Source organism: Hermetia illucens, chromosome 3 (genome assembly GCF_905115235.1).
Source record: "Hermetia illucens chromosome 3, iHerIll2.2.curated.20191125, whole genome shotgun sequence".
Lineage (NCBI taxonomy): Eukaryota > Metazoa > Arthropoda > Insecta > Diptera > Stratiomyidae > Hermetia > Hermetia illucens.
In genome coordinates this window covers 102,621,626-102,758,810 of record NC_051851.1, presented here as the reverse complement: position 1 = coordinate 102,758,810, position 137,185 = coordinate 102,621,626, and the positions used below count along the sequence as shown (strand labels likewise).

The following is a 137,185-nucleotide window of genomic DNA, read 5'->3' as shown; positions in this document are numbered from 1 at the left end:
TGTGGGGAAGAGGGCCACCTCATCAAAGATTGCACCGGAGATCCACGGTGTATGTTATGTAGTGGGGAAGAGGGCGGACGGCCGGCATATTGCGGGAAGCAGCAGATGTCCGGTATATAGGAGGGAGCTGAACCGCACAGGCAAATGAGATTGATACAAATCAATCTCAATCACTGTGAGACAACTCAGGACCTGCTCTCGCAAACCATTCGAGAGTCGGATTTGGATGTCGCGGTTATTTGCGAGCCGTACAGAAACTACGGCGGTGCGACTTGGGCGGTGGATGCGTCTGGCAGCGCCGCAATCTGGGCGTGCGGAAGACAGGCCATTCAGGAAGTCATGGCCCCCCCGGCAGCCGGTTTTATAAGGACGAAGGTCAACGGTGTCCATATTTACAGCTGCTACGCTCCTCCTAGTGCAACCTTAGTACAATATGAGGAGATGTTAGACAGTCTGGTGTTGGATGCTAGAGACCGCAGCCCTAAAATCATTGCGGGCGATTTCAACGCGTGGGCCCTGGAGTGGGGAAGCCGATCGACGAACACCAGAGGTCAAATTCTGTTGGAGTCATTTGCGGAGCTGGACATCGTGCTGGCCAACGTTGGATGTGTGTCCACCTTTCGAGGAAGAGGGTCGGGTTCGATCGTTGATCTGACATTTGTTAGCACTTCACTAGTGAGGAAGATGGCTTGGCAAGTCAGTGAGCACTACACCCACAGTGACCACCAGGCCATTTTCCTCCGCATTGGGAACCGGGGAAGCAGTCAACGACGCTCTGGAGGTGGAAAGGCTAAGGCGGTTGGCTGGTCTATCGGAGCTTTCGACTAGGAGACATTCCTGTCTCAGCGTGTAACCGAAGCATGCGACGCTACGATGCCACGACGACGGTTGCACCACGGCAAGAGGCCAAACTACTGGTGGAACACGGAGATCGCTGCCTTGAGATCCTCTTGTCACCGAGCGAGGAGACTTTCCCACAGGACAAGGGGAAGGCTGGAGCACCAGGAGCGTGAGGAGGAATACAGGGATCTGCGAAGCAACCTTAAGAAGGCCATTCGGAGAAGCAAGCGGGAATGCTACCAGAAGCTCTGAATGGAGGCTAATACGAATCCGTGGGGTAGAGCCTACCAAGTTGTAATGAAGAAGATCCGCGGGCGAAAATCACCTCAGGTGACATGCCCACGGCTCTTGTTGCAAATAATTACAACTCTTTTCTCACAGCAGGAGCAGGACGAAAGAGAACCCCAACTGGCAGCTCAGAAGGACGTCTTCTCGATCCCTGATGTTACCGAAGAGGAACTTTGGGAAATCTGCAGACGTATTGGGGACAGCAAGGCTCCGGGATTGGACGGAATTCCGAACGGGGCTCTGAAAGTGGCGGTCAAGGCCAGACCAAGGTGGTTCGCAAGCACATTAGAATCGTGCATGGCGGAAGGAGTGTTTCCCGCCCAGTGGAAGAGGCAGAAGCTGGTCTTGCTACCGAAGCCCCGAAAACCACCCGGGTGTTCCTAGCTACTTGGCCCGACTCATCGAGAGTTACTTTTTGGACAGACTTCTCTGGTACGAGACGGACGACGGGCCGAAGGAATACATTGTGACAGCAGGTGTGCCTCAAGGTTCTGTATTGGGACCGCTGCTGTGGAACATAATATACGGCGGAGTGCTTGGCCTTCGCGTGCCGGAGGAGACAACGCTAATTGGTTTTGCGGACGACTTGGCGGTAGTTGCAATTGCAAAGCATCCCGGGTACGTGGAGCTTTATGCAAATGAAGCCATCCATACCATCAAGTCATGGTTACGAATGGCCAAGCTGGACCTGGCGGACGAAAAGACGGAGGCGGTCCTCATTACCAACCGTAGGAAGAACAACGCGGTTACCATCCAGGTTGGTAATCGTGAGGTCGTCTCAAAATCGGTTGTCAAATACCTGGGGGTGATGATCGATGTCAAGCTGAGTTTCAAGGGACACTTGGATTATGCGCGAGAGAAGGCAGCAAATGCCAGCTCATCCCTTGCAAGGATGATGCCTAACGTGGGAAGGCCGAAGTATAGTCGCAGGCTACTCATCGCAGGAGTGGTGAGGTCGATCCTGCTATACGCGGCCCCTGTCTGGGCGGGAACGTTGAACCACGCTGTCAACCGGAGGAAGATATGTTCGGCATACCGGCCAATTGCGCTAAGGGTGTGCAGCGCATTTAGGACGGCGTCGATGGAGGCAGTGTGTGTTATCGCAGGAATGATCCCTATAGATCTTCTAGCGAGCGAGGCACACTGGCTCTACGAAAAACGGAAGGTAAATCCAGCCGAAGTGAATGCGGATTTCCGAAAAGCCATCAGGAGAGAGTTGTGTGGCAAGTGGCGACAACGATGGGATAACTCCGACAAGGGCCGGTGGACCCATACATTGATCCCGTGTATCGAGAAATGGGTCAACCGAAAGCACAGAGAATTGAATTACCACCTGACACAGTTCCTTACGGGACACGGTGACTATAGGAAGTACTTGCATCGCTGTTTAAGCGATTTCCCACAATCAATCGATCGCGTAAGTTCACATCAACAGCGTCAGCAATCATCGGTAGTGATTGCTGCAAGGTCAGCGTACGTTGCTGACTGATCCCATATTATAATAAACAACAGCAACCCTGCCCATGTGCTAACGTGCAAAATGCAAGCGATTCCGAGTTCCGGCTTGCTACTGGGTGATGTCGTCACCAGCACCCTAACATATGGGAATATTCTGACGACCTCGGCCAACGGTTGACTGTTGTGTGTGCAGTTTTTGTTTGATTGGACAACAACAAACTTAAGTTCCGGGTTGCTGCTAATGGACTTTCCATATTTAAACTGCAGCAACGCGGAAACGTATTGGAGTCTATTTTTATCGGATATGCAGTTTGGAGTCTTTTTTATCGTTTGGAGTCTTCTTTGTCGTTTGAAGTCTTTTTTATCGAATTGAAATATTATTATCGGAGAAGTTTTTAAGTAGAGTAATTTTTGTTCGGAGTACTGTTGCGGAGTGTTTCTTTCTTTCGGAATTCCCTTTAAGTATTAAGTGTAGATATAGTTAATAAACGTGTTAGTGAGAGGAGAAAGAAGTGTTTTTTTGGTAAGAACGTAACTCTTTTTCTTCATTTTATTATTTCTACAGCAATATTCGCCGAAGCAATAAACATCTACAAGGGCCAGGACTCCATCGCTCCCAAGAAGTAAGCGCGCCAAGTTGAATACTTGGCTGGACTTGGGTGCGATCTGTGCCCTATTAGGAGACTTCTCGAACAATTGGTCCGTCGAGCCGGATAGGATACCAAATTAGGATCCTTCAAGTAAGTATCTGTAAATTAAAATTTATAAAATAGTGAATTTTTATAAAGTTTCTTGTGCAAATTGTTGTTAATGAGTGCGTAGTTTACAAACGTGTTAGTGTTCCGCCGCGACAATACTGAACGGTTCATATAGTACATCGGTAAAGTTATCGGTGCTTTGTTTGTGCTGGAACAACATAGGAACGTTCAGACCAAAGGAAAGATCCTTGTAGTGTTGCGTCTCCTACGTTTTCAGTGCACTATTTTGTTCTTACGTGGGCGCGTTCAGACCAAAGGATAGATCCTTACAGTGTTGCGCTTCCCACGTATTCAGTGCCCCGTTCAGAGTATTGCCATTGCGGAGTGGAAATCACTAATTGTTGTTGTTGCGGCGCTCGAATTTAGAGCGCGAAATTATTGTTGTTGCGGCGCCTAAACTAAGGGCGCAAAAATTATTGTTGTTGCGACGCCTAAACTAAGGGCGCAAAAATTATTGTTATTGCGACGCCTAAATTTAGAGCGCAAAATTATTGTTGTTGCGGCGCCTAAATTAAGGGCGCAAAATTATTGTTGTTGCGGCGCTCAAATTAAGAGCGCAAAATTATTGTTGCTGCGGCGCTCAAATTAGGAGCGCAAAATTATTGTTGTTGCGGCGCTCAAATTAAGAGCGCAAAATTATTGTTGCTGCGGCGCTCAAATTAGGAGCGCAAAATTATTGTTGTTGCGGCGCCTAAATTTTAGGGCGCAAAGTTGTTGTTGTTGCGGCGCCTAAATTAAGGGCGCAAAGTTGTTGTTGTTGCGGCGCTCAAATTTAGAGCGCAAAATTATTGTTGTTGCGGCGCCTAAATTAAGGGCGCAAAATTATTGTTGTTGCGGCGCTCAAATTAAGAGCGCAAAATTATTGTTGCTGCGGCGCTCAAATTAGGAGCGCAAAATTATTGTTGTTGCGGCGCCTAAACTAAGGGCGCAAAAATTATTGTTGTTGCGACGCCTAAACTAAGGGCGCAAAAATTATTGTTATTGCGACGCCTAAATTTAGAGCGCAAAATTATTGTTGTTGCGGCGCCTAAATTAAGGGCGCAAAATTATTGTTGTTGCGGCGCTCAAATTAAGAGTGCAAAATTATTGTTGTTGCGGCGCTCAAATTAGGAGCGCAAAATTATTGTTGTTGCGGTGCCTAAATCTTAGGGCGCAAAATTATTATCGTTGAGGCGCTCAAATTTAGGGCGCAAAATTATTATCGTTGCGGCGCTCAAATCAAGAGCGCAAAATTATTGTCGTTGCGGCGCCCAAATTAAAGGCGCAAAGTTATACTATCGCCGCGGAGCTTGGTATTATCGCGATATTTAAATTTAGCCAGAATGGAGATTCAGGCAATTATTGATGCCCAGCAGGAAAGGGTCGCAAAACTTGAAAGTGTGCGGGAGTCCCTAGTCAAACTCCGGCAAGAAAAAAGGACGCGAGAGCGTTTTGCTGCGGCATGGGAAGAAGTGCAACAGCTTTATTGGGATTTCCTCGCCGGCCACAGCCAACTTCTTCGCCAAAACGCTTCTAAGGACATAGTCTATTTCCGAGAAAATAAATTATCCGTTATGATCGGTATTTACAATGCTACTAAGGAGCTGATTGGGCGTGTTCATCGCGATCTCATTCCCGAAAGCTCTCCCGTCGATATAGAAATCACAGGTGGAAGGGTAACATCAAGTCCACGCCCCGGACCTTCAGTCGAGCTTAATGAAGTTCAAGGGGAGTCGGAGGACGCGACAAAACAACCGGAAAACTTGTTCTCTAGAGAATGGTTTCCCAGGGTTCGCGATGACTTGAACATACCTTTTGGTGACATACCGTTGCCGTCAAGAGGCTTCGGGCTAAGAAGCTCCGAGACCGAAGGCATTCCTTATTGGAATCGCGGTCATAGACCTCGTCCTTGTCCACCAGTCCCTGATATTCCTTCGTTTGATGGGGATCTTCGTCACTTTGAGTCTTTCCGTAGTATTTTTCAATCAGTCTATGAAGGATCTGATATTGGGCGAGCTGAAAGGCTAATGATGCTGCAGAGCAAATTAAAAGGTGATGCGAGGAGAGTCGTAGAGCACTTAGGAGTGCATGGTGAAAACTACGATAAGGCCTGGGAACTTCTGGAACGACGCTACAGTAATCCTCGGGCGCTGGTTGAAAAGGAGATCCAGGCCCTCATAGATCTTCCCCAGATAGTATTACAAGACCCCAGTACCATTGGAAGGGCACTTGATACAATGCGCTCAGTGGTTCAAAACCTGAGGAAGGCTGGGTTCAATTGTGATCAAGGTGTACCTTTCATACCTTTTATCCTTACCCGTAAAATGGATATCTCCACCCGACGGGAATTTGACTCATTGCTTAAACAGCCAAAACTTCCCGTAACAATTGATGATATTGATCTATTCCTGGAAAATAGATACATAGTTATGTCTCCCAATTGGGAGGGGTTGGGCGGACTCGCGAAGGTTCAAGCAGAAGAACATTCCGTTGCTAAGAAGGCAGAGACCTTAGGTGGTCGAAAAAAACCGCATAGGGAAATTTCCCTTGCCGCAAAAGCACAAGGGGGAAAAATAAAGCGGTTTCCATGCTACATTTGTATGGAAGATCATCTGGTATTAAAATGTCCACGGTTAATCAACAGCAAGGACAAAGGGGATCTTCTCCGGCATTATGGTATATGTGTCTTCTGTGCCTCCCATAAGTACAAAAATGGTACGGAATGTCAAAGGCGTAAGTTTTTGAAATGCGAGCTTTGTCATGGGCAGCATGAAACAGTATTGCATCCCGGCAAAGATCGATCGAGCGGGTCATACATGCAAGGGAGTATTTCTCATCACGCAGAAAACTCTACAAAACTTGCCCATTCCGAAACTATATTGCCCACAGCTGTAATAAAGATAAAGGCAAAGGATGGAAGTGTAATTTCAGTTCGGTGCTTGGTCGACCAGGGTAGCCAGAGCAGTTATATCACTGAGGAGTTAGTTCAAAGGCTGCGACTAACTAAGAAGAGAACCAATGTGGAAGTATCCGGAGTGGGAGGAGTATCCGCAGGAAGAGTGTCTTCAATTGTCGGGTTGACTCTTAGTTTAGAGGATGGCTCAAACGTGGAAACGAAGGCGCTGGTAGTCAAGCGAGTTACCAAAGGGGGTCTTCCTCGTCCACCTAGGGGAATAAATTCATTGTTCCCAGGCAAGAGGCTGGCAGATCCAGTTACAGATCACGCTTCGCATGTTCCGGTTCTTCTAGGTTCCAATGTCCTTCCTCAATTATTTTTGGAAGGAGTGGAAGTTGTGGAAGGATTTTTAGCTCAAAATACTCGATTTGGGTGGGTAGTATCTGGTTCTGCAGCATTGCCTGCTTCTAAAGTTACGGCCTCATATGTTTCCTTGGAGGAACTTGAGCAAAACCTAAGGTCTTTTTGGGACATGCCCATTGACAAAAATGATAGGGTTGAATTGGATGAAGACCGATGTGAACATCTATTCCAATCACAGCACTATCGATCTGAAGACGGTCGGTATGTTGTACCAACCCCGTGGCGTCAGGAGGATATTCAGTTGGGAAACTCATTTAACAAGGCAGTTCAGTATTTTCTCGGCCAGGAGAAACGGTGGTTAAAGAACGCCGAACTCAAAACGAAATCGGACGAGTTCATGTCAGAATATCGGGACTTGGGTCATATGGAAGAGGTCCCTACTGAACTCCGAGGTGATACCAGTGGAGACGTTTATTACATACCATACCTGAGTGTGATTCGCAAGGATGCTACCACATCGAAGCTCAGGAATGTTTTTAACGCCTCCAGTCCGACGTCGAATGGCGTTAGTCTTAATCAAGCAATTCTTCCTGGGCCAAAGTTACAAACCCACATCTTTGATATTGTTACCCGTAGTCGGAAATTTGAGTTTGTCTTCTCCAGTGATATTACTAAAATGTATCGCCAGATTTTGCTGAAACCAGAGGACCAGTTAAGACTGAGAATCTTATGGAGATCTAACCCGAAGGAACCTATTCAGGAGTATTTTCTGAAAACAGTGACCTATGGGATTGATTGCGCTCCTTGGCAGGCGATTAGGACACTTCATCAGGTAGCCGAGGACAACGCACCCGATGAGGAGACAAAATGGGTAGTAAAAAACGCGTTCTACATGGATGACTTGTTGTATGGGGCAACAAGCATTGGTGCTGCCAAGGAAATTATTAAAAAAATTTCGGTAACATTGGAGAAGGGGAAGATGTCTCTAACGAAGTGGGCCAGTAACCATAGCGAAGTTTTGGAAAACATAGATAGATCGCGGCAAATTGATTCCTTTGTAGAATTGCAAAAGGCCGAGAGTGACTTAAAGATCCTGGGATTGCACTACAATCCTCAAAAGGATTGCTTTCAGTATAGTATCAAGATAAGAAAAATTACTATGTTCACTAAAAGAAACATCCTAAGTGTGAGTGCATCTCTGTTTGATCCCATTGGCTGGCTATTGCCCGTTATTATGAAGCTACGAATCGAAATTCAGAAGTTGTGGCAAGAAGGTTATGGCTGGGATGAAGAGATTTCAGGAGTTGCCCAAGAACAAATAGAAAAAGTGTTTGCTTCATTAGGAGATTTGAATCAGGTCCAAATCCCTAGATGGATTGGGTACGGTAACGAGAGCCACGTAACTGAGTTAGTTGGTTTCAGTGATGCTTCAGGGGATGGATACGCTGCCGTTATTTATAGCAGAGTCAAGACACATCGGGGGTACGTTGTCCGTCTTATTGCATCAAGAGGGCGAGTTACGCCTCTGAAGGCCCGGGTTGGTCAAGCCGAAGGGCTTTGTACCATTCCCAAGCTCGAACTGGAAAGCGTGGTATTATTAGTCGAATTATTAAGGGATGTCAAAAAAAGCTTAGGGGCAATTCCACTAAAGTGCTCAGCCTACACTGATTCTGAGGTAGCCCTCGCTTGGATCCGAAGTCAGAAGGAAATTGAAAATAAGGCTGTAAAGCGTAGGGTCGCATCAATTAGAAAGGTTCTCGCTCCTTCCGAAATTCATTATGTACAGTCAAAGTTAAACCCGGCTGATTGTGCATCAAGAGGAATGCTCCCCCGGAAATTTGTAAACCATAAGCTATGGTTTGAGGGTCCTCCTTTTTTGCAAGGGGATCTACCTGTCACTCCCTTTGTGATAAAAAATTCAATAATAAGTTGCGTCTCTTTAGATTATGGGGAATCGAAGGGCTTTACCGATTTTAGTACCCGGTTCTCGTCGTCGACTAGACTGATCAACACCGTTGCGTGGTGCTTAAGGTGGAGAAACAGGAAATCGGGCTTCCTTTCGGCCATGGAGTTAAAACAAGCAGAAGTCGCGGCGACTAAATGGCAGCAAATGGAGCTATTTGGAAAGCAAATTGCGAGGTTGACACACGGGCTACCCGTGGAAAGACATCATTGGCTAAGTACGCTCGACCCCTTCTTGGAGGAAGGAAGTGGTCTACTCAGGGTGGGAGGACGGTTGAGCAACGCTCCATTACCATTTGAGCAGCGGCACCCCATCATTTTAGGAAAATGTCATTTGGTGGATCTCCTCATTAGACAGGTTCATGAAGGCAATGATCATTGTGGGGTTGGAGTCACCATGACTATAATTCGAGAAATCTATTATATACCTGCTCTACAGCAAAGGGTTAAAAAATGGATAAGGACGTGTACCAAATGCATCCGTATGAAAGGTCTGACAGTTACCCCCAGGATGGCAGATCTCCCAGTAGAACGGACAGCAGCTAAATTTGTGTTTGAAAACGTTGGGACTGATCTCTGTGGCCCATTTCAAATCAAAAGTGGTCCGTTGCGAAATTCAAAAACAATCAAAGTATACGTGGTTGTGTTTGTGTGTATGGCAACCAAGGCTCTCCATCTTGAGATTTGTTCCGATCTCAGCACCAATGCCTACCTTGCCTCCTTCCGTAGATTTGTGAGTCGAAGGGGACAGCCGAGGTCGGTTCGGTCAGATAATGGCACGAACTTGGTCGGCGCAGCTAAAGTATTGACCAATGCTTGGCAGCAGGTATCTGCCGAAGTCGGGAAAACTTTAGCACAAAAGCGGATAGTTTGGCACCACAATCCGCCAAGGGCAAGTCATTTCGGAGGGTTGTTTGAAGCTGCAGTGGGAAGCTTCAAGCGTTTTGTGAGAAGGATGCCAGCGGTTGTTAATCTATCATATGAGGATTTCCATACCGCTGTATGTACTTGGGAAGCCATCCTTAACAGTAGACCATTATATCCGTTATCAGATAATAGTCACGATTTGCAGGTGCTGACACCCGCACATTTTTTAATCCAGCGGGGATTATTAAATCCTCCGATGGGGAAAGGTCTCAGGGAAGATCTTCCTGCAACAAGGCGGTGGCTGCAGGTCCAGGAATTGCAGCATCAGTTTTGGGTAAAATTTGAACAAGATTATTTGGGCCATTTACAGAAACGATACAAATGGAAAAATCCAGGGCGCCAGCTAGAACAGGGGGATTTGGTTCTAATAAAGGAAAAGGATCATAGTCCCCTGAATTGGAAGGCGGCACGGGTGGTTGAGACGTTTCCGGATCCCAACGGTGTGGTGAGGCAAGTGAGATTAAAAACAACTGAACGGGATAACGTGAACCGTGCAGTGCATCAGCTTGTCCCATTACTACCGGAGGATGGTAAGCTGCAACCGGATTTATCGGCAGATAGCAGGCCTAATCTGGGAGACAAAGCAGCAATCGATGGTCCTGCGTCTAGAACCCGTGGAGCCGTAAAGGTTAAAGGAGGTTTTCTGGCTCGAGCTGCCTTGATTTTGTGTTTGTTCTTTCTACCCGGCAGTTTGGCCTCCTCATCGGTGGAGCCGGTGTTAGAATCAAAGAGTATTCACTTAGGCGATGTTCAAGTTAAGGTGTTCGAGTTGAAGTACATGATAGCAACCTCAGTAAATTTAACCGCCGATCTAGAAGTCATAGCAGATCAAATGGAAAAATTTAAAAAAATATGTGCCAGACAAGTCAAACAGGACATCCAGGAACATTGCGGGACTCTGTTAATCGCTAACGAGCAACAGGCTAAGGACGTAAACCAAAACCTTATTGCCGCTTATAAACCCAATCGAGTTAAGCGCGCCCCAAGCGTGGTTCCGTTTATGGTAAAGGAGGCTGTGAAACTAGGGGTTAAGTACTTGCCAGCTGTGTTCGGCACGGGGGCAATGGTATACATGGGCTATCGAGATGTCATGATCGGTAATGAGATACAGAGCTTGCAGAATCAGCAAGCTAAAATCGCATCCTTGATGCTTAATATCACGGATCTCGAGTATCATCAGGTTGAGGGGCAGATTAATGCTGTTGTGGAGCGACAGGAAGTAGCAATGCCCCAACAGGAAATATCAGAATACTCAATGGAGCTACAATCCCTAATAGCAGGGATATGGGCCAAGCATCAACAGTTGAGTAAACTGAGACCAATAGGAGAGCTTACAGAATATGTAAAGCGAATAAATAAGGATGTTCCAGGGATGACCTTACCAAATTTGGAGCATCCGGAGAGCATCTTTGACATTCATCCTCCTTCTGCATGGGTAAAAGACGATTTAGTTACTATCGAATTTTTAATCCCTCTGGCTTACAAAGAACGGTTTGCCCACGTAGCAGTAATTACTACCCCCGATCATCAAAGCCTTACGTGGGATTTGGGGACGGCTGTCCCGTTTCGGGGTTTATTCATGGGGCCTGGGAAAAATGACAAATTTTCTTTGAGGAAGATGCAGTGGAGATCCTACCCGGATTCGTTGAAACTAAGCTTGTTCGATCAGGACCGTCCTGCGCGCGTGAAATTGCAAAAGGAACAAAAAATCTGCGAGAGTGGTGTTCTCTTAGGAGGTGGAGTAATGACACTTTTGTGGCATGTTTAAAACCACAACTTGGGGCAGTGTTTAAGGGTCAGGTGAAGGAAATTCCAATAATCTGTAGTGAAACTTCTTTCGAGCTTCGGTTTCCAGTGTCCTTGATAGACTTGGCTCACTGCACACTTGATATGGCCATGTTCAATATCACAGGGACTCCTCATACCGTAGTATTGAATTGGACAGCAAAATTTGAGGCAGTGACTCCGCGATTTCACCAATTAGATAAGTTGACAGTGGCCGCAAACATTTCTGTAGACAGGGATATTAGTATTTTGCGACAGGAATTAGAAGCAACACTTGGACTGGAATCAGATTTTCGGCAATACATCCCGCACGGATTAATTGGGGGAGGTTTGTCGTTAATCGCAATCATTATCGGTGGTTTAATTTGGGTAATTAAAAAACGAGGTAGAAAACCGGAAGAAGAACCTAGCTTTGTGAGTCACCTATTCTTGGAAGATAGAAGGCCAGGGAGTTGGCGAGAGTCAGGGGAACAAACCAGGGGTGAAGGAATCACCACTTCAATTGTATAAGAAAATTGACCAAGATGGTGCACTGTATATATGTATTGGATTTGTAAATATAGTAGTTGAAGTGAGTATCTAGTTTTTTTTTCACGGCAATGTAAATATATTCCATGTTACGAATTAAGGTTCATGAATTAGCTTTCACGGCAATGTAAATAAAACCCATGCCGCGTCCTAAGATTCATGATCCTTACTGTGTTTAATTTAATGCATGCATGATTTTAGTATTGTTGTTGGGTGATTAACAAAAAAAAAAAAAAACAAAACAGTAGTAATAGTTTACTAAACTAACATTGTCAAGTATGAAAGTCTCTTTTCAATACAAACGTATAACTTCTTTCTATATGTAGATGTTTACATCAAGAAAAACTACGAAAAAAATGTAAAGTAACTTCCATCTAAAAAAAAAAAATTTGTAAGGAAGTTACTAGTAAGTTCAATTAAATTAATATTTTGTAAAGTTACTTCCATCTAAATCTTGTAAGGAAGTTACTAATCAACAGAAAGTTAAATAGAAACTGTTGTTACGCTGTAAAGTAGCTTCCATTTAAAAAAAAAAACTGTAAGGAAGCTATTAATGAACAAAAAATTTTTAAAGCAATCATTACCGTAACTAATAAGCATCATGTAAAGATTTTTTGTAAACTAGATAAAACTATATTCCGTAAGAAATAACTTTGTAACATTAGAAAATAAGTGCAAAATGTACACATCTTGTAATTCGTTATGTAATTCGTAAGAAGAAAATCTTTTGTAATAATAGGTAATAAGTTCAACGACCACAGATTACTCATCTGGCACAAGCAGATCATCAGGACCAACCGAAGTTATTATGACCGTCATCAAAATGCTCCGCCTCAGCAGGAAGCTTTCTCGGGTGGGAGAATGTTTAAGCGATTTCCCACAATCAATCGATCGCGTAAGTTCACATCAACAGCGTCAGCAATCATCGGTAGTGATTGCTGCAAGGTCAGCGTACGTTGCTGACTGATCCCATATTATAATAAACAACAGCAACCCTGCCCATGTGCTAACGTGCAAAATGCAAGCGATTCCGAGTTCCGGCTTGCTACTGGGTGATGTCGTCACCAGCACCCTAACATATGGGAATATTCTGACGACCTCGGCCAACGGTTGACTGTTGTGTGTGCAGTTTTTGTTTGATTGGACAACAACAAACTTAAGTTCCGGGTTGCTGCTAATGGACTTTCCATATTTAAACTGCAGCAACGCGGAAACGTATTGGAGTCTATTTTTATCGGATATGCAGTTTGGAGTCTTTTTTATCGTTTGGAGTCTTCTTTATCGTTTGAAGTCTTTTTTATCGAATTGAAATATTATTATCGGAGAAGTTTTTAAGTAGAGTAATTTTTGTTCGGAGTACTGTTGCGGAGTGTTTCTTTCTTTCGGAATTCCCTTTAAGTATTAAGTGTAGATATAGTTAATAAACGTGTTAGTGAGAGGAGAAAGAAGTGTTTTTTTGGTAAGAACGTAACTCTTTTTCTTCATTTTATTATTTCTACAGCAATATTCGCCGAAGCAATAAACATCTACAAGGGCCAGGACTCCATCGCTCCCAAGAAGTAAGCGCGCCAAGTTGAATACTTGGCTGGACTTGGGTGCGATCTGTGCCCTATTAGGAGACTTCTCGAACAATCGCTTCGAGTTGGACGAGTCTCCCAACTGTCCTGAATGCGGTGCTACACTCGAGGACCCGGAGCACGTTATGTTCCATTGTCCCAGATTTCTGCAGCAGAAAAGGAGGTTAAACAGCATCTTAGGGGCGGACATCGAGCCCTCCAACCTGGTGGAAGAGATGTTGAAGTCGGAGGAAAACTGGATGGCGGTAAATGAGGCAGTAGCCCTGGTGCAGACAAAACTCCTGGAGTTGGATCGAGCTCGGAAAGCGGCGCGACGGAGACGTGACATGGACGAGCTGGAATAGCGAACCAGAGCCTCCCCCGCGAAGTAATACTTCACGGTGGTCCCGCGGGGAGGGGCGGAAGAGTGGGGGTGGTTTTAGTGGGTGTGAATCCCACACTGCTGCAACCTGGCGCAGCAGCGTCTTTCTAAGATTTCCACCTCCATCCATAAAAAAAAAAGGGGATTACACTTTAGAACGTTAGTTCGCGTTCTAATATAGTTGTCTATGACCTTCTCCACCGTTTTGAGTACGAACGATGTTAGGCAAATTGCTCTGAAAGATTTAGGGTGAAAAGGATCCTTCTTACCCGCTTTCGGAATAAAGACCACTTTTGCCCGTCTCCATGCCCTTGGTATGTATCCCAGTGATATGCTCCCTCTTACCACCCTCAAAAAAGACTCTAAGATAATTCCTAGGCCTCTCTGGATAAGTGCTGCGAAAATGTCATCTACTCCGGAAGATTTCAGTGGTTTGAAAGTTCCCACTGCCCATCTTAGCCTAGCTTCTGAGCATACCTGTTTTACTAGTTTCCAGGTTTCCTTCCTTCTCCTTTTATTCGTCGTTGGGATGTCAGGCAGAATGTTGTCGCCTGCCACCATGGGGTAGGACCCCGGGAAATGAGTTCTGAGAAGCAGGTGTACTCTGTCCTCCTCATTCTCGCTAAATATCTTATCTTCCTTTTTCAAGCAGACAGAGAATATTCCCCCGTTTTTGGCTACAGCCTTGTACAGCCTGGTTACTTCTGTGATCTGTTCGTTCCCTTCACAGAATTCCTTGAAACTATTCCATTTCGCTTCCCTAATTGCGTTGCTATACGCAGTCAGTGCATTTTTATATCTCTGCCAGCCCCCGGTTTGTTTTGCCCGGTTGTAGAGTTTTCGTACCTCTGTTATCATTCTGGCCAGGTTCTTGTTCCATCATGGTGCATCCCTTGATGACTTAACTGTCTTAGTCAGACAGCTGGCCTCATATGCGTCAATGACAATTGTGTTGAGGTTTTCCACCACTGTTTCTAGTTCCAGTTCGCTCCTGATATCACCGCCCCCTTGAAGGTGGGCAATGTTGTTGTTCAAAATCAGTTCTCCTGGGATTTCTTATTGTTCTTTCTATTTCGGGGTTACCCTCAATGTCGAATCTGATTATTCTGTGATTAGACATAAAGGGTTCATCCGACACCTTCCAATTCCTGATCATTTCGTTCATTGGGGTATTTCCTAGAGTTATATCTAGTACCTCCTGTCTGGTGCTGGTCACAAATGTTGGAGTGTTCCCTACGTTGTATATTTCTAACTTATTGCTAAGAATAAATTCAAGAAGGTTCCTCTACGATTGGTGTCGCTGCTTCCCCAGACTTCGTGGTGGGCGTTGGCATCGCAGCCGAGAAGAAGTGGTAACGCCCTCTTGTCGCAATACTTCGTCAGTTTTTCGACTTGTTCCGGTGGAGCCCGGATTTCGTCTCCTGGGAAGTATCCCGGTAACTGCCTTTCGAGCGCTTCTCCCGGCTTCCAATGAGATTTGGATAGCCACTAGGTCCCCGGTTAAGAACTTTGAAAGACATATGTATTTTAAATTACGTTTAAGAATTATGCAAGCTCTTGGTTTTTCACAAGAGGGGTCCCAAATTACCTGCATTCTTCCTCCTTGAAGACCGCGAATCTGCCCCCGGTACACCCAGGGCTCCTTAGCCAGCACTATTTCAATATTCTCCTTGGAACTTGCCCTTCAAATCACTGCAGATGCAGCTTTCGCATGGTGGAGATTTATCTGGGATATCTTAGTGCTGGCCATTGGCTCCGTTATTCTTTGGACCTCTTCTCCACCGTCGGAGTGTCGCCCTCCTTCTTCGACATGGCGCTTCCCTGCGCATCGCTGTCCACCCTAAACCCTAGGAGTCCTAGGTCTAGGTCGTCCAGCTTCTGGTCTTCACTGGGCAGCAAGTCTACTTCCCTGGTTGATCCAGTCCTTTCCTCCTCTATGGTTTTCGAGACTTCTTCAGGGACCTCGGTATGTATTTCACACGGTGTCCCCTCCGAGGTATCTTTCCTCCGCTTTTCCCTGTGCACATGTCCCACGTTTAATTGCCTCCAGGGGTCCGTCATCTACCCCGATCGTGAGGAGTTTACCCTTGCCCTCCACTTTGCTTCTGAAGACTCTCCATAGTCGGGTATGGAGATCTTCATTCTGAACGATTAGGAGGCCCATAAGGTCTTCCGTTTCAATTGCCACGACTTTTGGTAGAAAAACTGTCACCATGTATATCATCCCCAGCACATGTTGACAGTTCCACCCCTTCCCAGGCTGGCAATCTAGGAACTATGGTTCTAATCCATTCTGTCTTCCGTCGCGCAGTCCACCAGTATAAGGCCTAGTCGAAAACGTATCCCGGTGAACACCAGTTTCGAAGTCCAACCCTTGATCATCTGCCTGACGACAAGGTCCTCAATGATTTCCTGCTCCTCCCGAGTGAGTATTTGCTCGGGAAACATTTTTGGCAGTATGGCCAGTCGAATGCCCTTGACCGCACTAGCATAGGTAATGACGGGCTTCCTGGGTCCTGCCTTCACTCCTGACCTGCCCAGGTTTTTTTTTTGGGAACATTCCCTTCATGCTGGGTGATCTCTGCTGCTCCCCGCTTTCTCGGCTCCGGTAGAGATGGCTTAGGTCTGTCCTGAGCCTCTTCTGGTTTCAGGCCTTCCTTCAGATAGCGCAAGTACAATTTAACACCGGCGCCACTGAGACTTGTCTCCTTCCTGACGTCTGTTATATCTATTTCAGACGTGCTTTTGCTGGTCCCTGCCCTTTGAGCTGTGGCGTTCGTTGGCTGTTATCCACGTAGTATACCAATGTTAACCTTGGATCCACTGCTTGACGTCCCAACTTCTCCCTTCTTGGATGTACTCACTTGGTTCTCAGTAATTAGGAGATGTGCCTCCGCCTGATTAACCAGTTTTTCTGCGGTACGGGACCCCGCTTTGTTGGTTTTCGTCTTCGTGTTAGCAGGTCCGCCGTGCGATAGTCCCCCGTAGCACGGTAAGGTCTAACTTACTCACTGAGGCGACCAGGTATCAGTGAGGCTCCGTTCGAATACAGTCAGTTACCCCCGACTGCAAACTATCCAATGGGTACGGTTCGCATAACACCCTGGATTGGGGGAGGTGTTTTTCGACTCCCCAGTCTGGATCCGTAGCGTTTTGTTAATAGTAGGGTCACCTCGTTCAGGCTCACTCACTCACTAACGGTCTTGGTAGATGAGAGGCCTTACCCCTGAAACGTCACGCACCGTCCCAGAGGAGAGACAGCTCATCCTCAGAGAGAGATAAGGCGGCCTCAGGGAGCTTTGTTTCACGTCAGTCTAACCTTTAGCATCAACAAAAAAGTGGGATATTGTTGCGTGAAAGGACAATTTTTCAATTTGACTTACGTTTCGGTAGTAATGGTAAGAAGCTATATTGAAAATTATAACAAGTTCAACATCCCAAAAATAAAAAGTTCTCAAAACGGAAAGTTCAATATGTTGTTTATCAAATATTATTTATACTAAGTAGAAAATACTATTGTAATGTTGATTAATATCTTCAAAGACATTTTACAAACGTGAGAAATTAAATTAATACAAATCTTCGCCATGTTGTTGGATAATTGATTTACATGTGCCGACCTAAAAGTTAAAGAGACAATATAGTGGGGGAGTGCAATTAATGCGCAAAGATTACGTTTACATGCCTTTGGGGAAATTAATGACCTCACCACTCGTATCTCTACCGGGGCGTCGATAAAACGTATATTCTTGGAAAATTTGCAGGCCACAAAAATAATGGATTTGCACTGAGCGGGACCTTGGGCCGGTTGAATATTCTGTGGTATCTCTTCTCTTGTGATTTGATTTTGAATAATAATGTCAGAAAATTTTAACGCAGTCATATATTATCAATTAAGATTGGAGTTCAAGTTGAGAAAATGTTAACTCATATTGAAATGATCCTCATCAAGGCACGAAACAATTTTTCACCGAAGATCAAATTTTCGTCTGCTACTTGCACTTCAGCCTAAAAAAAGCTACTCCTTCCTTTCCTAGCTTTGTACTCGCGCGCGAAATATATGTACATATACGTTCAAAACAAACAATTGTAGTTTTGGGGATAGCTACTCCTTCTCTATTAATATTTCACCGTCCTTCTTCACATTTCAAACGCAAAATGAACCTTGAGATTTGGAGGTTTTAATGGTCAGCTGCCAGTTCCCGGTCTATTGAAGTACCTTGACGCGATTTGTGACGTCACACACAATGGCGCGAGCTTGTCAGTGTTCAGTTCAGTATTTCTTCAAAAACGGCCTTTGAGAGTTTTGTTAGATTGAACCATAGAAATTTTTTCCGTCGTAAGTGAAAATAAGGCGGGGAGTATATATCACAATATTGCATTTATCCGGTTCCCCGATGTTCCAATAAAAATGAATGTGTCTGTAGTGAAAAATCCGAATTGCCCGCTCAACCCCGTTCCAAAGCAAAGTTCAACATGCGATCAATTCTTTCGGTTTTTTTCGCCCAAGCGGCACGAACGGCACCTACCGGCGGATTGCTGGGTCGATAAGGCAGATTGGGTACTGTTCAGTTCGCAGCACCAGCTGTTTCCCTCCTTTTCCAAATGCAACTGGATCGCACGCACACCAACGCCCGCAGCACGGCGCTTTCTTATCGCGTCTTGCCGTCGTCGGCCTTCAGAATTTGAAAAACTCGTCTCAGGTGGACTGAACGGTTAGGAAACAAACTTTCGCCAGGCTTCAAAGAAAATCAGCAGCAGTTGCATAGTAAGTGGCGTTCATCTGTGGATCGGTGCAAATTCAGCTCGACACCGGCGTAATTCAGTTAGTGGTCAATCGATAGCAGCGCAGAATTTGGGGAAAACGCGATTTCCGTGGAAAGTTCGCCGCAGGTTTCCAGTGTGTGGGTTTGTGTGTGCATCTGGCCGTGCATGCCATGAGAAGTTGCATTGCATGCTTGCATCGTTTCGTTGCCGACAGCAGTGGCGGATTCCCATAGTTTGTTTGTGAATGGAGAAGGAACTGTTGTGCAGCGCTCACCACTACACAGGGGCTGGCAAGGTGTTTGGCTAGTCGAGCGAGCTCAGCGACATCGGCGGCGAGTCGGCGAAACTGTTATTGACATTTCACCACTACATAGACAATAAGATCGATGTTCATTCGCATACAAGAACCAGCTCTCAAGACTTGGAAGCGTGTTTCGCATATTTTGAACAGTTTGTGGAGTAAATTGTACCAGCCTTTGCCAGCTATCGAGGTAAGTAAAGTGGAATTAGATGTGTGAAACGCCCGGGAAATGTGGGGTTTGTGTGTTTTCGGTTGGGACAAAGTGAAAATCTCGAGATTTACTTGGTTGTTTTGGTCCCGTGAATGGCGAGGTGCTTCTCGGAATTCAATGGCGTCGAGCTGTCAAAAGTTGAAGCATTCCATACATTTCTTTGGACAATTTCACTTGCACTCAAGGCAACTGTACATCGCATTGTTTCAAAAGGTCGATGCCGATTCTCGAAACATTTTCAACAAGCGACTTTGCCGTCAATTTCCTTGAATTAATTGTGTATATCAAGCGTGCGGGAATGGAGGAATAAAAGCAATATTTCTACTTAACATGACCGAATTTGCGGTGAAAGCAGCACTTTCCCTCGTTGATTTCGGTAGAACGGACGTTTATTTGGGGAATTGTCCTAGAGGCGCCCATTGCAAAGGGGATTCTCCCGCACTCCCTTAGTGCGGTTAAAGCCAAATAAACATGGCGTCCGGAACGCTCGCTCAACTACTTGCAAGGGTAAACTTCTTGACGTTCTTCACGCTCCACAGCTGTTTTCGAAGCAAGCAAAACTTGTTTTGTTTCCGTCTTGCATTTATTTCTCTTGTTCCCTTCTGCATTCTTCCAATCTGAGATGGTGTAAGGAGACGGTTGCGCTCAGGTGACAATGGTGAAATGCGCCATATGAAGCGAAATCCAATGCCACACGTCATTCACTGTAATCGTATCGCAGCGAAATACGTTTCGTGCTGATAAAGCCTGAATTAGTAAATAAAGTGGCTTGAAAGAATCGCAGCAGCTATGGCTGACTAGCTGGGCATGTGATAAGAGAATGTTGCGCTGTGATTTCTAATAATAAGATTGAAAGCGTGGTTGGAGCAGGATTATGGGAGCTGTCGGAATCAGGATTGTCCGACCAACAGTCTGCCCACTAAATTATTTAGCTTTCGAGCATTTGCGCGACTTCCTTTTTTCCAAATTTGGCAGTGGTTATAGAATCCATGGACCTCGATTTTCAAAACTCCAATTGATTCATAGATCAAGCCATCGCCGATTGTATGTAAAACGTTCGACTGCGTCAGATAAACGTGCGTTTGCTTTGGCAAAGAAGATTGACCTTAGAAGTGCGGCAATCCATGCTTGGGAGGGAGGGGGGAGGGAAACTTCAATTTCAACTGGAGTGGACGCCTTTGCGAAAGAGGCTAAACATTGCAGCCTAGGTTTAATGCAGAAAGCGAAAGGAATTTCCTACTCGGGATGGAAAGTAAAGGAGACTGAGTTTGCATCAGCATCCTCCAATCTTAGGTGGAAGTTTCGGTCTATGCCAGCGGATGTGAAGCCTACGTAACATGTTGAAAGAATCGTCTTGTAACCAGTTGTAACGAATGGGCTGGAATTTTACTGACATAATGTATTAAAAATCGGAAACGTTCTCTTTTTGTCGACTGAAGGTTTTATGGAGAATGGATGAATGGCGGTGATCTAGTTAGAACTAAATTACGTTGTCTTTTATAGTAGTCTGTTGGCTTATTGAATATCCTACGAAAGTACATTTATGTAAAAAATGAAGCGCTATTTACGGTGCTATGGGGAACCTCGAATTCGCCAAGGTCTGTTATTCTGCAGATGATATACTCCCACCGCCTGAACGTGTGACAGTCGAATAAGCTGGTGAAAGCGTTTTTTCCTTCTCATTGTTGTATTCCTCTCAGTTTACTTAGTTTCCAAATTTCCACTGTTTTTATGTGTCTACCATACAGCCAAAGCCTGTACCCCGCAAGTCTTGTCTCTCAGTTTAGTGCGAAACCCAAGGATGACAATTGGAGCAGCGTCTCCAGGCCAAAGGTAGATATGCTCTTCATAGCTTTGGAACGGGAACCGTTCTGTTCCATCGATGGCCATCAAACTATGCTGCATTGCCCTTTTTAGCTACAAATTCGAAATGTTTATTATAATTTGATTTTATTTCCGAAGTCACTTCTTAATATTTTGAATCATTTGACAGTTGAAGGTTTTCACCAAAAAAGGGGAGAGAAGTTGACCTCATTTAGCAGCCAGAAGATTGGTGTTGGGATTTTCCTTGAAATTCTTCCCTCACAACACATTTCTATTAGATTCAGAGCTTGTTTTACTAGGTCGTTTTCAGGAACGTTATCGATATCGGTAGACTGGCGTTACCATCATCCCGCACCGTTTCGTAAGATTAGCAGCTCGTCCACTGCAGTCCTCTCCCTTACCTGCCTCCAAGCTTTGGAGAGCCCAGCACAACACTGGCTCCTCAGAATTTGATTGTGTGCTGCATTGAAAAAGGAAGCCTTTGTTTCAAGAGAATGTCGAAAACTCCATCTGGGCCAGGTGATTTACACAGTTCAAATGAGCCCATCACCAATTTCGCTTTATGCAATGTCGTAAAATTGAATTCGCGGTTTCCAGAACTGTTTCGTCCAATTGGATCTTGCCACCTATTCTTATTCCAGACCCTGGTGGATTCCTAGAAAGATTTCTCGTATCAATCTTTTGAGAAGAACACGTCTAAATTTCGTTTATTAAATTTTTGCATTTGAAGCGTTAATGATTATTGTAATTATAATCGGACATTCTTACTGAATATTGAGGGTTCTCACTGTCTGTCAGCAGCTGCAAATAGCCGGCTAAGGCTTTTACTCGCGCGATACGGCGCTCGTTGATTTTCTCCGACGAAGTCGTTGCGATTGGGATAATTTTGATTCTCATTAGATCCATTATTGAACAGAGATATGTTCCTGATCCTCTATTGAAAGCTTAAATTGCAGTCCAGGATGCTACTTCCTCAACATCTTTGCCTGGTAACGATTGCTTCGAGTTTTTTTTTTAAATTAGCAACGATTTGAGGCACATTATCCACATTTTAATGCAATTTTTAATTAATTTTCGAACAAATTGAGCACGTGCTTCTTTGCGAATGTTACATAGCAACCGTTGATCTCTCTAATATTCGTATATATTGTGGCGGTAAAAAATAGCAGTGAACTGTGAAGTAACAACAAATGATCGAAGTTTGATTAAAACTAAAATATAGTTAATAACAAGTCGGGAAACCGGATGCTGGACGCTTCAGGTACGAAAGGGTTTTGTGTATTTCTTAGTACGTAGCACGTAATATATGCATATATTATGTGAGAATATCCACTTTCGGATGATATTGACATTCATAGTCTTGAATTTGCAAAGAAGCGATAACTTCGACGTGTTATAACTTTGTTAGTCATAGTGCGATTTCAAATTTGGTAGGATCAAGCCCTACATTATAGCCTACATTGCTGCAAAATTTGATGGTGCTAGAATGAAGTTGAGGGGGGGGGGGCGAGTTCCGCACCCAATTACTGAAAATTACAGTAATATACTATTATTAACTTTATTTGTATAGATATCAGTATAGAAGGTATTTCGGAGTCCAGGCACCATATAGTGGCAGCCTCCTGATTTTTTTTCAGATTTTTTGGTTGGGTAGTTTCTGAGAATGGCCCCCTTAAATAAATGATCACTTTCAACTCCCGAACTCCCCACCTTTCCAATAAATGTCAAAATTAAGACCGGCTTCGAAAAGAACTAACCGAGACCTTTAATTTGATACCTCACATGACTATATTTGATGAAAAAAAGGTTGGGTAGTTTCCGGAAATGAGTCCTGTTTCAGTTCAAGTGCGTACATTTTGACTCCTTACTCACGCACTTTGCAGTTTATGCCAAAACTAATGTTTGTTTCGGAAAGTACAAATCGAGACCTTTAATTTGATACCCTACGAAACTATATCCGGTGAAAAAAATTTTGAATCCCCCTTTTGCATGTATGGGGAGCCCCCCTTTAAACTCCACCTAAATTTATGCCACTCGCTGCATGCGTGAGATTTCATAGTTCCCATCCGTCCACCAAATTTCGTTCGGATCGGTTTAGTTGTTTTGGAGAAAAATGCGTGTGACAGACAGACAGACATTGAATCGATTTTAATAAGGTTTTGTTTTACACAAAACCTTAAAAACGAAACACTTCTGGGGTATAAAATATGCATTAACAGAAAAAGATTCAATGTTTGTTTATGTGTCCTTAATAACTGTATGTCGTATGTTTTGCGTCCCTGTCCTGCTAGAATATCAATTTAAGGGAAAGTTCTTTCAGATTTGGTGGAAAATAAAACTAAGTTTGAGAATTTTTGTGAGATAATGAAAAGGCGTACAAACTTGCGGGTTTGATGGTTTTATGTGTACTTCATTTTAAAGTGAATGGACGTTTTTTACTAGGATGAAATTCAATATGGCGGGTCTTGTCTACCTCTGCACTCCAGTCATCGTCCGAAAATTTCAAGCCTGCAACCTCTTGTAGTGAGCTGTATTCAATAATAATTTAAAGTCATTATGATTCATGGAATTCTCTATGGCTTATACCTAATTAGAATGAATTTGGACTAAAAAATAAAATAAATAAATAAATTATGGACATTTAAAAAAAAAATATTTTTTATCTCAAAAATTATGGATTAACAATTTTTATTCTCGTTTTAGGCATAAGCCATATAAGAAAAGTATAACACCCAAAGGTGGTTAAAGTTTTTTAGAAAGTTTGCCTTGTGATAACTCGTTTGTTCAGTTATCACGACCAGTATCAATCCTTAAAGGTTTTGGGGTCGCTGATTACGAATCTGAAGTCAAATTAAGAAAATTCCACATGGCGGATCGAAAAAAATGTCTACCTACAAATTTGGACCAAAACGTCTTTATGAAAGTTTTCGTGGTCGTCGAACGTGAACTTATCATTAGGTTTTAAAATCAACATGGCGAACCAAAACATTTCCGCGATCGCTGAACGTGAATTTCTTGTCAAATATGCTACATTATACTCACATCGGAATCGTAGTCGGATATTCCGTTTAAGAACCCTTCCTCGATAGGTGACTTTGTGATGTATTCGTTATTTTTCGCATATGTTGCCACCTACAATGTATCTCGTATAAGTATGCAATAATGCCGACTCTAATTTGTTCCGACACATAGAAAGTCATCTGGGGGCATGGTGAACTGGCCTCTGAACATCCCGCGCCTGAGATAGGTGTATTTGAAACGTTCCAATTCGTAAATATGTTTCATATCAGAATACCCTTTTTGTATACATATTCTAAACATATGCTGCTTTCATTTAAACATAATTTTTTTCGAAAAAATCTAAAAGAACCTTCCTTTAGGAGACACTTTGTTCTTAGCATAACGAGGGAAACTTCACGCAAAATATTTGCATAGACTACACAATTCCTAAACAAAATTTGCATAGACATTCTTATTCTAATATGAAAGAGCCATCCACTTGATTGACCAATTGGAAAGAATCTTGGGTTTTTTGGGCCGAAACCCAAATAAAAAATATATAGACGACTTGCGGTTTCGTCCAGGACAGAAGTAATTCATCAGACGCTCTGCCTTTGTTGCCCTGGGAGTAGCGTAAGCGAAATGGTTGCCGGGTGTTATTTACCCCTTTATATATAATCCATGACACGTCATGGGTGTACTTTGCAGGCAATGACGAATTTTTCTTCGAAAATTTGACGATCCGTTTCGCAATCAGTTTAGCCGGACAGGAAAGAAGGCCTTAAATGTTTTTGTTTCTTTTATCCTTCACATTATATCCACATTACTATCTGAGGCCTAAGCCCCCACGTCGAGGCAAAAGTCCGCTTACACAGCCCATAAGCTGTGAAAGAGAAAGAGGAAACGCCTCTTAACCTCTACATGTTTGTTTCAAAGAAGCTTCTTGTCTAGAATAACTCCCAGCTATTTCACTCGTACGCTGGGTTCAATTGCTCCACCACGATCCGAAAAGTAAAGTTCGAAGTATGGCGGGTGTATCAAAACAGCTTCGTGGCTCTGTTGGTGTTCAAGAAGAAAGCGCCCTCATCACTGCTCTTTGTTCTTTTTATCGACACCGTCGCACGGGACATCCAATGTCCAGCGCCCTATACGCTGCTTTATGCAGATGATGTTTTCCTAGCATCTAATAGCAAAAATATCTCGGGCAGCTTCTCCAAAAATGGAATGATCACCTCATGCCACACGGTCTCAGATTCAATCTAAACAAAACTGAATTTTTGACGACCGATCGCCATGAGACAGGCAAAATCACTGTCAGCGGCAGTGATCTGCCGAGAACTGAGCGAAATACCTCGGGTCAACGCTATCAGCCAATGGAGAACTGCGCTGTGAAATTGTGAAATCACACATTAATTCAACCTGGATGAAGTGGCGTTCCACAACTGGTGTTCTTTGTGATCGACGTATAGCACACCCCCTTTGAAGGCAGCCTTTCGTCGCTTCCGTTGTTAGATAGCGATCGACACCCACTTCAGCACACAGCAATCTCTATGTTAGCATAGCGTAGATCCATTTAATTAAAGGTTCATCAATACCATACCAGAGAGCTTTTGGGAGGGCGCATAGTCAAACGTCCCAGCAATGTTCCCGATCACCCCCATCGCGTGCTCGCCTTTCATCTTTGAAATCAAAGAGTGAAGATCAGATTCAGGACTTTCCACGTTGGTAGGCATGTTGGTTTTCATTTAGTGGGTGCGACCTTAGCCTTAGCTTTCCCGCGAATGTGACACTTAAACAATCTCTCCAGACATTTCAGTGAAAATTATGTTATCTTTCCCAGTCTTATGTATGAAGATCACCTTAATTTTCTGCCAAGATAAACGTAGCCCAGAGCAAGACATCCACGAAAAATATTTCTTAGAAGTCGCTCTAAGTACTCCATACCCTCTTTTAACATCGCTGGGTAGATGCCACCCATGCCAGATGCTTTGAAGTGTTCCAATGATAGTATAGCAACTCTAGCCTAACCTTTTTATTGGTAATAAACGCAGTGTTCCAATTCCCCTTGCAACACCTTCATTTTGAAAGGTTTGCAAAAACCGCCAATTCTCCCTGGTGGCGTACTTCAAAGAGAGTCTGTATATACTCAACTCTGGAGCTCGTGAAAATACCACCCGGTTTTCTTAGAGAGTTCATGCTGTTCCAGTTCTTGACAGTATGCTCTAAAAGTGTCTCGTTTCGAACGTATTCTAGCCTCTTATATTCACGCTGTGAGTTCCGAAGTTTAACCAGTCTTCATCCTTATTGCTTTTGCAAGCATGGGTTAAAAGCCGTCTGGCTGATTTCCTAAGTTTTTGCAGTTCTCGGTTCCACCATGGAACCGTTTTACCGCGTTGGCTTCGGGAAGTAGGATAAGCTTTGTCAAAGCACTTTAAAAGTGTGCGATTCAAAGTTTCCAATTGATCTTCTATCGCTAAAGGAGTCCTTACTCTCCTAGAGAACTCCATTTTGTCGCCAAGAAGTTCATTGAACTTTGTCCAATTCGTTTTCCTAGGGTTCCGTCTTTGTATTACAAATTTTTCGCCTGAAATAATCAGATTAAATTCTAAGTAAAGGTGATATGAGAGTGAGACTTCATCTAGCACTCGCCAGTTTCTAATCAACTCTACAACTTTGAAGTGCAGATTGTTAGGTAAATTACTTCACTTCCTCTTGGCCACACGAACGTGGGGGCACCTCTTACCATCAACCTGGTATTGTAAGTTGACCGCAACAAGGGCCTGGGGACAGAATTGTCTCAGCATGGTTGCCTATACCAATTTTGACATAAGAACGCAGGTCCTCTGTCTCGAGGATCTTTCATAGAAGAAGATCCTAGTCCCCTTGACTGATCCAATATCACAGATTTTGTTTAAACAAACCCAAGGTTTTTGAACCAGAAATATATAGGAGCAGTCCTGCAACTTTGCCAACCTTGCCGCCAATAGATAGGAAGAGGCTTTGGCATGCTGTAGGTTAATTTGACTAACTCTTATGTTTGTAGACATAAGTGTAGTCTAGTATGAAAACCGCCGCTAACTGAAAAGTCTGCTGTGTTCAATGTGGGTCTTACCGGGTTTCCAACGTCCGATTTCTCTGGACATCGCCTCACTTGGTGGTGTAGCAACGCACATGTCCTCATTCCCAAGAAGGTTGACCTTCCTCTAGCGTTTTTTGGAAGAGCTACAAAGTGTCACCGGGAGGTCGGCCGCAGTCAGGTTTCCGGTTCCTCTCATTAAGGGAGCTGCTGTTCTATCTTTTCTGGCTGACCGCGCCGCTCCGCTCCTCCGACTGTGCAGTCTTCTCTGCAGAGGTATGAACGTTTATGGGGCTGATGTTTCGAAATTCGGCTCCCAAGCGTTATTAACAAGGTGCGTGAATGCCATCAACAATATTTATACAGATTAGGGCGTAAGAAGGAAGGAAGACAGTTCAGCTTGTTGCAATGGAGAGAAAATAAAACATTAGGGAGCCCTTTTTAGAAAGTTTTTAAAATCTATTATGCTAGTAATTTTACTTAAAAAAATATGAAGTTTGGAAGTATTTCAAGTTTTCGATTTAATACGAATATTGTCATGATTTTCCCCCCAAGTACTTCAGCTGCGTGTGTAACTTTTGAGAAAGAGTTCTGCCTCACTTTGGGTTTCTCGTTTACTCCCCCTAGTCCACAACCAAAAACTTTCCTTCGATGCCTCATCGATTTATATATATTCACAGAAAAACATTGCACCTCCCACTTTGCTTTTGTTTGTCTGATTCTGTTTTAATATAGAAGAAAAAAATGCTTCTTATACGAAGAAATTTAACAGTGTATGCCTCGCCATTGTGAAAACACATTATTTTTCTTTGCTTTATAGATTCAAATATATTATATATATATTTCTTGGCAAATGGAATGAAATAATGCTGTGATACATGTACAGGGGGTGCGGCAGCATAACTTCCTTTTTTAAAATGCGCGCCTCTCAGTTAGTTGATGTCATATCGGAGCGCTAGTGGTCTCGTTCAAGAGGGGATACTGTAAAGTTTTGTCCCGACAGGGTTCAGTCGCCATCATGAGCTGGAATAGTGAGGAGCGTGCCTTTGCCGTTGAGGTTTACTTTTCAAGCGGATGTTCGGTTATTGCAACACAGCGTGCATTTCGGAATCGCTTGAATTTAGCCCCGTTGGCTCCCGTCCCAGACCGCAAATCAATTGTTACATGGGTCACTACATTCAGACAAACTGCAAGTGCGACAAAAGGAAGAACTGGAGTCCCTCGGCCCGTTAGATCACCTGAGAACATTGAAGCAGTGAGAGCGTCAATGTTGCGATCGCCACGGCGTTCTGCGCGCAAACACGCATCTGCCCTTGGAATATCCGATCGTTCTGTGAGAAGAATTCTTCGTGATCTTCATTTTCATCCCTATAAGATGGCGATAGTGCAGGAACTTTCAGAACGTGACTTCAATTCTCGGATGAACGCGTGTGAGCTTCTTCTTGATGTCGTTCCCGAGGGTGCTATTGGTTTTTTTAGCGATGAAGCCCATTTTCATTTGTGTGGGTCGGTTACGAGATTTGAAGACCAACATCCAAGAAGAAATTGCCAACATAACACCTACTATGCTAACAAGAGTCATGACAAACGCCAGAAATCGGTTTACGCAATGTATGGAGAATGGGGGACGTCATCTAACAGATTTGATCTTTAGAACAATGTAAATAAAAACTTTAGACATGCACCTACATTATAAAAAATAAATAAATATTTTCCGATGCATACAATAGTTTTTATTGAGTTTTGAAAAAAGGAAGTTATGCTGCCGCACCCTGTATATGGTTGAATAGTAAATATTTCATAATCGTTATAAGAATTTGTGGTTAACTTAAGGTTTTTCTCACAATTATGCATGTAATCTTTCAGATGCCCCGTACACGTAGACGACATCATTCAAAATCCCGTTCTCGATCCTCTGGAGGTTACCGTGAAAAGCGTAGGCGAATTGATTCAGATGAAAGTTCAAGGAGATCAATTTCCAGGTAAGTTAGTCGAATCTTAATTATGTCCTGATTTAGTTCGAGAGATTTTTGTCTAATATGCCAAAAAAAGTATGTATCAGCTAAAGTTGATCCCTTAATTGATGAATGGTTTGCCAGATATGCAACAAATCAACTGTAATACACATTTTTTCACTGTCGTTCTCGGGCTATCACACTAGGATATAAATAGTGTCTTCACTGGATTACAAGGGGTTCAGTTCTCTGAACTGAATAATGAATGAATAACCGATCTAATTATGACCACCGAAATTTGCCGAGCGTAAGGCTATATAGTAATTTAGAACCGGATGTTAGAAGTTGGTTGTAGTCTAGGGATCATTTTATAAAGTAATATTTTGTGTATTTATTCAGGAAAATTGGTTTGGTTTGAAAGATGACGTTGGCATCGTAATACTTACCTAGGAATATTGGTGATCCTAAATCGATCCAAAGAGCCGTCCCCGTAACAGTTAATTTTTCTTCTCCTTTTCTTCTTCGTGATATTACAGCCTACAATCATGTATTGGTCACAATGCCTTTCAGCAATATAATTTCTCAAATACGTGGCTTGTAATTGCTCCGCCAGAACATAACATGTGAAGAATGCTTTACAATACTCTGTTCTCATTCATCACTGTATGCCCCGTTGCTTATACGTGACAGACTGGCGCACTAAACTCTCAGTTTGAAATAATTCACGCAAAGTGTTCGTGCTGATGATTCATTGTACCTAATTTTCTTAGATATAGCAACATTTGTGGTTTTTATAAGCACAAGTTGACAATTCTCTTTTATCAGTAACTATATCATTTTTCTGCATTTCTTTCAAAACTTCGTTACAAATTCACTTATTTCATCAATTGATCTGTCAACACTGATGAAATTGATGCAACTTTTGCCATTTAAAGCTCGTAAACCCAAAACAAATTGAACAAGGCACGTTGGGTAACGCTTCTTATCGAGACACACCTCAAAATCACCTATTCCCAAAAAATGTCCTTGTTTTTTTCCCGCTAAAGCATATAAACATTTTAGGCTGATTTCTTTAAACTAATATTACTCGATATCTTATATTCATAAGACGTCATTATTGGTTATCACTTTAGACATCATTTCACTAATCTTAGTTGCTTTTCGCAATTATTTCGATTTCATTATTGGAAGGAGAGTCCTTGCTTCAAGTTCACAACCTTCGATAGCTGTATAGGTTGGATAGCAGTGGCGTCAGGTTGTCTCCTTGTTTTAGTTCAGACTTTGACTTTCTTCCCTCCATTTTAAATTCAGGTATGTGGCGCTGAGAAGCGATTGCAGACCCAACAAGCCTGTGAGCTAGAAAGGTACAGGGAACAACCGCACCAGGCGTGCAAGTTTCACCAACAAGTCAGCAGGATGAAGCCCTATACACCTCGACGCTCATACTGCCGAGGCAAAGAGGAAAATCTGATTTACAAAAGAATGAGCATATTGATGCGATGGGTTGAGTATTTTAATGAACTGCTCAACAACCCAAATATCGGCGAGTTGGAGGTCCGTGCAATTGATCGGCTTAAAAACCATAAGTCGCCAGGAGACGATGGAATTACAGTCGAATTGGTTAAATATTGAGGCGACTAATTACACCAGGCGGGATTGCGAATCAACGCCTGATGACTGGCAACGGGGCATTATCTGTCCCATACATAAAGGGAGATATCACGCAGTGCAGTAATTATAGAGGTATCACGTTGCTGGGTACCATCCATTAGGTTGTTGCAAATGAAATGACCGTTTTGGTATTAAAATTTAAAACGACTGTAGAGCTTATCAAAATTTATTTATTTGATCAAAATAGGTACCAGTCGATTCAAAATACTTCTCCCAACGAGATTCAAGAGCATGTATGCCAGTTTCGTAGAAGTCCAACTGTCGAGTGTTAACAAATTCGTCGAAGGCAATTTTGATGGTCTATTCATTCCTAAATTGTTTTCCCGCCAAAAAAATGATCGAAATGCTTAAAAAAGTGGAAGTCTGTCGGCGAAAGGTCCGGTGAATATGGTGGATGAAGCAGAGTCTCATGCTCCAAATGCGCTGTTAATGTTCCTGGTCGCCTCTGCTGCTTTTTGACCGAGTTTGAACTCATACAGAACAAGTATACGTTTTTGGTTCTTTTCCATCCTTTTTTCCTTTTCATTCACTGTTATCACAACGATGGTCAAAATTGAAATGACTCCTTGATTAAATGTAGGAGTATTTATACTTCCTTATCCGACACCAACAGCGCCAACGGTGGTTTGATACAGCAAAATCGCAACTAGTTTCACTTGATTGTCAAATCGGCCATTTCATATGCAACAACCTAACATAAGATAGAGCAGATCAGATTTTCTCTCTGGCAAGCGATGGAAAAACTGTTGGAATATGGAAATCAGTTGCACTATCTTTTCATCGACTCTAAAGCCGCCTATGATAGCATAGCCAGGGTAAAATTGTACACGGCCATGAGAGAATTCGATATCCCGACGAAATTGATAAGACTGACTAGGCTGACCCTGACCAATGCGCGAGGCCAGATAAAAGCAGCAAGATCACTCTCAAGACCATTAGATATCTACAACGGGCAACGACAAGGGAATGCCCTATCACGCGTCCTCTTTAACCTGGCCCTAGAGAAAGTGATCCGTGTTCGTAGGTAAATGCGAGGGGTACGATCCTCTTTAAGTCCACCCAACTACTGGCCTATGCTGACAATATCGACATAATTTTTTAAAAAGAGTAGGGTTCAGCAATCATTGTCTGGAGAATCTTCATTGTTTTTGTTGTTTTATCTCGCGAACAATGCCCTTAGAACACGCACAGTGAACGATAAGAATGAGTAAATTTTTCTAATTGATTTATGGAGTGACTCTTGAATATGTAGAGCCGGTTGTTAATCAGTAATCATTGCTACTCGCGCTTATGACTACTTTTTGTTTCGTTCCATCACCAGCACTTTATCGCGAGTAGCTGCAAATGAAATTGAACCTACCACTTGTGCTGAAGACAAAATAGTCGAATCATTGAGAAAATATTTCGACACGTACAAACCGGCTTCATCCAGATCGAGCAGGCGACGCGAGGTCTTGGGCTGCACATGAATGAAGGCAAGGCAAAGTATATGGTGGCAGCGTCAGCAGCAAAAGCCAAACAACCAATAACATCAAACGGCACTAGTCAAACGGGAAGAATAAAGATAGGAGACTACAACTTTGAGACCGTTGATAATTTCTCCTACCTAGGATCCGCGCACGGTTCTTGGCAGCCAACAAAGCTTATTTCAGCTTACAAAAACTGTTCCGCTCAAAACGTCTCACCATAAGCTCTTACTGTACAAGACAATGATATTGCCAGTCCTCATGTATTTCTCGGAGACTTGGGTCCTTAGCAAGAAAAATTGCGAACTCTTGGTCGCGTTCGAGAGAATAATCCTCCGAAAAATGTTTGGCCCTCTACATGAGGATGGACGATTCCGTAGCCTACATAACGACGAAATCTATGAGCGATACCACAATCGTCAAGTTGTGGATAAAATCCGGCTCAATAAGTTATGGTGGGTGGGTCAATTAATCCGTATGGATGAGATGATCCCACCCGAAAAGCCTATAACGGTAATATCTATGGTAGAAAAAGAAGGAAGAAGATGCAGACCCTGCCTGAGACGGAGCGATGGCGTAGGCCAGGACGCCAGACACCTTTTAGGAATATCGAATTGGTGGACCTCGACGCAAAACCGTGGTGTCTGGAGTTCCTTATTAAGTGTTGCAATTTCTAATTCCTATTCAAAATATAATGGTTTACACACTTATACAGCCGACTCCGCTACTAAATGGGACAAAGGCTAAGGATATATGAAGATACCCAGGATATCAGCGAGAGCTGCATTACTATGAGAGTTCCATTTTTTATATGCGATTCCCGAGATCACGTTGGTATTCCCAAATAAAATATTTTTGTTCACGGTCCTATTTTGTTAAAATTCTTCTTAGAAATCGATCTCTCTTTACATATGTAAAGGCTTCGTTTCTTCATCCCTGATGTGCCCCTGGTTAAGGGTATTTGGTCAACACCAGACACGTTTGGCTCGGTGTAATTTTTCGTTATGTCATTGATTGACCTTCCTGTTCTCTTCGAGGACTAGTCCTCATATCCCCGTGATAGGCAATTACTGTTGTCATGTATTAATTACGTTTAACTTTCAACGGAATGTTGGAGCAAAAGTTGTAATTATTTTCAAAATAATCAACGTAAATAGTTTTTGTTGGAGTACCACATGAAGGGTCGAGGGTAAAAAGGATGAGAGCCCAATATTGGACGATTTTGAACTAGCAACGCCATCTTTGTGATTAAGAGGTCTACTTTGCCTACAATAAATTTGAAACGAAAATAATGATTCCCTTTAAACGGCTAGAAGCGCTGGCGCGATGGGAGTTCAAGTGGTGCAAGGGAAGGGCTTATCAAGGTATTTTTATGTATAACGTGTTTATTGTTACAGTATCTGTAGCAGTAGTTCATATAATTGGTGCGCTATTTTCCAGGCAGTTCCACGACTTTGGTTGTGATGGAAAGTGATTTCAGTGACTTGTGTGATGAAGAGTAATGTGAGAAATGTTTCAAAGAAAAGGATCGATTTTGATCTCGATTTCAAACGCGATCCGCTGTGAAGTGCTAGTCCATCCAAGGAGCGGGTAAGAATAATCATCACGTATCTGATTAAAAAAACTGGCATGCCTCAAACATTTGAGAATTTCAATGCAAAACTCCCTAGTGAATCTTGGAAGAGATACTCGTAGTGAATAACACTGTAACCATTAAAAAGGCTGTTAGCATCATTTTGACGTTGGGTCAAACTTGGGTTGCTTTTTCGGGTCTCTGCAAAAGTATCACTCCACTCACTGGGGTGATGCTATTTAACTTCAATTTACAACAAAATATTACAACCAGATCCAACTGATATGCCACCATCTTCAACGAGTTGGAATAGTTTTCAGATATGAGTTTGCCCTCGCCGGGGTGTTGATTTGGTCGACATGTGGGTCGGCAATTGACATGGAAGGGCATCCATGGTTGTCGAGCAACATTAAAGTGTTCATGCCATTTGAAAAAAAAATCTCATTTTATTGAAAACTAGCTTATGAACAAATAAAGATATCTGCAATGCGACCTAGCGACATCAAGCCTTGGAACCACCTGGAGCCTCGCAATTCAAATAGTCCGCTTATTTTTGAATAGAACTCATATAAGCCTCGTTGTGAGTTAGTACTTTGATATTGTTTGACAAATTTTCTTGGACAAGTTTCAATGGTAATAGTTTCTGTTTTTCATTGCTCTACTTTTCTAAAAGTTTTAAACAACTAAAAATTCAATAAATTAGGTTTCACTCACACTACTATTATGTTAATAATAGATAGGTTCCATATGTTTTCTGTATTGTCAACTTACTCTTATACCTTGGTCTTCATCAAACATGGATCACTATTGCTGTAAAGACAAACCGCAAATTAGGAAAATCACTTATTTTTGTAAAATATGACGTAGATTTCTCTTAATAATAGTTTTGTAGATGCTCAAAGACTTTCATCACCTACTATGCAAAAAGTTCAAGTCAGAGGCAAATCATCAGATGCTGCCTCTGCTCGGGGAACAGCATGATCGAAGTGGCCTTCAGATGCAGTCCTTCATATTAATTCGCAAACACGTGATGGGTGCGAAGGGGAAGGTCGTCTAATATTTTTACCCTAAACCGGCTGAAGCTGAAATAATTTTTGTTTGGAATTGGGTGAACTTTGAGTCCACTAATACGTCATGACTTGTTTGCGGATTGATATAAGGCAGCGAACTGCATCTGATGGCCACTTCGATCACGCTACTCTCAGGGCAGCGGCAGAGATAGCATCTGATGAATTGCCTCTGCCCTGGACAAAATCGTAGCCGTCTGTAAAAATGTTTTAACTTTGAAGGGGGAGGGGTTTTTTAGGACGTAGATATTTTAGAGGATCACAATTGCTATTTTGAGGCGATTTTAAGATTCTTCTTCTTTTTCTTCAGCCTTTGTCCGATTCACAAGCGGGGTCGGCTCGTCGTGATCGGCTTCGCCATTTGGCTCTATCGAATGCTTGATCTGGGTGCAACCTCGAGGCTTTCAAATCCTCATCTAGCATATCAAGCTGTTTAGGTCTGCCTTTTCCTCGTTTACCATCGACTTCGATATTCAGACCAATCTTTGCAAGTGAATTCTCGTTGGCACGACTTGCGTGACCATACCATCGAAGATGCCTCTCTCGCAACTTTTCCACGATCGGTGTAACCCCATAATGATCGCGGATATCCTCATTTCGGATGTGATCTAAACGTGTGACGCCACTAGTTCAACATAACATCTTCGTCTCCATTACCGCAAGAATCATAGAGAGCGACTGGACGGACGACATTGCGGTAAATTTTAGATTTGAGATGTTCGTTGATACGTCGATCACAAAGAACACCAGTTGTGGAACGCTCCTTCATCCAGGTTGCGTTAATGCGTGAAGCAAATTCATAACGCAGTTCTCCATTGCCCGATAGCGTTGACCCGAAGTGTTTAAATCGCTCAGTTCTGGGCAGATCACTGCCGCTGACAGTGATTGTGCCTGTTTCATGGGGATCGGTCGTTAAAAATTCAGTTTTGTTTAAATTCAATCTGAGACCATGTTGCATGAGGCGATCATTCCATTTTTGAACAAGTTGCTCGAGATCATTGATTTTAAGATTACTCCTAACAAATGTTCGCAGAAGAAAATAATGGTCTATAGTTATTAATTAGGAGTATTTATTTAACTTGTTGACCGAATAATTTTTAAAAAATAATAGGATTCAGCAATCATTATCTGGAGAATCTTCATTGTTTTTGTTGTTTTATCTCGCGAGCAATGGCCCTAGAACACGCACAGTGAACGATAAGAATGAGTAAATTTTTCTAATTGATTTCTGGAGTGACTCTTGAATATGTAGAGCCGGTTGTTAATCAGTAATCATTGCTACTCGCGCTTATGACTACTTTCTGTTTCGTTCCATCACCAGCACTTATATCGCGAGTAGCTGCAAATGAAATTGAACCTACCACTTGTGCTGAAGACAAAATAGTCGAATCATTGAGAAAATATTTCGAATGTGATATTCTTATTCCATAAATAGTCAGCTCATTTGGTTGATCTCTGCTGTAAAGCATTTTGCGTGCAATTTAGGCTGGTCTCATTGCTAAATGTGAGTGGGGCATATGCTTCTATGCTTTGAAAATATGTGATTAATTGAGATACATCAACACCTGAAATGTCGGGAGTGGGTTTTCTAATTTTAATTTTCGTGTGTACAGCAACACACGCTATTTCAAGTACTCAACTATATTTCTTCTGAGTGCTCAGAATAGATCTCTTCTTAAAGTCGTTCATTTTGAAACGAAAAAATGTTGATTTCCTCAGATAAGCATATTTAAAAGCAGATATTATTTAAACTTACCATTTGTCAACCAACCGGTATTATTTCATCTGGTATGTTGGATCGGAAAAGAGTGATTGGGTGGTTGATCTCGTTGGTGCAATTTAATCCGAAATTCAGATTACATAAGACTCTCTTTAATTCAAATTGAATGTTTTTGGAGGGCTTTGTTTGAACATTAAATGGCTAATTAGCGGTTGAACTCTTGGAAATTGTACCAACTATTTTATGGGCTTAACAAGTTAGATGAAAATACTTGTTTATGAAATTTCAAATCAATTCGTTCAAGATCTAAAGTTATTGTAAATGTCTTTTTCATTTTCAATTTTCCAATTGAAATAGTTTTATAAAATAACCATTTATCTCTTATTGACAATTGTAATAAGTTTTTAATAGTTGATAACATTGGCTCCTCAGATTCCTCTTAAACAATAGATGGCTAGATTCTGAAGTATATCAGACGCTGGACACCAAAGTAATTAGCATGGAAATAACTATGCATTTCGCTAACCATTTTTTTGCATATATTCTTCATGGAATTCAATTTTCAAATCTCGATGATGAAAGCATGTAATTTCGATCATGCGTAAAAGTTACCTACATTATTTAATTTTAAAAAAATTGCACTATTGAATTCATTGGACTCTGGTTGAAAATCTGCTTAGAAAATCCAAGGAATGGTTGGCTTCCGATAAATAAACGCAATTAATAGACGGCAACAGAAACTTTGTAGGTAAAAATTAAATGTCAACGGGATTTGACGGTAAAGTCAAATGATGGTGTTCGCCAATTAAGGTGAGGATACTGTTGTTATAGAATTTTTTTTACCTTGGCTTATACATGTACTTGGTCCTTATCATCCATAAATATTAAGAGAAACCTGTTTGCTGAATCTACAGAAACTGATAACTCAAAATAGATAATTTTCCTCTACTCGTCGTTAGAGGTGACTATAAGTAAGTACAGCATTTCGGGGACTAACTGCCCCTTCCTTAGTATTTTATATGCTGAAAATCTCATGGTGAGTCTGGTTTTTAAGGTTTTGTGTGAAACAAAATCTTATTAAAATCGATTCAATGTCTGTCTGTCCGTCTGAGATTTATTTCAAAATGGTTGGAGCAATCCTCTCGAATTTTGGTGAGAATATGTGGTCTGTAAATCGCTGCACGTGCAATGAGTGGCATCATTTTGTGTTGGGTTTCATCCTTTATTGCATACGAAGCATTCAGACAAGATAAAATGCATCCCTATCTTTAAAATTCCATCCTGAACTGAAAAATCGTAGCAGTCAACTGAATTCATTATATGGAAATGATACGCGACACTCTAAAATAATATCTGTCAGGCAACTCAACCGTGTCGCGTTGCTTGGCTGAATGTCGCTCAGGATCGCTCAAGTGTGTATTGCTACCTACAAAACCACATAAAGATATTTTGGCAGGCAGTGCAGCTTGTGGCCGCGTAGCGTAGATACGACCGTATCTTAAAAGTCCGACCCGATATACGCTACGCAATGCGACACTACATTCAGCACAACTGTCGCGATGCGGCCTGCCTATATTGCACTAGCACGGCAGCCAACTACAAACAACTACATATTTTTACATTTTAACAGGTGAATACAAACCAAAACTGAAAAATCGTAGCAGTTAACGAATTCATTATATGGAAATGACACGCAACACTACAAAATATTATCTGCCAGGCAACTCGGCCGCGTGGGGTCGCTTGGCTGAATGTCGTGTCGTCCAGTGTCGCTCAAGTGCTGCTACCTACAAAACCATATAAAGATATTTTGAGAGGCAGTGCAGTTTGTCGCCGGATAGCGTAGCGTAGAGGAGGTCGTACCTTAATACGAACGCGTGTCAACAAAGTTGACGATGGAAAATTTGCGAAAAAAAGATTTGCGGGAAGTTTTGTTGCACTACTTGTTTTTTTAAAGAAATCTGCCTTAGAAAGCCTTCAATTGCTTATAAATGTATACAGACAGCGCGCTTTATTGAAAATGCAAATTTACGAATGTTTCCAACGTTTCAAAAGTCATGGTTTTGACATCAGTGACAAACAGCGCCCCGGACAACCAAAAAAGTTTGAAGAGGCCAAATCAGGGGAAGTCGTAAAAGAAAACCTGTGTCAAGCTCAAAAGGAGTCCACAGAATTACTCGGAGTTGATCGAACAACCATTTCCAAGCGTTTACATGTACTTACAATGATACAGACGGAAGGACATTGGGTGCCGTATGAGCTGAAACTAACAGACGTGGAAAGATCATTTTACATGTGTGAACAGCTGCTCGCCCGGCAACAACGAAAGAAACTCCTCACTGGTGACGGAAAATGAATCTTTACGATAACCCTAAGCGTAGAAAGTCGTGGTTCAAGCCCTCATGTTCTGCATATGATGCGAACAGCTGGGCGCAGTTTACTATGAACTGCTAAAACCGGAATAGAAGATCTCAGCCGTTCGCTACAAAACTCAAATTATGTGTTTGAGCCAAACATTGAAGAAAAATCGGCCGCAATTTGAGCCGAGATTTGATAAAGTTATCCTTCAACATGACAATATTCGGCCACATGTTGCGAAGCCGGTCAGAATGTACTTGGGTTGAGCATTCCCATTCCCATTGGGAAGTTCTTCTCACCTGCTATACTCTTCCGATAAATGGTCCATACCCTGGCGGATCAGTATTTCACATTATACGACGATGTCAAAAAATTGGTGGATTCATTGCATCCAATGTTGACGAGTTCTTTCGCAAAGGAATCGGTGAACTGCCGGAAAGATGGACAAAAGTCGTTGCTAGCGAGTTGTTTTGATAGTATCTCTGCAATGAAGCATCAAAATTTGCCAAAAAAACACACCTAATAATAAAGAGTCTTGCATTGGTTTTTGAAGCTTAGTTAAGTGGTTGGGAACAAATTGTTACCTTGTCGAATACAGAACCGCCTAGTAAACGAAAAAACTGTGTCATTCGTCATTCGATCAGTACTTAACTTATTCGTGAAATACAATTTTATGGAAATTTAGTATTGACAGTAAATAATTGATGGAATCTTACCAAGAAAACATATTACGAATTAAAGGTTACCGTCTACTGCATTGGAATCTAATGTAATACAGTGTACACAAAAAAAAACAATTAAATCGGGCGTAAGGACCGCCCACACTTCTTTTAATGAAAGCCACTTGAATAGCGAACGGTAACTAATACGAATCACACCGCTCTGTAAGGAATAATCACTTGAACTCGAGCGCTAGGCAAAGTTTGTAATTGCGGGCGAATTTGCATTCCAAAGAGAAAAGTGACAAGAACAGACAATGAACGAATTTACGAAGTGAAAATTTTGGCGACGACCAAATTTGGGGTCATAAGGAGATTCCTATTCATTATAATTGAATTCAGAGCCATGCAAGCATTTTACTTTCACTACGTTCTGGTCTGAAAGCAAAGTGGCGTTGATGAGGTGAAAGACCGCCAAATGTTTTTAATTGAAAGCTATAATCAAGAGGGCAGCAATGAAATTCAAATGCAATTAAGACCACTTAAAATTTGGACATTTCTTCTTCTGAAGGGGAGGCAATCAGAATCGGGGAATATATTATATTTATGATAGATATTATAAAATAAGGATTTATATTTCTCATGAAATGTGTTCACTTATAACAAAAACAAAATCTTTAAGTTCTTTCTGTTCGGTAGATTTTTGTTGAAATTAGAAGTTGAATTATTTACTTGGATTACTTTAAACCGGTCCGCCATCTGCATGCATGCGAACAAATTGGAGCTACTTCGTCTTTCTTTTAGCTTTTTTTCTCGTGTTAATCAAGGAGGTAATATTTCAAGTCAAACGGAATTTAAAAATTATGTCAAATTTCTCTATATGGAATTAAGTTGGAAGACAAGTAATTTCCATTGCTTTTGTAGACCGGTGCCTACTCAGTGATTGGATATCAGTAAATCTTTCCATGTCATTTTTTCATTACACTGAATGTGGGCCTCCTGTAAATTGTTGAGATTACATATCCCGGAAGATTCAAGGATGCCTTTGTTCTATCATTTGCAGTCGGTAGGTAATTATTTTCCAAAATGTTTAGGGCATAAATGTAAAGCTTGCCTAGACTTTCTCCAATGTTTCTGTTTAATCTCAAATAATTATTTTGGAGGTGTGTATTTCTACCTTCAAAAATTCACTTGTTTAATACTAGATATCCTACTTTGTATATTGACTCCTTTATTATTCATTCTATTTTTCATATTTAACATATCCTGACTAGAAAAAGAAAACAAAATTACAGATCAGCTCTGGAGTGGAATTTAGTAATATCTTGTGAAAATTCTAAATTTTAAAGACTGGGATGTATTTGAGTTTCAGTTACTTACTTAAATTGGTTGGTTTATCGTCTCTATGTGTGTCAGACACACTTTCTGAAAACAGTTATACTTTTTGACATAATATTAGAAGCTGCTGAACTATTTATTTATTTTATTATCAGGTTAATAATGACGGTCGAGCACAATGGTGATCACATTGCCTCTTAGTGTGTAACGTTACAGTGTTGAATTAAATGCCTTAACGTGCTTCAAGGCGTGGATCAAATTGGATTGCCGTGCTAACGATTATTAAGTGAAACTCCCAATAAAAGAGATGAATTTTTTTCCAAATTTGTATAGATATATGGGGTATCAAATGAAAGGTCTCGATTAGTAGTTTTCGAAGCAAGTTTTCGTGTTGGCATTTGTCGCAAAGGGAGGGGGGTGGGGCGGTTAAACTATATACACTTACATCAAGGGCCCATTTTAGGAAATCACCTAACCGAAAAATCTAAAAAAAAAAATTATATTACTGCCTCATTCTGACTACCAGAGGCAATGCCCTATGATCACGTCCGGAATGAAGACTTTCATCGATATGGGATGCTTCGTGGAGAGATTGCGAGGAAAACGTCTTCGATGGTATGTTCACATAATTCGTGCTGATGAGAATTCATTAGCCATCGAGGGGACTAACCGCAAAAACCGAGGTCTACGCACAAGAGACAGGAATACTCCTGAGACATGTGAATTCAGAGGATATTCTGTTTCCCATGGTAATAATATACCCCTGATAAGGTCTCGTGACCTATTCCCATTTCAGATGATGATGCACATTCGGGTCTGATCGTTTTGATTAGGCCTTTGGAGCATTGGCCTACTACATCACGGCCAGCCAACCATAGTGAATACAGCGTTTCCCGGTGCCACTACAGGGAGGTTTTTTCTCGGCCACTTGGTTTTGGTTTGGCCGACAGGGTTGCTGCGAGCAGCAGAGAATGATATACTTAAACAATTAAGGTGGAAAAAGTATCGAAGTACTTTTATTAGGCATTTTGCCGCAATCCGATGGTCCGATGCGAGTATATCGAAAATTTGAAACGCGTTTTTCTCAAGTTGGCCTAACTCATAAGTCAAACAAATCTTAACCGATTGATTTGAAATTTCAATTGTATTTGTGAACAACTGTAGCTGTAATTGCATTGTATATGGAATGTGTAAAACAAAACCTTATTAAAATCGATTTCTACAAAACAGCTACACCGAATCCAACGAAAGTTGATAGATTTATGAGAACTATGAAGTGTGTCCGGATAGCTGAGTGGTTAGAGCGCAAGGCTGTCGTACGGAAGGTCGCGGTTCAAATCTCGCTGGTGGCAGTGGAATTTGTATCGTGATTTGACGTCGGATGTGTACCTGAGTCAAATCAGGGTAATAATCTCGGGCGAGCGCAATGCTGACCACATTGCCTCCTAGTGTACCGTTACGGTCTTGAATGAAGTGCTCTAACACACTTCAAGGCCCTGATCCAACATGGATTGTTGCGCCAACGATTATTATTATTATTATTACGAAATCTCACGCATACATTCACTGATATAAAATTACGTGGAGTTTAAAGGGAAGCTCCGCGTACATAAACAAATGAGAGATATATATTTCTTTACCGGATGTACTCGTGAAATGAAAAGTCAAGGGTCGAAATGTGCAAATTTAAAGTGAGACATGATTCATTTTCGGAAACGACCCAAACGAAAAATCCAAAAAAATCTGTGCGATGCGTTTATATGAAATTCATCAAAATACAGCACATTGCGATATTTTTTCAAATAAACCTAATAATAGTATATTGCAAACTTTCGGAAACTGAAAAGAAAATTCCCTTAAGTTCATTCTAGGAGTACCAAATTAACAAAAAGCCACGAACAAAGTTTCGTGGAAATCCGAGTATCAGTATCAAAGTTGTATGCACGCAATTTTTTTTCACCGAATATAGTTATGTGGTTATGAAAGGTTGTGATTAGTTCTTTATGAAGCTGGTATTAGTCTTTACATTAATTATGAAGGGGGAAGTAGCGGGGGATCGAAAAGTCGATGAATTTCGTGTGTCTTTCCTATTAGAGATCGGACCACTTGGAGTAGATGGGGGGACTCTAACCTTTGCCTTGGAACCGGTCTCAGTGCTCTTCAACCTGTGGAAGCGGCAGTACGTTAATTATTGTAAACCTCTATGCAGCGACCGTGTCACAAAAAAAAATGGAATCAACGATTTCAAGTGGAATTTTGCAACGTATTGAACCTGATTTTTTGGCAAACGTCATCACTGGTGATGAAATCAGAATTTTTCCCCTCAAGCCAAGCTCAATGCTTATAGCTTTTATAGCAAAGGAGTGGACCATAAGGAGTTTTTTCCTCGGGGATAGACAGTTAACGCTGGCCACTATGTGCTGGGAAGATTCCGAAAAAGGGTCATCAGAACGAGAAAGGACATCTCCGCTACCTGGAAACTCCATCATGACAACGCGCCTTGTCACCGCACACTACTATTCCGCGCATTCCTGGCCAGGTGCATACGCTGTTCCATCATCCCCCTTTTTGTTTCCTCGGATAGAAGAAAAGATCCAATCAGCCGTGACGAAGACTGCGAGAGGTCTCCGAAGACTATTTCCAGGGCGCGTGCCGATCACGGCAGAGTCGCTGGAAAAAATGTGTAGAGACCCAAGATCATCACTTTGAACCATTTTAAGTGATCGTACAAATCTGTTCAATAAATTATGTAATCAAAAAATAATTTCATTAATTTTGGAACGCAACCTGTATTACTATATTTTTGGGAAATTGAGTGGAAACCCTCTTAGGTTTATCTTAGAATCATGTAATAATATAGGCCAAATTGTAAAGCACGACACTACCACGTTTAGTGAGAATCTCACTATTATTGATAAAGTTATATCTCAAAGTTGTTGCCTCCTACAGTGCACTGTAGTGTGCCGTTATGGTCTTGAATGAAGTTCTCATATACACTTCAAGGCCTTAATCCAATTGGATTTTGCGCTAACAATTATTATATTGGTGGACCTCGGCGCAAAACCGGGATGTCTGGAGTTCCTTATTAAGGCAGGCCTAGACCGGATACCGGTTGTTGCGCCGTTGATGATGATGATGATGATGATTATTATATAATATCTCAAAGTTGCATCTGCAACTCAAAACACTGAATATCAGCACCACGCTAAAGTGAGAAGTCTGACATGCTAAATGCATATACACTCCAAGTTACGTGCAAATGGAACCTTTCTATACTCAAATATTGAAAACTTTTCATTTTTGAAGCGCCGAACTTCCGGTTTTTCACTTACCTGTATCTGTTAGTTGAACTTCCTGCTGTGCAGCCATTTTTTTAGCATTACTGACAACAAGAAACAAACCTACTGCAGCATTAATAGACCATTAGCTTAATCCCAACTACAATTTTATTTTATTATGTATATATATATTTCGGGAGCAACTTACTCCCTTCATCAGTACAAAGATTAGCTTTGTACTGATGAAGGGAGTAAGTTGCTCCCGAAATATATATATACATAATAAAATAAAATTGTAGTTGGGATTAAGCTAATGGTCTATTAATTTTGGACTTAACTACAAACAGAAGGCGATATCTAACATGCTACTGCAGCAGCCTAACCACTTAAAGCAAAGAATCTTTATCCCCATATTCACATGCAGCCGGAATCAGCCAAGAGAACATGAAATCATAATTACAGATTCGCAAGCGACAATCAACAATCGCTACCGCCGCTTGTCTTATGAAAAACGGTAATGTTTGGTAGTAATGTGGTATCTCATCGGCATGCACATTCCTAAACGTTACTTATCACAAGAATAATGTCATCACTTTAGTGATGCTGTCATATTAAGTTATGTTGCAATAATTGGTGATATTTGGATCGGGTTTGGTGGGGGTAATGTGATAGATATTGAGGTGATAATACATTCATCATCTTCCCATCTTTAGAGCAAAGGCTAAACAAGAAGAAAGATAGCATATAACTAGTTAGCCTTAAGAATTATACTCCGAAAGTTTGATTCGTTCCGCACAGGGCCGATACGACATAACTTATAGTGGGTTAGTATTTTTCTTGTGTGTTCTCATTCAACTCACTGTTACTTACAGCAAGTCCAAGGCTACATGTGATAGTTCAAAAATATATCCGACACACACAAATCATTCGTCTTTACTTCTTTTTTAAGGTTCCATATCTGTCTGTCTGTCACACTCGATTTACTCGAAAACGGCTAAACCAATTGTGGTCTGTGAATCTATTCACATATAGCCAGTGGCGTCATTTGTGTTGAGTTTGAGTGGGGGCTCCCGATACATGTGAAAGGGGGATGTAATTTTGTTTTAAGTAAATATGGTAATGTGGGGTATCATATGAAGAAGCTAGATAAGTACTTACAATTACTCCAGGCAGACATAAGTATATATGTGGGGATATACGTTCTAATGAAGTTTATGAATATGGGTGCGATCAATTTATATATGTGCATGTACCAGGTGTACTCCTAATTAATTTCCGGTTTTTTTTTGTGAATAACACATAATTCCAAGGGAACCGTAATAGTTATTTTATTCGAAATATTTTCCATCGCTTTCTACACATTTTTCCCACCTTTCTAGTAATTTGTGAATTGACTGTCTTTGGGGGTGAACCACTCAGTGAGCCATTTCTGCAAATTTTCGTAGGAGTCGAACGCTTCTCAGAGAGTGCGCGGCCCAATGAGGCTCTTTGCCTGGTAATCCGATGGGGTCGGGCCTGGTGAGTAAGCCGCATGGTCACACACCTCCCACTTGAGTTTTTCCACCGTGTCACAAACGACTTTCGACTTATGCGATGGTGCATTGCCGTGGTACAAAATCACCTTCTTCTGTGTCTTTCTCGATATTCTGGTCGGTTCTCCGCAATCGGTTGGCTTAAATCTTTCATTTGTTGTTTGTAGCGAACGGCGTTCACAGTTTCACTAGGTTTCAGCAGTTCAAAGTAGATCACACCGGTCTGGTCACACCACACACACAACATGACCTTCCGACCGTACCGATTTGGTCGTGTCGTCGATGTCGATGCTTCACCTAGATTCACCCACGATTTGTTGCGTTTAGGGTTCTCCAAGACAATCCACTTTTCGTCGCCCGTAACAATACAATGGAGAAAAGACTTTCTTTTGTCCCGTTGAAGCAGCATTTCACACGTCACTTTTCGGTCCTTCATTTGTCTCTCGGTCAGTTCATGCGGCACCCACTTTCCACACTTCTGAATTTTTCCCATGGCTGGCAGACGTTTCAAAATTGCTTGCTGTAGAACTCCCAACATATCTGCAAGCTGTCGTTGCGTTTGTGTGCTGTCTTTCTCCAATAATGCTTGCAATTCGGCGTCATCAAACGATTTATCTTGCCCGAGCGTGCGACGTCGTTCAGGTCGAAATCCCCATTTTTGCATTGTCGAAACCACGTTTCACATGTTCGAAGTGTTAATGCACGATCGGTATTCCGACTTGTTTAACTTTATTAAATAGGAAACTGATGTTCTGTTTGTACATAGTAAAGTATCTGCGTACTCACGAGTATAATGATTTGAAATACAGTACTTTTCGAGCGCCTTTCGGATACTCCGTCGTGCTTGGAAACCCCCAAATATTATTTTAGAAGGCTAAAATTTATAGTGGAAATCCTACTAATATTAGAAATCATATAATGTCAGTATTACATTGAAGTTCATCTGTACAAATGTAATATTTGAATACCAAAATCTTCTTACAAAAGAAAACTACAAAACCATTCCTACTTGAAAAGCCAAACTTCCCGTTTGGTGCTTGTTTAAATTTGGTGGAAACAAAATTTTATTAAAATAAGTTGGATTTGGTTTTTCTGCTTATCAGATGATGTTTGAGTCCATTTTCCCGATATGTAGTGAATATATATATATATACATTAAAGTAGGAAATTGCATCTAAACATTATTTAAATTTTAACAAAAGCGTCTTCGCACCGGCAAATAATGTTCTGATTATTTTCAGGTATGTGCCACAATTCCATCTATTCGTCGTAAGTTTTTCTTAAACATTTTTAATTGACTATTCTTTCGTTCGAACGGTGGATTCAAGTGCTAAAGTAACGATGAAGTTAATATGATAGGGACATTCATACACAGACAACTTGAGATTAACTAACTTCTATGAGTAATATTTTTTTCTCTTGGATATGAAGCTTCAATTTTGAAGAATTTCATTTAAAATGGAATTGTAGCTACTTTCCAACATTGATCGAGAAATTGCAAGTTTCAAGTACAATATTTTACAATTTATCTATCCAACAAAATTTGAAGAAAGTTTTCCCGGTATAATTAATTACTACAAGGCTCAAAAAGCCCTCAGTCTTGAGAAAAAAAACAGTCCCTTTATCCAAATTTCAACTCAGAGCGGGTTCAGCTCGTCTTGAGCGGTTGCTTGATTTTGTCGGTTAAAAGCTTGATCTAGATGGATTTGTCAGGCTCTTAAATTAGCATCCCGCGTATTAAGCCATCGGTATTTCGGCTTGCGTTTTAGTCGTTTCTCATTGACTTTGACCGGCCTTTGTGTCAAGTAATTGCCAGAAGGCACGCATGCGGTGAAGAAGTGATTCGTGCGGTCAAAAAGCATAATTGAAATCCAGATATCGTCATATAAAATATGTGAGTGCGCAGAAAGGGGATGAAAGGAGTTGTATGTGTTTTTTAAAAGAACGTACCGTCTGTTGGATACAATGCAAAGGGAAGTAAATAATTAAAACTCTTACTGAGGGTGAATAACATTTAGTCACAGTTGTATAACTAAAAATCAAATCACGCAACTTATATTTGTATTGTAAATATATTATTTCCGCTTTGTTTTGAACAAATCTTTGGATGGCAATTTTGTTAGAGTTGTTTCTTATAAAATTTGTGGAAAATATTAGTAACAAATATTAAACCGCTAAAATATTCAACAACCCTCGTCAATTTAAACGAGATAAAACTTTCTAACGAGAAATTTACCAAGTTGCCACGGAATACAATATTTTAAATTAAAGGAGAAAACGCGTGTGTTTACTGCCGCGGTTGGAAACAGAAGAGACCGACTTATTTCCATGCGGTCCTTACTGTCCCAACCAACGGCATTTTTTTTACCGCTGGTTCTCCACTCCCCTGGTGCGTTCAGAAAACGCGTGAGTGGAGAGTTTCGGAGTTCAGCGCCATCTACCCGTCCGCATCCGCAACATCCGAAATAAATTTCGAATGCTGCAGATCCTGCCGCGCCACAAACAAAAGGAACTATTTGCAAAAGTAAAATTGAAATCTGGAAAGAGCTAAAATATCGTAATAATTACACTAAAAGCTAAAAAAATGGCTAGGTAATATCTCGTATGGAGCCCAAACTTTGGACGTTCCATCAAGTATTTTTTGCTCGAAAAGGGGTCTTCACGAAACTCATCGTCGATATAATTTCGCAGGTTCTCACTAATATTGTAGTCCGAGGAGTGTTTGAGCAGCTTCGGACAGTTGAACACTACCACATGCATGTTTTTCACGCTTTTTGTGTCGGGTCGATGTTTCGGCATATCTTGAATGTTTGACAAATACCCATTTTCTCACCGCTGTCATGCAATTTTTTTTTTTTTTTCAATTTCGATGTACATATTCCCCTGCACGAATATCACATTACACACGACGTTCGTTCCATGGCTCTAAATGTTACGAAAGGAGTTTTAACAAGTTTTCTATATCTATCTCTTGTCGAAATGTTTGAAAATAGGTAGTTTGTAGGCGGAAAGTTTAGCAAGTGTGGTATCTAACGCCGAGTTTTGTAGGTGTCTCCTCCTCTCCTCTATTGTGGAGTAGAACACATCCTCACAGTCTCGTTCTTATTATTTACTACTCTTTATACTGTGCAAGTTATGAGTCTAGACCGGAATTCTAACCCATAGCAAAATTATTAAAAATAATTATTGTCAAGGAACCGCTTCGTATCGCCACTTCTCTATTGTTCTTATGGACATTGTCACACGAGACACAAACGATGATGTTTTCCTAGCATCTCATAACAAAGCCCTTCAGCAACATGTCCATGTGCATGTGTCATGCAACGCGGTCTGAGACTGAATCAAAATAAAATAGAATTTTTGATGACGGAACCTAATTAAATAGGCACTATTACTGTCAATGTTATGACTTGCTAAGAACTCAACTTGTCAAGGCAGACGGTGAACAGCGATCGACAAAACCAGGAAAAAGTCCTTATAGCAGCCCTCAGGAGAAGTTTCTCTTTTTCGCTTTCGCTAATAAAATTCAAATGATTTTCTCATAATGAAACAAATACATTGTTGTTTTACGTTTTTTGGATGAGTGATGCGAGTTGAAGTTTTCAGTTCAGTGTTCAGTGTGGTTTTCACTGTCTTCTATAGAAAGCATAATAAAACCATTGATGGAGTTCTGCGGAGATCAGAACGATTGATATTCAAAGATTACAATGTCCTGCTCTATGTGTTAGATTCATCAAAGATTTTGTGGCCGTTGGTCCTTGGCGTGATAGGAGGCATTTCCCATTTCCGTTGATAAATTCAAGTCGTTTTCCTCTGATTGCCTGGCGCAATCCGTTTATTTATTCACGCATCTGAATATGGCAAAGGTCAAAGAAGAAGGGGTGGAGTCGTTTAAATGGCAGGAAGCATTCTCCTATGGTCGATTTTCTTTCAGCCCCAGAAAACACACATCACCTATTTCGTCAATTTAGTCTACGAGCTAAACTTTCCTTGGCGCGGGTTCTAATAGAATACCCTGACTGTAAACAGCACGATTTTTCTTCACAAATCCTCTTTAGTTTTCTTCCCGTTATCATAATAAAATTACAAAATATAAATGTTTCTTTACTTTCCCTCATTTTTAATCAACTATGCAACTAATTTAACAATTTCGATGTGCAGAATTGTCTGCTTTCAGATGCTATTTATAATTAACGGGGAAATGATGGGGCATATCTGTCGATACCATGACTCATCTACCAGTGTGTTTTACGAATATCATGACATAAATAACTACAAACAAAAACTTCAATTTAATCCCGTAGATAAAACTACTTTTTTTAATATTTAGATTATCATTTGTTTGATGTCAGGTTGGTGTAAACATTGGTCGACCAAGGGCAAAGCGGAATTTGGAATAATGCGATTTGTATATGTTTACGTATGATATATATTTATATCGCCCATGTTTCGTTATGACTATGTTCCATTAAATGCATATAAGAAAAATAAAATATTAAATATTAATTAAATTTTCTCATGGGTACTGCCGACAGGTTGTGTTCATCAAAGGCATTTGCTCTTAACCTGACGCCACTAGCACTGGCTCGAAAATGGTGGTGAGACTACATTCGTCATTGTTCTTTACACAAACTAGAAGCATTGCAAAATTATAAGCGATGTGTCCGCCTCTATATGGAGTAAAACTGGAAGTGGTTTAATTAAGTGGAAGGACATCGCAAAATAGATACGCGGTTACTTGTGCGGATTTTGCTTTTTATAGAATATTTTATTATTGCCATTAAAATGTGAAGATATTTTTTGATGTTGGACATCGAAGAATTGAAAAGTAAATTGCAAAACAATTATGAAGAAAACAGGCAAAATGGACAAATCACCGTATTTCGTGTATTTGTATATTACTGGTTTTAGATACATATATATAACTTAGATTCCGTTGGTGGGTAGAGATATCAGTGAGTTCTAACTGGACTTTGCTTTGTAATTATTATTATTATAAGATTTCAAATACTCTTTGACTAGACCACTTATATGCATATCTAGTCTACAGAATGCTTTTATCATATAGTAGTTTTTGAAAACAAGGTTTACCGCCTCTGCTGCGGAAACCTTCATGTCGACATCTTGCAAGTTGTTTTCAAGATTCAAACAGACCTACTCGTCACTGCAAGAGACGAAGCGACAAGCAGCTTATAGACTCATACTTGTTGTCAATGCCTTCTACGGTTGTTTGTAAATGGAAAAGTCTTCGTCTTGCTCATTGTATTTTCAAACGTAAGCAGTTTTTCATATTTACGTATGTATAGCAGCTGGCAAGTAACCTCACGCACTGACAACGAATATGTTTGCCTACATCAGCAGCTATTTGTTTAATTGTCTTTTTATTCACATTATGTTCCTTGCAATAATTATTGCAAATTAAAGAAAACAAAATAAATGTTTGTTTGTTGTATATAATTACACATGCTGATCCTAGCCGCGCATACATACTGCTGCTCTAGCTCGTCTACTAAGAGAATTCTTTTTATATTGAAAAGAAAGAATATGTGGCGAACTTGGCCAGATGCAATTTATAACAGAGTATATAAATATAAATGCAACCCACATTGTAAGGCGAAGCTAGGCCGTTATAGACGTTGGACTTGCTATTTTCGGTCTATCTAGATTTTCGGGTTGTTCGCATATTACCTGTGGCTACAATACGCAGTGCCTGTTTGCTATTTTGCACACAAGGCGATGCTGCTGTAATTGAAGATATCAATTTATGCAGTAATGGCTACGCCATTTATTACTTAACTTTTATCTAAGTAACCACAGTATAGTTTGAACATGTGTTTAAGTCAAATTATTGAAGATTTCATATTTAATAATAAGGCCATATGACACCGCTGTTAAACATGTATGTTTTATTCAGTGGCTGGAATGGCACTAAAATATGAAACAAGTCGGGAAACCGGAAGCTGCATGATTCTGGTATGAAAGGTTTTTGCCCTTTTATAAAGACATTTGAGTGTGAATTTGTCCCATTGGTACGTAACACGTAATGTACGCATATATTATGTAAGAATATCCACCTTCGAGTGATATTGACGTTCAAAACCTAGAATTTCCAAAGAAGTGACAACTTTGACATATTATAAGTTTGTTAGTAATAGTGCGATTTCCACCAAACTTGGTAAGATCAAGCTCTATATTATAACAGATACGTGGTGCTAGGATGGACTTAAGTAGGTTCTGCAGCCAATTACTGAAAATTATAGTAATATATCAGGTTGTCCACAAAGTTTTCGCACAAATATTAATGTGACAATTAAAAAGCAATTAGCAGACAAACCAAAACAGCAGGTACAACATGTGATATCCCAATGGAAAGGTCAGAGTCCTAACTATAAAATGCATGGTAAATTATCCTTGAAGGATCAGTGTTGTGAAGGATATTCAAGGATAAACATGGAATTCGACAAAGTACATTTTCGTCATTGCATTTTGTACGAGTTTCAAATGGGGACGAAGGTGCCGAAGGCGATTGAAAATTTGTCGAAGGTATTCGGTGAAGGAAAGGTAAAGCGCAGGACAGTTTACGATTGGTTCGAAAAATTCTACAGCGGAGACCTGACACTTGAAGATGAACCTCGCTCAGGAAGACCCTATACGATTGACGACGATATCCTGCGCAACAAACTGGAAGCGAATCCTTTTCTTTCGACACGTGTGCTTGCAGAGGATCTCGGTGTATCAAAATCAGGAGTAGCAGTAGCCATTACGCGTCTTGGATATGTTTTGAAGAGCACAAAGTGGGTACCGCACGAACTGACTGAGCGAAATCTGGCCGATAGAGTGAGAATTTGCTCCGCTAACCTTTTACGGAACGAAAACGACCCTTTTTTGAATCGATTGGTAACTGGCGATGAGAAATGGATTGTGTACGAAAACGTAGCGAAGAAACGAGCCTACACTCATCGAGATCAACCGGGTCCATCGGTAGCAAAGCCGTCTATTCATCAGCAGAAGCGAATGCTCAGTATATGGTGGGACGTTCGTGGCCCCATACACTACGAGCTTTTGGGACCAAACGAGACCATTACCGCCGATAAGTACTGCGAGCAGCTCGACAGATTAAACACCCAGCTACGTTCGAAACGACCAGCATTGGTCAACAGGCGAAATATTGTCTTTCATCATGATAACGCCCGGCCGCATACATCTTTAACTACTCAGCGAAAATTGAGTGAGCTTGGCTGGGAAGTTTTGAGTCATCCTGCGTATAGTCCCGACCTTGCTCCTTTTGATTACCATTTGTTCAGGTCCCTCCAACATTTTCTGGATGGTAAAAAAATGACTTCTGAAGCTGACCTCCAAAGTGCACTTCGCACGTACTTTGAGGGGAAGGGGGAATAGTTTTATAGAGGGGGGATTTTGAAGTTGCCCGATAGATGGAGGGAAGTCGTATCTAATGGAGGCAATTATATATTAGATTAAATAATTAAAGGTTTTTATAAACTTATCTGCTGAATTCTGTCTTTGATTTGTGCGAAAACTTTGTGGACAACCTGATACTATTATTAATTTTATTTGCAGAGATATCGATATGGAAGGTATTTTAGAGCCAGCCCCCATATAGTGGCAGCATCTTGGTTTTTTTTAACAGATTTTTCGGTTAGGCAGTTTCTGAGAAAGGCCCCGTTACAAAATGATCACTTTCGACTCCCCGTTGTCCCCGCCTTTCTGACGTCTAATGTCAAAATTAAGATCAGCTTCGGAAAGTACTAACCCGGGACCTTTCATTTGATACCCCACATTGCCATACTTGGTGAAAAAAAAATTTGCAAATCGTTGTTTTACCCAAAACCTTAAAAATAGTCCAAATTCCAAGTGTGAATTTTACATCAGCACAATGTTACACTCAGATTTCGAACCAAACAAAAATTGAAGTTTTGAGAGAATCTACTACGATATAAATGTATTGATGTACCCAATAAATTTCCTTTAACAAAAAAAAATTATGACAACATTTACAAAAGTAAGAGATCATATTTTTCTTCTTTCACATACATATGTACATGTATCGAAATTTCTCCCTAAAATCTGACTGTTTTGTTGGCTATAATAATAATCGCTGGCACGACAATCAATTGGATCAGAGCCTTAAAGTGTGTTTCACTCAGAAACTTTTTCTCATCTGAGTTGTGTGGCACTCAGACACGATGCAAATCTCACTGACACCAGTGCGCGTAAGTTAAAAAATATATATCCCACTGCCACCAGTGAGATTTGAACCGCGACCTTCCATACGATAGCCTTGTGCTCTAACCACGGAGCTATCCGCCTATGCTATCATAGGCGGCCTTAAAATCGATGAAAAGATGGTGCAACTGCTGTCCATATTCCAACAGTTTTTCTATCGCTTGCCACAGAGAGAAAATTTGATCTGTTGCTGATTTACCTGAAAGGTAGCCTCTTTGGTATGGGCTAATGATGTTCTGGGCGCATGGTGCTATCCGGCCTAGCAAGATAGTGGAGAATATCTTATAGATGGTACTCAGCAACGTGATACCTCTATAATTGCTACACCGTGTGATATCTCACCCATTCTATGTATGGGACAGATAATGCCTCTTTGCCAGTCGTCAGGTATTGATTCACTGTCCCACACCTTCAGCATAAGTTGATGAACCGCTTGGTGTAATTGACCGCCTCCATATTCAACTAGTTCGGCTGTAATTCTATCGGCTCCTTGCGACTTATGATTTTGAAGCCAATGAATTGCACGGACTGTTTCTTCTATACTTAGCGGTGGCAGTATTTGTCCGTCGTCTTCAGTTAGGGGGACCTCCAACTAGCCGATGTTCTGGTTGTTGAGCAGTTCATCAAAGTACTCGACCCATCACCCCAATATGCCCATTCCGTCGGAAATCAGATTTCTGTCTTTGTCTTGGCAGGATGAATATTGAGGTGTGTAAGGCTTTATCCTGCGGACTTGTTGCTGAAACTTGCGCGCCTGGTGCAGTTGCTCCCTGTCCTTTTCGAGTTCACAGACCTGTTGGTTCTCCCAGGTTTGCCAGTCGCTTCTCCGCTAGACGGAGTTTGTGATAAGTCTCCGCGCTTGGCCGCGTCCTTTGAGAATGCAATATTACTCGGTATGCGGCATTCTTCCGTTCCGTTGCTAGCTTACATTTATCATCAAACCAGCCGTTCCCACTCTTTTTGCGGCTGGGGTTAAATATGTTTGCGGCCGTACTTATGATAACATTCATCGAGGCTGTGGAGTGGCGACGTTCGGTCCCCACGTGGTAAATTTGGTTGAAAGTAGTCCCGTCTAGAGAGGCCCACACTTTCCGCGCAAATCATGTACTTCCAACAACCATTTCATGCGACACTGCTTATTGAATAATCCGCAGTTCATTATCATTTTTATTTTTATGTAAGCTATGGGAGCCAACATATGGCCTGAATACGGGATCCGTTCCTACTTGGTTGTTAAAATCCCAAGTATGATTTTGATTTCATATCTGGGACAAGCTCTGTGGCTTCGTTCTACTGCCTCGTAGAAGGTATCCTTCTCTGATTCTGCACTCTCCTCTGCAATGCTGTTACATTAGCCTTATATTGGGCCAGGGTATCGGCCAGCTGCTTGGCAGCTCCTTCTCTGTACAGGGAGCGCACGTTCCATTATTAAATGCTCAAATCGTTATTCCGTTGTCGTTGCCGGGTGCGTCGTTCTGTTATCAGTCCAGTCCGAGTGGCTTCGTAACAAGTTGTTTTCCATGTAGGATTATCAACCCTACCCAACCCCTAATCTGGAGGACCAGTTCCATCCTTCTCCATCTGCAGCTTTTCGTTAGGAAAGAACTCCCAGCGGCCACCACGTGGAAGTGGAGATAGGATTTGGTAGAAGAACTGTTGGTGTTGGTTCTACAGGCGTTTCCCAGGTTTTATGCTCCATCGTGGGTACCAATCCACGTTTCGCCATGGAACCTATACTACCCTTTGAGCACCGAATTGCAAGTTATAAGTCTGTGCTCAAGATTTATCAACATACAATTCATGTCACACCATCCACCGTCAACGGAAAAAATCGAGTCTCTGAACCTAGAGGAAAAAACGACATAAGAGTTTAAGATTATTCCCCCTTTTGCTGAATTTATTCATCATCATCAACAGCGCAACAACCGGTATCCGGTCTAGGCCTGCCTTAATAAGGAACTCCAGACATCCCGGTTTTGCACTGAGGCCCACCAATTCGATATCCTTAAAAGCTGTCTGGCGTCCTGACCTACGCCATCGCTTCATCTTAGGTAGGGTCTGCCTCGTCTTCTTTTTCTACCATAGATATTGCCTTTATAGACTTTCCGGGTGGGATCATCCTCATCCATACGGATTAAGTGACCCGCCCACCGTAACCTATTGAGCCGGATTTTATCCACAACCTGACGGTCATGGAATCTCTCATAATTTCATCCTTTTGCAGGCTACGGAATCGTCTTCTTGCTAAGAACCCAGGAGGAATACATGAGCACTGGATCGTTGTCTTGTACAGTAACAGCTTTGAGCCTATGGTGAGGCGTTTCGAGCGGAAGAGTTTTTGTAAGCTGAAATAGGCTCTGTTGGCTGACAACAACCGTGCGCGGATTTCATCATCGTAGTTGTTATCGGTTGTGATTTTCGACCCTAGATAGGAGAAATTATCAACGGTCTCAAAGTTGTATTCTCCTATCTTCATTCTTCCCATTTGACCAGTGCGGTTTGATATTGTCAGTTGGTTGGTTTTCGGTGCTAACCTTGGCACCGTATACTTTGTTTTGCCTTCATTGATGTGCAGCCCAAGATCTCGAGCCCCCTGCTCGATCTGGATGAAGGTTTCTTCGCGTTCTTCCCATGATGTCGATATCGTCAGCATAGGCCAGTAGTTGGGTGATCGTACCTCAGCATCACGGATCACTTTCTCGAGGGCCAGATTAAAGAGAAGGCATGATAGGGCTTGAATTTATTACTTCCTCCTAAATGAATGAATTTATTAGTTGCTACTAAATTTCTTAGGATCAGGTATCAATTCAAAATACTAACTTTTGGGTTATAAATATCATAAAGCAACACTATCTGAGATATAAGGCTACCTACGTTTGAGAGGAATAGAATAAAGTATTGTTAGGTAATTGCTTCACGTAAATGTTCACTTGGATACTGAAACTTTCGTATTCGGACTGATTTACATAAAAACCTGGGACCTTCAAAGCCCGATTTACTTTAGTGAAACTTCGAGTCATCCGTAATCAGAGTCCTCACGCGTAATTCTCATCACTCAAATGAATTATACACACTATTCCCGTGGATCCACATCACTATGTTAATATGCGTAGTGGTCGACAAAAACCCATTCTATAATTTTAGCAGAAACGCTTTATTTCGCACTTAATAATACAACATTATGTATGTATTAATTAAAGAACAATTGACTCAATTCGAACCATATTTATAACCGACGCGTTACATTCTAACTCAAGAACTAGTCTGACTTGGAGGGCGGAGCTCCTGCCCTTTTATAGCCTGCGAAATATTCGAAAAAAGTATGCGAATATTTTGCTGGAAAACTACTTTGCCCCTTTGACAGCATATCTTTACTGATAGTGTCATCTGTTATCAATCATTCTAATTAAATATTCGCGCTACTGTTATATAATATTGGTGTCTTAGTTAGTTGACATTACTAACATTTAAATTTACGTCACACATTTTCCAAAGTGATTTTGGTCACCATGTGTGAAATCCTTTAAATATTTACTTCTCCACATTGTTCTTGAGGAAATAGCATGCAGTTGAGGACGGACTGTTTGAATGTGAGAAGGTCCCCAGGGCTCTTAAGGTATTATGCACAGGTGTATAAGTATACTTTGTTACTATGGGTTTCATAATAAAACATTGAATAAAGAACATTAGAAGATTATGCTTTATTTGGTCTAAGAGGAAAGATACTAATGTACGGAGAAAAATCCAAAAGGGATTGGGTGCTATGAGATCTCGTACAGTACTGAAATAGGTGCGTTATATTGGCTTTCCATATAACAATGTGGCTCAGCCGGTAGTACTTTGCGCATTGCGAATACGGTAGGATTAAGGAAGCCAGTGTCCTAATACCTAAGAGCTTGAAAGTCCTCCACACGAACAGTTACCCCCTTCGTCACAAAGTAGTTGCACAATTGACATAGTTTAATTGCAACACTTTTGTAGAGAAAAGGGGTATTTGGCCAAAAAATTTATTTGAATAAAAACGATAATATTTCGGCACCTGCAAGAAGGTAGCCACCTCAAAGTATGGGGCAGCGGCTAGTCATATATGTACATGCACAGTTAGACGACTTTGCAATACATTGAAAAGTGAAGTGAACACCCCACATTTATGTCAATAACTACTCACCGTTGATGATAAAACACTAGAGGGCGTAGCACAATGGGCTCTAGCCACGGAAAACCTTCAGGAGTCGACTTTCTACAGTTTTGCACCAAGTAAATCCATTGAATGTCCAGCAGCCCAACAATGCTTATTTGGACTTGACAAACGTCCAAGTACAGGAAGTGCAGGCAAAGAATAAGCAGTTTAACCGCAATAGGAACACAGGGTCAAAAGGAATCCCAAAATATATAATAAGTGCTTCTTTTGTTGCAAAAGTGGCAGACATACGACGAGTGTTTCGAACGAAAAAACACACTTATCATTGTACCATATGCAAAGAGTGCAACCATGATATGCAAACTTGCCGTAGGCAAAGTCGGGCCTCTAGAAATAGCACAGCAGAGAGAACGCAACAGGACGCCGAACCTGAACCAGCAGCGATTAGAATTCCGACAGAAAAGAGGCATTGTCATTTCTGTAGACCTGCATTCTTTTGGTGAAAAAATTCAAAGCAAAATGGGAATCCCGAAGTCGTATAGGTCACGACACTGGAGTGTTTCCTGACAACCTTAATATTAATTAAATGTCAAAGTAGATTAAAGCCGCGCTTTTCCTATGAATTTGCTCCACCCTAAAATACCAAATACAAAGTATAGAAGTAGACATTTTTCAATGAAAAATAAAAAGCATAAATTTTTAATAGGCAAACACTGACATATATCATTTACTACATATTGAATTGTAATATGTAATTCTAACAGAATTCTGGGCTTTGCTAGTTTTTAGTGCCTAGTTCTATTTGCAACACCACGATGACAGGGGAAACTAACCGGTTGACTTCCTAATTCATCAAACGAAAGATTGGGTTTGCGCAATTCTCCCAACAGGAAGTTTGTGTCGTTTCAATTATCAGCGCAATTGAATTTCAACAAAGCTTTTTTGTGTAGATTTGCATAAAAGAGTGGGGAGAGTGGGATTCGCTTCAGAAAACACTATTTAAAACTCTCATTTAATATCCTAATTCGGAGACTTTTTACAGAACACTTTCACAACGGTATTCACTCTTTCAAAAATGCAAACGTGATTTTTGCGCCGGAGGCTGAGAAGAGAAATCGAAAGTGATTTTCATAAACCGTAAACATTGCCAAAAAGAAATAAGTTTGTAAAGTACTATTTTTACATATGGAACTAACAATGTTCGCCGACGCCTACACCTTCATCATTCTCTCTTTGTTGCGGTACAAAGCTTCTCAGTTTCTTCCTAACGCCCATCATATGGCAAGCGCAGATCACGATGACGGTTGCTAAACCTATTGTCTTTTTGGCTGTGGATGTACTACTAGAAACGGTTGTTTTGTCTATTACGAAAGGTCGTCATCTCACTCAACAGAATCACAGTAAAAGTTGTTGGGTATGTAAGCTACTCGTCAATTTTAAGATTTGCTTTCGGCGTGATAGCGTGTTAACAATAAGCAACTGCTCTTCGGGTACACGTATTTGATGATGGCAATCTTTAGCGCTTGGTTGTGAAGGTATTTGCGGAATCATGCGATTAATCTAATTGCGATTCAGTGTTTCCACTGCTGCAGTCAATGAACTTGAAAAAATTCAACACAGGACTTGCACACTACTTTACCACAATTTTACTGTTAGATCGATTGCATTTCCGTAATATTTTAATTTTTGGATAAAGAAGTGGGACCTAGAATTAGAGAATTAGAATTAGAGCGAATTGACAAATACTTCGTAGACTTCAATTCTGTTGGACCGTTTACAACTAAACAAGTTTTGAGACAATTTGCAGGAAATCGGTGAACGGCACACACTAAAGGTCGGAAAATAGAGCACTTTGTAATTTTCTTTCTCAAAAAAAAAACATTAGGTTTGGTTTTTCTTTGGCGCGAGTTAAGTATACAGTGGCGGATTCAGCTTGTCCAATGCACGTGAAATTTTGCTGTATCCTGTACCACAGTTGCCAGCTATTGTTTAAATTGGATAGACCATTCCCAGAAAAACGTGAAGGAAGCCCATCAATGTCCCACATAGCAAACAATTTAAAAATACAAAACCTGGTCATAGTTAATCGAAGAGTAACCGTGGAAAATTCAACTGGAAACACAGGGATTTCGTACATATTAGTACATACGCATTACCTGCCCTGATGAGATGGAGGCAGCTCGGCAAAACGAAGAAGAAAAAAATATTTTTCTTAAACAAATTTCTGATTTTGGTCTGGCATCCCGGTATTGCGCCGAGGTTCTCCAATTAGATGTCCCCAAAAGCATGCATGAGGACAGGCAAGGCCTTTGTCTCGTACTATAAGGGCTTTGACCCTATGGTAAATTGTTTCGAGCAGAACAGTTTCTGTAAACTGAAATAATGAAAGCATCACGGTCAACTTGTTTCAGCGCCAGGTTAAAAAGGATGCATGATAGAAAAACCTCTTGTCTTAGACCGTTATGGATGTTGAATGGTGCGAAGAGAGGTCCTATTGCTTTTATCTGCCCTGGCGCACCCGCCAGGGCAGATATTCAGTCAATTTAGCTGGAATATCGAATTCTCTCATAGGTCGTGTAGTTTTACCCTATGCAATCGTAGATGACCTCGAAGTCGATGAAAAGATGCGCAATTGATGGTCATATTCAAACAATTTTTCCATCACTTGCCACAGAGAACAAGTCTGATCTGGTACTGATTTGCCTGAAGTGAATTTTCTTTGGTGTGGGCCCAGGATGTTTTGGGCATATGTGCCTATTTTATCCTATACCTTTATAAAAGCTGCACTTTGTGATATTGCCAGTCATTAGCCGTTGATTCGCTGTCCAACATGTTGAGCATAAGTTGATGAAGTACTGTAGTGCAGTTTTTAACCAGGTCGACCGTAATTCCATTGGCACCTGACGGCTCTTGATTAGCAAGCCGATGAATTATGCAGACTATTTCCTACATCTTTCGTGGTAACAAAACTTACCTGTCGTTTTGAATTGATCGGACCTCCAAATCGCCGATATTCTAGTTGCCGAGCCGTTTATCAAAATATTCAACCCATCGCTCCATATGCCATACGGTCGGACATCAGATTTGCGACAGGATGAATATCGAAACTTATATGGGTTCATGCTGCTGACTGCTTGGTAAAACCTGTGCGCGTAGTACGGTTGCTCCCTGTAGCTTTCGAGTTCACTGATCTGTGGGTTCTCCTAGACTTCATTTTTCTGTCTGTGAAGTAACTTCTCTATTCGGCGAAGTTCGCGATAGGTTTCTACTCGTGCCCGCGTTCTTTGAGACTGCTGCATTGCGCGGTTCCGTCGCTATGGACTTTTTCTTCAATTGAGACCAATCATTTTTACGGCCGTATCAATAATAAATGTGGTTGTGAAGGTCCTTTCCAATGCGTCACCTCTTAGAACTTTGTTATTGTGGTACCCGTTACTCCTTTATAGGTATTACATAGGGCTTTGTTGTGGGTGGCTTCACTAATTATACTCACCTGATTGTCGGAGGGATTCGAGGTAGTATTGTTATTCTAGCCCGGAGCGCCATGCTAACGAAATAGAAATTCGATTCTACAGGGTGCGGCAGCATAACTTCCTTTTTTCAAAACTCAATAAAAACTATTGTATGCATCGGAAAATATTTATTTTTTATAATGTAGGTACATGTCTAAAGTTTTTATTTACATTGTTTTGAAGATCAAATCTGTTAGGTGACGTCCCCCATTCTCCATACATTGCGTAAACCGATTTCTGGTGTTTGTCATGACTCTTGTTAGCATAGCAAGTGTTATGTTGGCAATTTCTTCTTGGATGTTGGTCTTCAAATCTTGTAAGGTTCTTGGACGGTTCACATAAACACGGGATTTCAAAAAACCCCATAGAAAAAAATCACAAGGGGACAGATCGGGAGAGCGTGCCGGCCATTCCAAATCGCCTCTAATTGAGATAAGGCGCTCTGGAAACTGTTCCCTCAAAACAGCCATCGATGCTCTTGAAGTGTGTGCTGTTGCACCTTCTTGTTGGAACCAAGTGTCCCCCAAATTCAAATTTTCTAGCCGTGGGAAAAAAAAATTCTGTAGCATGTTTACATACCGGTCCGAATTCACTGTCACTGTAACCTCATTTTCCTCAAAAAACCAGGGACCAATAATTCCAGCTGAGGAAATTGCACACCACACTGTGACTTTGGGTGAATGCAAAGGCTTTTGATGCAATTCTCGAGGGTTGGTGTCAGCCCAGTAGCGCATGTTTTGTTTTTTTTGACACACACAAATGAAAATGGGCTTCATCGCTAAAAAAACAATAGCATCCTCGGGAACGACATCAAGAAGAAGCTCACACGCGTTCATCCGAGAATTGAAGTCACGTTCTGAAAGTTCCTGCACTATCGCCATCTTATAGGGATGAAAATGAAGATCATCACGAAGAATTCTTCTCACAGAACGATCGGATAGTCCAAGGGCAGATGCGTGTTTGCGCGCAGAACGCCGTGGCGATCGCAACATTGACGCTCTCACTGCTTCAATGTTCTCAGGTGATCTAACGGGCCGAGGGACTCCAGTTCTTTCTTTTGTCGCACTTGCAGTTTGTCTGAATGTAGTGACCCATGTAACAATTGATTTGCGGTCTGGGACGGGAGCCAACGGAGCTAAATTAAAGCGATTCCGAAATGCACGCTGTGTTGCAATAACCGAACATCCGCTTGAAAAGTAAACCTCAATGGCAAAGGCACGCTCCTCACTATTCCAACGCATGATGGCGACTGAACCGTGTCGGGACAAAACTTTACAGTATCCTCTCTTGAACGAGACCACTAGCGCTCCACTATGACATCAACTAACTGAGTGGCGCGCATTTTAAAAACGGAAGTTATGCTTATACTAATACGTGGTTTGTTTCTTGATCCCTTTCTGCGCAAACCAGTTACTTATAACAACTATTTCGTGTGGCACTGTCAATTGAATAATCCACAGTCCGTTACTATTGTTTTTATATAAGCTATAGAAGCCAACGTGTCATCTAAATACGGGCTCTGCCTTTAATTGGCTGTTAAAACCTCGAAGAATGATATTAATGTATATATGAGAGGGGTTTCGAGGGTTTGTATCCTTCTCCGATTCTGCAGTCGGCTTGGTAGGGGCGCGAACGTTAATGAGGTTTATGTATCGAAATTTGTCTCGGGAGCGAGGAGTTCATTCTGTACAGGGACCGTACGTTCCATGAAAAAATGCCGCTTTTCATTAATTAAAATCACTACGTGAAGGTAGAGATAGAGTTTGGTATATAGTAGAGCTGTTGGTTTATCAAAAATTTCTCAGGTTTTATTCTTAGTTATGGGTGCTAATCCACGTTTAAGGTTCAGCCGGCGGTTTGAAAAAATTCACTTCGGCTTACATACAACTGCACAATATTGACTAATTGGGAATTGAATCATTCTTCCTAGCTTCGCGTTCGATAAAAATCATATACACATACAAACACTTATCTAAATTTTTTTCATATTTAGTGAATAAATACTCGCAAGATGACTCAATAACGATTGTAATAACTTTCACTTACTGGCTCATTCGAATTTACAAATACATACATCTTGATGACTTGTTAAATTTGTAATGAGGAAAAAATTTCAAGTCACTTAATGCTACTTAGAATGAGAATGGTGAATCCAAAGAAGTCTGGGAGTTTCACTCAGTATTTGAACCGTTAGTAGATCCAACCTTCGGGTAAGGATGGGTACCCACTCAAAAATTAAGCGTAGTTGCTGTATTTTGTCACGAGTAGAAATTTTTTCCCGCGGGCATGTGAATAGCAATAATGAAATCCATAACACAATGACAGTTTTACAAATGTAAATCGTCAACTAACTTATCTGTCAATCATCCAGCTTAAAAAACGCTAGCGGTGTTGCTTTTATTACAAGTACGTCACACTTGCGAGTTATTTTCCAATGGCTTCCAGTTAAATTTACCATGAGTATTGATAATTTGTTTGAATGTACATATGAACAGTCGCCCATGCTTGAAGTATGTGTAATTGGAATAGTAGATGTTTAAAGATTTGCATCGAATTGTATGCAAAGATTTAAGAAACGAATTCGTTAAAAAGTGAAATTCTTAGCTATTCGTAGGAAGTGAAAAGTGAAATTGGTTGGCGAATCGTTGAAATTGAAAGCGAATGAGAGGATAAGTTGATTATAAATAAGAGCAGAAGGGAGCGAAACCATTATTGCATTTGCCTATTGAAAAATCCTAAATGTCGAAATAGTCTTAAAATAATCTTATACATGAAATTCTCTTCAACTCGAGGCAGCCTTCCTTAAATTGCACGATCCAAATAGTAAAAACTTACATACTATTAACATCATAAAGAACATCCCACCGTTTATTATTCATAAAAATTTTCTTTGAATCAAATCATACATTCCTCTTGTTTACAATGGCTACCTTACGTAGGTTTTCATTATAAATTTGAACTTTACGAGAGTACCTGTTGAGCAATGTTTGTCAAATATGTCCCATATTATTGATTTTAAGTTTAAGACCCGAGTCGCAAATCGATTGACGCTTTCCAAATTGAGAACCTTTTGCTCTATGATTTAAGAATTAGATTACAAAAAGATCGTCAATAACACGAATGCAATTTGCAAAAGTTCGTTCCTTTTTTCCTTTGCAATGTCAAAGCTGTTTTGTGATTATATTAAAGGATAACGAAAAATAAAATGCTGGCTTAAAAACATATTTCAATTTAGTGGTGGAAAAAATTATTTTAATTGACTTCTCGTCCACCCAATATTCCGCAAAATTCTATATGTAGATGGTTTGAGCCATCTTGACTTGAAATTCTCAAGGGATTTTGTAATTTAAGGAGTATCTGTTTGGAGCGCCCAAAAAGAGATAGCCGAGATTTTTCTATGAAGATATTTCTAGATTATAGTCCAGAACCAATATACCAATCGGTTAAGCAACTCCTCCGGAGTAGGAAAAAAAATCACTACTGACATTTTTCTACAAACTCGCGACTTTATGATCGTAGAAAAGCACTCTGATTGTTTGAAGATCCTCCATGGCGAAGAGAAGAACTCCCTTGGATCACCATCTGGAAGCATACTAAATTTTTTTTGTATATTTCTTCAGTTATGTAAGTCGTTTTTTTCGGCTTATTAAATAATGGGAGAAAATGCGGAATATTGTGTTTTTTTGCTCATATACCGGTATTTCGAGGAACAGTTGGCCTCTTGTGGCCTAAGTGAGTTTTGAAAAAAAATCCCGAAATACTGATATATGAGCAATAGAAACTAATTATTCGACATTTAAAAAATTGAATTTTGTGTTTTTTTTTTTGGATAAGTGTAACTAGTGAAGTACACAGGGTTATAATTTTTGATTTTTTTTCGTATGTTCGAAAAATTTGACTTAAATTGTAAGAAACATTTCTTCATCAATTGTTAAAATCGTGTGTACTTCCCTAGATAATTAGATAAAAAAGTTACAATCAACTTTTCATGTCAATGGGAAAAAATCTCTTTGAGTGATGTTGCTCGCCGATTTCGTAAACGTAATTTCGAGAAAAACGCGTTTGAGGTTTAACAACGCTATAACTTTTTGAAATCATAATAATATAGTTCATAATTTTTTTTAAAACTTCACTCTGCTATCCCAGTAGCATACGGTTACCCTTCCACAAAGCCTCACCTTTCCACACAAAACCTTATTAAAATCGATTCAATCTCTCTCTGTCTGTCTGTCACTGCCAATTTACTCTGATACGGCTGATCCTATTGTCACGAAATTCGGTGAGAACGTGCGGTCTGTGAATCCCTTTACATATTGCAAGTGAAGCCATTTTCCGTTTAGTTTAAGGAGGCTCCCCATACATGAAATGTAGATGCATCAAAATTTCGGTATGCGCACAAATAAAATTAATACTAGCATGGTTTTCCTTTTCAGCATTGTCTACATAGTATTCCCATAAATACTGTTGCAAACATAGAATGTTATAGAAACAAAACGATATTGTTTTAAAACTTATTAATAGTATTTATTATGTGTCCGGATAGCTGAGTGGTTAGAGCGCAAGGCTTTCGTACGGAAGGTCGCGGTTCAAATCTCACTGGTGGCAGTGGAATTTGTATCGTGATTTGGCGTCGGATACCAGTCGACTCAGCTGTGAATGAGTACCTGAGTCAAATCAGGGTAATAATCTCGGGCGAGCACAATGCTGACCACATTGCCTCCTATAGGATACTGTAATCCTGTAGTGTACCGCTAAGGTCTTCAATGAAGTGCTCTAACACATTTCAAGGCCCTGATCCAACAAGGATTGTTGAGCCAATGATTATTATTATTATTATTATAATGGTATTTATTGTATATATACTAAGAAATAAGAAAATGAAAGACATTATTAAAGGTCCACTTTTAGTCTTGCTACAAGCCTTGAGTCATCTATCGCGGCAGACACTATGTCCATAGAAAAAATGTCCACTAAGAGATTAGATATGTTCTGCTATTTGTAGTCTAGCCTAAAATTGATAGACCAGCTTCCTCCAAACTACAATTTATATTTTTCACAAAGCTTCTTAGCTTTGTACTGATGAAAGGAGTAAGTTGTTACCGAAATATATATCTACATTGAAAAATATACATTGTAGTTTGGAGGAAGCTACTGGTCTATCAAATAACCACTACTCGTTTTAATGCTTTCTTAAGCGGGTCGATATTAGTGTCTTTTTGAGCACACTATGCCCTCTAAAACTAACCATAATCTGTAGTATGATGGATTAAGATCTGGACTAGCAGAAGGTCAATTGCCTGCAAAAATAAAGCTAGGGACGTTGCTTTCGATCCAGGTATGCATTGAGTGAGCCTTATATGCGGGCGCAGACTCCTTTTGAAACCGCCAATGCGGATTTTTGAAGAAGGATTGGCTAAAAGGTTTAACAATGGCTTCCAAAATACCTGCATGCACTGCTGTCAATGTTTTCTTCCCATTTTCGCAGAAATGCATCATCATGAAACCATCGTAACTAACATCACACCAAACCGTCACTGAGGAAGGGTAGTGACTTCGTTGAACCTTATTAACACTTATAAAGCTTCTTTTCACGATCGCGCATGAATTTTGTCATTCTGGTTAAATGACTGCTATACAGTGGACAATTTTCCATCAAAAAAGCAAAGGCACTTTGTAACTTAACATCGTGTTTTTGATTAAGCCCTTTGTCAGTAAATGTTCCGTCTTGTGTAAGCTATTAGTCCTAAGCCTTCGTTGATTATTCGAGATATTAAATTTTTCGATATTCTCACTTCAGGGGGCATGATTTTTTGTTTACGCTTCGCGTTCCGTCTGATTCGAACATCGATCGCTTTTATGGCCTGCCGTGTCCTTACAGTACATGGTCTTCCCGATTTTTGATGCTCTTTCACGCCGCAAGTGTTCTCACATAGTATAACCCGATAAACAAGCATACAGCATACCGAGTTTTCTCTAGTATCTTAACTATAGCACATTTTTGCATCCTACACTTATGTAGCGCAATTACTGCGATTCCATTTTTTATCGGTCCACTACGGGCAAGAAGAGAGACTGAAAAAGCGTTGCACTAGTGCAAATATTATTATACCTGACTGACATTTGCCTTACTCTCAAAATTTGGTAGCTATAAAATTTTAACGAATTTAGAGCTATTTAAAGTTGTAACAAAATTTATGGGACTACTAGGTAGTTAGTATTAATTAATCCAGGCAGGGATTTATATGTATATGTCATTGAAGTTTGCGGGTAGTGTCCAATAGCACGGCCATGTATGTATGTTAATGCCAGCAGTATTCAATTTACATACATGCTTTAGTGCTATGCTCTTGTTAGGGGGTTAAAGCGAAAATGGTCAGATGCAGTCGATCAATGTTTGTTTGTTTAGGATGAGTACAATATTTATGTCTTTAATATGTACATATAACTTGGAGTTTGGCACTATATGAAGGCATGTTTTGTATGCTATGAAAAATCGTTCATGGAAAGAGTTCTCATATGAGATGAACACAAAACTTTTATACCTGAAGCGACCAGTTTCCGGTATTCCAACTTGTTTGGTTGCTATAATATTGCGGCGGGTCTCTGCCATATTGAGAAGTGCTGCTAGAAGTTACTCCAAAGAAACTAATTTTACAAATATTTTTGAGTTGCTCTTATACAAGATTGCTATTGCGTATGAATCTGGGGATGTTTTAGCATATTTTAAGCCAATAAACAAAATGCAGGAAAAAAGTAACAAACAGTATATGACTTGCGGTTTCGTCCAGGGCAGAGGCAACTCATCAGACGCTGCCTGGCAGCAGCGTGACCGAAGTGGTTACAAGGTGGCATTTCTCGACTTCTTTTATCTTTTATTGTTAGTGTAAACATTCTACTTCTCAGTACTGGCATAGTTAAAAAATGCATGCCGGATACGAAAACACTTCATTGCCATTCATCTAATCAGCTTAGTTTTCACATTGGTGTTATCTTTATTTTGACCTATTTTTAAGGATTCGCAGTAAACAACAGTCTAAATGTCGATATATCAAATTTACTTTAATCTATTCATAATCTAGAGCTCAGGTGGTTACCATTAAGAACAGAAATATCAACACGAATATGTTTATATTAAAGGCGGAGAATAATTTATGTGTAATTGTTTGCAGAAAAATCCCACCAATTTTTTACAGACGCAAAAATACATTGTTCTTTTACAAGACTTTTCAGTACTTGGTGTACTGGAAACATATATTTGTGTGTTCATTAATGTCGCTTCCCAATTGAAGCAGCTAGTAAGAAACCCTAATTGAGTAAGAGTTAAGATAAGTAACCCATGACACTGACACTGCCAAGTTTGATTATTGTCCTCTTCACGATAAACCGACGATTATTCCGGGTTAAATCAGATAACAAGTAAGGGAGCCGGTACGGAAAGTTTAGTGCATTTTTTATATAAGAATATTTGAGTGGGCATTTGTACTTAGCCCGTAGTGTTTTTGCATTTAGTTTGCCAGACTATTCACTCACAATAAATTGTACAAAGTAATTGTAGGATTTCCACCAGTCATGGTTGTGTCATGCTCTATAGTATGGCCTACATTACTTTAAAATGTGATGATTCTAGATTAAATTTGCGGGGGGGGAGGGGATCCCAGCTAATTGCTAGAAAAAATACTTATAATGAATATGGCTTAAGCAAAAGAAGAATATACTATTATTAACTTTAAGCCTAGGCACTGTATAGTAGTAACCATGATTTTTTTCAGACTTTCGGGTTAGGTAGTTTCTGAGAATAGGTCCGTGAAGGAAATGATCACTCTCCGATTCCCTCAGTTCCCCATTTTGTATCAAAGGTCAAACTTTTTTTTGATGTGGTGATGGTATATCACTATATTTGCCAAGAAAATATACACCCCCCTTTTGCAAGGATTCTTCCTGCGCTGAACGTGGAACTATATTATTCACTGCATGCCAGGTGATTCACAGTTTATACCTTTCTCTCAAATCTCACATCAATGGAATTATCTGTTTCTGAGATAATAGGTGTGCCAAGCAGACAGTAAACGGATTTTAATAAGGTCTTGTTTTACACAAAACTTTAAAAATAAGCAAATTTACTTCACTCTGCTTAAATAACTTTTGCCTAGTTACACCTCATTCATTAAAGCATATAACCCCTAGAAACGCCAAACAATATTTTCTATTTTAGTCGAAATAGGCGATATCTCATTGCCTTTCTTTACAAAGTTTGGTAAATTTCGACCTCTCGCGCGGCGTCCCGAGCGGGTGGTGATGGTTCCCATACACACACTACAGGTATTGTACCTAAATCCCTCACGGCTTCCCTTGATGTCCTGGGACTCTCATCCAGTCTGGTTCAAACTATGCAGAAATATATCATTCTACATTCGTGCTCGATGGTGCGGGGAGTTCTCGACGGATTCTCCCATTAGCCTACCGCCGGCCACCACCACCAGCGCCCCTTTAGTTTTTAAGTAGCTAGGATCGTCCGAGCCTAAATGCTTGGAACTTAGTGCTAGTATTAGGCAAAATCCGGCATCTACCGTGATTACACTACTATTATTAACTTTATTATTATTTATTTTATTTTTCTTTCGTTTGATATCCCATATATTTGGTGAAAAAACTGTACACCCTCCTTTTGCATACATGGCACTCTTGAATCTAGGGTGCATGGCAGTTCCACTTTTACATAGTTAAAAATTCATTCATTCGCGAAAAAAGATAACGGTAAAAAAACCCGAACGTATTTTTTCGCAATGGTGGTCCTGAGGTGTTTTCCGATAAGAGACGTTATCTAAAGAGTTTTTTTTAATTTATTTTGAGTTTATTGGTATTAAATAGTAAAAGTAGCATTAATTTGATCAGTATGGGCATATTAATTGATAAAATAAATGAATTTATACGGAAAGAGATACTTTTGAGAGAAATGCAGAAAATTGATGTGGTTATTTATAAAAGGGAACTATGTAGTTGTGAACTGATGTTTATAAAAATGACAAATCTTGCTATATCTTCTTTTTCTTCAGCCTTTGTCCCGTTCACAAGCGGGGTCGGCTCGTCGTGATCGGCTTCGCCATTTGGCTCTATCGAATGCCTGATCTGGGTGCAATCTCGAGGCTTTCAAATCCCCATCCAGCGTATCAAGCCACCGTTGCTTAGGTCTGCCTTTTGGTCGTTTACCATCGACTTCGATGTTCAGACCAATCTTTGCAAGTGAATTCTCGTTTGCACGAATTGCGTGACCATACCATCGAAGACGCCTCTCTCGCAACTTTTCCACGATCGGTGCAACCCGATAACGATCGCGGATATCCTCATTTCGGATGTGATCTAAACGTGTGACGCCACTAGTCCAACGTTGCATCTTCGTCTCCATTACCGCAATACCGCGTTCATTGTCTTTTATGGTCGACCAACACTCAGAACCATAGAGAGCGACTGGACGGACGACATTACGGTAAATTTTAGATTTGAGACGTTCGTTGATACGTCGATCACAAAGGACACCAGTTGTGGAACGCCACTTCATCCAGGTTGCGTTAATGCGTGAAGCAATTTCATAACGCAGCTCTCCATTGGCTGATAGCGTTGAGCCGAGGTATTTAAATCGCTCAATTCTGGGCAGATCACTGCCGCTGACAGTGATTGTGCCTGTTTCATGCTATATCTAACAAAATTGAATATGAATGAATAATCAGTAAGTAAATTTTGAGCGAGTTAGTTGAAAAGTGGGTCAGTCTGACAGTGGGGGAGATAAATGAACGTAATGATGTGAATTTATTCCGAATATCCCTTGGCATAAATGCATTTTCAATACTTTAAAACTTTTTTTTTCATTGAAAAAAACTCACACTCTGTGCCTTTGCAAGTTTCTATCACATGAGGACAAAAACGCAAACATCTACTGTAAAGCAAAGGTTCACTATTCATGCCATACAGTGGCTCCTAGTTTATTTGACACAGTCACGGTTTTTAATTTTACATTACTATATATCGAAACTAGGAGAATCATATATTTTGGATAACGGGAATCTCAGAGCAATTTTGGCTTATGGCATACAATACCTTTTCCAAAATGGATGATGACATAACAATGGAGCAGCGTGAACTGGCAATTCACCGCTTTAAAAAAGGTAGGTTGTCCCCAATATTGCTGAAATGGTCAATTTAAGTGTCTCTATAGTCCAACGCATATTCGAGCGGTCGTGTAACTAGAAAGAAACCTTGTATTTCAACAACAAACACGAAAAGCCGGTCTTCCTTTGACAGGGAACACATAAACAATGATTCTACTTCTTAAAATACCGCAGTTTTTGTGGATGGGTTTAAGTTTAATATCTTCGTCTCCTATGGAATATTTTACGACTGACGCAAAGCAAATGCCGAGCTAAACAGCCTCAAAACAACTGTGAAGCATGGGAAGGGTCATGTTATGAATATCCCCAGCACGAAGTGGTTAGTCCAGTTTTTATTGGTGGAATTAAATGCATTACCTCAATATACTAGAAAAGTCGGGATATCGGAAGCTGGGCATTTCGAGTAAAAGGTTTTGCACTGATCTTATGTGAGGGAGACATATAGTAAAAAACGCAAAATATTCCTAAATATACATATATGCATATATATCAAAGTCATCAACATTTTGCAAATTCTAAATAAACAGAGTGTCCAGATAGCTGAGTGGTTAGAGCATAAGGCTATCACACGGAAGGTCGCGATTCAAATCTCACTGGTGGCAGTGGGATTTTTAACCTGATTTGATGTCGGATATCAGTTGACTCAGCTGTGAATGAATATCCGAGTCAAATCAGGGTAATAATCTCAGGCGAGCGCAATGCTGACCACTTTGCCTCTACAGTGTGCTACTGTAGTGTACTATTACGGTCTTCAATGAAGTACTATAACACACTTGAAGGCCCTGATCTAATATGGATTGTCGCGCCAGCAATTGTTATTAAACAAACCAACGTTGCCAATCCAAATTGATCTGACGCATCTTCATGTGTTTCCATTTTATCCCATGCACAAAGGTATACAAACATGCATTTAAAGTAAATTCCACTGGTACTAACGTATACATATCTCTATCCAATTGGATCCTACCCGCAAATTTAATTAGCACTTACATATACATACAAATGTCTTTCGCGTAATTGATACCGATATACAAATAACTTCACAAAGCTAAAAAAGGAAAATTAAAATGTCCTCATAAATCCCGCCGTTTATGTAACTTCACTTTATATGATGATGACGTCATACTCCTCTACGAGCGTAATAAATTTCCGTGAAATGCAAAAGTTTCAACGCCAATAACTTTTAATAATAGTTAGATTTCATTCAAACTTATACCAATGCCAAATCTTGTACTTCTAGGGTTTTGGAGTAAATTTCTAAAATATACTATTACAAACTTTATTTGAACAGATATCGGAATGGGATGTTTGTATTTTGAGGCCTATAGATAGCACCGGGTTCTGAGAACGGGACCGTTTTCACTTTTTCAAGCACACATTTTGAGACCTCACTCTCCTATGTTTCACCCAATAACAGAAATAACATCAGTTTCGAAAAGCGGTAATCGAACCCATTCATTTGATACCCCACATAACTGAAAAAAAATATACAGCCCCCCTCCAAAATCAACATAAAATGGTGCCACTTGCCATATGTAAAGGTGTTCACAAACCACACCTTACTAAATTTTGTGACAATTAGTTTAACCGTTTCCGAGTAAATCGTTTCGCACAAAACCTTAAAAAATTTCCTGCAAAGTGTCGAAAAACTGGGCTTACAGGAAGATTTCTGCTTCTACGAAGAGAATTTCGGAAATGGGCAAACTTGGCTAATTTGGAACTGATCGCACGTAATGTCACCACCTGTAGAGTCTCCTTATATAAACGTCACCAAGCATTTATCAGCAATTTTAGACAACAACATAAGGAAGGCCTTGCTGAAAGAATGGCAAAAAATTACTCCTGATTTTACATAAAAGCTGGTTAACTCAATGCCAAATAGGCTCCAGACGGTTAGTAAAGCGGGAGGATATCAAATTAAACAATAATTATTAGCACACGTGTTTTATTTAAAAATAATTTGAAACATGTGTTGTATCAAATAAGCTGCGACCTAAAATATTATTTTCTAGCTCTTACACAGTTTTGAAAAATAAAAGTTTCCTAATTAAACAACAACCTCCCTTTGTGGCACATTTTGCATGCGTATGCATATAAATATGCACGCATCTAAATTGATCAAATGCACCTAAATATTTGGGCTTGACTGCAGCAGCAATGGCGCCACACGCTATAGGCAAAGGGATTCACAGATCATATCTTCTCCCCAAATTTCGTGGAAACAGGTTCAGTCGTTTCTGAACAAATCAGTTGTGACAGACAGATACTGAATCAATTTTAATGGTAGTTAGTATTATTCTGCTTTTCTGGTTGTTCCAAAAAAAATAAAGTGGGTTATTATTCTGAAAGGTTGTAGTTTATGCCACAGACAGACATGCATACAACAACAACACATTAAAAAGTCAGATCAATCGGTCCAATAGTTTTCTTTCTAAATTGCTTGAATCAGTCAAAAAAACTGGTTTTGAGGAAAACCTGTTTAAAGATTTTTTGTTTCAAAGAATGCGACGCCTGTACCAGACAAAATTCCTCCTTTTTGCTGTAAAAGTTTTGCTGCTTTAACTTTTCTTCTCCACGGGCTATTCTTATCTCTTTGATGCTTCTTTATTACGTTTAGTGGCTACCCTTATGCGTAGGACTTCACAACGGTACGCTCTAATTGAAGATACAAGTAACGGTGCGTGCAACAATTTCAATTATACTTTTACAGGCAAATCGGTGTGAAAAACAAGTCTTCACTACACTCACTGTAACGTTTTTCATCAGATTTAGGAAATTTTAGGCCTTTATTGCAGTTTTATTTTTCATAACATAACACAATATTAAAGTATCATATAATATTGCATACAGTTTTTAACGGTACTTTCTCATATATAGAGTTTTCCCATTTGGTTTTAAAACCATTAAAAACATGTTTTAAACGAAAAAGAAATTTGAAAATATCAAAAATTTTTGAGTAGACAGATCCCTTAAAATTTCTGACTCTGATCAGTTTTATCTATACAAAGTTCTGATTGATTTTTTAAATCTTAGAAACTTTCAAATATCTTGTGTTTTCTACAAAGTAAAATGAAGCCTAGACTCCAAAAGGAAGATTTTGTAAAAAACATTAATTTTATTTTTCAGGAAGTAAGTAGTGTTTTACGTAGGCACCTGTCGTGAGACTTAATCCTGCGGTCCTCCTCAGACACGGATTGATTTTGTGACCACAATCAGAGCCCCGCTGAAACAAGCAACAACGGTACCAGTCTATACCAAGTGCATGACTGAGCATTCATACTGATGGATGCAAGAATTACCTAAATCTCTACCGAACTATGGAGTACGGCACCCGTGTTGATACGCAACACCACGTCGAGGCCCGAAGGTCTCTTCTCGCTTGAGCATAACCACAACCACCATGAAACTCCCACTAGGGGGGGCAACCGCAAACAACCGAGCTGTACTCACATACAACGGGAGTTCACCCGAAATATGAGAGTCCAGGTCCAGGTCCCGATTCCCATGGTACCAGTATACCCCTGGTAAGGTTTCGTGGCCAAATTGCCACTTCAGATGAGTCCCCGTGCAGACTCGGGTCTGATCGTCCTGATTAGGCCTTTGGAGCATTCGCCTACTGAATCACGGCCGGCAAACCCAAGTGATTACAGCGTCTCCCGGTGCCACCACTATGGAGGTTCTCCTCGGCCACTTGGTTTTGGTTTGGCCGATAGGGTTGCCGCCCCATCTTCTTCGCCGCCACCTCTGAGCACCAATCCTTCCCATAGATGGGATGATGACAAAGACCAAGACGTAAGGGCGTTACTACAACTGCCGAATTAATGGACCTCACTGTAAAGTGGGGATGCTGCGCCATTGATAATGGTGATGATAGTTTGGAAAGCCCTTTAGAAATAAGTGGTTTAATAAAATAACCAGACAAAATCTAGTGAACTTTGAATCGAATGCAACTATCCAGTTTTTTTTTATTATCTACAGTGTTTGGTTAAGTTCTTTTTTCATCATAATTATTGTAACAGTATTGATAAAAATTGCTTATCCTCTATTATGTTATTTGGAATGTTCATTTCATTAGCATGTATGAAAAAGCTATCTTAATGCCTCGCATGCTATGGTCTAAACAAAAATGGCTATATAACATTTATCTGATCGTTTCCGGAACATTAATCAGAGGTGAACATTTCCTGGAAAACTCTTTCTGATCATCATGATTCGGCAACTTTACGCCAATATTTTCGGCACTGAGATTAATTGACGATTTCTTACACACCATATTATCTAACAGAAACGCTTTATAATTCAATCAAAGTATTATGAACTACTTATTTAGATTCAATTTCAAGTTTCACAAGGTTTTTGTTTGGGGTGGGAGAGGCAATTTGGTTTTTTTGAATATCTAGAAAGTCGTCAAAAAGACTATGTTGGAAAATTTTGTTGCAACCCTGCGGAGAAGTGTTGAGGGCTGATGTTTTAAAACTGTATTTTTTCCATCTTCAGTTATTCTGATTTTCAGACGCTCAAATGAAGATAATTTGATATTTTTAATGTTGGAAATTGATGGAAAAATATTTTATCTGCTATTATATTAACTACACACCAGTAATGGGTGACCTTTAAAGCTTTGCCGAGTGATAGAAGTCAGCCTATTTTATATATTTATAATGTGCGTATTACATTGACCCTCGATTAATATCAGTCAATTGGACACTAAACTGTAAACCTAGCATAAGTGGCTTCTCTCTCGTTAATTAAATGGGTTTTATACATATGAATGGTCACAGATCAAAATTGTTAACATCCATAATTTTCTCGTAATTACAAGCGTTCCGTACATGAAGGCCTTTGTTTATGGTAAGAAAAGTGTTTATGAGAAAATTAGACAAATGTCTAACGGTTTTACCAACACAACACGTTTAACTACCCAGAGACCTAACATAGCAGATTTTTACTTTTGAAGCAGAAATAGCGAACAAATTAGACTGTATTTTTACATTGTTAATTTTAGAATTGAGCAGGATCAAAGGTGAAGTTTGGAAAGTGACAGAAATCCGACGCTGAATAAATGAAGTTTTAGAGTTTTGCCACATCAACTGTGGAAGGAAAAGAAACAACGCTACTACAGTATTAACATTTTGCTTTGTTGTTATTATAACACATAGTTGCTCAAAGGCTTGTATGTTCTCAGAAAAGTTTAGAATAGTATATCTTTCTTCTTTATTTCTTATTCGGTTTCTTTTTCATTGCACTATTCTTAAAGTGGAAATTTGGTGAGAACGTGTGGTCTGTAAATCCCTGTACATACAACCGGTAGTATCATTTTGTCCTGGGTGTAAGGGGGGGGGCTCCTCATACATGTGAAGGGGGGATGTACGTTTTTTTTACAGAATATGATCGTGTAGGGTATCAAATGAAAGTTTGTACTTTTTGAAACTGATGTTTTTTATGTCGGGTGAAACATATGGGAGGGGCTCAAAATGTGTGCCCCAAAAAGTGCAATAAATCTCCAACTGAAAGGCCTGAAAAAATTTTGCTCTATTCAAAGTCTGACCTGGATGCAATTGCGAGAATTTCAAATTCCCTTCCAGCATATCAAGCTAGTCCAACGCAATATCTTCGTCTTCATTACCGTGAGACGCCGTTCATAGTCTGTATAATTGCCATTATGATATCTGCTTCAATAAAGTTATTTAGAAGTTATTTTAGAAATTTACTCGAAAACCCCCCATAAGTTCACCCTAGAAGTACAAGCATATATACATATATAGTTAAAAAAGCCCACGGACTCTCTTCTCACCCAACCGGACCGAGGGGCGACCGATCTGATGGGCTGAAGGCAACGTCCAAAGGCCCGCACCAACATCAGTCGAGATTGTGATAACTTGCAAATAATGGTATTATGCATTCTTAGACCTACCTACCTGTATTTTAATCTTCATAAGCGATTGAAAGGAAAAGTTTCGAATCTATTGTCCGTTAGTTTACATATACCTTCTGCCTTATTAAAATCGGTTTACTGTCTGTCTGTCCGTCGCACGCATTTCTCTCGGAGACGGTTGTAGCACGCATATAGTGAGTTGCATCCTTTTACGTAGAATATAAGAGGGGGGAGGTCCCCGTACATGCGAAAGGGGGGTGTAATTTTTTTTTCATCAAAAGGTCTCGGTTGGAACTTCGAAGCTGGTGTTACTTTTAACATTTGTTGGAAAGGTGGGGAGTGCGAGGGTGTTGAAAGTGATCATTTCTTTAACGAACCCATTCTCAGAAACTACCCAACTACTATAATTTTTAGTAATTGACAGGAAAATACCCCTTAACTTCACCCTAGAATCAGGAAATTTCGCAACAATGTGTAGGCTACAGCATGAGTTATATTAGGTCAAAGCTACCGCTTCTGTGCAAATTCAAAATGTCAATATCACTTGAAAGTGGATATTTCCACATAATATATGCATATATTACGTGTTACATACTAATGCGACACACTCAAATCTCTTTATAGAAGAAATATACAAAACCTTTCATACCTGAAGCGTCTAGCTTTTGATTTCCCGACTTGTTTTTGTTTAAAAAATAATAATGTATATGCTTAAGCTGAGAAACGTCTTTGGGAAAGTGTTCCATATATGAGATATGTATAGTCAATAATATGGAGACTGAAGAAAGTGGATTGAAACTAAAAACTACTTTTCCTTTTCAACATATTTTCTCTTAATTCTTATACATTTACACCTCTTTCAAATAAGTTATTTCTTTTTCTATGGCGCTACCGATATGGGTCTTGGCTTCTCGAAATGTTCCATTCTTCTTGGTCGAGAGATCGCGTCCTCCAAGTTCAGAAAATGAGCAACGTGTAAATTGTGTCATCCATGTTATCCATCTGTATCAGAGTTATACCCTCGTAAAAGTTTCTTTTTGTCTTCCAAATAAACAGAAACCGTATGCTTCACTTGATTGTGGCGAAAAATTTCTTTTCCCCCAAACTCTTTTTCATTACAGTCATCGCAACAATATTGTACCGTTAGGAGTTTGAAGATGATCCCTGCGATATCCTCTCCTCGCCATAAGTTTTTCAGTTGGTTGGGGCACAATGAACTTCTTCGGAAGTAGTGTATTAAGGCTTATCGTTTTTTTGAAATTTCTACAGGTGTCTAGCCCCTTAATGATGGCGCGAAACTCGATTTTTCCCCATTCTTGCACTTACCTACCGGCTGGCTTGTGTCATCGATGATCACTCAGTAAATAACCGCACAACTTAGTACTTATCCTCGTAGTTAGCTGTAATCAAATTTAATTTGCCTCAAATCCATTCTTAATTGAAGTCCGATATGCTGCAATGATGTATTTAGTCTTAGTTTTTCTATGTGTCTCATGATATTAACCTTTAGATTATCTCAAAATATTTTCTTCTATTTCAGGTACGTTCAAATTGCTCCAAATGGCGAAAAATAAGGTTAAGTACAGATTATCAAATGGGGAAAACATAAACCGAGAAATTCTAGTTACCAAATATTTAGTAAACCGTGCTACCTAATAGATTTTCCTCAATTTATTACAATACATAAAATACAAACTCATATACTGCGTCCAGATATTTACTATTGCCGCAAACTCCAAACCTTCAACAAATAATTACCTTGATTTTGCGTATCAACTGATTTTGTGTATCAAGTGTTACACTAGACGCAGACGTGCAACCAAATTATTGGTTGGCGCGAGATTGCACGTGTGTGGACAGGTTGCGGTTGGCCATGCAGATTGCGACATACAATCTCGCTGTCACCGCAATTTGCCGACAAACGTGCAATCTTCCTGCAACCAACAACTTACTTGACAACATGCTTTCACGTATGTGGCTAGCATTAAGCTAGCTCAGCACGTTTGCCGCTTGCTGGAATCCAGTGGCAACCAAAGGAAGAGCTTCCATAAAGATTCATTTGGGATTATGGTGCTTCAAAATTCCTATATAGGAAACTTGGTTGAAGTACACGCTCATATATATTTTTAAGGTTTTGTTTGCAAAAGATCGGTTTAGTGTTTGTCTGTCTGTCACACGGACTTTTCTCAGAAACGGCTATACCAATTGGCACGAAATTTGGTGAGAAGGTGGAAACTGAGCGCCCAGACATGCGGTGAGTGATATCCTTCTACGTTAAGATTAAGGGGGGTCCCTATACATGCAAAAGGGGGGTATACAATTTTTTTCCATCGAATATAGTCATGTTGGGTATCAAATGAAAGGTCTCGATTGATACTTTTTGATGCCGGTCTTAGTTTTGATATTTGTTAGAAAGGCGGGGTGTGGGAGAGGTGCAAATTGATGATTTCTTTAGCGAACCCATTCTCAGAAACAACCCTACCGAAAAATCTGAAAAAAATCATGAAGCTACCTCTATATAGTGTCCAGGCCCCAAAATACTCTCCATATCGATATCTGCTCAAATTAAATTAATAATCGTATATTAATATATTTTTGGGGAAATTAAGTAAAACACTCCCTTAAGTTTATCCTAGAGTTATAGTAAAGTAGAACATAATAATATTATCTGCAAGTTTGATCAAAATCATACTATTACTAACAAAGTTACAGTAGCTCAAAGTTGACTTTACCGTGCAAATTTACTGCAACTTAACGTCAATATCATACTAAAGTGAGTAGACTGACATGCTATACATAACGGGCAACCTACAAATGGGATAGTTCTGCACTCAAATATACTCACAGTAGAAGCAAACAAAACCTCTCATTCTAAAGCGCCGAGCTTCCGGTTTTCCGACTTGTTATTCTTTTGATTTTGTTTTAAGTACAACAGTACAGTGTTATACATATATTTACTTCATTGGGTAAGTGAAAATATATTTTACAAGTATATATAAGTTTCATCTTTGAAGCAATGTATTGTTTTTTAACCCTGAGCAGTAAAAATATTTTTTCCTCAGAGTGAAATTATGCGGTGTTTCCAACGATTAATTAATTGAAGTGATAAAATCTTGTTGTTTCTTTTTCATTGGTGTGGGTATTTATTCTTGCAAATACCGATATTTCGGGGACCACTTGTTCTCTTCATCAGTGCTAACAAGTCAAGTCAAGTCAAGTAACTTGTTAGCACTGATGAAGGGAACAAGTGGTTCCCGAAATATCGGTATTTGCAAGAATAAATATCCACACCAACGCAAAAACAAGTCGGGAAACCGGAAGCTTGACGCTTCAGGTATAAAAGGTTTTGTGTTTCCCTATGTGAGGAGCATAACGTAGTTCTCCATTGGCTTATAGCATTGACCCGAGATATTGAAATCGTTCAGTTCTGGGCAGGTTACTGCCATTGCCAGAACTCAGCGATTTAAGTATCTCGAAGGGCAGGTTACTGCCATTGCCAGAACTCAGCGATTTAAATATCTAGCGTCAACGCTATCAGCCAATGGAGAACTGCGTAATGAAATTGTTTCACGCATCAATGCAACCTGGATGAAGTGGCATTCCCCAACTGGTGTTCTTTATGATCAACGTGTCAGCGCACGTCCCAAATCTAAAATTTTCTGCAATGTCGTCCGTCTGCCACTCTCTATAGTTCTGAGTGTTGGCCGACTATAAAGGACAATGAAGGGCGTCTTGCGGTAATGGGGACGAAGATGTTGCATTGCACTGGTGGCGTGACACGTTTTGATTACGTCTGAAATGAGAATATCCGCGATCGATATGGGTTTGCATCGATCGTGGGAAAACTGCAAGAGAGGCGTTTTCGATGGTGTGGTCACGTAATTCACGCTAACGAGAATTCAACAACCAGTATTGATCAGATTACATCCTGATGAGGCATTTGATACAATAAAACGACGAAACCGATCATCACGAGCCGACCCCGCTTGTGAACGAAGGCTGAAGAAAAAGAAAAGATGTGAGGAGCGACGAGTGCACGACAGCTCCGTGTAATATAGCTAAAAATTCCATTGCCCTCTGTTTTCTAGAAAGCGATTTAAATAAATCATTTGATGGAAAGCCCTGTGTTGATAATGGTTACCTTCACACGCTTCACGCTCTGAGTTTAATATTATTAGCGAATGAAAACAATTTAACCAGCATCAAATATAAAAAAGGGCTAGGGAGAATTAGAATCTTCTTGAATGGAATTTAAATATTTCACTGGAATTTCAATTATTCTCGTTAATTATGACGTCAGCATCTTATTTGTATGGCTTAGGATGCTGTTAATTAGCACGAAATTGATAAGTTTGAACTGCTATAACTTTCCCACTAATAGTTGGATTTTTATGAAACCTGGCATGTGTATGCACGAGGTTGTCCTCTATGTCGGTGTACACTTAGGATGAACTTAAGGGGAGTCTTTTGGTCTATTTCTAAAAGTTGATAATATACTATTAGTAAATTTTTTGAGCAGATACCGGAATGGGACATCTCTCGAAGATTAGATTTCACATAAGTGTTTTACACAAAACCTTAAAAAGGGCTGCAGATAAATAGATTCTTCATAAATGTGACTTTAATATTCCACGCGAATGTCAATTATTCCGGGTAATTATGACGTCAGCATCCGATTTGCATGGCTTTGGAAGCAATACACTCGCGCGAAATTGCTAAGTTTGAACTGCTATAACTTTGGCGTTAATTGCCTGATTTCTATGAAATTTGGGGCATATACACGAAATATTGTCCTCTATGCTGGTACAGAATCCGGAAGTCCTAGGATGAATTTAAGGGGGGTTTTTCAGTAAATTTCTAAAAAGTAGTAATATACTATTAGTAAGTTTATTTGAGCAGATATCGGAATGGGACATATTTTGAGGCCTAGATTTCATCTAGGCGCACCACTCTGATTTTTTTCGGATTTTTGGGTTGGGTAGTTTCCGAAAATGAGTCCTGTCTCACTTCAAATGCGTACATTTTGACTCCTAAATCACGCACTTTGCAATTTATGCCAAAACTAATGTCAGTTTCGGAAAGTACAAATCGAGACCTTTCATTTGATACCCTACACAACTATACCCGGTGAAAAAAATTTTTGAATCCCCCCTTTGCATGTATGGAGAGCCCCCCTTTAAACTCCACCTAAATTTATGCCACTCGCTGTATGGGTGGGATTTCATAGTTCCCATCTGTCCACCAAATTTCGTTTGGATCGGTTTAGCCGTTTTGGAGAAAAATGCGTGTGACAGACAGACATTGAATCGATTTTAATAAGGTTTTGTTTTACACAAAACCTTAAAAAACCACAAGTTTTTATTACTTCAATTTATTTTTTCCTGTTGGGAAACTCCAAACTCGCAGAAACTCACTTGCAACTGCAATTTACAATGAACATCCCACATCGGTGAAGTTCGCTCCAAATCGACAAGGTTCGTTCGCATACTGTATTTCACACCGTTGATTCATCTCACACACCCGTTGATTTTTGCCAGAAAATCGACACTGCATCGGATTAGCTACAAATGCTAGCGAACGGATACATCTCGAGCAAAACACCCTGTCCACACGTTTGCATTACGATCGTTTGTTGATGGTTGGCAAGTGTGTGGATCCGCCAGATCGATAACAACCACGCCAAACCCCCTATCCACACGTTTGGGCTTGAGGCTATCTTTTAAGGCTTGGCAGATGTCGCTATAGACATTTCTTATCTGACACCCCGAGCACAATATTTTATTCCCAACCAAGCTCTCAATAGGGATTGCCTTTTATTTCCGGTTTTATTAAAACTATGCAAGTGAATTATGAAGTCATTGCGTATCTTCTACGTCTTCCACACCCAAAGCATCAACTTTTTTAATTACGCTATCTAAAAATCGCCACATTTGTTTTGAACAGGATAGTGCTACTTAGCTGTACTGCACTCTTATCATTAAATAGGCGCCTCGGAAAATAAGGTCGAAGCAGTATTAATGCTAGCATCAATTGTAAATGACATTGCGATAACAGTTCGCTACGTATTACGAGTATGTTATCTGTAACAATGTGGGGGCACAGTTTGGTACGCTTTAATTTCATACCGCGCCGCTTAATTTTGTTCTGCTGTCGGTGATGATTTTAATTTTTTCAAGCTAGGGGTGTTATTCGTATTGAATTGGCCGAGGCCATAAAAATTTCTATATATGAAGCGATGTGAAAAAAACGTTATCTGTTCAATTTATAAATTATAGTTTGGACACAAATTATTCAATAAATCCAGCTTCCTCAGCGGTACCCTGCCTTTGAAACTATGAATGGAAAAGGGATGAGATCTGTTCAATAGGAATATATCAAGAGTATGGATAAAAAAAAGATTAATCCTTGGAAATACAAATAGTTGTTGGTTTTACAATTTTTGCTTACTATATACTAATTGCCCAGTGAGAAAAGGCTTAATCAGAGCAGAGTTGATCATGAGCGTTTGGAGATATGAAACGGTTGCAATGAAACACATCACGTCACGTCATTTAGTAGTTTAAACTGCAGCACTTGAACTTTAGATACTACTGAGTGTTCTGGTCATGTGACAGATATTGACCTCAACACGCCTGGCTTTCTCCAGGACGTCTATCGTGACAAACTCAATGGTTTCACACCTGTGACAATCTCTGTTTGAATTTTAATCAGGTAAAAAGCATACATTGCGGAAAATTCCCTAAACTTCCGAATTTACGTACGTACATAGTTATTGCATGGGAAAGTAATAATTTTGATCAACTGAATACTGACATGCGTTTTCAGTCATAAACGATACCAAAGGGTTACGGTTGTTCAGTCACGGGAGCCATGAGCAGCTGGCTTCCACCAAGCAATTGCCTCCCAGCCATATGTTCACGGCAATAAAACTTGGAGTTGTTTCTGCTATGACTAATTTCTTTTAAATACATGTACGCGGTATCTTAACGTGTCGGCAGAGCGAACACACGAAGCTATTTCTTGCAATGTCGCTTTTCCCTAGCATAGGCGTGCTATCGTGCATTGATGTTATAATTTACGCTTTTCTAATCTTAACCTCAAGCCCACTCTTGCTCGGAAAGGTTTTGTGGTCCGGTATCTCCATCTTTTCTGCCGTTTATCTTGTCTTGTTGTCAGCCTCAATCTTCTTTGTATGGAACGCAATGGCGAGGTCTGTGCGCTGCGCTTTGTTTCGTTGTGCCGCGTCACTTGGAGACGTCGTCAATACACTATTTCTTAGCCCAACTAAAGAAAGCTTGAGACAGAGTACGTTAAAAAGAAGTAGTCGAGGAGCAAGAAAGAAAAGTGGGGCTAGGTCTTTGTCAACCAGTATGGATGACTGTAGAGGTTTAACCTGCAGTCTGTAGCCAGATAGGCAGCTAGCTCGCTGGGCCGCCAGCCTGAACCAGCTGTTAGCCAGCCAAGTAGGCTTGAAACCAGAACGACATGCCAGACTAGTTGCAGGGTCTTTGGCTTTGGTCGAGTCGCTCACCGAGTCAGTCTTTACAATTACTCTAATGTGGATGGAAGCAAGAAGTGAAATTTCGTACTCCATGTAATAATATAATACTCCAATAAAGATCCGCCGAACTTCGCACCCAGCAGCCGCGCTCTGAGTTAATAAATTACATTTCAATGCGATTGTTTTGATTACACGTCAATTAAATGCTAGCTGCCTGCTACCTTGCGAGTTTATTGCATGTTTGCTACATATTGCACGCGCGCTCTCCGTACGAAATGCCGGGCATATTTGCTCCATCCATTCGCCCCTTAAGTTACTGATGTGATCTCCAACAGATGGAAATAAATGAAGTTGTGCGTTTGTTATAAACATTTGCCTTCAACAAATTCAACATCGACTGCCTTTTAGTAAGGCTATTATTGTTGATAAGTGTGTGTGCGTTTGTGAAACTAAATGGGCAACACAAGACTGAATGTCTAAAAAAACAAATTTCTTTGTTGTTGGGAAGAACAAATGATGAGTGCATTTCCTTAATCGCAACTATCGAAGTGATAACGCGGTGTTATTTGTCCATATTGGCTCGTGTGATCCGAATCATTGTGATGAAAAGTTCGAACATTGTCAACAATCAATATTTTTTTTGTATATTATGAAACTATGCTTTAGATTACCGACATGTTTCCAGTTGAAGCATATTTCAATCACTCAAGAGCAAAATGTATTACTTTCGAAATGTATCGCATGCTGTTTTGATAAAATGGTTTGTCATTTATGAACTTGACTTGCGCCAGGCTACGTTGTGTATATTATGTGCAAAATAGGAATATGGATTCAAGCTACAGGATATTGTTTCTTCAGAATTCGTAGATGTCTATTGATTGAAGATATAACTTTAAAAGGTGCTTCTAAAATGAAGGAATTGTTTTCAGAAGTTGTGACCAGAAAGCGTCATGATCTGATATGTTGTACATTGTTAGTGTTGTTTAGAAGAAAGATACATGCGAGAGTATTTCAATCGCCTTCCAAAGAAATTATATTTTTGAAGACGGTTCCCGTTGAATTCTTTAGGAATCGCATCTTGCTAGTTTCAACACAAGAGTAATATTTTGCTTTCTGCAGCAAGGTAACTCCAATTATCAGGGGACTGCTACTTACCGATACCGATGCACATGACATTCGATCGCCTCATCTTCTCTTTCGCTAAATATTACCTGACCCTGATACTAATTGTCACTTAAAATACTACTTGGTAAAGTTTAGTAGCGTCAATAAAATTTTTAGATCCCATATTTCATTGGCTTACTGCCCCTTAGTGAATTCTGGCGCTTGGATAAAAGTCAGTTCTTCGAATACTTTCGGTACGATCGACAATAAATGCCTTTGTCTCAAATCGCATCTTCCTTGCGCAAGTGGGAAAATATTGATCTGTCTTTTTGTCGGGTAGCTCGCAAATAGATTAACAGGGATGGCAGGTCTAAATTGAACCCTCCAGTTACATTATTCGCATTTGAACACCACTTGGACCATTCAGTTCGCTGAACACTGAACTTCTTAAATCAGTAGCCCTCTTCATTTGGCATAGATATCAAATACGACAAAATATTTATGAACTTATGACGTCGGGTTCACTAAAAGAAGTCAAATAAAGCCGTTATGTTAAAAAAAGAAACAAATGGTGGCATAAGCAAATGATTTGATTCGGTTTCCAAAACATTAAATTATATTCGTGAGAAAAAATGTCCACACCCATGAATAAGACCGTGGATATTTGATCGCCGCAGCTTTTTTCGGCCTACCAAGTACAGCTTGTCTTTTCTGGAGATGCTGCATTTAAATGCCATTAGGCAAAAACCGGTTTTCTATAATTTGCAATGACTCTCATAATTGCAGGCTAATTTGGCTGGTTTCGTCATAAAACTACACCGAAATCGAGATCCATAATTTTCCTTCTTGTTAACGCAGTGGACTCTACATTATTTTGCTATTTCGCACAGACTGTCATGCTGATCTGTATTCATTGCCAGTGCTACTTTCCTTGTAAAGAGGAAACGTGCACATAAAATCATTATGCAAAAAATTGTAAACATATTTACCCCCTATCTATATAAATATATATATAAATGGATTTACGCATGGAAAATGTGTTCATTCACACCAGGTTCCCTCGATGGTTGACGCTTTTATGTTTATAACATTATTGACCAGAGATAATGTGCGGGTTTCTGCGAGACGATTTCCTTTTCTCTATTATATATTTGTACAAATTTACATACAGATTTGGTCATATTTTAAAATGACAATAAATACAATATCATTTGGGTCAAGACACTCTCGGTTTTGCTGAGTTTATTATTTATTCCAATGGTAGTTCAAATATAATCCATACTTCATGGGGAACAAGACATAAAATAAATAATTTTTTGGAGGGGAACACGCATTTAGATTTGTTTTCCAGAACTCGATTCACTGCCGCGTTTTTAATTGAAGTGAATAAATATATTTTAATAATGTACCACGAATATTAGAAATTTCATGATATTGTTTAAAAAATTAACACTTTTCTTCTGGGTAGCAAACAAATCAAGCTAGTGTGAGCCTATTTTTTTTAAAAAGAGTAGCATCAATTTGTATAGCTTAAGTAGAATGTTTTATTTATTTGGTAATGTTGCTTATTTTGTCGATTTATAAGACTTTTGTCTTCCCATGAAACCCTAAAATGTATGTTCGAAAAAAGTAGTACCGTAGTTGTGTGTATTGTGTCCGTCATGCAATTCGCACTAAACAGAACATAGCGCGTCAAAACCTTCCGAAGAAAAAAACCCTTTCAAAACGGCAAACAGAATAGGACATATATATTGGTATCAGTAAATAAATAGATCATGCGGTGTCATCTTACCTTACCTTCTTAAATGAATGGCGAATGGAAATCGAAATATTTCCTTTTCGGCAAGTTTTGATAGGTTTTGTGTAAGACAAATAAAATGAAATCTTGTGGGACGGTGGGGGTGTGAACGCCCACACATGCAATGTGTAATATTGTTCAACGTTGAGTTTAACGGTGGGGATCCATATATGCAAAAGGGGGCTGTGAAATATTGTTTTACAGAATATAGTCATGTGAGTTACCAAACGAAAGACCTCAATTAGTAGATTCAATTCTGATATTTGATTCAAAAAGGGGAGTCCAGCGGTTGGAAAGTAATCATTTCTTTCATTAACCGATTCTCAGAAGCCACAAAAAGTCCCAAACCCCCATTAAATTGATCCTGGAGTTATGATTGCAGTAATATAGGCTATAATATACAATATGATACTACCAAGTTTGGTGGAAATCGCACTGTTACTAAGGAAGTTATAATAGGTCAAAGTTGTTGCTTTTGTGCAAATTTACTGGAAGAGAGATTTTTTATGTCAGTATCACGTTGGAACGTTGGGGCAACTGAGACAAATGTGCATTCAAATATATGATACATACTTATATGAGAAATCCACAAGCATCCCACTTCTGTTTTCCCGACTAGTTTTTACTCCACACCGCTAACCACTCCATTTGTTTTGCTGTACATATATCACATCCCATTTCCATCAAATTTGACTGCTGAAACGTATTTCTTCATGTTTTTCTAAAACAATATCATTGTCCTCATGTACGTATTATTTTACACTTTCTTGAACTTGCACATGGAAAATTTCGTCTATCTATTAGGTGTACAAATAAGTTTCCGCGGTTTTTTATAAAAAATTAGGAATTTATTGTGAAGGAACAGTACATTACGTTTTATTTAAAGTATTTTCCATCATTTGCCACTACTTTTCCCCATCTTTCTGGCAACATTCGGATTCCCCGTCGAAAAAACTCTTCATCTTTTGACACTATCCACAAATCTACCCAATTTTTGGTGTCTTCATATGATGAGAAGCGCTGCTCAGACAGACCATGTGCCATCGACCGGAACAGGTGATAATCGGAAGGGGCTAAGTCTGGTGAATACGGCGGGTGGGGTAAAACTTCCCAGTTGAGTGTTTCCAAGTATGTTTTTACCGGCGCCGCAACATGTGGACGAGCATTATCGTGTAAAAGAATAATTTTGTCGTGTCTGGAGTAGTAATGGGCGCGTTTTTCCTTAAGTGCCCGACTCAATCTCATCAATTGTGTTCGGTAGAGAGCTCCAGTAATGGTTTCGCTTGGTTTCAGCAATTCATAATACACGACACCAAGCTGATCCCACCAAATACACAGCATAAGTTTTTTTCCATGAATATTCGGCTTAGCTGTCGATGTTGATGGTTCGCCGGGCTTAACCCATGACTTTCTCTTCTTTGGATTATCGTAGTGAATCCATTTTTCGTCACCAGTGACTATACGATGCAAAAAACTCTTTTTTATTCCTGGCAAGCAGCATTTCACTCATGCATAATCGGCGTTCAACGTCTCTCGGCCTTAGTTCATATGGAACCCAATTTCCTTGTTTTTGAATCATTCCTAACGATTTTAAACGATGTGAAATTGCTTGTTGAGTCACTTGTAATGTAAGTGCAAGTTCTTTTTGCGTTTGGGACGAATCTTCCTCCAATAGTACTTCTAATTCCATGTCTTCGTACACTTTCGGCCTTCCACTGCGTTCTTTGTCCTTCACGTAAAACTCACCGTTCTTAAACTTTTGAAACCATTCCTGACAACTTCTCTCACTTAAAGCAGCTTCACCATATGCTTCTAGAAGCAATCGATGCGCCTCAGCTGCAGATTTTTTCAAATTAAAGAAGTAAATCAAAAGTTCCCGCAAATGATGCTTATTCGGCACAAAACTTGACATTTTTGCACGAAAAAAATTACGTGATGCTGATACGGAATCACTAGTACTTTAAGGTTATGGTGTTGCCGGATGACGAAACTTGGGATATTACGTTTTACATCTGACAATTTCTCCATAACCTTCTGGTGGGGCAATCTTTTGACAAACCGCGAAAACTTATTTGTACACCTAATATATTTTCGTTTTTTCTTGGAAATTAAATTTTCTTCACTTGAAGAAAGCTCTGAAGCGATGTTCGATCATTTATTAGCCTTAGGGACATTTCCCTTACTCATGTTTGCCTTTTTCTTAGTTTTCTTTTCGTTTTCTTTATTTAGTGTTGGTGTAGTGCTATTTGGTGTTGGTTATTTTAGTCGCTTTTGGAAGTGCAAACACAATGAAAATACAGTTTTACTTATATGGTTGCCGTTATCCCCTAAGTGGGGCAAGCTCGCCAACTATGCTTATGCGCCATCGTTGCTGCTTCGTTTGAATGTACCTCAACAGTCTTCAGGTCTCCCGAGAATTTTACACTTTTCTTCAACTGTCTTGGGCTAGTCGATTCCATTGCATGGCATGGCCAGCAGTTCTCGTCGGTGTCGCCTTTTGTTAAATTGTGTACCTGAACCATGTCCGAAGTTGCTTTTCGTCCATGATTGATCCAAGTCAGAGTAGGCCTATGATATGGCAATATCGACAAAGGATTGGAGCCTTCGAGTAACAATGGGGATCACTTTCCATGTCCTACTCTACTATCTCGATGTTCAAGTACCTGCATGCATATCCATATTTTACACCGAATAGGAAAGCAGATTTATCGCTGTTCAGGATGCGATATTTTTTGCTATCATATGTTGCTCTAATAATAGCTATTCGTTTCTCCGGAATGGCTCTCCTTCGCTGAGCACCCCATATACATCTTCTATTCACAATCGTTTCGATCGAGAAAGCTGTCAACACTTCTCAAAATCGAAGAAAGGAAGATGGAGGTGCAGATTTAAACTGCGTACACTATTCTAAAATAATCCGAAAGATGTTGATGTAGTCTGTGCCAGTCTGTTCTATGTCAGTCAAACACTGGAAATGCTTTTTACTGCTTCCAGAATAATTATAGCTATTATCTTTGCGAAAGCAATGGTATTCAAATACTTTTCCAATTGCCGCACTAAAGCCGTCGTCTTTTTTCAAAAACTTAACGATTGTCTTCCTTCACTCTTCTGAATTGTATCCACGTTACCCGCAGTAGATTTTGTTAAATAAGAAAATTGTTATTGCACAGAATAATTGTTTGTTTCTTTCCGAAAGACGATTTTTAAAGATATTCAACGGGAAAGTAGAAAATACAATTAAATTTTCTTGATAGAATATATTTGCTTCCCCGCTTCGTCGCGATAATGGGTTAAAAAAAAATAAAAAGACTAGGGTCAGGTGAAGACGGCCTCATAGCTTCACAAATTATTTTAGCCATATCACAACTGAATCTTCATTTGTCCAGTCATTTTTGAAATAATGGTAAATAGCTTGAATTGACCATTTGCGAAAATGAGTTTTCAATCCATTGAGTTAATGAAGATAAAATGTGCGGCGGACACTGCGCAAAAGACATGGAAATAAGCATGAGTTGCCTTTTCAACATCTTTCTCTACTTCATTTTCATTTGTTTCGACTGAGGCATGCAATGATGTATTCAAGTTGCGTATTCCAAGTGTAATGTTCCGATCTATTAGGCACTCCCAGAACTGTTGTTGAGGTCCTTAATGATTTCCTAGATAAATATGGGTTGGTTATAGATCTACTCTTCGTTCAGTTGAGCTCAGTATTATTTGCTAAACATATGTAGGGCTCGAATACTATTACAATGGCACGATGGTTGATGTGGCGAAGCGCTCTCAATCTCGTTGCCCTTACAAACAGACGACATACAACACTATTTTGAAATTTGCGAAAGACCTGACACTCGTTAATGTTGTATTCCCAATACCGCTAAGCGCGTTCTTACAATAACGCATGATGTTCAAGAGGAAAACATGAAATTAAGTAGGCTGTCTAGATCTGCCTTAATAAGGAACTCCAAATATCCCGGTTTTGCGCCAGGGTCCACCAATTCGATATCCCCAAGACATTTGTTTTTACAAAATCTGAATAGAAAAACTCTATAAATTCATAGTTCAAATGAAAGAAGATTTGAGTAATGATTCAAAGTAAAAAAATTGATGATTGATGATATGATTCAATAGAGTAGCGGAATTTCAAGTAAAATTATTGTAGTGATTCACATTTTTTTTAAATTAAAATAGTGGACGCTTATCGCCTTTATATATATTCATTTATATTCAAATGAATTATTCTTATGCTGAATCTACAGGTACATCATATCATACAACAGCGCTCAAATTTCCACTTCTCAGTAATATGACCACTAAAATTTCTACAAATATTTGCATAATATTAGCATAGCTTCCCAAGCCAGGTTTAATCATTCGTTGAACAAAGCGGAAATAGTAGTATTTAAAAGCAACACTGGAACATCTTTTAATTGTATTTGTACTACCATAGTATGAGCAATCGCGCGGGAAAAGTGTTATCTTCATAATCATTACAAAAATAAAGTTACAATGAACATGCATTTAACTTTTTGGAAATAAAACTGAGGCAGGGAAAGTATGGTGTGCGGCCTCTTGAAAGCGAAGCGAAAGAAAATTTAGTATTAATCATCATTTATTGAGGATTGCTGTATTTATCCATTTGTTAAGTTACTTTCGGAACGCATCTATCTAATTCATTCTTGTTTAAATGTGTTATCCTGAAAACTTGCAAAAGAATATTATGAATATTCCACATAAAATATGGGAGCAATTTCGCCAAGCTTCTCCTTGTCACGAAATAAGGCATAGTTGACCGTTTAAAATAGCGTTGTTTATAGATTGATCACATCGAATATTTTTATCGATTCACAGCTGCATAATTTAATACTGAAAAGTATAACTTTATTTTTTTTTAACTTTATTAAAATCGGTTCAATATCTGTCTGTCTGTCACACACATTTTTCTCAGAAACGGCAATACCCATTGGCACGAAATTTGGTGAGAAAGTGGGAACTGTGAACGCCCAAACATGCAGTCAGTGATGTCCTATGTTGGGATTTAGGAGGGGTCCCCATAGATGTAAAAGGGGCGTGTAAAAATTTTTGTCACCGAATATAGTCATGTGGGGTATCAAATGAAAGGTCTCGATTAGTACTTTTCGAAGCCGGTGTTAGTTTTGAGATTTATTAGAAAGGCGGGAAGTGGGAGGGGTGGAAAATTATGATTTCTTTAATTGACCCATTCTCAGAAAGTACCCAACCGAAAAATCTGAAAAAATTCGTGAAGCTGCCTATATATACCAGGCCTCAAAATACTCTCCATATCGATATTCGTGCAAACTAAGTTAATAATAGTATATTACCATTTTTTTGGGGAATTTGAGTAAAACTCCTTAAGTTAATCCCAGAGTTATAAAAGTTGGTAATAGTATAAAATATATGTAGCATATTATCCCCAAGTTTGATCAAAATCATACCATTAGTAACAAAGTTACAGTAGCTCAAATTTGACTTTACCGTGTAAATTTGCTGCGACTGATTATCAATATCACACTAAAGTGGGTAGTCTAGACATGCTAAACGCATATACATAACGGGCTACGTACAATTGCCAATCTTAGTTTTGACATTTGTTGGAAAGGCAGGAAGTGTGGGTGGGTTTAAAATGACGTTTTCTTTAACGGATCCATTTTTAAAAAACTACACAACTCTGAAATCTGAATAAAATCATGAAACTGCCCCAATACGGTGTCCAGACCTCAAAATACTATCCAAATCGATATCTGTTTCGTGTTTCTGTGGGTATTCATCAGGAAAGCGTCCTCTCACCACTCCTCTTTGTTCTTGTTATGGACACCGTCACACGGGACATCCAACGTCCAGCACCCTACTCACTGCTTTATGTAGATGCGTTTTCCTAGCATCTAATAGCAAAAATGATCTCAAACAACTTGCCCAAAAATGAAATGATCGCCTCATGCAACACGGTCTCAGATTGAATCTAAACAATTTTTGATGACCGATCCCCATAAGGCAGGCACAATCACTCTCAGCGACAGTGATTTAACCAAAACTGAGCGATTTAAATACTTTGGGTCAATGCTATCAGCCAATGGAGAACTGCTTCACACATTAATGCAACCTGGATGAAGTGGCATTCCACAACTGGTATTCTTTGTGATCGACTTATCAACGAACGTCTCAAATCGAAAATTTACGGTAATTTCGTCCGTCCTGTCACCCTCTATGGTTCTGAGTGTTGGCCAAATATAAAAGACAATGGATGGCGTCTTGCGGTAATGGAAACGAAGATGTTGGACTAGTGGCGTGACACGTTTTGATTACATCCGAAATGAGTATATCCGCGATCGTTATAGGGTTGCATCGATCGTGGAAAAATTGCGAGAGAGGCGTCTTTGATGCTATGCCCACGCAATTCGTGCTAAGGGGAATCGCTTGCCAAGAGTGGTCCGAACATCGCAGTCGATGGTAAACGACCAGAAGGTGGGCCGAAACAACGGTGCCTTGATACGCTAGATGGGGATTTAAAAGCCTCGAGATGACACCCAGATCAGGCATTCAATAGAGCCAATGGTGAAACCGATCACGACGTGCCGACCCCGCTTGTGAACGGGACAAAAGCTGAAGAAAAAGAAAACGAAGACTATGTTTGTGGGAAATTTGTAAATTTCATGTTCAAGGCACTGGTTCAGTTGGATTGTTGCGCCAAAGGTTATTATTATTATTTGAAAAAGTATGCATAATAATATTTTTTCAAAGTTTGACAAAAATGCAACTGTTCTTATTATGTTTATCGCCCTCTAAGATTCTAAAGATACGACTCCATTTACGCTACGCGACTCGACACGACATTCAGCATAACTGCCGCGACGTAATATGCCTATATTATTTTCTGCCAGCAACTCGGCCGCGTCGGGTAGCTTGGCTTAACATCGCGTCGCGCATTGTCGATCAAGTGTGTGTCGCCGCCCACGAAACCATATATAGATATTTTGACAGGCAGTGCAGTTTGTGGCGGTGTCGCGCGGCGAAGCGTAGATGGGGCCGTACCTTAAGACGTGTAAAGTAAACTCATATGAACGGCGGGGTTGGAGTTTGGAAAAACATATGTCATTGTCAAATTGTTGCAGTTTGGAAATGTCACATATCAAGGAATATTTTGAATTGAAGGTATATATGAATGCGGAAACGTGGATAGGTAATTTCTCACATAAGATGAACACAAAATCTTTGCACCCGAAGCATCCAGCTTCCGGTATTCCGATTCATTTCTTCTTTTCTTTTCATTCAAGATGAAAAGCAAAGATATTTGTATGCAATTTGAACTGTTAAAAAAGCGCAAAATTGGATTTCAGTCACACGTTCGCATATTTGCATATTTCGAATATTGCTAACAAAAGTGTATAGGGTTTCGTTATTGCAAGGACACACAAGAGATTCGTCTCCCGGCGCATTATTTGAAATTATATGGTGCGCATGTGCGACCTTCTACGTTACGTGCGCGAGAAAAATTCCGCGCATTATCTCTGGTGTTGGGCGTTGTATAAGACACATTGCATTGGTTTGTGGCAACGTAGTTGCGGGCATTTGGCATTGCATAGCTACTTATGGCTTCTCACATGCGATGGGAAGACACATACAACAAAACCATCTACGCGCCATCGACACACCAATACACAAGCCCCACGGACCAGTTAGCTCGTTCCTACCCCACGAATGCGCAATGTCATTCTGTGTGCCCTAGACACTTGATTTGTTCCTCCAATGTCTAGTCTTCTTGCGTTGTTGATACTCGATTTTTATTTGTTAGGACTTTTCCTTTGGGGTATTTTTCTGTTCAAACACAGCCCCATTATTTCCTTCTCATTAAAATTGACCGATAATGGGTCGTCATATATACCGAAATGTTGAGCAGCTTCTAATCAATATCACACAATGAAACTTCTGTATGAAACTGAGCGAATTAATAATACGAGAGTTTTTACGAAAAACTACCAGAAAATTATAAATTTTACGGTTAGATGAAACGTGTGAAGGAATTAGCTCCGAAATTAATTGAAATATGATCAGAACGTCGGGGACGGTGTCCTAAAAAAACATATGCTAGTTTTATTCTGTGCTATCTAAAGGGAGAAAGGTTTCATGTTTGACAATCATAAGTGCAGAATGCAGGATACATGGTAAACAAAGTAGAGTGATTTTGCTTTTGGGCCAATTCAAATTGGGAACAATGACATAGAAATGTCAAACGGAATAGCATCCCATAAGGCTATATTACATAGTCAAATTATTCCAAATTAGTACAAAACGGTAGCTCCGTTTTGTGTTTATCATTTGTTCTTCCCAAAACTACAAAGAATATATAAGGACAAGTGTATTTATATATCCATTTGTTAACGCGAGCCGAATAGAAAAGCACATGTGTTAAATGCAATTGTATTTTAGTGAGTTTCTTCAAATTGTTCGAGTACAACTTTAAAAAGTGAAAATTCCCAACAAAAAATAAATAAAAGAAAAATGAATTCTCGACAACATAAATCACATTGGTGAACTTAACACTATTTAAGAATAAATAATATCCATAGTAAAATAATGACCAACGAAGAGCAATGCGTAGCTACTTCCATTCTTTATATACATAATAGTTAATTTATTTTATAATACATGAATAAAATTAAAATTAATCTAATCTGAAATATAAAAAATTGTGATAGTATTTCCTACGTTTGCGTATTACTGAGAATGTGATATTATACTGTAAGTCTGGAGAGAGAATAAGTGATTTTACATTTTAAAAAGAGCGGAACTCAAATACTCAGTCAAAATGTCATTTGGCCATATCACCTGTCGACCTTATAGCTCGTTTAGAGCAACAAAACCAACTCAAAATTTGACAATCAATACCCCACCCTCGCCGACAGTGGCACGATCGACAGTAATCTCATCGTCTGCACGTTCATTCAATACCTCGCGAAACTATGGAAAAGATGCTGGCAATCACCAGCAGTTACCCGCTATAAAGCCCTTAACTCCGAAATTATGTCGGCGAATCGAATCATACTCAAACAGGATTGCTTTGAAAAATTTCAACCCATTGGGCACAACAATCACGAATCGACAACAAAATGCGAGAACTCAGGCATCAACCAACTTTAGTGGTATTGGCACTCATGGGAACACTACAAGTACGACCGCAATCACAACAAATAAGCGCAATAACAACCACGTTATTAACGGCTACCAGCATCACCATACATGTCAAATGCATTCAAAGTCGTCACTAAACAGCAATAGTGAAGTTTCAGTTGAATCGATCATGCCCAAATATGGCGTAAATAGTTCCTCTTACTATAACAGCAATAGCGCCTTAGGCAATCGCGGTCAGGCTAGTACTAGTTCGTTTAATGGCTCGCAAAAGCGCACCTACAATACAGTTAAAGTATCAAAAGAAAACGTTCCTAATACCTATTATCGTAGCATAAATAATAGTCAGCGAGCAACTCAAATGCACAACCTTTCCGGTCAGAATTATGCACATCCAGCATATAACCGCATGCCGGACAATAGCAGCATCCCGTCGACTACGGGAGGATCTTCGAAGAAAAAATACAAAGATTACATAGGCAGCTCAAATTCATCAACGAACTCATCTCCAATGGAACATCCACCATCACCGAAAAACAAACCTCCAGCGATGACGCCAAGATCTCAACGCAAAAATAATGGCTCATTTTCAAGCAAGTTCCCTAATGGCCTTCCTTTTGAGGATGAGTTCTATAAACATCGACGATCCTATTCACAATCCTCAAGTAATTACAGTGTCTATAGCGCAAACACTGCCAACCACTACCTGAACGATATGAGTCCGAATCGCATGAATGGCCAGATCAGCATGGAGGACGATCGGCTCGAGGATGATGATGATTACGATGGTGGCATCGATGATGAATTCACACGTAAACCCTCTAATGAACCTCTCTACGTGGACTTTTCGAAAATGATTCCGCGGAACAACAACGAGGAGTTCAACAATAGAATATCGAATACTCAAAGCTTTAACGGCAAAAATAATTATAATATGAATAATCAAAATTGTTCCACGTATATAAAGCGATACGACGGCACAGCGAATTTTAACAATCAAAATGATTTTTTTTATAAGTTTGAAAGTGTAAGTAGAAGTGGTTTTAATACGAACAACGAAATAATCGTGACAACGACAAAAGGACATCCGCAGCAGCAACCGCTCGTCTACATAGCGGTTGCATCGTGGGTTCCAAAGTGCAATCAGCAGTTAATGCCCGCCAGCGGAAGTGAAGCACTTACGGAACCCACAAAAACTAATTACAAGTATGTATTATTTTCATCTGAATAATAACTTACGTTTTAATTTATTGCACCAATATATCAATATGTCCTTTTGCAAGCATCAAGCCTCCACTCAATTTAGATAATTTGAGCAATGGATTTCGGTAAACATCAGAACACAAATATTGTTCCTCTTTAGGGGACATTTGCTGTAACATAGGGATTCTCAGTTGTTATTTGTTGATATTTTCAATTTTTCAAAAATATCTTTTTGGAAGAACTTTCTATCTTTCAGTCAAGCATCAGTCTCTCAAGCTGGTTGCTCGGGATTCGAGTCGTGTATGTCATAGGCGTTTATATTCGTCCTTGTGTTTGTCTCGCTGCTGTAGGCTTGTCACTATCAGCATTATGTGTGAAAATAATGAAACTGGAACAGTGTCCTTGAAAATAAAATGGAAGTAAAATAATAATGTCGAACAAACAGACCGGGCATGCCCCATACCCAACAACAATAAGAAAAATATAAACATGATCCTTTTACTATGGCTGAAGGGTAGGAAAAGGTAACATATTGTGATACACTTAGTGGTATAATTCCAATTCAATTTTCTTTTTTGCGGTAATTTTGATTTAAAATCATGAGCAACAAAATAGCAGTAAGAACTGAGATTATCTGCGGATAGACACTCCCATACGAAATATAGACTGCAAGCAGAATGGGAAAATCCAATAAACTTTGAGAATTCAATTTTCCTGATCTCGATAGAGGAAAAAGAGTTCACATAGTTAACCTATGCCATTTAAGAATACTAACTTTTCCGAAACCTTCAGGGGTAAGTACGATTCTAATGAAAAGTAGTTATCAAGAATCACTACGAAATTCTCAATTAACCTAATAGTTCCTCGAGTTAGTCATGCGTAAAATAATACTTAATGCCAATGACCGGTCTCTTTGTGAGTGTGTTGCGGCAAACTGGAACTTGTTAGTTAGCATCCGATCATTTCCCTTTTTCATAAGCCTTTCTAAGAATTGATCCATTGCTTATTTGGATCTCATCAAGAATATTGCAAGCCGTTTGTTCTGATCTGATTCACGATAACAAGATTTCTCGGTTTGATTGGTGGTCTTTTTCCAATCTATGCTTTAAATGGTGCGAATTATTAAAACATACACACAGGGGATTATACTGTATGATTCAGTATATCGTGGAGACAAGAAAGCACACGTGAATTTCGCCTCCTAACCTAGCGAGCAGCACATTAATCCGCCAAACAAGTTATTGATAGTTGACTGTTGATTTCGATTGATTTGTATTCATACCTCATATTTCAAACTTGTTTCATTTTTTTTTCATTCCTATACTATTTTTACTTATGAAATCTGCAAGAGGGTCAACATTTTGAGAATGCAAACAGTTTGACTACTTCTTAAAACGCTGAGTTTATTAACTTGATAATTCTTTATAAAAGCGATTCAATTCGTGAAGAATTGACAATTTTTCCAAAACGGCTACACCGATTCAAACTAAATTTAGTGGATAAATGGAAACTATGAAATCCCACGCATACAGTGGGTGACATAAATCTAGATGCAGTTTAAAGGGGAGCTCCTAATGTATGCGAAGGACTGATGTAATTTTTTTGTTATCTAGTCATATGAGGTATCAAGTGAAACGCCTCGATTAGTACTTTCCGAAACTGGTATTTTGACCAGGTAATGGAATATGGTCATGTGGGGTATCAAATGAAAGGGCTCCATTACTTCATTGCTTTCCGATCTTGTTTCTGATATTGGGTGAAACGCAAGGGAAATATGTGCCCCAAAAAATGGAACAAGCCTCGTTCTCAGAATTTATCCAACCAAACAATCTGAAAAAAGTTGCAGAGATGCACCTATTCAAAATCTAGGCTCTATCTCAAAATACATCCCATTCAGGTATTTGCTCATAAAAAGTTAATAATTCCATATTACTATATTTTAGAAACTGACCTGAAACCCCATTTCAGTTCATTCTAGAAGTACAAAATGGCATCAGTAGAAGTGATAATATGAGGCACAATTTTGAAAAGTTTGAATCCAATTCAATTATTACTAACAAAGATGTAAAAAGTCAAAATTTTGTATTCCACGTGAATTCATTGTACTCGGTCCATGTGTGGTGTCATCATGATATAAAGTCAACTCACATCACACGCCATCAACAATATTTCATACCCTTGTCGCGTTTTGGATTAATTGAAAATTTAACAAAATGCCGCCTGTACCCGATTTCGATCATACTGCTCCTCAAGATAGAGGCGCGAGGCAACGTCTGATGAGATCGCCATTACACTGCGATCGAAACCGACTAGCCATAAAAATGTTTTATGAGTAGTGTTCCTACCTTAGGACTAGCGGTATTCAACTTTTGTATTATACTTATATATGTACAACATATGTATGCACAGTAAAATGGAAATGTTAAGATGCTCGGTATCAATTTAGAGGAATATATGCGCATATACATATATAAGTTAATAAAAATATCGGGTTGTTATCTTAAAAAAAACAATTTATTGCTTCATGCCTGTTTGGCATTCTAATTACAACTGACTACAATTTTTTGAAACATAAAAGAAATTAATTTGATTTTGCCTAATGTGCAATCATGCGATTTCCTCGATTGCACCGATGACCCCAATAGTTGCAGACGTCGCTTTTGGATGTGGTGCTGACACAGGTGTGTTTGCGCGTGCAGCATTTCCGTTCGGGTTAACTCGCCCGGCTTTAAATGCGATAGTCCCCAATCGCTAAAAGAATCGTATGTCGTTGAACCTGACCTTGGTAGTTGCTGATCGTGGATCTGATGTTGGAATTGATGTTGGCGGTTCTGGATCGGATTTCGAAGACGACGATGATGTCGGAACCGGTGATGGTAGTTCCGTCGATTGCTTAACCTTTATTTCTGAAACGATATTCTTAGTTTTGAATTTTAAGCATAACTGGAAGGAAATGATGAAAGCGATAAAAACGCCAATTATGGTAAGTGTTGAGTATGTTGTTATTCGATGGATGCTAGTTTCGGTACGCATAAGTTGAATCTCGCTGGTGTTGTTTATATGGAGATTCTTCATCATTTGTAGTGAGAGTACTTCCTGGTAAGTGTTAACTTCTGGAGATGGTTGTAATATGGCAGGTAGCACATTCATCGTTGTTATATCGCGATTGACAAAGGTCCTTCCATTTACCGTTAAGCTCGTGTTATGGATTTTGACTAAATAGGTACCGTTTAGTTTATGGGCTATCTGCTCAGCTTCGATTGTACCAGTAAATTGGTTCAGCAAAATGGTACCGGATGCAATCTCTTCAATGGTTGGTATGTGCGCATTGCTGGTTGTCTTGCATGTGGCTGTAAGGCTTTTCATCAGGTTTGGTATGCAAGAGGTGTTTGAGATATCCAAAATTTCATCCGATTTACAAATGGTTAAAGAATTTACATTTTTACAGTTTTCAATTACGCCAAATACTTGTTCATCATTTTTCAAAATTTTACTAAATTCGATGAAATTGATAATATGTTTTTTCTTTACAGCTTTAATTAATAATGTTTCATAGATAGGCTTAGTCGTCAAAGGAATATTTATAATGTACAGTAAACATGACAAATTTGTTATTATTTTTACTTCCGCGAAATCTAAAGCTTCTTCTATTGTGGAGTACGGTACAAATTCTTTATCTAAAATGTCAGTAGCTAATTTCATTTCTATTTTTGATAAAATAATTGAGTTAACGACGCCTAATTTTGCCCAATGAATTGCTAGGTTTATATTTTTCAATTCTTCTTTAATTATTGACAATCTGAATTTAACATCTAATATCATATCATAATTTGTTTTGTTGCTTTCCTTAAATAATTTCTGAATTTCGTTTGCAATTTGTGTAATATTATTGATTCTTTCAGTGTACATTTGATTGATTAGAACCTGTCTATTATTATTTTCTAACATATTGTTAATTTTTGCTTTTATAGTGACAAAGTCCTCGTGATCTGGATTACCTGCAATCCATTTCCAAGTACTGCCGATAAAATCAAGTGACCTTTTAATTTTTCGTGGTTTTAGATTTCGAATAAATTCCTGAATTTGCTTGAGCTCGTAAGATAAATGAGATGAGAAAGAATAGTGCCTGACTTCTGGGAGATTAAGAACAGGTTCAATATCTGTTACGAAGCGCTCGTATTGATCGATGTTGATAGTGTGGATCAATTTAAAATTTCCGTCTTGTATTTTTGCTCTTCCTGTGTGAAACAAGACGATTTGGGAGTTCGAGAAGTCCAAAATCTCAATTTTGGCGTTTACCAAGTAGGGTAAGATCCTGAAAAGGGAAGACTAGTTACGTATGTGGCTTTTATGTATGATTTTTCCAGATTCAGTTAAAACGGTTGTATTATTGTTTTCTTTAACAATTTCTTGTTTGTATCGTGCTGTCAATTTTGATCCTTTTCTTTTGTTTTGTTTTACGTAGATAGTTTCTCCAGTTTCGTATTGCTTAGTGGGCTGTCTCGTCTTATTGTGGTTTTTTATGTCCGTCTGTTGTTTCTGTCTTAATTTCTCAATATTTGATAGCCGAATTCGTTCTAATTCGTCTGGGTCTATTCTTGGAGTTCGGCCGAAATGTAGCTCAACTGGTTTTTTTCCCGTAGTGGAGTGAATAGTAAGGTTGTATTCGTAAACAGCACGCTGCAAGAGATTTTCGAAGGATCTAGGTGGTCCTTCTTCCTTTAGGCATCGCATAATCTCAGTAAGCGTACTATGCCAGCGTTCAACTTGGCCATTTATCTCACTTTTATAAGGGGGAGTCTTATAGATTCGGATTTTAAGGTCATCTTCTAATAAGGAGGTTATGGAGGCGGACCTAAGCGCTCCTTCGTTGTCGATGACAACGATTTCTGGCACACAGTAAAAGAAAAGTAAGTCTGTAAGGGGTTGTTTAATATCCTCGATGGATTTTGAAGCAATTATTTTAGCCTGGGCAAATTTAGAAAATTTATCGACGGCAGTTAGAACTCTATGTCCCTCAGTGCTAAAGAGATCGATATGAATTGTATGACCTGCGTATGCGGGGATAGGAGTAGCGTTTAGTAAGGGTTTATTAGGGTGTCGGTCGTATTTATTTACTTTACAAGTACAACATCGTTTTACTATGCTTTTTATTTTTGCCGACATTCTCGGAAAATAGAAATGCTCTAATAGCTGTAACCGATTTTCCTCGGCATTGCGGTGCGCTCGTTTATGTACCTGTAGTATTCTCTCTTCTTGCTCGGCCTCGTTAGAGACGTCCTCGACAAATTTCTGCGTATAGCGTATTCGGTAGCTACTGAAATGTTCAGGGTAAATTTCTTGGATGCGGCCCATATTCTCTTCGGCAGTTAGAAGACCATTTATGGTGTTAGGATTGAGGTAACGCTTGAAGATACTTATTAATTCGTTATTTGAATATTGCGCCTTGATAAATATGTGTCTCGAATAATTTGGAAAAGGGTTTTGTAGCTGGTAGCTGTCTTCATTGCCGAATTTTAAAATAATTTGATTCCTGAATGCATTAATGGGTGACTCGACAGTAGGGATGAGGTTGTGTGACGAGCTCTCATCACTATGTTCTGTAGGGGTAAGGGAATTGATTAGGGTTGATTTAGGAGGCCGCGAAAGCGAGTCTGCGACAACGTTAGCTCTACCCGGCTTGTACTCTAGCTCGTAGTTGTATTCCTCTAGGATGGCTTTCCATCTTTTCATCTTACTGTTAGTGTTCTTATTGCTAAGAGCATAGGTAAGTGGTTGATGGTCAGTGTATATTTTAATCTTTCGAGAACCATAAAGGTAGCTTCGCAATGAGGTCAGTGCCCATATAATGGCAAGCATCTCTTTCTCATTGGTAGCATAGTTTTCTTCGGTATTTGTTAATGTTCTGGAAAGGAAGACGATGGGTTTTTTATCCTGAGAGAGTACTGCACCAATGGCGTAGTCAGAAGCGTCTGTTGTTAAATGAAATTCCTTTTCAAAATTCGGATGAGTCAGTACTACTTCTTTAGACACAAGACAATTTTTTAGATTATTAAAAGCATTTAAGGCTTTCGAGTCGAGGTGAACGATTTTGTTTTTGGATTGATTTTTGGACACTCGTCCGTCTACCCCTCTTAAAAGAGACGTTAGGGGTTTTGCAATTTTTGCATAATCCTGAATAAAACGTCGATAATAACCTGACATTCCTAAAAATGATCGAAGATCTTTCAATGTTTTAGGTACTGCCATATTCGCAATTGCCTGGACCTTTTGAGGGTTAGTTTTGATACCATCCTTACTTACTACGAATCCTAAGAATTCTATGTCCGTTTTCATAAATTCGCATTTATCCGACTGGATTTTCATGTTGGAGGCTTCTAAGGTTTTCAACACTTTTTCAAGATTACTAAAGTGTTCTTCCTCGTTTCTTCCAAAGATGATAATATCATCAATGTAAACGTAACAGCACACCCCTATGTGCTCTCGGAGAATATCATCGAGGGTTCTCTGAAAAATGGACGGAGCATTCTTCAACCCAAACGGAAGACGGGTAAACTCGAATTTACCGTTGTTAATGGAAAAAGCCGTTTTTGGTATGTCGCGCTCCTTGAGTGGAATTTGGTGGAATCCACTCTTCAGGTCGATTATAGAGAAAAATTGGTTTTTGCCCAAATTCGCTAAAATTTCACTTATTTCGGGAATGGGGTATCTCTCTGGGATAGTAACCGTGTTGAGCTTGCGATAATCTATTACCATTCGATACTTTTTCTCACCGGATGCGTCTTGCTTTTTAGGAACGATCCAAACTGGTGAATTATAAGCGGATTTGGAGGGTCTTATTATTCCATCTTTGAGAAGCTTGTTTACTTCTTTCTCAACTTCTCCTTTCAAGGCCATTGGGTAGGGATATGACCTGGAGTATACAGGGTCGTCGGTCTTCGTACGTATCTCTCCCTTTACTGTGCTAGTATACGTTAACTTTTCGTCGGGTTCTGTGAGTAGTTTCGAGCAATTCTTAAGGATTAACTTTAACCTACTCGATTGCTCCTGGCTTAGATGTGTTGTTCTGATGTTAATGCTGTTAACAGTCTCTGAGATATGCTGTTTCAAAGGAATGTGTAAGTTAGGGTGAAGTGTCATATAGTTTTCGTCTGTGTGAATGATAGCTTTCATTTGTTTAAGGGTGTCGTTACCAATTATACCATCGAATGAAATCAAACTTGGAAGGATAAAAAATTGAATTTTCGTTGCATCAGGGCCAAATAAGTTTACAAATGCATGATGCGTAATTTCGATGCTACCTCCTACGGAGTTAGCGTAGAAAGCTCTGTTGTTTGGTATATGGTTTCGGATGTGTCTAGGCTGTATATAATTTTTGTTAGACCCTGTGTCCACAAGAAATCTGAGATGCTCTCCACTTCGTGCTACATGCTCGAAATATGGGAGTGAAGAGCGTGTTAATCTAAAAAATAGATATCGTCCAGCTGTTCGGATTGGTCGATACTTGGTTCGTCACTAGTGTCCACATAGTCAGTTAGGGTCTGGTCATAATTAAGGTCTTCTTGGTTCATGTCTTGTTCGTATTGTTCCTCTGTAACATCATTGGTTTCATCAGGTTCTGTGTAGTACACTCTTTGTATCTTAGGTGGAGGGTGATGCCTTTGGGAGGCTTGTTGGGGACGTTTTGGTAGCCAACATTGGTTTTGGGGTCTATTGGCATAATTTATGGCGTGAGACCTGATGGATTGGTCAACATCCATAGGTTCTGGTCCTCGTGGTGGTCGAGGAGGAGGTAACTTATTTTGGGGAGCCTCATGTTGGGGTTGTTGGTAACCTTGTGAGTAGAATCGTGGTCTCTGTGGCACTTGAGGATTATGGACCAATTGTGGATGAAAATCGCGCCTAGGGGCTGGTATTGGTGCCTGTCTAGAAGGAATAGACATCATTCTACGTGGTGGAACAAGAGGTGGAGTATTATGGAGAACCTTCCGTGGATTGGTGCTGGAATTATTCGCGTATTGGGCACGATAATCCATGTTTTGAAGTTTGAAACACAAATGTAAGGCCTGCGGTAGGTCTGCCGGTTCGCGAATGCTAAGCAACCGTGGCAAATCACCTTTTAGTCCTCTGATAAACGTATCAAGTGCTTTTTCGCGGTACGATTGAGTCATGATATTCATCGCGTCCTGACTCATTTCAATCGACCCTAATTTGTTAAGTATAAGAGATAGGTGATTATACACTTCTTGATAGAATTGGGAAACGGTATTCGCACCTTGGACTAAGGTTGTCATCTGGTATTCTAAGGTACCAAGATCTCTTTTATCCGCGTAATGCAGATTTAAACATTTGGAGATTTTAGTCCAATTCAGAGGGGTATTGTACGATTCTAATGCTATATCTGCGTTACCTACAATTTTGTTTCTTATAACCGATAGTATACCGTAATATTTCGGCGTGCCTCTTAGATGGTCATAAATATGAAGGATTCTATCAACGCTCTTTCGCCATGAGCTGAATTCACCTGGTTCCCCAGAAAATGTCCTCAAGCTCTTAACGACGTCAGGAATTCTATCCATTTCGGACAGATTCTCATTATTACTGATATTAACTGGTACGTCTACTTCATCTCCAATGTCAGATGCGGGATTCAATAATGCACTAAACATTTGTCTCCCTTGAGTACGGAGAGTTTCCTCAACTACTCGGGAAATAGTTTGGAGCAGTTCGTAGTTCGGAGCATTATTAGACTCATTATGATTGCCATTAACCGGTGGTTCTAAAGTGGGCAAAGCATCAGCAAGGCCATCGAGATTTAATCGCGGTGGTTGAATCAAATTATGAGGATTCGACATTTTTGAATAACTAAAAGATCAAATTTCCCGATAAATTCAAAAGATTGCAGATATTCACTATTCACTTCCTGAATTCAATCACTTTTAATTATTTCACTTTTGATTATGTCAATTCAAACGATTCGCTTTTCGAGTATTTTTCTTTTGAATTAAAATGAATTAAATATTTTTGTATATAAAAGACAATTTAGTGACAATAATGCAATAGCTTTAATAAATGAATATAAGGTAAAACAAAACATACAATTCTTAATTGAACCTTTAAAACTTTGAATTTCTTCTAATTGAATCTGGTTAACTTTTTTAGAGAAATCAATTTGGCGTAATTTTACAATAATAATTTGTAATTACTTACATTAAGAACGCTCTTGCTTTCATATCGGATGAAATTTTGTTTTGTTCGAATTTTATGGTGAACTGCTTCGGATCCTTAATCAGCGATTGTCCTTTTTGCCTCCTTTGGTTATTCAAAGGCTACTTGGGGCTAAATCAGGAAAAACACGCGTGCTTCGAAATTTTGGTTAATTCCGGTTTTATCTTTTCCACTCCGAAAACTTTTCATTCGCGTTTACACGAAAACGATTACTTGGTTATCGCGTATCGTTTTAAAATTCGCGGAAACTTTGCGATAATGTAACGAAGTTACTAGAGATTCTAAGGATAAGAGTTATCAAAAAATCACACGTGCGAAGCGGTCCCTGCTCGGGCGCCAGTTAATAAAAATATCGGGTTGTTATCTTAAAAAAAACAATTTATTGCTTCATGCCTGTTTGGCATTCTAATTACAACTGACTACAATTTTTTGAAACATAAAAGAAATTAATTTGATTTTGCCTAATGTGCAATCATGCGATTTCCTCGATTGCACCGATGACCCCAATAGTTGCAGACGTCGCTTTTGGATGTGGTGCTGACACAGGTGTGTTTGCGCGTGCAGCATTTCCGTTCGGGTTAACTTATATGTACGCCACAGTATGCGTTAATGGACAATGTTTGTTTAGGATGAGCATAATATTTGTATCTGTTTTCAGAATGTACATATATCTGAAATCTCACATAAGATGAACACAAAACCTTTATACCGGAGGCGACCAACTTCTGGTATTCCGACTTATTTGTATCTTGGTACACAACCATGCATACTTTCATTTTTTACGGACACATTTGTTTTTCGCGCCCTTGCTGACGACTTTTGCTTGTCATAAGCATTTGTTTCAAGGTATTTGCCTATTATTTCTTTGGATAGGCTATTTAATGGGAAATCCCAAACTATTGTCTTTCACCTTTCCAAGAATTACGTAATTGGCTTATTGTTAATGTAACGTGAGTAAAAGTTCCATAATGTCATTTTCCAAAAGGACTAATGATTAAGTTAGCTAATCATTCAAGTGCTACAAAATTACTGTCATGAATGCCAAGGAAACAGCTAAAAAGTTGTTCACTTATTGGCGGACAGTGATATTGAAATACCCAATAACTTACTCCAGTAACCAAGCGTGAAACTGTCTAGTTTCAAGCGGTAGCACCTTGAAAAAAGAGCATTCCAAAGAATGATTCATCTTCAAAATTTGTTAATGCTGAGTTCTTTGGGAGAATGGTTTGTCATTTTATGATTTCGATTACTTTGGGCTTGCTGAGCATATACTTTGCGTACTTCTTCATCGGCAACTTGCTTCTATTAATTCGACGAGGAAAAAAAACTTCACTCATAGAAAATGAGAGAAAGGTGTAAATACCATATATTATTATTTACTGGCCGCTAAATGCTCTTACAATGAGTTTGAATGTCTGGTAAATCACGAGCAACTCCAAAATTAATTATAGGGCAACACGCGAGTGATTGTATTTAAAATATTTAGCCGATTAGTGATTGTTAAGAAATCGGAGGTTTTTATGCTTATTATTGCGTGCCAGTGAGTCTTCGTGTCCCAAACTTTATAACTGTGAAGCCCGATTCATAGGGCAGAGCTGCAGCTTACGAAAAATTATATCTTAAGGCTAAATATTTATATTTTTTAATAAAACCTCAGATATTTCAGAGTTTATCACGCAAAAGATATGAATCTCTGGAGAATAAGAAATTTTTTTTCTTATAATTTACGTATTAGTTTGTATTTTTCTTTAAAGAAATTGTTTCCATCCATCTAGCAAAATTAGCTTATTGATAAAATGCGCGGCCATTAATGTAAAGAAAAACCTATATCTAGTTTCGCTCTTTTGCACACCTTTGCCTTATATCTTCTGAATTGGTTCAGTTGCGATTAGCAACTATTTTCATTCTGATGAAACAAATGTTATTTTCTCTCGAGATTGGCCCACCATATTCTTGTTATAATTCCAAGAGTACACAATGAATTTTTGGGGTTTTTGATTATCAAAGATAAGCATGCACAGTGGAAAAATTTTTTCGTTCCCCTGGTTTTGGTCCTTTAATAAACTTTGATTTTGATGGATAGGATTTATTGTCATTAATGCCGTTAGCTTTAAGATCCTTCCAAAGTTCAAATTTCTGTGATAATTTGTGATAAATTATTACGCTGCTATAAATGAAGGTCAACATGAAAGCAGAGAGAAAGTTTTCATGTTGCAAGATTTAATCACATGGTATGCGAAAGTAGTTCTTTAATGATTCCAAGGTAGAAACGAGAATAGTCAAGCGAAAATTAAGGCGAAGGGTATAATTTTATTCTGCACCAAACTAACTGGGGCACATAATGAACTGTTAAAGCATGGTATGTCTGGATTTAGCTTTCTTTAATTCTATCGCAATTTGGATTATTCTGTCATTTATGATGGTTTCAAGTTAAGGAATTTAAGAGGAAGTTGAATTGTCATATTGATTGAAGTAGCTGTCGTAATAACCTCTAATTGTCATGATCTTATGAGTAGACCATTGGTCAGAAGCATTATTCTTTATTGTACTATCACAAATTAATATTTGAATAGTAGATTCCATTTCAAACCCTGAATTAAAGTAAGCCGCTATTAGCTAATTTTTGAGTCGTTGCCCATAAAGCCTTTATATTATTTTCTCATCAATATCACCCGTCTAAGAAAATATATCAGAATCATTAATGCTAGCGCAGCCGCTTCCGGTTTTAATTAGGTAAAGAAGTTCAACATTCTGAGCCTTCGAACTGAGTCTAGAACAACAGCTTAAGAAAAACGCCAGGTGTATCGGCACCTCCGTAATGTGGGAGGAGATTTTCTTCAAAATGCTGACCACCTTGAAACCTCGCGGGCTCAAGTTGAGCGAAACAATGAATAATTAGCCGTAAATCTTTGCAAAACCATTTGCATTCAATTTAAGTTGCTAATTTCCTGTCCTCAATGAGTAACTGACCCGTACGAAATTCTTCTTTTCCGTTCTGGAAATTGAGGAATTAGAGAGAACAGACCTCTGCTTCAGAATAAAAGATTATTGGACACGATTCATACATTTCAATATTCAACTCAGACCTTGCTTCAAGTAAAGACAATTACGCACACTCGCGGGGGACATGAGACCTTAGCTTACATTCATGAAGTTCGTTGAAGTGCACTCTCCTCATTTATCATTTCAAGCACAACTAACTTGTACACTTTTACTAACTTTTATTTAAAAATATACAGTTAGCCCACGAACATCAACTTCTTCAATGTTATTGACTTTTGCCTTCAGCGAAATGGATCAGCATCATGATTTGTACGGATAGAATAGAAAGTCGGATTTTTGGCAAAGCGATTAATGAATCTTGAATTGTTAGCCACCAATTTGCATAATTAGTAAGAATCAAGTAAGTCGCCAAATTCATTTTATGTGGGCGTACTAAACCACCAAAATAAGCTCCAATCTCAGTGTCAATATGGCAATTAAGCAGTTTCCCCTATTTTTGAAAAGAAGACAGTTTCAATTATAAAATATATAGTGTTTATAGAAATGAAGTCGGGTTTAGCGTCCATGCTAGATATACCTGTCACTACACTAATCATTGGATGATTGTAAACATTTTATTTATCCATCATAATTGTTTAACTCGTATTTTTAGGGAAGTTTAAATGATTTATAGTGCAACAAATAGCAGAATTTTGATGAAAGTTCCTTGTACTATGCATCATAATATTCTTCGTGCTGCTTCAATATTTGATGCTGTTCCTTTTGTATGTATCCATCCTTGAATATTGCTGTATAGTCTGGTCGCCCTTCTGCATTCGTCACTGTAGCGCTCTTGAAGTTATACACCAAAAATTCACCCGGAGCCTCTTTTGTAAAAAGAAATTTCCACGGGAAATATCCCCTCCCTGCAGCAACGCCGTATCTTCTTTGATCTGTGTACTCTGCAAACTCTGCAGTTGCCTGATGGTCTGTTCTGCCAAATCGGATATTACTTTCCCCATTGCCTCTAATAACACACGTATTGCGGACATTTTTGAAGTACCCTTCGCGGAGCTCGAGATTTACTTCCACTCTCCGATTCCGAGGCTATGCCGGGCCTACAATGCCCTACATCTTGGATCCTTCCTTTGGCTCGGTCTCTTTCTCTAGTTTTAAGTGTAAGGTACTTGGTCCTCCCCTGAGGACAATATTTAATAAAGAATTTGTTTTCTGTGTATTATTTCCTTTAAATAAATAAATAAATGTATGGCGAGCGATTTTAAGCTACACAGAAACCCATTCCACTCAATATATCAACGGGATTTCATAGTTCCCATGTATCCACCAAATATCGTTTCTATCGATTTAATCGCCTTCGAAAAAGGTGCGTTGCTGGCAGATTGTAAACCGATTTTAATAAGCTTCTATTTTATACAAAATCGTCAAAAACTATAATAATAAAGCGAAGGATTTCGATAGTTAATAGCATATACTTCTAGTATCTCTGAATATTTTGAAACTCAATAAATTGTCAAATCAATAAATAATTAATTAATGGAAAACTATTTAAAAGCTGAATTGGATATTAATAGATGAAAATAGTGGACAATGGCATTTTCGGCCAATTGCCCTTTAACATTATACGAGGGGATACCCAAAATAACAGGAATAGGATTGCCATGGGTAGAGCTTGTATAGTACGCGTTTCTGCCGCTGGGCGTGGGTAGCGGAGCTTATTATCAGTTCAGTATTGTCTGTGTTGTCGACCTGTTTTGTTCTGCTCATCTGCAGTGATTCTTTCCACTAGCACTGTTTTGTTATTGGGTATCGAACGAAAGGTTAGTACTCTGTGGATAGCGGAAGGTCCAAAGTGATCATTTCTTTCACGAATCTATTCTCAGAAAGTACCTAATCAAAAAATCTGAAAAAAAAAACTCAAGAAGCTTTCACTATATGGTACCTAGGCTTCGAAATACCATCACACCTATATCTGCTCAAATAAAGTTAAAAATAGTATATTATTGTAATTATTAGTAATTGACCGCAAAACCCCCCTTAAGTTCATCCTAGAATCATGAAATTTTTATAGTTTGGTGCAAATCGCAATATTATTAACAAAGTTGTAAAAAGTCAAAGTTGTCACTTCTGTGCAAATTCAATAGTTCGAATGTTAGTATCAAGCGAAAGTGAATATTCTCACTCCTCTGGAGAAAGAAGAGGCAACCGATACAAGAAAATAAGCGCAAAATAACGGAAGCCTGCATTGCATGCATGAGTGAATCTTATTTCACATTTAGAAATAAGTTTTATAAAACAACCTCCGGCAACAATGGATAACCCCCTCTCACCCTTGCTAAGCGAAGGTGTTTATGTTGAATCTGTCAAATGAACTCGAGGACGCTGAGGCACTCCCGAGATTCTGGATCAGATATGTGGACGATTTATTAGCAATCATCAAAAGGAAAGAAACAGGAACGATTCTCGAGAAACTCAACCGGGCACACAGAAACATCGAATTCATTCATTTTGAATTGTGTTGGATGGAGCTACGTCATTCAAATCGGTAACTTCGCGCGGTATTATGACAATCGACATAAACCTGACATATGACCCTCTACCTATTTAACACTAATTTCCGAATGACTCGGAATATTGAAAAATCACTTTATCCAAATATTCTACGCTATATCTAGATACAGTTTATGGAAAAGCGATTCCTCGGATCCGACACACGGAATGACCCCCTAAAGTAAAGACAGTGATTAAATTATTCGAAATTAATCTCGGCCATGGTTGTTTCTGATTGTCTAGTTAGTTTTTTTTCTTCCACTGAATATTTAAAAAAGTGGAACGATATTTATGACAGTATAAAAACAAAATCAATATTTCACGGAATCTATCATCCCAAAAGTTGTATTTTTCCACGGTTAGAGATATTTATCTGAAGTTTTTCACAGGTAGATACGATTCAGTTCAGTAATCGATCGTGGAGACATTTAAAAAAAGCACAAAAACAAAACCTTAAAAAGCGTGATTCCTGTTCCCTCCTTAGTGGTGTATAAGGTATCTACACAGTCTCTTTGTTGATATTGCTTCAGTTTCATTAACGTGGCACTTCATGCTATGCAAATGGTAAGCTTGTAGCAGGGACACAAACACAGACATCCATGAAGGCTGCGATTCGAAGCCAGAATAGCTAGATTTAAAGGCTAACGTGTCACCCCCTCAACGATCGTGCCGTGAGAATACGTTATGAGAAATATTCCCTTTAAAAGTAACGATTTCTTCCGTCTCGACGAGGATTCTCTGAACGATCTAGATAACTAACAAAGGCAATTACGTCAAATTTTCCAAAGGAAAAACCGCATGTTTTGCGAATTAAAAGGTGTTAGTTAGTTTAGTTAACTGGGGGGAGCCGCAGCTCCGAGCACTCAGGCCATTGTTAGGCCCATTGTACTATCCCCGTAAGTTGTCTATTCAATGGCTTCCCGCCTACGGTGTTCGCAGACTTTAGTGAATCTTAGAACATTCTCCAGAGCCAGAGAGTGTGCAGATTCTTCATTGAAGAAAACCTTGCCAAGGTGTCTTCGTCTGAGATCTGAGAATGCCGGGCAGCTGCATAAAAGTGCAGGGCCGTCTCCTCCTCTTCCTCACATTGGCTGCACATAGCCGAAACCACTACCCCAATCTTTTCCATATGGTAGTTTAAGGGGCAGTGTCCCGTCAAAACCCCTGCTAGGGTTTTCATGTCCCACTTCTTAAGGGACAACAAAAATGCCGCTCTGGTGGCCCTAGGCTCTTTTACAAGGATTTTCACTTGCCGGCAACAGTCCAAATTTCTCCACTCGGTTGCGTGACTCCTTGCAATTTCACCCTTCAGAGTAGACTTGACAGTAGATGGTCGGATTCCGATTGCTGGTTCTGGCCCCACCATTGTGAATCCAGACCCTCGGCGAGCCAGTCTATCAGCCTCCTCATTACCGGCGATGTTAGAGAGCCCCTGATGACAACTCCACACCAACTGGCTTGATATGTTGTTGCCATTTAGTGCTGATAATGCCGCCCGACTGTCAGAACAGATTCAAATGGTGCGACCCCTCCATTTTTGTCGCAGACATTCTTCTGCTGCCAATGAAATGGCATATATCTCCGCCTGGAATATGGTCGTCATTTTTCCGAGGGGTCGGGCCAGTTCTATAATCGGATTCTCCGAGAACAGCCCATCCTCCATGACTGACCCGTCGGTGAAGATTAATATGTCTGTAATCTGAAAAGACTCATGTCGACCATTCTTCTCTTTCGGTGATGACGACAGTGTATATCTTTTCAAAGACGAATCTGGAAACCATATGATCGGTCGGCATCAGGGCTACCGGATGTTTTTCAAGGAATTTCCAGATAGACGCATGACCGTTTGATTAGCCGCCTTTCCGCGCCCCAATGGTATCGAGCCTATATGCGTCGTTGGCCGCTTTCCGTTTCACCTCCAAGTATCATAAATGGGGAGTAAATTTAGGATAGCTTCAAGTGCCGCAGTCGACCTAGTACTCATTGCTCCAGTCATACTTAAGCAACCAAGCCTCTGAATCTGCGTTAGTAACTTCCTGCTGTTAGCAAAGTTCAGTCTTGGCCACCAGACGATGCATGCATACATCAAAATGGGTTTTATTATGGATATATACATCCAGTATATCCGTTTGGATGAAAGTCCCCGGGTCTTACCTATCGCATTCCTACAGCACCAGAACGCTTAGCGGCTCAGGCTGGAACGCCCAGGATGTAGTCGCTTTATGTACTAACGTAATTTGTAGCGCAATGAAAATAAATACGCTACGCTATAACTTCTTGGCATCAGTTCTTTCTATGAGTGCATTTGGATTTGTTCTAATTGCATTTTGTTAGTTATTAAGAGAGAAATGTCTTCATATCCTAATAGCGACTTTCCAGAAAAAATACCGATTTTTCTCAAAATGACATTTTTCACATTTCCGGAAATTTTAGCTCAAAAGATAGTGAACCGGTCCATACCAGATTTGGGACTATGATTCTTTATAAAATTGCTAAGAATATGAATCAACATGGTATCAGTGGCCGCTCCGAGGAGCCCAATTAGCGCTGGAGTGCGTCATTTTGATGTCACAAACTCGCAAAGACCGTGACGCAGAGGAGAGCGGTTCGTAGCATTCACGAAGCAAAGCAGCTTTCCCTCCCCGCAGCTAGAAATTTCTCTGGAGTTCCCCCTTCTTCCCCCAACCCTCCCCAGCATCGGTAATTGGAATTGTAGGGTATGCCGAGCCTGTGGGACAGTGCCCCGTGCAGACCGCCCCAGACGGTCGCCAGCAGGAGACCGACTGTATCCGCTGAAGGACTACCAAGAACGGAGCCCCGCCTGGCCGAATCGTTAGCCCGCTCATTTCCCCCTATGCTCCTATGATCGGGAACCCAGAGGAGAGTGACCTTGAATGTGCCGCGCAGACTGTTTAGTGCGTTTCTGCACTGCCCCGCCAGCCTGGACAATGCCGTCGCAAAGTACCAGCCCTTAAAGGCCGCTTGGCTATCGATGAGAATGGCTGTGTTACGCTTGGCATTCGGATCATGCTCCAGCCATCGAAAGGCTTCCAATATCCCGTATTGGAGAAAACCGCCGCACCGACTCCACAGACCACCAGACCATTCGTCAGTGAAGAATACTGTATCATAGCCTTGCAAGACGCCGCCGGTCTTCGCCGGCTTCGCTATCCAGCATCCGGACTCACGCCTGACGGCGTTGCACGCTACACCGTATTTAATGTAAAGGTCTTCGGGGAGGAGATGCGGAATACATTGTGGGCGTCTGTCGAGCAGGACTTTCAGAGCCCCGATAGTACCTGCGCACACGATTATTAAGCGTCGTTTAATTGTACTTTCGGCTTAAAGCCTGCCACCATTCAAAAGAGCCGTACGTTTCTCTCAAAACATGGTGGGCTATGATATCAAACGTAAGGGCTCAATTGATGAAAATCTTAATATTTCTAGCAAAGTTATAATAGGTCCGAGTTTTCAATATCTTGTGAAAAATATCATAAATAGAATAAATTCTACATTTATACACGTATGTATGTACATATATCAGTGTAGCACTGTAAATTGAACAGTCTGAGATGATAAAAGTCCATACATACCGAGGGATATCAGCCTGCAGGGGTTATGTGAAGCGAAGCAAGACTTCCCGCTCCTGCTCTTCTAAGTGGGTCTTTGATCGAAAAACTTGTTGCCTATTGTCATATTGAAAAAATGACTTGTTACGTCTCTTTAAAATATTAACTTTCTACATTTTTATCCGATAATATTTTGAGACGTTTTGCATAGTAACCCGATCAGATTCAATACCTGGGTCAGGATCTCTGTTAATATTCCAAACTTGTTTGGTGTCATTCTTCACCCTAATTTCCAACGGACCGTGACCGTGACAAATTTCATCCAAAGTTTTGTATTTTTTTTATAATAAACAAAATAATCTAAGTAACTTCCAAATGTATTTATTATCACTTCACATGTAGCCTACATAGTACGAATGAATTGTTCACATACCCAATATTATTCGATATCAGTTGTTTGCCGCACAATTTCTAATTGTAAAAAATGGAAGAGAGTACAAAGTAATTGGAACCAGTTTCTGAACAACCACATTGTATGTTCCATCAAAATTTGCTTGTATAATACATATATCAAACCAATAAGTGAATTTCATTGCAAAGAACGGCCCGTTCGAATGTTGAAAAAATAACATTACTGATTATGAAAATTACTTTGAATGGGGTTTCTCCCCGGAATGGTTTGTTCTAGTGATTTCTCTCAACGAAATGGAAAAATGGTAACTGACCGTGTTACTATCGGATCAGCATCATATCTGTTTTTTTCCGTGTACGAATTAGTTGTAATGACGCGTGCCTTGTTGCGAAGTAACATAGCAGTGAAATTAATCAATTCAATTGAAGCCATGTCGCCAAGTGGAATTTAACAAAAAATGTAGGCCGCTTAAAACTATTCTTTCAACTATCTAGAGAACTAGCCATTTTTCTTTCAAGCAAGAAAAGATTAACGAAGATGTGAAGAAGAAGTGCAGGGAATTTGTGGTTCCAAGCACATTTTAAATGGTGGACTACTCCATTTACTTTTTAAAAGAAAGTTAAGGTGGCATTATCGCTGCAGAGAACAGGTTAACGTATTCTTGAAAATCGCGGTTGGAATACGTCGTCAGTATTTCTCATTTTGCTTTCACTTTTTCATCTAGGTAAAATATCTGGAATGAGTACGTGCATTAGAGTTGATGTAATTTTTAACTGATTTTCGATTATCTCTACACTTTTTTCTACATCTACACGCACCCGGGTGTCATTCTCAGATATCCTAAAACTGAAGTAGATGCATATCTTCTCTTTACATGATGAATTACAGGTCCCTCAAGGGCCCCTACTGCATCCCGGCTGATTTCCTGTGTTTTGGATATAAGAACAAAGTTATTTTGTTTTTTGGAAGATTTCCACATCTGTTACTGACACTCTTTCAAATTCAGCGTCGTAGTCCAACAATTCTGAAAATTGGTTATTGTTGAGCACATCTGGCTGCGTGTGCGTGTTTGGGATTTTGAAAGTTATTAAAATCTGTTCGTCCTTCTATCTGTTTATCACTCAAATTTGCTCATTTCCCTATCAACACGAAATTTGATGGACTTGTAATTCCCACGCATGTGGTGGATAAGATTCTAATACACTGAGTTTAAATAGGTGGAAATTTTTCATAGAATTTCACTTCTTTCACATGAAACGTGTCATTACTGGCGATGAGGCATCGGTTCATTAAACCCAGGACAGGCAGTCCAGACATGCGGTTCAGTTCATTTTAGGTTTAATTTCGATCGCTTTCGACAAGTATGAAACGATGCAGGGGCTTCAATTCGGCACCTAATTGAGACCGTATACTGTATAATGGAATGCTCTAACGACATGAATAGGTTTTATCAGGTTTCAATACGTTTGGAATTTGTGTGCAGAGAAGAAAAAGTAATCAAGGCTTTCACAGTTCAGTTTAGGTTTTGACCTCACAGTAAATAAATTTTAATGATGAGTTATCAACAGTTGGAGTTGGAAGGATTTATTCGGGTGAAATGAGGAGTTTACTGAATAAGAGCCGTGTTTGCTTGAAAGGGTTTCATTCGGTTCGGTTTGTTAAGGTTTTGTGTGAAACAAAACCGTACTAAAATTGATTCAATGTCTGTTTGTCAACGAGATTAACTCCAAAGCGGCTGGAGCAATCATCACGAAATTTGGTGACGGTGGTGATATATGGTCTGTGAACCGCTACACGTGCAACGAGTAATATCATTTTGTGTTGGGTTTATTTGCGAAAAGGTGAAGCAACCTTTTTTTCACAGAATGTTTTTGTATGATATCAAACGAAAGGCTTCATTTAGTACTACTCGAGAATGATCCCCTCTCTTATATTGTGTAAAACACAGAGGGTGGGGACATAAAATGTGTCCCGAGAAGCGATATATGTCTCGTTCTCAGAATCTATACAATCGAAGAATTTCAAAAAGGTCACAATGATGTATCTATCCAAATATATCTCATTCCGATATCTGCCAAAATAAACTTAATAATAGCATATAGCCCCCCTTAAATTCGTTCTAGAAGTACAAAATTTGGCATCAGTGTGTGTGATAATAGTTGAATATAAGAAGAATGGAAAGTTTGAATACAATCCAACTATTACTAATAAAGTTATTGAAAGTCGAAGTTATGTGTTCCACATGAATTCATTGTACTCTAAGATATGTATCATGATATAAAGCAGTCTTTCTCAAAATAGGCGATGATGCCCCTTGTGGACCCTGGATGTCTAGAGACGGGGTGGTAAGGGGCCCAAAAAAAATTGAATTTTTAAAAATGGCTTCCTTCAATTTGAAGAAAAGATACTCTTAATGTAATAAAGTTACGTTTTAATTGTTCTTACTGGTAAAAAAAAGTCTCGGCTAGAACATAAGTATAAACTCCAAACCAGACTAATATAGCACACTGTAATTAAATTAATCAAAGTACTGGATATCTTTGTGGTTTTTAAGATGTGGTAATGTAAAAAATAGGGGATGCTGAAAAAAAGTGATTATTGAAGTGGGCATTAGACGATATAAGTTTGAGAATGTCTGATGTCTGATGAACTGAACTCACATCGCACACCATCTATTGGAGGGACGCACTAATTCGAGTGGGAAATCGCTCTGTCCAGCTCTTCAGTCGATGGGTAGCTCAGGACCTCTCATCCCTAAATAAAAAGTGGTTGTATTAGCTGAAACCAGTCTAGGTGCGCATTCGAACAATAAGTGATACTCTTGTCTGGTTTCGAATTAAACAAAAATAGAGCAAAATATCACTTGTAGCGGGTTTCGGTCACACTGCTCCTCAAGGTGGAGGCGCGAGGCAATGTATGATGGGATCGCCTCCACCCTGCGATCGAAACCAACCAGCCACAAAAATTGTCTTCAATTTTCAAAGAAGCAACAACTTTGACGTATTATAACTTTGTTAGTAATAGTGCGATTTTCGCCATACTTAGTAATATGCTCCACATTATAGCCTACATCACAACAAAATTTCGTGGTGGATGAATCTAAGGCTGGTTCCCAGCCGGTTACAAAAAATAATAGTAATATGCTATTATTAATTTTATTTGAACAGATATCGGTATGGAAGGTATTTCGGAACCCAGGCACCATATAGTGGCGGCCTTCTCATTTTTTTCACATTTTTCGGTTTGGAAGTTTCTGAGAATGGCCCCCTTAAAGAAATGATCACTTTCAACCCTCCGCACTCCCCACCTTTCCAACAAATGTCAAAACTAAAACCGGCTTTGAAAAGTACTAACCGAGACCTTTTAATTTGATACCCCACATGACTATATTTGATGAAAAAAAATTTTACACCCCCTTCTTTCATGTATTTTTTCTTGAATTTTGAATATTAATATCCATCATCAACGGATTTGCTAGTATAGTTATTGCATAACTTTTCTAAGACTCTACTTTTTGAAATGCGCTTGATCCCATGAGTTGGATTGATTTTCAAATTTCCCCCGAAGAAAACAAATTACAGTTATTAATTGCATTTTTTATTACAACCTGGGAAAGAAAATAACATTCGTAGTTAATTAGTATATTTTATCTTTTTCCCACACAAATCGGAGTTTTTACACATTCATCAGATGGTAGCTCATATTTTTGAATGAATTAGTCCTTATCTTAACAATATATACATATGCAAATATTTGTTGCCACTATAGATCTAGTTTGCAAATTAGCATGATACAAAACTCTTGGTTATAACTTCAGGCTATTAGCACATTCATGAGTATCCAATTTACTTTGGGAAGAAAATAGAATAATACGATTGATAGTTAGTACCGTGTGGAGTAAAATAGGGCGTGGATGAAATGATTGAAATTGTAGGCTTGTATCTATGTTATTTGCAGACATTAATATATGGTTTAGTGGCTGAACCCGCCCAATTTGCAACAAACATGCCTTTCAAATAGGGGCTGTGAGTTATATCATCAGTGGTTATACAATAGTTTGACATCATATTTCCTTTATAATCAAAATTTTATGTTAAGTTCGCGAACTGCTTAGTTAGTTTTTCATAGGTTGTAGAGAAATATAGTGCCTTTTAGTTTCCAAAAGCAGGGGGCGGGTTGTAAAATTCCTTTTCGCAGAATATGGTCATGTGGGCATCAAATGGTAGGTAATTAGTACTATTCGAAATTGGTCTTACTTCTGGTGTAAAGTCAAACATAGGAGAATGAGGGCTCAAAATACATGCCCCGACAAGTGTAACAGATCTCTGTCTCAGAACCTATCCAGCCGAACAATCTGGCAACGGGGAACCTATACAAAATCTAGGCCTCAAAGTACATCCTATTCCGATACCTGCTCAAATAAATAATAATAAATATAAATATTGGGTTGGGGGAATAGAAATGTATTTTGTCAATAAATGGCGACACTTAAACATATCTTGTGTTGTACTTATCGCATCGCATACGATACGGCGATTTGAAGATCACAATCTGTGCTACAAGTGTCTCTTTGACAGTGTTATGATCGTACGTTTCAGTCTCAAGTTATAGCGCGTCAAAGATAGAGTCCACCAAGCAAGAAATTCGTCATATTTTACGTTTTTACTACCTGAGAGGTAAAAATGGAATGAAGGTGGCTGAAAAAATTTGTGAAGTTTATGGGCCCGTAACGATTCGTACAGCATAGCGTTGGTTCGATCGATTTCGTTCTGGTGCAGTGGATGTCGAAGATACACCCCGTACTGGTAGGCCAATCGTCGTAGAAACCGATAAAATCGTCGAAATCATCCAAGTAGACCGGCATGTGAATTTCTTGGACCGAATCAACGCCTGCGATGCACTGCTGAAACGGAACGAATTCGACCCATTTTCGAAAATTTTCGACCCATAATCTCAAGCGAAAAAGATCGTGATTGAAGCGCGGCGACCCGGCCCAAACCATCGCTAACTCCGGATTGACGGTCAGGAAGGTTTTGCTGTATGGTTGGTGGGATTGGAAGGGAATCATCCACTATGAGCTACTCAACTATGGCCAGACCCTCAATTCGATCCTCTGCTGTGAGCAACTAGACCGTTTGAAGCAGGCGATTGACCAAAACCGGCCAGAATTCGTCAATAAGAATAGATTTCGTTCCTCCTGGGCACATTTGTTCACTTTGTTGATAAGAGGACTAGAAATACATTTCATCTATTCATAAAGTCCATTTTCATTCTTGCTAAAGTCAACCTCTAGATAAATCAAGTATTCGACATTTTCTCGGTTAAAATTTCCTAGTCAATGAAAGGAAAGGATTTATTCGGAAACGACTTGACCAGTTGCCACGAAAATTGGTAAGAGTAGGTAATCTGTTGTTCCCTTTGCATGCAGTAAGTGGCGCCATTTTGTGTTAACTTTAGGGGTGGAGGGGCTCCCCATACATGTGAATGGAGGGTGCAAAATTTTTTGTCATAAAATGTGGCGATCAAATGAAAAGTCTCAATTAGTTCTTTTCGAAAGTGGTTCCATATTTGATATGGAGTGAAACATATGGGAGTGAGGGCTCAAAATATGACCATCAAAAAGTCTAACAGGTCTCGTTCTCAGAACCTATTCTACCGAAAAATCTAGAAAAAATCACAGTGGTGCATCTCTACGAAATCTAAGCCTCAAAATACATCCGGTTCCGATATCTGCATAAATAAAGTTAATAATGGTATATTTCCACGTTTTAGAAATTGATCCGGCAACCCCCCTTATGTCCATCCCAGAAGTACAAAATTTGACATAGGTATAATAGATAACATAATGCATAATTTGCAGATAGATAACAACTATTATTAAAAAAGTTATAGGCGGTGAAACTTTGCCATTTTTTGTGAATTTCGTGCACTCTGCAACCTGTATGCCCTCATCATCACATATCAATTCATATACCACAACGAAATGAGTTTTTATGAATGGTGTCGGAAAGAATTATTTTGTTTTAGTTTTTTTGTCATTTATATATGAATATCAATTATTCCAAACAAACATGTGTATACGTAGGCATATAGTATATGCGTGCTAATGAAGTCCGCGGGTAGTGTCTAATTCAGATAGATACATTTGTACATTAAACCAGCCGTATTTATTATACGTACTATATATGTACATATGTATACTTTTGTGCACGAAGTAAATGGGAAATTTGGGTACGAATTTATATAGGTGCACATATATGTACAGTATTCGGAAATAGACAGTTTGTTTGTTTAGGGCGAGCATAATATCTTGTAGTTTGGAAAAATATGAAGGAATATATTGGATTTGTAGCTATCATATATACGGATAGAAAAATGTGGGTTCGGGTATAAAGGTTTTGTGTGCATCTTATACACAAAGCCTTTATACCCGAAACGCGAGCTTCCGGACTTGTTGATGATGTCCGGATGGCTCAAGTGGTTAGAGCGCTGGGTTGTCGTAGCGGAAGGTCGCAGTTCAAATCTCGCGGGTGGTAGAGCGATTTGTTATCGTGACTGGATGTAGGATACCGGTAGACTCAGTTTTGAATGAATGAGTACCTGAGTCAAATCAGGGTAATAATCTCGGGCGAGCACAATGCTGATCACATTGCCTCTCGCATTGTAGTGTACCGTTCCGGTCTTGAATGAAGTGCTCGAACACACTGATCCAATGTGGATTATTGCGCCAACGATTATTATTAATAGATCGTAACTAAACTTACTGATGAAATGTTCCAACATTCTTCACGTATACTGTGTCGATTTCTTATGCAATATATTTTTACATAATGACTAGCCAGTTGACTATAACAATATTGGATTGGAATATAGAGAAGGACGATTGAAGCAACTTCAATTTCTACATTTTTTGCGGCGCGCGCCATTTTTTGGGGTATAATTTTAGAAATATTTTGATTTTTAAGATTTTGTGTAAAACAAAACCTTATTAAAATCGGTTTATTGTCTGTCTGTCACACGCATTTTTCTCTGAGACGATTATAGCGATTCACACGTAAGTTTAATGGAACGGTGGAAACTGTAAACATTCACGGATACAGTGAGTTACATATTCTACATCGAATTTAAGCGGGGTCTCCATACATGCAGAAGGGGGTGTAATTTTTTGTTTCATTAAATATAGTCATGTCGGGTAACAAAGGAAAGTCTCGATTAGTACTTTCCGAAGCCGGTCTTAGTTTTGACATTTGTTGGAAAAGTGGGGAGTGCAGGGGGTCGAAAGGGATCATTTTTTTCACGGACCCTTTCTTAAAAACTACCAAACCGAAAAATTTGAAAAAAAATCAAGAGGATGCGACTCGGATGCCTAGGCTCCGAAATACTCTCGATACCGATAAAATAAAGTTAATAATAGTATTTTACTATAATTTATAGTAATTTGCTGCAAAACCCCCCTTAAATTCATTCTAGCATTACACAATTGTAACAATGTAGGGTATAACAGAGCATAATCCTAACAAGTTTGGTGGAAATCGCACTATTACTAAGAAAGTTACAATAGGTCAAAGTTATCGCTTATTTGCAAATTCAACACTGAATGTGGACATGCTCACATAATATATGCATATATCACGTGCTACGTACTAATGAGACAAAGGCACACTCAAATGTCTTTATAAAAGAAAGACATAAAACCTTCCATATCTGAAGCAGCCAGCTTTCAGTTTCCCGACTTGTTTAAGATCATCACACTGTACTATTACCTTAAAAATTGTCAAGGTAGAAAGACTTCTTAAATATTTTTCTTGCGAATCGCACACTTCAAATAACTAAGCGAGGGTATCCGGTATAGACTTCACCGCAAGCTAAACTGCTTTATTCAATATGCCTTACAGGCCCCCCATTAAATGAAAATTTGAGCTGGTCCTACCTTTAAAAAGGGTGATTTGGCATTCCAAATACACGATTAAAAGCTTATGGTACCCCGGTTGTTGGAGAAGCAAGTTTAAATTTCTTAAAGTAAACCTTTCCGATATATGTTCTTGAAAAGCAAGACATAGATTCAAAATCTCAATGGTTTGAAAAAAAAATGGCAAACAAACAGGATCTGCACCTCCACGTAATGACCGCTGGGAGCTTTTCCTTAACGAGAAACTGCAGACAGATAAGAATCAAGGCGAGTCTCCCGCGCCGCGGGCATTCTGCACTTTAGAAATTTGGAAATATAAACCTCATTAACGTTCACGCCTCTACAGAGGAGAGTGCAGAGTCGGAGGATAACTTCTACGAGGTAGTAGGACGAATCCTCGGAGCCTGTCTCAGATATGATATCAAAATCATACTTGGGGATTTTAACAGCCAAATAGGGACGGAGCCTGTATTCAGACGATATGTTGGTCCCATAGCTTACATCAAAGTACAAATGATAATGGACTGCGGATTATTCAATTAGCACTGTCACACGAAATGGATGTTGGAAGTATTTGGTTTGCGTGGAAAGCGGTCCACAAACAAACGTGAGCATCTCCAGAGGGGACCACTTTGAACCAAATTGACCACGTGCTGATCGAATGCCGCCACCTCTTAGCCTCGATGAATGTCAGAACATTTTAGGGGGCCAATATAGACTCGGATCTCGTTGGCATGGTGCTCCGAGCTCGAATAACAACACCACCTAGAATCCCCTCTGACAATCAGGTGAGAGTTAACACTGTAGCTACCACAACACAGCCCTCCGCAACATCTATAACAGGAAAATGGATGCCGCAATAACCGCAGTCAACAGAGATCCTGGAGATGGAGCATCAACTAATGATCTTTACAATCCCTGAACAACATTATCATAAATACGGCGGCAAACATATTTGGCCCCAGCCGCAAAAAGAACGGAAGAATGCTGCATAATGAGTAATGTTGCATTCCCAAAGGACCCGAGCACGCGCGGAGTCTTATCACGAACTCCGGCGAGCGGAGAAGCGACTTCACAGTCGGAAAAAGGAACCCTGTGAGAACCAACAGTCAGCAGGAAACCTTATACAACTCGTTGCTCATCCTGCCGAGACAAAGAGGGAAATCTGATTTCCGACAGAATGGGCATATTGGAGCGATGTGTTGAGTACTTTGATTAACTACTGCATAACCAGAACATCGGTGAGTTGGAGGTCCCGCCAACTGAAGACCACGGACAAATACTGCCACCACCAAGTATAGAAGAAACAGTCCGTGCAATTCATCGGCTTAAAAATCATAAGTCGCCAGGAGCCGATGGAATTACAACCGAATTGGTTAAAGATGAAGATGACCAATTACACCAAGCGGTTGATCAACTTATACTCAAGATGTGTAACACCGAATCAATGCCTGACAAACTGCCTTCATCCAGATTGAGCAGCCAGCGCGAGATTTTAGGCTGCACACCAATGAAGGGAAGACAAAATATATGGTGGCAAAGTCAGCACCAAAAACCAACCAACCAACAAAATCAAACCGCACTGGTCAAACGGGAAGAATAAAGATGGAAGAATACAACTTTGAGACCGTTGGTAATTTCTCCTCTCTAGGGTCAAAAATCACAACCGATAACAACTACGATGATGAAATCGGCGCACGGTTGTTGGCAGCCAAGAGAGCCTATTTCATTACAAAAACTGTTCCGCTCGAAACGTCTCACCATAGAGTCAAAATTCTTACTATACAAGACAATGATCTTGCCAGTCCTCATGTATTCCTCGGAAACTTGGGTTCTTGGCAAAAAGAATTGCGAACTTTTGGCCGCGATCGATGGAATAATCCTCCGGAAAATTGTTAGTCCCCTACATGAGGATGGGCGATTCCGTAGTCTACATAACGACAAAATCTATGAGCGATAGCATGACCGTCAGGGTGTGGATAAAATCCAGCTCAATAGGTTATGGTGGGTGGGTCATTTAATCCGTATGGATGAGGATTATCCAGCCCCGAAAATTTTATAAGGGCAATATCTATGGTAGAAAAAGAAGACGAGACAGACCCTGCCTGAGATGGAACGATGGCGTAGGCCAGGACGCCAGGTAGGGATGTCTGGAGTACTTTATTTAGGCAGGACCTAGATCGGATATGGGTTGTTGCGCCGTTGATGATGAGGAAACAAACAAGATTGCAAATTGGATGCAAACTGGGAAAAGATATCGGAATGAATATTATCGTTTCTTTTCCATCCTATAAGGTTATCAATTTAGTCATAACAGTTTCTTATGCCATATATTACATCTACTTTTCCACTTTAACTGTTGAGTTTGTGTTTGTATGAAGGATTTATATCCTTTATAGAATTAAAATGAAACGAATTTGGCTCTCTTACATTGTTGCATACTCATTTGATATATACGCAACCGCAGAATATAGAATTCTCTTTTCAGTATGATTAATTTGCCTTATTTAACGGGGTTTCCCTATGTGATGCTCGATATTTCAACCGGCTGTTACCATACATTTTTTTCTTCAATGTTTGTGGATGTTATTATTGGAGTCTTGGATTATGATAGAAAATTTTTAATTAATGAATTTGATAATCATTTGTATTTGCTTTTTACGGTCAGAGTGGTCACTCTAAAAAAGGTGGGTTGCTGGCGGGAAGCGCACCTTCATTTGTAGTATTCTGAAACCAAAAATTCAAACGTTTCCTTATTTTATACCTTTCTAAATATTAAAATGAGGGAGTTGAAAAGATAAATTACTAACGAAAATATATAATCCTTCTTCGGATAGAACTACCGATGTGTATAACAATGTGTAAAAATTTTGTGTAGAATAACATTTTAAAAATGGAATTGTATAATGTTTTGAAATTTTTTTTCAACTTGACCCGTGCTCTTCTATTTGCTGTAATTTGGTAAAAATTTTGAAATCCGATCTAAAATTTCAGCAATATACTCCCAACGTGTACATATACGTGTATATCTTTTGTTATTCTTACAATATTACATACGATCACTGCATTGAAAAAAATCAAGAATGAAAAAGTGAAACCATTTACCCAATCGGCACTTATAGTTTTAAAATATTATGAGGGTCGGGGTCAATAGTGGTAAGTTAATGCTCTCTTATGATACTTTATACATATTAACAAATTTTGCAGCTCCTCATACACATAAATAGATTTCTACAGATCCATTCTAACCTTCGCGGAATTTATTTTTTTTTACAAGTAAATACTGAAATTAAGGCCTCTTCCTATAAATATATTAGCAATTTGGAATTATTTATTATCTTAACATTCTAAATTTTCCTGTTAGTCGGAGAAGGTTGTTGTAGAATTATGATTTTATACAGTCATGTATTTGATTGTTCGACATCTTTTAATTTCCCGACTTTGCTAATTGATGGTCAATGACATTGAATCACGCAAATATAGAAATCTAGTAATTTTATTACGAAGACAATTCGAAATACGTCGTCTAGATAAACAATCAAGCAAATTTAGCTAGGTAATTTCGACAGAGCCATTCTAGTTTTTTTTAAAGTTGCTAACCAACAGGTTGCGCAGCAATAACAAAACATAGACGCCGTTCCATTCTCGATAAGGCATGCTGGCTATATTTTGTTATGAAATATAAAATGGATTGGATTGAACTTAAATAAACAATAAACAGATGTGAAGATATTCGTACCATGTTTATATTAAAAGGAGCATAAAAATAACAGTAGTTTGAAGCAGAGTTTTAACCATAATAATCAATATATTCATGAACATTCAAAAGTGAAGCATGAAACAAGTCAATAGTCATATGCGAAAACTCGATAACTAAGGTATCGGGGCGCAGAACTGGAATAGTAGATTCAACACTTAAGGGGGTTATCTCGTGTGAAGACCGTTTTTTTTTCGCTTTTTTAGAAATGTTTGTGCAGAATTGGTTAAAGTTACAAATACGAACTTTTCACCATATATTTATTAATATCTTAAGCATGCGTAGTAATTTTTCCAGGTCGATAGCGTAGTTCGTTATTGAAATACAGAACAATATATACACCCATCTTCAAAAAAATTGTTTTTCTGCTGCCACGCTAGAGAGCGCTATGGACATCTTAAAGAAAAAATGTAAATGGCATCTTACCGTGCGGATTTAACCACAGTTCGCAAACATTCTAGTTTATCAAAAAATATTGAAAACTAAATTTTTGGTGTCTTGTTAAACTTTTTTTTGTAAATTTTGGTGATTTTTTAAGACTTCTTTAATGAATAAAACCGTAGAAATATGTCCTAATAAGTCATGAAAATTTCAAAGAATTTCGTTGGGTAGATTTTGGGCTATGGTAGCAGTAGATTTTCAACATGCAGTTTCGAGAAAAACCTTAACTGACCATTAATCTGCTATACCTAGTCCATAAACCTTTCTTATGATTTTAGCGACGTGATTCGGACCGATAAATATACGCTTTATTACGGCGATCGACATAAACCCGGCATATAACATTTTACCTGTTTAACACTTTAATTTTCGAAGGACTACGAATATCAAAAAATCACTTTGCCCATATATTCTGCAGTATATCTAGATACAATTGGTGCCAGAACAAAAAAGTCAATTCCTCGGATCCGACACACGAGATGACCCCCTTAAAGTTCAGATATCATTTGCGAGAGATTGCGGACGTGGTACATTGAAATTCCGATACGATCAGAAAGAGAAATTCAGTACGGCGTTAGCATAGGCAACTTGGTTATTTTTCTTGTTGAAAGAGCAGGAAGGCTATTTATAGGGAAAATTCAATGGGCGTTTCTGGATTTTTCTATCTTGAAATCTAAAATCTCCGCTGCCAAAAAGGAAATATTCTCAATCATCATTATTTTGGATGAAATAGAATATGGGAAGTTAATGAATTTTCGCAGGATCATATTATGCTCTTTCTAGTTTTTTTTCACAATTAAGTGGTCGGAAGGCAAGATTTCTCACAAGAGATGATTGAAGGGGATGATTAAGAAACTTTACGATCAGATTTCCATATATCATTTCAAAGAAATAAAAACGCCCGGGCTTAAATCATTTATTAAGTAATAAATATCCCATCTGGTAATTTCTTCCTAGCTCATGTATACTTTCATTGTGAATTATATGAGTGAATAATTTTTTCGTCAGCTACGGTTGAATTTATCTGCCGCGCCATGTATGTACACAGACTCCTTTCGAAAATATTTTTTTTTAATTTAACACAGATACAAATAGCCCATTTTAGCAGACGAATTAATATTGAGGTCCTTTTATCACCGACCACATTATAAAGTAGTAAAAGAAGTCAATTTTGACACAGTTGTAGGAGAACGTATCCTGAATAATATCTAAAATTAAAATAATTTATAACGTGGGGGAAGAGGAGTCTCTAAAGATCTTCGGTCTTTCGTTAACGGTTTGAAAATTATTGCCTGTAGGGCAAATGTTTAGTTACTGAATTAAGTTACATAAAATACTATAAAAAGAAAATCCTATTGGATTCGGAGGAGTTCGAGAAAACACGACTTTGTTTGAATAAATTCCGAATTTAATTGAAAAACAATATAATCAGAAAGGCCGGTGGGAATACGTCGTGTAGTCCCACTTTTCATTGAAGTTTTTACAAGTAAGCTCTTACCCGATCAGTTTGCCATGGCTTTGCTCGTATAGTGGCTACTTTTCCTTCAATACGTAGCTCAAACGATAGCAATTTTCAATGTTGTTCTCATTTAGTTTGAGCTTCTCACAATGGACTAATAAGCAAAAGCTTGGAAACAATGTTGCTTAGTATGCCGGCGATATTGACATAAGACCACGCTTTCCTCATGTTTTTTTAAAGCACAGGGTGATTATAGTGTATTAACTTTTCATCACAATGAAAACAACTCTTTTCTCTCTTTCTGGCTGTTATAGTAGTTATTCATACTTGAGAAGATCCCGTTCGACATCTCGGCTTGAGTTCATAATGTCAAACCCGTATCATTTCAAAATTATGATAACAAAACTGTAAAAGCTATCGACCTGAAATTCTACATATTTCTTTTTTGAGTCCTTGCAATTAAAAATTCATAAAAAACAAATGGGGTCAGCAACGTTAGAACAAGTCAGTCGAGGGTAGTATCCATGTTTTCGAAGTGATCGGTAACACATTCAACAATTATGAATATTTCTTTGGTTCCGATGACAATCTATTGTACGCATCCAAGTTTGGTCATAAATTTTGAACTTTGGCAATTTGGTAATCTTTTGAACATAGCATACTTGATTTTCGCCAATTTTTATTGGTTACAGGCCGCCAAATTTCCTAAAATTAATATTTTTTTTCTAATTTGGAGTGCGTGCAGCCGTTAATTATATCATAAACTTTTCGAAAAAAAAGTCTTAAGGGGGTCATCCCGTGTGAAGGCCGTTTTTTTTTTGCCTTTTTTTGAAAAATTATTTTGAAGGACTGGATAATGATAGAAACGTAATTTTTTCACCATATGTTTATTGATATCTCTAGTATATGTGATAAATTTTCCAGCTTGATATCTTAGCCAGTTTTTGGAATATATGTCAATTTATGCACCCATCTCCAAAAAAAGGTGTTTTTCTGCTGCCACGCTAGAGGGCGCTGTGTTCATCTGACGAAAAAAAACTAAGTGGCATTTTAATATGGACAATATTCCACGGTCCGCAAACTAGGATAATTAGAAAATATTAAAAGGCGAATTTTTGGTGGGCTTTTAAACTTAATTTTTTGAATTTTGGTGTTTTTTACGGCTTTTTTTATGAATAAAAAAAAAACTACCCGTCCGATTGCAATTATCCTAGTTTGCGGACCGTAGAAATGTGTATTAAAGAAGTCGTGAAAATTTCAAAGAATTTGGTTGGATAGATTTTGAGCTATGGTGGCAGCCGATTTTCAAGATGCAGTTTCGAGAAAAACGCATTTGAAAATTTAAATGTGATTACCAATAGTAAAATTTTAACTCATCGTTAATCTGCTATAGCTGGTCTATAGAGAGCACCCTCCGTTTCTTTAAGAAAGTCTTGTAAGGTCGATTGTTGCTCTCTGGTTTCAATTATGGATCTTTTAGCGAGGTCACTCGACCGTCGTTCGGACCGCCAAATTCGCGCTTCATTACGGCGGTCGACATAAACCTGACATATGTGACCAACTTGACATCCCAATGTCACTAGGATTTTGATAATACCATTGAATCCTTCATTGAATATACTTACAGTCAGAAAAGTGGCTATTTCTACGACCTTGGCCCCAGAATGAAGGTGTTTAAGAGCGAAAGTCCAGATCAATGCATTTAGTGACTCATTGTTACCCTGGGTCTCTGCTCCTAAACATCTGTTCAAGAGATCATCTCGTAACAAAGGTGCCAAAGGTGTCAAAGGTGCCTTCTCGTGGTGGAAACTATCCAGTTCTCCTTTAGCTTCCGCTTTGCGCCATTTGCACCAACTGTCCTCGCCTGCTGGACAATTTTGATGTTAAGGATTTTTGTCTGTAGAGCATTTATGGAAGAAAGTTGCCCAAATTTCTTGCTTCACTCCTTCTATCGAATTTGCGTGTCGACGAATAGCTAGCCCAAAAAATGTAGTGAGGTCGTTAATAACCGTATCAGTAAGTTTTCCAGTCCCTTTTCCACCAATGCCTTTGTGATTCTTCTTTGCATGTCTAAGCCGCGTTCCCATTCTTTTCTCGACATGTCCTACGCATTCGTTTTTTACTACTACGTATATTTTATTATTTGCAGAAATTCGCAGAAATACCGAAGGAAACTCCAGCAAAATCCAATATACAATATACAAAACTTGTCGCAATTGGAACATCCATGTTCATGCTTGCTAAAAGCTTCTTTGCTGATGTTGATGCGAAGTCCTTTTTCTTCTCTGATAAGTATCGATTGCCATGAAATACTCGTTTTTTAGTGCGAGCATGACGTTGAACGTTAAAGCGATCTCCCTTCGTACGATCCATTTAAAAAACTCACTTAACACACAAACAGCACAATACTTACAACCAAATATAACTGAGTATAACTTGAACGCCTTTTAGTGGTCTTTCTAGACTGGATTATCCTTTTTATTCCAAACAGCAAATAAGTTTAGACAATTGATTGGTTTTTTATATTTTTATATTTAGACCTGCGTTCAAATTTATAAGGCTCAGGTAAAAAACTACCAGGTAAAAAAAGATTCGATGCTCTTTCTCATCGAGTATTCTAGCCGCGGCTGCAAACTCCTTATCTGTTTAACCCTGTAATTTCTGAAGGACTCGGAATATCGGAAAATCCCTTTGCCCACATATTCTCCACTATACATAGATACAATTCATGCAAAAAAAAATCGATTTCTCCAACCCGACACACGGGATGACCCCCTTAAGAGATTTGAATCGACAGCAATTCAATATTATTTCTTTGTAGAAAATTCGGCATTATTCACACTTCGAAAAAAAGATTTATTCACTTCGACGCTAATGACATATACTGAATGTCAAACTTATTTCTAGTTCCTCTTCATAGAAAACTACCCGTGCGCAGTTCTGATAAGATCTGCTCGAAAACAACGTGCATTTCTTCAAAGTTCTAATATTTCCTTTTCTCTTCCTTAATATTTATTTAACTCTTACTGTATAAATTAAAAAAAAATACCCGCCCTTAATTTCTCCCAGAAAATGATTTGCATCGCATCGTTTAACTTACAATTTCAGATATGTTCCTATACTGAAATTAAGAAAGTTATATGAATTTAGATGAAACCTTTTCCTGGGTCCACATATGAGACTCGGTAGATACTTTCTTAAGATAACCTTATTATGAAAAATTGATCTGCTCATATGTATGCCTCATGAAATTGTGATAACTTGGCAAACAATCAGTCACAAGCAGGCATATTACAATCATATACTCTAGTATTGCTTGACTAACGCAGGCTTATCAATACTTTATTATACAACTCTTTAATGGGAACAATTACTCTCGATGTATTCCCGTCTACAATAATTGTTTTATATATTAATATAGGCGACATATTTTCGCTCTGACTTCTTTCTAGCTTAGCTTTTATGTTTTTGCTAGCATTTAAATTGGATATGTCTAGTCGAATTATTAGATCTTTTCTGAAAATGTGTTTGAAGCTCTACATATTTCGCCGTTCAAGGTGCAAAGAAATTAAGATTGAAATTCAAGTGACTGAGTCGCGTTCAGTGCATAGTTCAAACTCTTATCGGAGGCGGTATGTATGGTCCTCTTTTTTTAAGTACTTTGTTGGTATTTGGTATTTTATCGGTCATTTGTTATTCCAATTATCACTATCGTTTCGAACTATGATCCGATTGAGTTGAAAATTATGCAGATAAAGGGGAATTTATAATTTTATTTTAACTTGTAACGTATTTGGTTAGAAAACTAAAACTGAGTTTTTGTCCTTTTTTATTTTTTGACGTTTTAAGTACGGTTTTTTTTTTCAACTCTAAAAGGAATTTTCTTTTCCTCTCATTGATGATATTGACAGTGCCACTAATCACTTGCAATATTTCGGAACGCCTGGCTGATGGGTTATTTTGGTAAAAGCGTTTTTTTCAGCTTCATCATTATGGAATATAAAGCCAGGTGCTTATGGTGTAAGAAAACAATGTTCCAACTACATCATCCGATATATATTGCCTTCTGTCACGATTGCTCATACTCCTAATCAGAAAACAATTATTGAGTACCATTTACCCAAAATGAAGTAAAAAATTATTAAATTATTTGGGAAAAATATTTAATTGGTTGAGAAAAACTCCTAAATTTCTTGGGAAAGATATAAAATTAGTGAAAAAAGTACTAACTTGACTGAAGGTTGTGTCTGATCATATTGCATATTACAATCGCGAGGAAGTGCAATAGCAAACTAGTAATAATTATTTTTTATAAGGCATCAGGATAATAAAGCAATCCGTCCAAATTAATAGCGTTTATGAATAATTAAGTTTTTCGTTTCGTTCCTTATTAATCTGGGAAAAGGTATCGATAATTTCACCTTTCTTTGCATATTTTTGTCTTGGCAGAATACGATGAATGCACACATTTGTCATGATTGAAGCTAAAGCGTGTGGACAACACAAAGACGGCCAGATTGAAGTTGGTCCCCTTCTTATTCAGTTTTCATATTTCTTAAAGGATTTTTTTTTCTTTTAATTTTACTAAATTGATTTCTATTTCTCGGGCAAATTTTCTGGCAAATTTATCATTGCATTCAATCGTTCGCATTTCGGCTGCATATCGGGTGAGAAATCTGCTGCGTGGGTCGATTTTATTTCGTACTGAGACCTGCGATCATCCAGGTATATCTGCAGTTTATTTGGATTTCTAATAGTACTAGGACGTATCAAATACAAACGAGAGAGAGAGTTTTTAAAAATTATTCTCTGTTCATAACATTTCATTTACAAAATTGTTGTATTTTTCTACGTATTCTCCTGCCAAGGAGTTTATGAATCTCGTAATTATGAAATTTCTGTGGACGTTCGTGAAGTCGCTGGGCACGAACGCCTCCACTATCGCGTCGTCGTCAAATTGCTTTGCTCCAAGCATCTTTTTGGTGGCCCAAAAAGATGGAAATCGAAAGAAGATAAGTCCAGACTGTAGCGAGGATGTCTAATTTTTCGTAGCCAAGTTCAATTTTTATTTCATTACGTTTGCTACCTGAGGCCTTACGTTGTCATGAAGAAGTATCACGCTTCTGACGCCAAAATGCCAATTTCGCGAAATCCAACATTTTGTAGTTAGACTGCCTACGATATGAATAATACCTTTCCGAAAAAAATACAGCTGCCATTACCTTACCGGCTGACAATCTCACATTGGCGTTCAGTGACGCCCTCTCGCCGGTCTTCTTCCACTCCATACTGGCCTGTTTCGACTAGATGCGTAATGGTGCACCCAAGTTTTTTCACAGGCGACGATTCTACCCAAAAACCCGTTTCCCTCTTGGTGGAGTCGTCCGAGCACTTGCTGAGAAACTTCCGACTGATGCCGCTTGTGATCTCCCATAGGAGACGTAGCACCCATCTATTTGCGAACTTTGGATTTGTTATCGCATCTAAAAACGTTTTCTTGTGACATTTCAAAATCGCAATTTTATACAGGGTGTCCCGTTTATGATGATATAAATATTAATCGTGGACAGTACCACTTGTTTGAGAAAATTGGTCCATGTAATGGGCGATAGAGCGCCCATTACATTACCGTTACACGGTTATAAGGTTTTTCGTAATTATTGTCAAAAAGCGTAACCTTCCCAAAAAGTCAAAATTCATCATTTAATCCCAGATTTGATACCCGGAAATACATAAAATTTCCTATAAATGGATATTTTTTCAATTGCAAACGACGTCATCACTTCGAAGATATAACTGTTTAAATTTTAAAGAAATTTCAAAATGGGTTTTTCATCTAAATTTGAAAATACAATATCGTAACGATACTTTAAAGTTACAAACCTGCAAATTTGAGAAACCCTGCCTTATTATACAGGGTGCGGCAGCGTAACTTCCTTTTTTAAAATGCGCACCACTCAGTTAGTTGATGTCATAGCGGAGCGCTAGTCGTCTCGTTCAAGAAGGGATACTGTAAAGCTTTGTCCCGACACGGTTCAGTCGCCATCATGCGTTGGAATAGTGAGGAGCGTGCCTTTGCCGTTGAGGTTTACTTTTCAAGCGGATGTTCGGTTATTGCAACACAGCGTGCATTTCGGAATCGCTTGAATTTAGCCCCGTTGGCTCCCGTCCCAGACCGCAAATCAATTGTTACATGGGTCACTACATTCAGACAAACTGCAAGTGCGACAAAAGGAAGAACTGGAGTCCCTCGGTCCGTTAGATCACCTGAGAACATTGAAGCAGTAAGAGCGTCAATGTTGCGATCGCCACGGCGTTCTGCGAGCAAACACGCACGTGTGAGCTTCTTCTTGATGTCGTTCCCGAGGGTGTTATTGTTTTTTTTTAGCGATTAAGCCCATTTTCATTTGTGTGGGTCGGTTAACAAACAAAACATGCGCTACTGGGCTGACACCAACCCTCGAGAATTGCATCAAAAGCCTTTGCATTCACCCAAAGTCACAGTGTGGTGTGCAATTTCCTCAGCTGGAATTATTGGTCCCTGGTTTTTTGAGGAAAATGAGGTTACAGTGACAGTGAATTCGGACTGGTATGTAAACATGCTACTGAATTTTTTTTCCCACGGCTAGAAAATTTGGATTTGGGGGACACTTGGTTCCA

At 39.4% G+C, this 137,185-nt stretch overlaps 2 protein-coding genes across 3 annotated transcripts; both read left to right on the top strand.

The window, feature by feature from the left end:
- Positions 1-18,347: 18,347 nt before the first annotated feature.
- On the top strand, positions 18,348-79,106 carry LOC119650721. 2 transcript variants are annotated; one of them, XM_038053737.1, is made up of 4 exons: positions 18,348-18,980; positions 28,768-28,883; positions 46,760-46,787; positions 78,994-79,077. In XM_038053737.1, the coding sequence occupies exons 1-4, from the start codon at positions 18,876-18,878 to the stop codon at positions 79,060-79,062; spliced, it is 318 nt and encodes a 105-aa protein (XP_037909665.1). In that variant the 5' UTR covers positions 18,348-18,875; the 3' UTR covers positions 79,063-79,077. The 2 variants fall into 2 exon arrangements, with proteins under 2 accessions (XP_037909665.1, XP_037909667.1); XM_038053739.1 differs by lacking the exon at positions 46,760-46,787 and having other exon boundaries at positions 18,353-18,980; positions 78,994-79,106.
- A 17,571-nt stretch (positions 79,107-96,677) lies between these two features.
- On the top strand, positions 96,678-98,228 carry LOC119652080 (probable serine/threonine-protein kinase clkA). Its single transcript, XM_038056018.1, has one exon. It carries the CDS (start codon positions 96,678-96,680, stop codon positions 98,226-98,228), a length of 1,551 nt encoding a protein of 516 aa, XP_037911946.1.
- The last annotated feature ends 38,957 nt before the right edge of the window (positions 98,229-137,185 follow it).

Coding starts and splice junctions, on each gene's coding strand:
- LOC119650721 (XM_038053737.1), top strand. CDS start 18,876: ATGTTCATTCGCATACAAGAACCAGCTCTCAAGACTTGGAAGCGTGTT. Junction 18,981..28,767: donor AGCCTTTGCCAGCTATCGAG/GTAAGTAAAGTG, acceptor GTAATCTTTCAG/ATGCCCCGTACACGTAGACG. Junction 46,788..78,993: donor CACAATTCCATCTATTCGTC/GTAAGTTTTTCT, acceptor CTTCTATTTCAG/GTACGTTCAAATTGCTCCAA.
- LOC119652080 (XM_038056018.1), top strand. CDS start 96,678: ATGTCATTTGGCCATATCACCTGTCGACCTTATAGCTCGTTTAGAGCA.